Source organism: Nilaparvata lugens, chromosome 12 (genome assembly GCF_014356525.2).
Source record: "Nilaparvata lugens isolate BPH chromosome 12, ASM1435652v1, whole genome shotgun sequence".
NCBI lineage: Eukaryota > Metazoa > Arthropoda > Insecta > Hemiptera > Delphacidae > Nilaparvata > Nilaparvata lugens.
In genome coordinates, this window is record NC_052515.1 from 2,198,403 (window position 1) to 2,342,581 (window position 144,179).

Consider the following 144,179-nt stretch of genomic DNA (forward strand, 5'->3'; position numbering starts at 1 on the left):
CCCCCCAGGAGCACAACTTCACACCCTTTAGAGGCGCACTAAGAACGGATTTGGAGAAATTTCTAAAAATACGCCCAAAATCTGCGTTTTTACAGCGTTTTTCAGCGTTTTCTCAGCTTTATCGAGAACAAATGAACAGAAAATGTTCAAATTTAGTACAGAAGCTCAGCTAGGGTGCAATAATGTTGTTTTAGAAGGAATTTGAAATAACGTCACAGATACGCCCAAAATTAGCGTTTTCCAGCGTTTTTTAGTGTTTTCTCAGCTTTATCGAGAACAAATGAGCAGAAAATGTTCAAATTTAGTACAGAAGCTCAGCTAGGGTGTAATAATGTTGTGTTAGAAGGAATTTTCAATAACGTCAAAGATACGCCCAAAATTAGCGTTTTTTCCGCTTTCTCAGATTTATCGAGAACAAATGAACAGAAATTGTTCAAGTTTAGTACAGAAGCTAAGCAAAGGTGTAATAATGTTGTATTAGAAGGAATTTGTAATAACGCCAAAGACACGCCCAAATTCTGCGTTTTTCCAGCTTATTTTTGCGCTTTCTCAGCTTTATCGAGAACAAATGAACAAAACATGTTCAAATTCACTACATACAGAAGCTCAGCTGGGGTGTAATAATGTTGTGTTAGAAGGAATTTGAAATAGCGCCACAATTAGCGTTTATTGCGTTTTCTCAGTTCTTTCATCAAGTAATAGACAGAAAATGTTCACATTATGCAGGCGAACGAAGCGAGCCCGCTGATCCCATTTTTGGACGATCCAGTCGGGGGACCAGGGGGCGGAGCGCCCTGGCTAGACGGATATGGCGAGCGAAGCGAGCCTGACGGCTAGAAATCTACAAATTTATCAACTCACTGAAAAGGTTAATCAGATCGTATGATTGATCAATTACATCACAAACTCAATATGGTCGAATATTCTTGTCTTATTGCATGATTGGTCAATCCTAGAATAAATATATATGATCTAGGATATTCTAGAATATAATAAGTCTACATGATCTATAGTGAGGTCCACGTTATAATGGCAGTATTCGATTAACATTGGTGTTGCTATCCTTGTCTATTATTCCATAAAACAGATATTGCTATCCTATTTTAGCTCCGCAACTTTGCCAGATCGTTTTAAAACAATGTAGAAATATAATTAATCAACAAGATATATATATTTTTTTGATTTTATCAGAGATCGACAATGGTGTAATAACCGAAACCGGTCTTTCCCAAGTATCAATAATCTGTGGTTTTTTGACAATTTCTTAGTCTTTTTCATTCAATGTGTATGAATGAAGTTTTCAGCTGTGAATAACAAATAATAGTGAGTAGGTTTTTGATTTTGTATTAATTTTTTTTAAATAAGTGCAATATTTCTAAAGTTTTTAATTTATTGTGATACATTCTGTGATTCATTTAGAGTATAAAATCAACCTTCAAAATTCAAAATTTTAAATCATCATTCCTGGACCGAAAATCAAGTAACGAAGCAGTGTGTGATTACATAACCTTATCTTTTGGACATAGAGAAATAGTACAGGCTCAGCCTAGTTTTTCCTCCAATGTCATAATTGTTTTATGATTATAGTATTTTATACAATAAATGAATAAATAATAAATAAAATAAATATGAATAATTACCACAATATCAACTACACAAAAAGTTGAGTTGATTAAGATATTTCATATAAATCATGAAAATCACCGGAAGATATAATTTCTTGACGGATAAAATATACGGGATTATTTTAAACAAGAATGAACATCATACATACTGGTATCAGCTATCCTCTATAGGAGGCAGTGGCAAGGCAGAGAATCAGCAACATTGTTCTATCTCATTTTCCTACACTGCCATTATTACATGGACGTCACTATATAGACAGTATAATAAGCCTCTATGTTGCTGAATTCAACAGTGAACTTTATCAGCTATAGTTTTATGCGCACCTGTTCTAGTTTCATGAGTGGGCTCTCTCTCTCTGTCACACACACTCTCTCTCACTATCTCTCTCTCTCTTCTCTGAGTCCCTCTCATTATCACTATTTCTCTCTCTCTCAATATGTACAATACTATTTTCTTCAATATTTGTAATTATTAATACCAATGCATAACTGAAAATAATTATTTATTTCTAAGTTAATTTAATTTTATTATGTCAATTTTTGTAAATGTTACCATAGGCAAGATCCTAGTAACAATTGTCAATAAATATCTTTTCTTATCTTATCTTTCTCTCTCACTGTCTCTCCCTCATTCTCTTACTCTCTCTTTCATACATTTTCCATAATTTCATTATTTTTCCACATTTCATGTACTGCAACTCTGTCCTCAATAACATGCAAGTTGTCACGTTATTCTTTATATTTAAATAACGATTAGCCTCCTGCTTGGCATCAGTCGGTAAAGCATGAGATTTGATATAATTATATAATTAGGTCGTGGTTTTCTAATAGTATTCAGTCTTAAAAAATCTTGATAGGCCTAGGTATGGGCTTCTCCTATAACTCTTGTAATTCAATAAAAATAAATATATATAAATATGATACTTATACAATAGTGATGAGGAATAATAAATAAATTGCACACCATAAACGTTTCATACATATATTACACAAATAATGCAAAAAATAAATCGAGGCAAAAAATATATAAAGAGCGATAAAAAATATAATATAAAAATAGAACAATAATTGAAATCAATAAAATATCACAGGCTAAACTTTATATTTTAGATTTATGGCACGAATCATTACCATGTGCCTTTATCTAAAAATCATATGCATTCTTTTGCATGTAGCTGCGATATGCGCTTGCTAATACTTGTCGACTTGGACAATTCAATTAAAAATATGTGCTTTAAAATCAGCTTGATAAATTAGCCACTAATAATCCAAATATATATATATTAAAATCTCTAGTACTTAGTAGATTTCTTTGTATCGAATATATATTTTTATCTCAGGGTGCAAGATTCGGCACCTGACGGAATAGGTAGAGCCATTCATCTAGTGAATTAGAGCTATAATAAACTATCGCAAATTATATTGCAAAATTAAATGTCATATGCATATGTTTTAATAGCCTAGATTTTATACTTCTTTGATTTAATAGAAATTTCTGAAATATTGATCTATATTTTTCTTTCAATAAAATACCTTTAATACTAATTTTACTTGCGCAAGTATTACTCTTATTAATTTCTTAATTTATAATAAAAACCCTTTCGGCGAGCTAGCTTTGATCATCAGATTAATTCGAAGCACTAGGGCGCCCATCACTAATTCAATTTATCACTCACGTGTCGAAAATCTTCTTGTAAGCCGCCGATGTCGATCCAACTCCATGTGGTCCGGGAATATGGTAGCTGGAATCGTCTCCTCCAAGGGGTTATACATTTAATTAAAAATGAAAATGACTTCCGCTTCACAATAGCATCACGAAGTCTTTTAAGAAATTTAATAATTTAATTTAACTTTAACTTTTACAAAATCATTATCAAGGTACTACGCTCTACAATATTTGGGGTCCTCTCCTGGTGGCATTTGGTTGGCGAGTGCTGGTTCTCCTTTCTCAAGTTTTACAGATCCTATTTCCGACTTTCAAATTAGCATAAAATTTAAATATCTTAGTCCTCCGCCATTTAGGGTCAAATAGATCTTACAAAAAATATCAAAATATTGCTTAGATTATACGATTAATAATTTCTTTGCTTTCGAGCCATATCGATAACATAGACTGTACAACAATTCAACATAGATTCCGACATTTATAGAAATATATATAAATATTTTTGAATTGGCCTACAATTGCCGCCTATTAACTGCCGTTTTACTATTGGTGCATGCAAATTTTATTCGGTATTCATGCGCCTGGTACCTCTTATTTCCTGAATACATTAAATTATTTTTATTTGGTTTATTTGTTATGCTCTTTACATGCTAGCTAATATTCTATACATTATATTAATTTCATGCTACCTAATAATTAGCCACGTGATCAGATGTTTTTTCACATTGCACACCATCTGATTGCAATAAAGCTTTGCCAAGGGGTTTTGGTCAGATTCTACGTTTCTCGATTTGATCGATCTCTAGTCACCGATCCGTGAATACATGTACCTAACCTCAATCTCAAATATTTTATATAATAATCTATTTATGAGCAATAAAATTCCTTCAAATCCTTTTTAGGTTTTTGTACCATTTAGCCAGAACAAGCTGATGCTATCTAATCTTAGTTATTATCTATTGGCGATATTAGCCAGTTACTTTATTTTCAGACCTATTACTGTTTCGGTTAGGGATTTTTATCTACCCAAATTCGATACCTTACACGCGCCCCTGGGTTTGAATTCAAAATATTTGAGAATCACAATGTTTTTAATGAAAACCCACCCTTCAATACATCGATATACACTATACTTTATTTATAAATTATACTCTCATACTTCTATCACAGTTCGCAGACATATTTGCTGCATTTCCTTTAGACCTCTATCAAAATACAATAATAAATTCTCCTCCTCAACACACATAAAATATCATAAATATAATCTTCTAAACACACTCCTCCTGATAACACTTAAAACATAATATTTTTAAATTCGCCGCTTGCAGGGCCGCCAACCTAACTACACACATTTCATGATTCTCACAATCGATTCCTTTCAGACAATAATTTCGATTCACAAAACTTCTGGGCTTATATCTTATAGTATTTCTTAGGTCTTAATATAAATAATTTTCTATACATCAGGTACAATACTTTTCTTTTGCTAATGGCTCTTTGGTTTTTTGGTAGCTGTATTCACTTTAGTTTTTTTTTTTTTTCAGGTACAAACGTGGCATAACTAACGGTAATAAATATAAAACATATGAATAAATATACTAACATTAATAAATATAATAAATAACAATAATAAATAACAATAATAAATAACAATAATAAATAACAATTTTGGGGTAACCATACTTTTCATAATCATATGTTTGCAGGCATTACATATTTGATTCAGGTGGCCTTGCCCAGCTGGTCACTGGCTCTACAGAATTTGCTGTCGAATTTCATAATTAACCTAACTGCTGCATTTTTTCCTTTCAAAGGTAATTAACAAATTTTGAACATACTATCCCCGCTTGTGTCCTTTTTTAGTGGATGTAGCTAATTTAATTACACATTTAAAAATTATTCTTTTTCTTATTGCAGGCTTCTAACGGCTGGAAGGAATTAAAACACTGGATTGTTGCCATGCGGTTCTATGCCAAGATTAAATTTATTAAGGAAGGTCAGTAATTGGCTTGATAGTGGTGTTTTCTTTGATTGCTTATCGTATTTATTTGAAATTCGACGATATTGCATGTGGAAATGTTGTGATTTACTTGCATCTTCTTGCATTCTGTTTGTAGATGTTGTAGGCTGGTGAGGTTATCTGCTGTTGATTTGTGAGGCTGTCCTATTGATAACTTATCCTTCATAAATTTAAAGCCCTGGTATCTGGTGTATTCCTTTAAATAATTCCAAGCTTCATTTATGGTAATTCCTTTTAATCCATTCTTTTTCCAATCAATCTGTACTCTTAACTCATCCTTCCTTTCATTATCATTTAATATTCTTGATCTTGGTTCATTATAAATTAGTAGGCTCACAACAATAACTATTTTTATAATATTAACTTTCCATTCATCAATACTAGATTCTTTTAATAACCACAATATAATATTTTCCATCATCTCTACAACACAGTCTTTTATTAATATCACAGCCATTATAACAAATATTACACACCATAACAAAACATTTATCATCTCTTTAATAGCATAATCTCTCATCATATAATAACTATTTACTTCCATTTTATTTATATTATTTTTCAATTCCTCCAAATCTTATTAGCCACCGTCTGTTCTTTATTAGTCCATCTTCCATTTCCTTGTTGCCCATGCACGAATCCATAGTAGTCTTATCGGTAGCTCCGTTTCTGTCATATTTCTTTGGCCTATTATTCCGGTCACATCGTTGATCATCTTCCTTAAAACGAATGTGCCGCGGATACACGCCGTCGGTCCGCTCCTGTCCTCCACGGTGTCGGTCCGGTGTCCTCTTCGGGCGTTTGAACCGTGCATGCGGCCGGTATGCGCGCGCGCGGTTCCTCCGTTTCTTTCGCTTCTTCCGCCTCCGGGCCTTGCGATGCATGTTCTCCCGAATGCCGTCCTCCTCGTCCTGATGTCGGCTGGGTGTCCTCGGGCGCTTCCGTTTCCGGGCCTTGTGATGCTTGTACCTTCTTTTGTCCGGTAGTCCGTCCTCCCTGGTGTCATCATCTTGGTCCTCTATCCTGGGTTCCTTGGGGTGCCTTGGTGGGGTCGAATGATGCGCGGGTGCGGTGGCGGTCTCCTCCTGGCGACTGTTTGTGTTCTCCGGTGGTGATTGGTCTTCGGTGGGAAACAGGAAACTTAATAGAGGTTGATGTTTGCGGCTGGTTTTTGGTGGTAGTATATCTTGTATTGGCTTCGGTTCTTCTAATACTATTTTCGGTAAATCACTTCTGAATGTGGTGTATGACGTTGAAATATCCTGCTTTTCTTTGTTTGTTTCATTTGAGCTTGTGGGTGTTATATCGGGGGTATCATATAGTCCTGGTTTATTAGCTGTAGTTTTCTGTATATCTGGTGGCGGGTCGTTGGGTGCTGGGTTCTGGGTTTTTTGTTGATTCAATCCTATTGCATGTGCTAATGTATAATTTGTACTTACTTGTTGAGGTGGCGGTTTATAATTTCTGTTGTAATTGTTTTGTGTGTGATTATTATGCGAGTTTAATCGATCACGGCCATCATAGTGATTCTTACGATTGCTCTGCTGGGCATAGTGGTTGGTTGTGCGATTTTGAAATTTTTCATTATTCCAGTTACCATTTTGCCTGTGCTCATAGCGGCGTTCAAATTGAGGAGCAGATCGGTAGCGATCATATGATACCGGTTCATAATTTTGGCTGTTATACTGATTAAATTTTGAGTTATGTGGATTTGGTGCGTATCTCTGGTCTGAACGGTGGTTTGATATTGCCATCACAGACTGTATGCCATATAAATGATTTATCAGCTGCTTGCAATCAGTAATGGGTTGTGTGGCGAGTGCCATTCTAACTTGATACGGTAGCTTCTTTAAAATAATACTTGCTAATGCCGATTCATTAATGGGCTCGCTCAATTGAGAATTTTTAAACTGTAGGGCAGTGACGAAAGTGGTACATGCACCGTCTAAGTTAGGGTTGAAATCGCATGATATAATGTCCGCTAGCACGTCCAACTGTTTACTTCTGCTCCAATACTGTTCCAGGAAGACAGCGACAAACTCATCCAATGATGTAATTCATGGGCTCTACTCCGAAAGAACATCAGGGGTTTGCCAATCAATAAACTAGTCAAACGAAGACGCCAAAAATTCCAAGAGGTAGGTGCAAGAGTTTGTACTAATTTTATCTGATCAATGAATGGTTGAGGTTGCAAATGGCGATCAGTATTATCAAATTTTCCCAGTCCTTGTAATATACTATGTACGTTGAGGTTGTCTGTTTGAATCCCTTGAGGTCGTTGTTGAATATGATTTTCTAATGCTATTATTTTTTCCTGTGTTATCTGCCATTGACTATTATGTGTAATTTTATTTGCGTTTATTTCTTGATTTAATTGAGTCAGAGTGGATTTTTGAATTAGTAGAGTTCCGTTTAAAGCTTTACAGGTTTCTGTATTTTGATTTATGCTACCTTGCAGTTGGTTCATTTTTGTGGACATATTAATCTGTTTATTTTGTATTTCTTTAATACTGTTAATATTTTTGTCAACTGTAGTTGTTAAGGTTTGATTGACAACGGTAATTTGTTTGTGGATTTCTTGGTGGCAATCAGCCTTAATGTTATTTGTTATATCCTGAATGGGTGTAGTGATTTGTGTGGTTAGGTTATCTATCCTTTCATTGAGTTCACATGTAACCGTATCCAACCTTTCCGATAATCCTGCCGTAACTTTATCCTGACTTTCGTTTTGTAGAGTTATCATTGCTTTTAATTCTTCCCTATGATTCTCTACTTTAGTTTCAATATTATCCAACTGTTGTTCTACTGATTTTATAGCGCCTGCGGTCTCTTTCATACCCTGTTCCACTGTTTGTTTATTTTCCTCTTTTACTGTAGCAATCTCTTTCTTAATCTCCTGCATCATATTATCCATTGTTTTTTGTAACATAATATTGAAAGTACTGCTAGTTTGTTCCATTATTACCTTTTGAAGCGGATCTAACTCTGTGATTGAAAATATACTTTGTTTGCCCAGGTGTGACTCGGCCTCCGGCGATGCGGGTTCTGCAGGCTGCTCCTCGCCCCCTTCAAAGTTGATCTCTGCTATCCGTTGATTCAATGGTGTGTCAGCGGCGTCGATTCGAGTGGATGATAGAGGTTGCATACCTGGTGGATCGAAGACTATCGACCCGACGCTTCCTGGTTCCCTTTCTCGTGGCGTATTGGCATCTACCGTGGTGGGGTTTGATGTGCTTGGAGTCGACAAAGTGGGATCTGTGCAACCGCCGTACATATATGAAACTTCTGAGTTTGCGGGAGTGTGATTCATTATGTCAAATATGATAAATGCTAATTAAAAAGTGATAAATGATAAGCGAAAATGCTTAAAAAGAGACACAAACCGGGACTTACAGTGAAACAGTGATGTGTAAAGTGTTTGGATACTCATACGACAAGGTATTTATACTTAAGTTTTTTATAATGCTCTAGCGCCCCCAATGTTTTGTTTTAATTTATTCTTGGCTAGTTTACAGGCTGTGACTTATTTTCCAACTGGCTTAAACACATAATATATTTTTGACTAGAAAGTAATAGCAGTTTAGGCTTATAAAATATAATCTCTCTCTATGAACATGTATTTATTACAGTACTAATAATATAAAATTTTCTTTAAAACATATAATTTCTCTTTATTTAAAGCTATTGATTCCCCAAAAAGTAATACAAATTTCACTTCGCCAGATTTCCTCAAAACTCGTATAAGTTATCTATAATTTTCAATATGGTTATTGACTTAATTTCAAATAATTATTCAATGAGCTTGGCTCTCATCATCAGTCCCACGTTGGTACGGCATGTTTTTTATGTCACGTTATTCTTTATATTTAAATAACGATTAGCCTCCTGCTTGGCATCAGTCGGTAAAGCATGAGATTTGATATAATTATATAATTAGGTCGTGGTTTTCTAATAGTATTCAGTCTTAAAAATCTTGATAGGCCTAGGTATGGGCTTCTCCTATAACTCTTGTAATTCAATAAAAATAAATATATATAAATATGATACTTATACAATAGTGATGAGGAATAATAAATAAATTGCACACCATAAACGTTTCATACATATATTACACAAATAATGCAAAAAATAAATCGAGGCAAAAAATATATAAAGAGCGATAAAAAATATAATATAAAAATAGAACAATAATTGAAATCAATAAAATATCACAGGCTAAACTTTATATTCTAGATTTATGGCACGAATCATTACCATGTGCCTTTATCTAAAAATCATATGCATTCTTTTGCATGTAGCTGCGATATGCGCTTGCTAATACTTGTCGACTTGGACAATTCAATTAAAATATGTGCTTTAAAATCAGCTTGATAAATTAGCCACTAATAATCCAAATATATATATATTAAAATCTCTAGTACTTAGTAGATTTCTTTGTATCGAATATATATTTTTATCTCAGGTGCAAGATTCGGCACCTGACGGAATAGGTAGAGCCATTCATCTAGTGAATTAGAGCTATAATAAACTATCGCAAATTATATTGCAAAATTAAATGTCATATGCATATGTTTTAATAGCCTAGATTTTATACTTCTTTGATTTAATAGAAATTTCTGAAATATTGATCTATATTTTTCTTTCAATAAAATACCTTTAATACTAATTTTACTTGCGCAAGTATTACTCTTATTAATTTCTTAATTTATAATAAAAACCCTTTCGGCGAGCTAGCTTTGATCATCAGATTAATTCGAAGCACTAGGGCGCCCATCACTAATTCAAATTTATCACTCACGTGTCGAAAATCTTCTTGTAAGCCGCCGATGTCGATCCAACTCCATGTGGTCCGGGAATATGGTAGCTGGAATCGTCTCCTCCAAGGGGTTATACATTTAATTAAAAATGAAAATGACTTCCGCTTCACAATAGCATCACGAAGTCTTTTAAGAAATTTAATAATTTAATTTAACTTTAACTTTTACAAAATCATTATCAAGGTACTACGCTCTACAATATTTGGGGTCCTCTCCTGGTGGCATTTGGTTGGCGAGTGCTGGTTCTCCTTTCTCAAGTTTTACAGATCCTATTTCCGACTTTCAAATTAGCATAAAATTTAAATATCTTAGTCCTCCGCCATTTAGGGTCAAATAGATCTTACAAAAAATATCAAAATATTGCTTAGATTATACGATTAATAATTTCTTTGCTTTCGAGCCATATCGATAACATAGACTGTACAACAATTCAACATAGATTCCGAACATTTATAGAAATATATATAAATATTTTTGAATTGGCCTACAATTGCCGCCTATTAACTGCCGTTTTACTATTGGTGCATGCAAATTTTATTCGGTATTCATGCGCCTGGTACCTCTTATTTCCTGAATACATTAAATTATTTTTATTTGGTTTATTTGTTATGCTCTTTACATGCTAGCTAATATTCTATACATTAATATTAATTTCATGCTACCTAATAATTAGCCACGTGATCAGATGTTTTTTCACATTGCACACCATCTGATTGCAATAAAGCTTTGCCAAGGGGTTTTGGTCAGATTCTACGTTTCTCGATTTGATCGATCTCTAGGTCACCGATCCGTGAATACATGTACCTAACCTCAATCTTCAAATATTTTATATAATAACCTATTTATGAGCAATAAAATTCCTTCAAATCCTTTTTAGGTTTTTGTACCATTTAGCCAGAACAAGCTGATGCTATCTAATCTTAGTTATTATCTATTTGGCGATATTAGCCAGTTACTTTATTTTCAGACCTATTACTGTTTCGGTTAGGGATTTTTATCTACCCAAATTCGATACCTTACAAAGTTACACTCAATGATAAAATGTAGCGCTGACAAAATTATTGTCTACGTTTTGTTTACTCTCTTGAACGCCATGCACATATCACCCCAGCCCACATTGCTAGTTCAACATTAAAGCATCTCGATCAAAGGCTTTTTCGAATAGTCAAGCTTGTTAGAGATATCTTGAAATACGGTAATCCGAACTATTTTGAAAATGATTTCAAATTTGTCTCTGAAGGTAGGAGAACAGATGCTTCACATACTAGAACCGGAGAAAGTACTTTAAGGATACCCAATCATCGAACTACTATTTTCACAAAATCCTTCCTTGTTAGAGCCTGTCGAGCATGGAATGCACTTCCCGTTATTATCAGGTCCATCGAGAGCCGAGCGAGCTTCATCCTGACTTTAAAAAAAACATCTTTTGGAACAAATGACTGAAACTGTCCGGCCCTAGAACGATCACATGACAACCATCCCCCACCCATCCCACAAATACAAACCTTTAAACCTGTTATAGAACGAATTATATATATATATATATATAATATATATATATATATATATAATATATATATATATATATAATATAAACTCATGTTATTCCAATTATCCACTGCATACTGCTGTATATTACTGAAAGTTGATTACCCTGATCTACTTTCAGCCTACTTCATTTTATTAATCAATTATTTGATCTCATCTACCTATATAATATTTTACTTTATCAATTTTCTGTTTTTTTTTCTCTTAAATATTCATATTGATTAAAACTTTCACAATATTCCCATTAATAAATAAATCCTTAGTTTAAATAATGAAATTAACGTTTTGGTAGAGAGTTAGTGGGGAGGATATTTTTAATATTCTTTCCGAAGAATGGACATTGATATGTCCAAAGCTCCGCCAATTTATGTAGATGCATAACAATATAATTATTATCTATAGTTATTATATTAAAAATTGCTTTTTCATATCATATACAGTTCAATAATTATTTTCTTAGTCTATATCATGTAAATTCATCTATAATTTTGCTGTATTGTAAGCTATTGTATATAAGTGTATAAGACAGTATATATTGTAATCTACATAAATAAAGTACTCAATCAATCAATCAATCAATCAATCTCTCTCTCTCTCTCTTTCTCTCATTCTTTCTCTCTCTCTCTCTCACTCACTGTCATTCTCTCTCTAACTCTCATTTGTTTACACTTTTTCTCGCAGATCTCGAACACCACAGAGCATCAGTAACCCTATTTGTAGCGGAGTTCCTCCACAAAACTCTGTTTGAACTTCGGCGCATTTTCAAAAAATCCTTTGCATTCACCGTCAGAAACTGAGAGAGCAAAATAAAAAATCGAAAAAAAGCTGAACAACACAAAGACGGCTAGAAAATAATTGAATTATATGTGTGAGATTTAGTCAGTATACCCCCGTAAATAACAATTTTACTCCCCGTTCAATTTATGCTGCCAGGTTTTAGTGAAAATCATTCTCTCTCACTCTATTGGACTGACTATCTAGCTCCCTTTTCTGCTCTGTAGACTTTACTGGTTTGTAAAAGGTTCAACGTTGTAATATTTCTTTTTTTTGTTTATTTTGCGTGCCTCTATGAACCACTATGCATTTTCGAGGATTGTGCACGAAAACCAGTGTTAAAAGGAGAAAATTATAATATTATACTGTATTTCACAACATAAACTATTATTATAACATCCATAATTCTTTATAATTGACCGAACGCAGTGAGGTCTATGTTTTAACTCGGATTATATTTAGTCTGTACTGTCTGTATGTATGTAACTCATTTACGGCCAAACGCGTTGATAGCATTCTATGCGATTTGGCAGGAATATTTCTTTCTCAAACTGCGCGTCGATGTATACACAAGATTTTTTTTAAATTTTGCATTTAAACGATAGTATGAAAGGGAAAGGAATTTCCTCCATACTCCGATATTAGAATTATCATCTACTCTGAAGATAGGATTAATCAGACCAAAGACCTTAAAGATGCATAGACTCACATGCAGCGCTAGTGTCGTACTTGGAATTGAAATCGGCCATTGAGGGGGGCAACCTATAAGATTATTACATACCAATGCCTTTGTAATCTATAGTATTACAAATATATAGATATAATATTATCTCGTGCTAAAATACCCCAATGGCGGCCTTCAATTTCAAATAAAGTTATCATTGGGAAGGCATAGGCATTGTGGGTCTATATCTCTTTAAGGTCTTTGAATCAGACTATAGAATTATTCCTAATCAAAACAGCTGACAAGTGGATTATTCATTGAATGCATTACACAGATGTCTGGAGAAGCTGGTGAACAGGTGACCACAGATACAGAAAACTGCGTGAGGTTTACTGTTCAAAGAACTACCAGTTAATATTGCTTTAGCTCAATAATAACTAAAAACTAATGGATAGAATTATTTTTCTTGGAAGAAGGAAGGGATAAGAGAGAAAAGAGAAATAATAATTCACTCATCTTCATCATGAGTCTCTCTCATTTTTTTCGTTTTCTTTTAGCATTGCGCTGAGACTTGAATTCGAACTCGTTGATAATATTCATATGCAACGTCATCGATCTAGTTTTAAATTTATTGGTAGTCATGCTTCAATCATCCAACACACTTGCATTGAGAAGCTGTTTGTCATTTAGGTTGCACTTGGTTTCAAGTTTTATAAAGTTTTCTAAGTTATTTCAAGTAATATGGAGTTTTTTCTAGTCTTCAAAGCTTACGTCATCATCTATCTCATATCGTTTCCATGTAGACAAGTGTAAGTTCCAAATATTTAATCAATATTTTATTACAAAGAAGCTTCAATAGATTAGGTTAGAATCCTTATTCATGTAAATTACAATATTCATTTATAATTTCTACAAGAGATGCATTGATTGATTGATTGATTGAGTACTTTATGTAGATTACAATATATACTGTCTTATACACTTATATACAGTAGCTTACAATACAGCAAAATTATAGATGAATTTACATGATATAGACTAAGAAAATAATTATTGAACTGTATATGATATGAAAAAGCAATTTGTAATATAATAACTATAGATAATAATTATATTGTTATGCATCTACATAAATTGGCGGAGCTTTGGACATATCAATGTCCATTCTTCGGGAAGAATATTAAAAATATCCTCCCCACTAACTCTCTACCAAATTGACTGGGAGAGAGAAACTAAAGATACTCCTTGTAGCATATTTCTCTCTGATTTTATATACTTAATAATATATTCTAGCTTACTAGATGAAAACGGCCTATAGTGAGGTACACGTTATAATGACAGTGGAGAAAGATGGGAGAAAACCGTTGCCGAACCTCTGTTTTGTCAATGCCTTCATTAGACGGTAGCTGATACAGGTTCATTGATGTAATATTGACTTTTCATTTAATGATTAAAATAATCAATCCTATTCTGTTAAGCAAGGAATTATATTCTTCAATAATTTCATAATGAATTTTCATATATTAAGATGAAGTATTTTGTTAATTTATTGATAATTCTACTAAGAGACGATCTGGCAACAGAGCTAAGCAAGAAAGAGATGGCGCTATTCGCTTTGTTGAATGATAGACAAGGATAGAAATACCATTGCTAATCAAACACTGCCATTAAAACGTGGACCTCACTATAAACAACATTCATTCTGTTTTCATTGAAAAAACTAAATTTTTCCACTTTCCAAACTGAATTTTTCTGAGAATGATAGAATGATATTTCTATTTTTCATGTAGGAATGGAGCAATCGATTACACTGAACATAAAGTGGTATCGAGGAGAGATGGCAACACTGTGACTATCTTTGTTGGTAAAGAAAGACATATTATTTTTAATTCAAGACAAGAGTTTCCTGCGGATTTAACTAAAGCAGTGTAAGCATATTGATTTTTCTTCCTACACATTTTTCCCCTTCACATCCTAGAGTCAGTCATTCTGCCAATGACGTCATTGCAATAGTGAGGTCCACGTTGTAATGGCAGAATTTAATTGACATTTATTTATTTAATTATTATTAAACGAAAATCACAATTAAATGCTATAAATCACCCCGAAGACTTCTGCAACTGCAAAAATATTGCCAACAGGGTAAACAGCTAGATGGAAATTCGATGAGCACTACTATACAAAAACTATTTGTTCCCGGGCTGACACCCTGTTAAGCTGTTTACCCTGTTTTAAATATTTTTGCAGTTGCAAAAGTCTTCGGGGTGATTTACAGCATCTGATTTTCGTTTAATAAGAATTATTATTATTATATGTAATACATCCCCAAAATTCTATATTGGGCAGACCGGCCGTAGCTTCAAAATAAGATACAATGAGCACATGAAAGCAGTAAATTCAAATTCAGAATCTACATATGCAGAACATTTAATAGCCACAGGACACAATCACAAAAACATACATACAGATATCTTCAAAAAAGCCAGAGACTCAACACACTAGAACAATACGAAATTTTCAAACACCTCCACTATGACAAATCCAACTTATTAAATGATCAACTTAACTTCAAATCAAATGTAATATCTTCCCACATTTTGGCCACACAGTCCAACCCATAAGAGCAAGCGCCCCTGGTGTCAGGCTGATGAAGCTCCTCTTCAGGAGTGAAATGCATTCCTCAATACTCCAATCAAAAGTAAGTGTTTTTTCAAATATTTACTAGTAACACAGTGTCAGAACTTCAACAAAGTTAATAATTATTCATTAATAGCATTTGAACAAATGCAACTACCAATCTATTTTCATTTGTAGACTTATTCATTTATTATTCATTATTTTACAAAGGCGACTTTCTAGAAGTATTTGGTAATGATGATGGGATGAATGATAATACAATGAAGGTAGAGTTATGAATGAATAAAAATTATAAGTTATGCTATCCACTTGGTGTTAATACCATTACTAATGGTAGAGTCACTCCAACATTTTCCAATAACACACTTCAAATTACAATTCAAAACACGCAAAATTTCAATCTGCAGCATAAATGAAAGAGTTACGAAGAATCGGTATCAATGGAGGGTGCAGTCCAAAGAATGTCAGCTGAGAGAATACCATTAAAACTCTATAATCTTCAGCCAGTAGGTAAAAGAGATGTTTGTTGACCACACAAGCGGTGACAATAATAAGGTGCGTACAGATATACGCGCCGCGAACATGAGCAATTCACTTTTAATCAGCTGACTATATCTGTATTTTTACAGAAACGGTAAGATACAGATATGAAAAGCTTGGCATCAGCTGATTAAAATTGAATTGCTCATGTTCGCGGCGCGTAAATCTGTACCTACCTTTGGGATTAATCTAATGTTTATTTGAATATATTGCTGGATATGTGAGTCAGAACAGGTCACAGCCTAATCCTTGTTTGTAAGAAGAAGAAGGAGAAGAAACACAAAATTAATTTTGGATAGTAAAATGAATTAGATAGAAAATTTGCACAATTTAACAAAAAATCATCAAATATTTCGATCTATAAAGAGGACCACGTCATAATGGAAGTGGAGAAAGATAGGGAAACAGTGTTGCCAATTCTCCTCCTTGCCACATTTAATCTGTATCGTAATTCAATGTTTAACAGGTGCTTTCAACTGGATGAGAAGGCAGCCAATTCCCTGCCAATAGATCCAATGCAATTTATACTTTTCAATGAGGATAACAGTGAAAATTCAATGGCTAGCTATTTTTCTCATCAGTCCACCAGAATATTCTCATGCCAGACAGAAGTGAGTCATATAATATATATTATATATAATCTACCCTATTATATTAAGCGAGCAATTTCTTTATGCCTGTATATTTTTATATTTCGATATCTGGTTGTTTATGTTCAACGGATCTTGAAAACGGCTTAACGATTTTCACGAAATTTGGAACATAGTAGGTTTATGATAAAAAAAATCGATTGCACTAGGTCTCATCCTTGGGAAAACTCGCTGAACGACATTAAAAGGATAATTTATCCTTGGCTGAAACAGCTGTGGATAGTAAAAAAGTTTTTTTTTCGAATGTGAGAATATTGATACTATATAATACCATGACTGCAAAGCAATATATTGAAACCAAAGACCTTAAAGATGCATAGCTCTTTGAAACTATAGACCTTATCCTATTATATTAAGCGAGCAATTTCTGTATTTATATATCTGGTTACTTATGTTTAACGGATCTCGAAAACGGCTCTAACGATTTTCACGAAATTTGGAACATAGTAGGTTTATGATATGAAAATTCGATTGTACTAGGTCTTATCCTTGAAAAAACTCGCTGAACGATATTAAAAGGATAATTCATCCTTGGCTGAAACAGCTGAGACTTTCGTCGTCTGTGGATAGAAAAAGTGAGCGAGTGATTCTGTGGAAAATCAAAATATCGCATCCCCGAAATTCATAAACTGACGTATAGCCAGCCTGTGAAATATAAACACGATCATTTTAGAGAATTGTGTTCTGTTTATCAATAAATAAAAATAGCGAGCGAAGCGCGGTGCCCCAATATTAATATAATGAAGAGAAGAATTAGCTTATAAATGTACGAGATAGGAAATACACGAATGACGCATCATCACGTCTCAACTACTCAACTGATTAACTTGAAATTTTGTTTAAAGATTCTTGATTTATCGAGGATGGTTATAGGCCTATTCTCAGCTCTTCAGTTTGTCACAATCGGTTTGAGTGCTCCATGTTGATCCAACCATCAATCCATCTATCTATAATATTAAAAAAAAATCTGGTGTGGTACACTCACACAACTTTCCTTGCTCATTGAACTGGGAGCCTCATTCTTAAACGACAATAATTTAGAGAAATAACATAATGACGATTGGCGGCAACATAATCATTTGAAACTACGATCAGACTACTGTATATGTGTGTATATAATTGTTTTTAGAGTACTTTTTCCTTTGTGTAAATTGTCAAGTCAATCGGTTGATTAGGAATGGAGTTATCGTGTTCACAGACATACACACATACACACACACACAAACATACACACACACACATACACACACACATACACACACACACAGACAACACCCAAAAATCATGTTTTTGGACTCAGGTGACCTTGAAACGTATAGAAAACTTGAAATTAGGTTACCTTAATTTTTACTTTCCTTGCCCTACTACCATAGGTAAGGAAAGTATTGCTTTCCAAAAAAAATTAATGTACTCCAATTTCAAGTTTTCTATACGTTTCAAGGTCCCCTGAGTCCAAAAACATGATTTTTGGGTATTGGTCTGTGTGTGTGTGTATGTGTGTATGTGTGTATGTGTGTGTGTGTGTGTATGTCTGTGAACACGATAACTCCATTCCTAATTAACCGATCGACTTGAAATTTTAAACTTGAGGTCCCTATACCATGAGGACCCGACAATAAGAAATTCAATAAAATTCAATTCAAGATGGCGGAAAAAATGGCGGATAATTACTAAAAAACCATGTTTTTCACGTTTTTCTCGAAAATGGCTCTAACGATTTTCTTCAAATTTATATCATGGATAGCTATTCATAAGCCCTATCAACTAGCATAAGTCTCATTTCTGCGAAAATTTCAGGAGCTCCGTAATATTCTTGAGAAAAATGGCGGAAAATGACTAAAAAACCATGTTTTTCACGGTTTTCTCGAAAACGGCTCCAACGATTTCCTTCAAATTTATACCATGGATAGCTATTTTTAAGCCCTATCAACTGGCATAAGTTTCATTTCTGGGAAAATTTCAGGAGCTCCGTAATATTCTTGAGAAAAATGGCGGATAATGACTAAAAATCCATGTTTTTCACCGTTTTCTCGAAAACTGCTCTAACGATTTCCTTCAAATTCATACCATGGATAGATATTCATAAGCACTATCAACTGGCATGAGTCTTTTTTCTGGGAAAATTCCATGAGCTCCGTAATATTCTTGAGAAAAATGGCGGATAATTACTAAAAAACCATGTTTTTCACGATTTTTTCAAAATAACTTGACCGATTCTTTTCAAATTCATACTCTGTATAGTTATTTATCAGCTCTATTAACTGCATGAGTCTCCTTTCTGGGAAACTAATGGGGGTCCACCCCATCCTTGAGAAATGGACTTTGTAACCTCCTTCTCGTGCATGAGGTAGGTAGGTAGAGCAGTTCATAAAAAAAACACATAGTCGAGATATTTCATCTGTAGAACAGCTGTTTTGACGACTTTAAAAAAATGACGACTAAAAAAATCATTGAATTCCACAATTTACACAAAGGAAAAAGTACTCTGAAAACAATTATATATACACATATACAAAAGTCTGGTCGTAGTTTCGAATATGAGCAAGGAAAGTTGTGTGAGTGTACCACACCAGATTTTTTTTGGAAAGCAATACTTTCCTTACCTATGGTAATAGGGCAAGCAAAGTAAAAAACATTATTTGACTTATACACGTTCGTAAATGAAAATTCACGGATGACGCATCATCACGTCTGAACTACTGAACTGATCAACTGATCACCTTGAAATCTTACGTGAAGAATCTTAATTTTCCAAGGATGATTATATATAGAGGCCAATTTTCTTTTCCATTTCTCTATCTCTCAATCTTCTAATTAATATTAAGAATGTTATCAGTGTATACATTTACAAAATAGAAAATACATGTCTTATTATAGAGGAAGCCATTGGCTAAAGCATGTATGGGATATGAAATGATTGACGTATATAACAACTAATGAACTGATTAACACGCAGTATTACGTAGAGATTCTGAATCTACCCGAATCTATAATTCAACACTAGCAGGTAACCAGGGATCCGCAACGCCTCAATTGAGAACTTGACAAACTGAAAAGTTGACCTAATGAAATCTTAAATAATTGAAAATATGCCTATAACCATCCTCGGTTGATTAAAAATCTATATGAAAAATTTAAAGTTAATCAGTTGAGTAGTTGAGACGTGATGATGCGTCATTCGTGAATTTCCTGTACCGTACATACGCAAGGCTGTTCTTTCCACTATCATATTATAGATTTTAGATTGTGTGAATTTAAAGTTTGTTTTTTATAGATTACTAGCCGTCAGGCTCGCTTCGCTCGCCATATCCGTCAAGCCAGGGGGCTCCGCGCCCTGGACCCCCGACTGGATCGTCCAAAAATGAGATCAGCGGGCTCGCTTCGCTCGCCTGAATTTTTCATTTGAGCATGCTTCATTCCATCAGAAAGTCAAAGTACTGAGAAAACGCAGAAAAGCTGTGAAAAACGTTGGGAAAACGCTGATTTTGGGCGTAACTTTGATGAAATATTAAATTCACCTCATCACAAAATTTTTAGACCCTAGCTACCAAATAAACCTCTGTACCAAATATGTACATTTTCTGTCTATTACATGATGAAAAAACGGAGAAAACGCAAGAAAACCGCTAATTTTGGGCGTTATCTATTATTGGCGTTATTTCAAATTCCTTCTAACACAACCACAGACAAGAAAGAAGAATTAAGGAAGAAGAAAGAAGAAGTGGAGTTCCTTCTACTTTATGACACTACATTATTACACCCCAGCTGAGCTTCTGTAGTAAATTTGAACATTTTCTGTTCATTTGTTCTCGATAAAGCTGAGAAAAGCTAGCGATAAACGCTAAAAAACGCTGGAAAAACGCAGATTTTGAACGTATCTTTGGAATTTTTTTCAAATCCGTTCTTAGTGCGCCTCTAAAGGGCCAGCTGAGCATACCTACCAAATTTGAACGTTTCTGGTCCGGTTGATTTTTACTTCTGTGAGTGAGTGAGTCAGTGAGTCAGTGAGTGAGTGCCATTTCGCTTTTATTGATCGAGCGAAGTGAGGTCTAAGATTCAAGTCGACGGCTTAGAATTTCTCTTAATGTTTAAATGTTAACATTTTTAAATTTTTGTATGTTTATAAGTTGCGCATTTACGGCGAAACGCGGTAATAGATTTTCATGAAATTTGACAGGTATGTTCCTTTTTTAATTGCGCGTCGACGTATATACAAGGTTTTTGGAAATTTTGCATTCCAAGGATAATATAAAAGGAAAAAGTAGCCTCCTCCATACGACAATATTAGAGTAAAAATCAGACTATAGAATTATTCATAATAAATCAGCTGACAAGTGATTACAAAGCTGTGTGGAGAAGCCAGTCTATTGCTGCATTTCCATAAGGTCTATAGTTTCAATCAGGTACTTGTGGATGAGAATACTGCGTGAGGTCTACTGTTCACAGAACTACTAGTATATATATAGATAGATATAGATTATCAATGTGATAACTTGTGTTACAGCAAATGATTGGCTGTTTCAGGGCTTGTTTGTGTTTCTTCATGTGGAAAGGACATACAAATACGATACCGCTGGAAATACTGCTGTGAAAAGTATAAAATATAATTCGGATGTATTGAAAGTTCAAAATGTGATTTCAAGACTGCCTTCTTGTCTTGCTTCCATTCCAAAAAGTGTAGAAGTGAGAGAAAAAACTTACAGAGAGCATGGAGACATCATAAAATCTTCAGAATGAGTAAGTTGATAGTTTTCCAATAAATACTCTTTCTCTATCTCTCAATCTTCTAATTAATATTAAGAATGTTATCAGTGTATACATTTACAAAATAGAAAATACATGTCTTATTATAGAGGAAGCCATTGGCTAAAGCATGTATGGGATATGAAATGATTGACGTATATAACAACTAATGAACTGATTAACACGCAGTATTACGTAGAGATTCTGAATCTACCCGAATCTATAATTCAACACTAGCAGGTAACCAGGGATCCGCAACGCCTCAATTGAGAACTTGACAAACTGAAAAGTTGACCTAATAAAATCTTAAATAATTGAAAATATGCCTATAACCATCCTCGGTTGATTAAAAATCTATATGAAAAATTTCAAGTTGATCAGTCCAGTAGTTCAGATGTTATGATGCGTCAAACATAATTTTCCTATCTTGGACGTGTATAAGCCAGTTCTTTCCTTAATAAAATCAATTCACTTTTATAGGCTCATTTATTCAAATTAATAAAAATAATAATATAACAACTTATAGTAAGTTAATCAGTTGAGTAGTTGAGACGTGATGATGCGTCATTCGTGAATTTCCTGTACCGTACATACGCAAGGCTGTTCTTTCCACTATCATATTATAGATTTTAGATTGTGTGAATTTAAAGTTCGTTTTTTATAGATTACTAGCCGTCAGGCTCGCTTCGCTCGCCATATCCGTCAAGCCAGGGGGCTCCGCGCCCTGGACCCCCGACTGGATCGTCCAAAAATGAGATCAGCGGGCTCGCTTCGCTCGCCTGAATTTTTCATTTGAGCATGCTCATTCCATCAGAAAGTCAAAGTACTGAGAAAACGCAGAAAAGCTGTGAAAAACGTTGGGAAAACGCTGATTTTGGGCGTAACTTTGATGAAATATTAAATTCACCTCATCACAAAATTTTTAGACCCTAGCTACCAAATAAACCTCTGTACCAAATATGTACATTTTCTGTCTATTACATGATGAAAAAACGGAGAAAACGCAAGAAAACCGCTAATTTTGGGCGTTATCTATTATTGGCGTTATTTCAAATTCCTTCTAACACAACCACAGACAAGAAAGAAGAATTAAGGAAGAAGAAAGAAGAAGTGGAGTTCCTTCTACTTTATGACACTACATTATTACACCCCAGCTGAGCTTCTGTAGTAAATTTGAACATTTTCTGTTCATTTGTTCTCGATAAAGCTGAGAAAAGCTAGCGATAAACGCTAAAAAACGCTGGAAAAACGCAGATTTTGAACGTATCTTTGGAAATTTTTTCAAATCCGTTCTTAGTGCGCCTCTAAAGGGCCAGCTGAGCATACCTACCAAATTTGAACGTTTCTGGTCCGGTTGATTTTTACTTCTGTGAGTGAGTGAGTCAGTGAGTCAGTGAGTGAGTGCCATTTCGCTTTTATTGATCGAGCGAAGTGAGGTCTAAGATTCAAGTCGACGGCTTAAATGTTTAAATGTTAACATTTTTAAATTTTTGTATGTTTATAAGTTGCGCATTTACGGCGAAACGCGGTAATAGATTTTCATGAAATTTGACAGGTATGTTCCTTTTTTAATTGCGCGTCGACGTATATACAAGGTTTTTGGAAATTTTGCATTCCAAGGATAATATAAAAGGAAAAAGTAGCCTCCTCCATACGACAATATTAGAGAAAAAATCAGATTATAGAATTATTCATAATAAATCAGCTGACAAGTGATTACAAAGCTGTGTGGAGAAGCCAGTCTATTGCTGCATTTCCATAAGGTCTATAGTTTCAATCAGGTACTTGTGGATGAGAATACTGCGTGAGGTCTACTGTTCACAGAACTACTAGTATATATATAGATAGATATAGATTATCAATGTGATAACTTGTGTTACAGCAAATGATTGGCTGTTTCAGGGCTTGTTTGTGTTTCTTCATGTGGAAAGGACATACAAATACGATACCGCTGGAAATACTGCTGTGAAAAGTATAAAATATAATTCGGATGTATTGAAAGTTCAAAATGTGATTTCAAGACTGCCTTCTTGTCTTGCTTCCATTCCAAAAAGTGTAGAAGTGAGAGAAAAAACTTACAGAGAGCATGGAACATCAATAAAATCTTCAGAATGAGTAAGTTGATAGTTTTCACAATAAATACTCTTTCTCTCTCTCCTCTAAACCTTTCTTTATAACCGTTATTCAGTATAAATTAGAGAATAATCCAGTAAATATTGTAACATACACAATGAAGAACTCTAATCTATGGCAGTGTTTGATTAGCAATGGTATTGCTATCCTTGTCTATCATTCAACAAAGCGGATAGCTCTAACTCTTTCTCGCTTTGCTCTGTTGCCAGATCGTCTTTTAACAATGTACAGTTGATAATCAATTCACAAAAAAAACCGTACCAAATTTGAACATTTTCTGTCTATTACTTGATGAAAGAACTGAGAACGCTAATTTTGGGTGTATCTTTGGCGTTATTTCAAATTCCTCCTAACACAACATTATTACACCCTAGCTCTGCTTCTGTACTTAATTTGAACAATTTCTGTTCATTTGTTCTCGATAAAGCTGAGAAAACGCTGGAAAAACGCTAATTTTGGGCGTATCTTTGACGTTATTGCAAATTTCTTCTAACACAACATTATTACACCCTAGTTGAGCTTCTATACTAAATTTGAACAATTTCTGTTCATTTGTTATCGATAAAGCTGAGAAAACGCTGGAAAAACGCTCAATTTGGGCGTATCTTTGGCGTTATTTCAAATTCCTCCTAACACAACATTATTACACCCTAGTTGAGCTTCTATACTAAATTTGAACAATTTCTGTTCATTTGTTCTCGATAAAGTTGCGCATTTACGGCGAAACGCGGTAATAGATTTTCATGAAATTTGACAGGTATGTTCCTTTTTTAATTGCGCGTCGACGTATATACAAGTTTTTGGAAATTTTGCATTCCAAGGATAATATAAAAGGAAAAAGTAGCCTCCTCCATACGACAATATTAGAGAAAAATCAGATTATAGAATTATTCATAATAAATCAGCTGACAAGTGATTACAAAGCTGTGTGGAGAAGCCAGTCTATTGCTGCATTTCCATAAGGTCTATAGTTTCAATCAGGTACTTGTGGATGAGAATACTGCGTGAGGTCTACTGTTCACAGAACTACTAGTATATATATAGATAGATATAGATTATCAATGTGATAACTTGTGTTACAGCAAATGATTGGCTGTTTCAGGGCTTGTTTGTGTTTCTTCATGTGGAAAGGACATACAAATACGATACCGCTGGAAATACTGCTGTGAAAAGTATAAAATATAATTCGGATGTATTGAAAGTTCAAAATGTGATTTCAAGACTGCCTTCTTGTCTTGCTTCCATTCCAAAAAGTGTAGAAGTGAGAGAAAAAACTTACAGAGAGCATGGAAACATCAATAAAATCTTCAGAATGAGTAAGTTGATAGTTTTCACAATAAATACTCTTTCTCTCTCTCCTCTAAACCTTTCTTTATAACCGTTATTCAGTATAAATTAGAGAATAATCCAGTAAATATTGTAACATACACAAATGAAGAACTCTAATCTATGGCAGTGTTTGATTAGCAATGGTATTGCTATCCTTGTCTATCATTCAACAAAGCGGATAGCGCTTTCTCGCTTTGCTCTGTTGCCAGATCGTCTTTTAACAATGTACAGTTGATAATCAATTCACAAAAAAAACCGTACCAAATTTGAACATTTTCTGTCTATTACTTGATGAAAGAACTGAGAACGCTAATTTTGGGCGTATCTTTGGCGTTATTTCAAATTCCTCCTAACACAACATTATTACACCCTAGTTGAGCTTCTATACTAAATTTGAACAATTTCTGTTCATTTGTTCTCGATAAAGCTGAGAAAACGCTGGAAAAACGCTAATTTTGGGCATATCTTTGACGTTATTGCAAATTTCTTCTAACACAACATTATTACACCCTAGTTGAGCTTCTATACTAAATTTGAACAATTTCTGTTCATTTGTTCTCGATAAAGCTGAGAAAACGCTGGGAAAACGTTCATTTTTGGCGTATCTTTGACGTTATTGCAAATTCCTTCTAACACAACATTATTACACCCTAGTTGAGCTTCTATACTATTTGAACAATTTCTGTTCATTTGTTCTCGATAAAGCTGAGAAAACGCTGGAAAAACGCTAATTTTGGGCGTATCTTTGGCGTTATTTCAAATTCCTCCTAACACAACATTATTACACCCTAGTTGAGCTTCTATACTAAATTTGAACAATTTCTGTTCATTTGTCTCGATAAAGCTGAGAAAACGCTGGAAAAACGCTAATTTTGGGCATATCTTTGACGTTATTGCAAATTTCTTCTAACACAACATTATTACACCCTAGTTGAGCTTCTATACTAAATTTGAACAATTTCTGTTCATTTGTTCTCGATAAAGCTGAGAAAACGCTGGGAAAACGTTCATTTTTGGCGTATCTTTGACGTTATTGCAAATTCCTTCTAACACAACATTATTACACCCTAGTTGAGCTTCTATACTATTTGAACAATTTCTGTTCATTTGTTCTCGATAAAGCTGAGAAAACGCTGGAAAAAACGCTAATTTTTGGCGTATCTTTGACGTTATTGCAAATTCCTTCTAAAACAACATTATAACACCCTAGTTGAGCTTCTATACTGAATTTGAACATTTTTTGTTATTTGTTCTCGACAAAGCTGAGAAAACGCTACAAAACGCAGATTTTTGGCGTATCTTTGACGTTATTGCAAATTCCTTCTAACACAACATTATTACACCCTAGTTGAGCTTCTATACTATTTGAACAATTTCTGTTCATTTGTTCTCGATAAAGCTGAGAAAACGCTGGAAAAAACGCTAATTTTTGGCGTATCTTTGACGTTATTGCAAATTCCTTCTAAAACAACATTATAACACCCTAGTTGAGCTTCTATACTGAATTTGAACATTTTTTGTTATTTGTTCTCGACAAAGCTGAGAAAACGCTACAAAACGCAGATTTTTGGCGTATCTTTAGAATTTTTTCCAAATCCGTTCTTAGTGCGTCTGTAAAGGGTTACTTAACATACCTACCAAATTTGAACGTTTTTGGTCTGCTAGATATTCAGTTCTGCGAGTGAGTGAGTGAGTCAGTCAGTCAGTCAGTCACTGAGTGAGTGCCATTTCGCTTTATTATATATATATATATATATATATATATATATATATATGTATATATATATATATATATATATATATATATATATAGATTTTTTTTATTTATTCTAATTACAAGTTGCAAGCTGAATTTGAGTCGGAACAGGCAATAGCCCAATAGGCCTACCTGTTTGAAAGGAGAAAAAGAAGACATTGTAAATACTGAAGAGATTAACGTTTCAATAATAAATTTTGTCCATAGTTTGAACTCTTTTGTTGCAGGGGAAAACGTCAGAATTGAACTTTATGATGCTAACAAAATGAAGCAACTCTGGCCATCTACATAAAGGAATTACGAGATAACTGCTAGCTGATTTTTTATACAATATTAATATATATACTTATACCACATATTTCATATATAATCATCTGGTACATGATTGTATGCTCTGTACACATCTGTTAAATCAAAAAGACAATAAATTAATTATACTCAATAAAATTTGCCGGTTTCTATTGATTTTGAGAGAACACAATTCTAAAGACGTCAAAGATGCATAGACTAACATGCAGCGCTAGTGTGGTACTTGGAATTGAAATCGGCCATTGAGGAGGCAACCTATAAGATCATTTCAAACCAATGCCTTTGTAATTTATAATATTAATAAAACAAAATAAAACTTGTAGCACCCTTTATTTATTAAAAAACTTAAAATAGTTTAAACTTTGAATAGTTATAGTTAATTATATATAGATATAATATCTCGTGTCTCGTGCTAAAATACCCCAATAGCGGCCTTCAATTACAAGTAAAAGCTATCATTGGGAAGGCATAGGCATTGTGGGTCTATATCTCTTTAAGGACTTTGATTCTAATGTTTTGTAGCATTCATTTACTTCCTCTGTAGTTCTTATTAATGAATATTTATTATTAAACGAAAATCCCAATTGAATGCTATAAATCACCCCAAAGACTTATACTACTGCAAATATTGACAACAGGGTAAACAGCTGGATGGAAATCCGATGAACGCTACCATACAAAAATCTGGTGTGGTGCACTCACACAACTTTCCTTGCCGTTATGAAAATTGATCACCTGACGCTAGTGTACTCGCGCATCTCAAGTCTTCTACTCAAAGATATGAGACAGCTGGTGATAGGTCAATAACGCTGGAAACACACAAGGTCTGCTATTTCTTCGTAGTGAATGATTTAATAGAACCAACAGTTTGCAATTTAATAATCACATTCTCTCGGATTTCAAGCTTATTTTCAATTTTAGGTGGAAATGTTACTGGACATTAATTGCAGAGATTTCATGCTCAATCTTTTCCACTTGAAATTTTTAGTTTATATTGTATATGAAGGCTGATAATTGAGAATCTAAAATCAAACTTTGCATAGATGGGGTGAAGCTTCTGAAATTTTTATAGATATAGGACTTGTTGCAGTTGATAGAGCTTATCAATGACTATTTTAGGTATGAATTTAATCAAAATCGTTTGAGCCATTTTCGAGAAAATCGCGAAAAACCCTGTTTTTGACAACATTTTCGCCATTTTAGCCGCCATCTTGGATTGCATTTGATCGAAATTTGATCGTGTCGGATCCTTATAGTGTAAGGACCTTACGTTCCAAATTTCAAGTCATTCCGTTAACTGGGAGATGAGATACAGACGCACATATACTCATACACACACACATACACACACACACACACACACACACACACACACACACACACACACACACACACACACACACACACACACACAACACACACACACATACAGACCAATACCCAAAAACCACTTTTTCGGACTCAGGGGACCTTGAAACGTATAGAAATTTAGAAATTGGGGTACCTTAATTTTTTTCGGAAAGCAATACTTTCCTTACCTATGGTAATTGGGCAAGGAAAGTAAAAATTATTTGTCAGCCCGGGCTGACAAATAGTTTCTGTATAGTGGTGCCCATCGAATTTCCATCTAGCTGTTTACTCTGTTGTCAATATTTGCAGTAGCAGAAGTCTTCGGGGTGATTTACAGCATTTAATTTGGATTCTCGTTTAATAATAATTATCCAGTTATCGTAGAGTACTGATCATTGATTAATCTAGGATTCCCTGAAATCACTGTTCAGTTACATTATTCAAATCATGATACATTTGTTTTTTGAATCAATTGGAATAACTTGATCCAATTCCATAGCCGAGAACAGTTTTCAATGTTTTGCCATAGAAACCCCGAAATCAAAATTCATACGAGTTTTTTCGATTATTTTAGAGTGAATCGAACAGAGAGGCCCGGTTGCACAAAAACCAGAAATTTTAATCATGATTAAATTCCACGAGTACCTATCATAAAAGAGTTCTCTCATTGGTTCCCAAAATTTAACAGACTTTTGTGCAACCGGGCTTCAGTATCTTAATATCGGGGCACCGAGCTTCGCTCGTTATTTTTATTCATTGATAAACAGAACTCAATTATCTAAAATGATCGTGTTCATATTTCACAGCTGGCTATAATATGTCATCTTATGAATTTCGGGGATGCGATATTTTGATTTTTCACATACTCACTAGCTCACTCACTTTTTTACTATCCACAGCTATTTCAGCCAGGTATGGATTATCCTTTTAATGTCGTTCAGCGAGTTTTCTCGAAGATGAGACCTCGTGCAATCGAATCTTTATATCATAAACCTACTATGTTCCAAATTTCGTGAAAATCGTTGGAGCCGTTTTCGAGATCCGTTAAACATAAATAACAAGATATAAAAATAACCAGATATATGAATAACCAGATATATATAAATACAGAAATTGCTCGCTTAATATGATAGGATTTTGAAAAATTGGAGGTGCGAACGATATGGTTTTCATGGCATTTGATCTCGGTTAAAATTAAACAGCCTTTTGTTCAACTGAGTGATGGTCTCTCATTTTAGAACAGGTTGAATACAGAAATTGAAAGTGCACTCAGACTTCTACGCCACGAACACGCAAGAATAGTATACAGCTAAGTTATATAGAATAGAATTTATAGAGATATAAATATAGAAGTGAAAAATGCTTATCGGGTGTACCCGGTTGATAATTTACCATATAATATAGAATAGTATATAGCTATATACTATTCTTGACGAACACGAGCATTTCCTCTCTCATCATCTGATGATATTATAAGCATGGGAAATACTGTCTTTAACCTTTTACTGTACTACCTTTTGCCGGTGTTTTTGCCTCACCTACTGTACTTATGCATGTGATCATAAATTGAATCTTCATTTTAAAACTATTGTTTGTAATGTAAAGGATATCATTTCGTTATTATATCCAATTAAATAAATGTATGTATCTTGATTTAAGTGCAGTAGCATATACTTATATTTATTTTTTGTAAAGCTTTTTCTATTTTGTTTTTGGCAAATAAATTCATTCATTCATTCATTCATTCATTCATTCATTCAATTGATTGATTGTCTTTATACTGTCTTTACTATTATTGATTTTTCTATACAAGGTAATAAAGACAGATAGGATCTGTTTCCGAGCTCGGATTTCAGCTAAGTTCTACACTTTAAGCAGCTGGAGTCAGGAAATTGGCTTTCCGAAACGGGGCCTAATCGCAGTCCACATTTAAATTAAATCTCAAAAAACTAGAAAATTGAACAAAAAATGAAATGAAGAGAAAATAATGTAAAGTTTCAGCTATTTTGAATGTTATAGAAATGTTTCATTTCGTCAAGGAAAAACGTTTCCAATTATGGAAATAAGAAAATAAAGATTATCATAAAAACTACGACTACGCCCCGTTTTGGAAAGCCAATTTTCTGACTCCAGCTGTTTAAAGACTAGAACTTAGCTAATTATAATAATAATCTCGGAAACCGGCCCTCATCTTAATTTGGATTTCATTATTACTCTATATTATTATAACTTCATTACTCTAAAACTAAAATTACATTACACCCATCATCCAACACTAAACCTGTCGATAAATCATACGGCTTCTTCTTCTTCTTCTTCTTCTTCCTGCACTCTATTCTTCTTCTTTTTTCTCTTATGCTTCTACTTCTTCTTCACTTTCATCTTCACCCTGATTCAAGGAACCTAGAATACAGTATTATAGGTATACTGCTTTGATTTATAAGTTTCCCATTTGAAATTATATATCGCTGAACCATTTTACTACAAACGCAATCTTGTGTCTCATATGTATGTCTCTTTAGAAAAGTTGAGTCACTTTATTTACTTAGTATTGATAGAATTTTAGGTGTATTCTTATTTCTATTCTTTATATAACAAATAGGTATATATTTTTCATGATGTACTTATTGTATCAATCAATCTATATATATATATATATATAAGCAAAATGGCACTCACTCACTGACTGACTGACTCACTCACTCGCAGAACTAAAAATCTACCGGACCAAAAACGTTCAAATTTGGTAGGTATGTTCAGTTGGCCCTTTACAGGCGCACTAAGAAATCTTTTGGCAATATTTTAACTCTAAGGGTGGTTTTTAAGGGTTTAGAGTTCGTCTTTTAGCATGTATATTCTTCTTATTCCAATCTCTTAATTATAATTGAAAAATGTCCATATCATATGTTAATATAGAACTATAATCTAGAAAGAGTACCTCTTCGAAACAGTTAGTAGCTGGTAACTAAATTAATAATTTTGTCAGGTTGGCGTTGAGTTGAGTTGACTTTGATAGGTTGGCACCAAGTTGAAGACTGAAATACATTTATCACGGAAAAATTGATTGGGCACTGCTTCTCCAATCAGAGCTATTCCTGGGAATATTATATTACTAGCCGTCAGGCTCGCTTCGCTCGTCATATCTGTTTAGCCAGACGTTTAGTCTGGACCCCCGACTAGATCGTCCTAACATATTATAATAAAAATGCTCAAATGAAAAATGCAGGCGAGCGAAGCGAGCCTTCTGATCTCATTCTTGGACGATCCAGTCGGCGGTCCAGGGGGCGGAGCCCCCTGGCTAGACGGTTATGGCGAGCGAAGCGAGCCTGACGGCTAGTAGAGAATAAAGTAGAGATTCTACTCTTTTTTCTAGAAGTTCATCTACATACTTTTATATTCCCTGCTCTGAATACGTTCTTTTTTAATTCGTTTCCATTATAATGTAGTGTTAGCATATGCAATGGGTCTCGCAAGACCTAGCAATACATTGACATTTGTGATGAAGAATCAATAAAGAATCTTGAAGGAAAACTCGGATTGAAACTGCAGAAATTGATAAAATTTTACTTCTCCGTTATACATCAACTCGAGATGTCGTTTTCATTATTGCGCCTGAAGTCAAATTCAAATTAGTTGATAATATATACAATAAAACAAGGTCATCAATTTAATTTAGAACTGATGGGACGTCATCCATCATTGGATTGCCAACTCACAAGAATACGTGTCATATGTTTCTGAGTTGACGTGTGGGTGGCATTGTGGTAGATATTCAAACCGACTAGATAAATCTTCATATCTATACATCTGTGGTTGGAAAATATCTAGATTCCCATCTAATTGAGAAGTTTTTGTTATAAAAAGAGAGTTACCGCTTTCATCTTTCGTCAATATGAAGTTTTTCCTGGTCTTCAAAGCTCTCATCTGGATTTACCTCATATCATTTTCATCTGCTGAAGAAGAAAAAGAGTAAGTTCCAAATTTCAATTGATTTATTCATGAATATATATAAGCGAAATCGCACTCACTCACTCACTTACTCATTCACTCACTCGCATAACTAAAAATCTACCGGACCAAAAACGATCAAATTTGGTAGGTATGTTCAGTTGGCCCTTTAGAGGCGCACTAAGAAATCTTTTGGAAATATTCTAACTCTAAGGGTTGTTTTTAAGGGCTTAAAGTTCGTCTTTTAGCATGTATATTCTTCTTCTCCCAATCTCTTAATTATAGATTGGCATTAAGTTGAGTTGACTTTGTTAGGTTGGCACCAAGTTGAAGATTTAAATGCATTTATCGCGGAAAAATTGATTGGGCACTGCTACTTCAATCCTGGGAATATTATATAACTAGCCGTCAGGCTCGCTTCGCTCGCCATATCCGTTTAGCCAGACGTTTATTCTGGACCCCCGACTGGATTGTCCTAACATATGATAAAAATGCTCAAATGAAAAATGCAGGCGAGCGAAGCGAGCCTGCTGATCTCATTCTTGGACGATCCAGTCGTGGGTCCAGGGGGCGGAGCCCTCTGGCTAGACGGTTATGGCGATCGAAGCGAGCCTGACGGCTAGTTCATGAATATAATTATCACAAATCATACAAATATGATCGGGGACGAACAAAAAGTTTTTTTTGATAATGAATAATTTGTCCAAAAAATAGGTTATGCTTGAAAGTAATTTTCATTGCTATATTACAATAAAGCTTGAATAATACAAATTTTTCTGATATTTGTAATAACCCACCCACATCCCAAATTTACTGTGTTCATATATTTGGACGGTAAATTATTGTAATACTATAGTGAGGTCCACGTTATAATGGCAGTGTTTGATTAGCAATGGTATTGCTATCCTTGTCTATCATTCAACAAAGCGGATAGCGCTATCTCTTTCTCGCTTTGCTCTGTTGCCAGATCGTCTTTTAACAACGTAGAATTAATAATTAATTAACAAAATAATCCATCTCAATTATGAATATTCATTATGAAATTATTGAAAATATAATTTCTTGCTTGATAAAATATAATTGATTATTTTAATCGAGAATGGAATGTTAATATTATACATCAATAATCTGTATTTGCTACCGTCTAGAGTAGGCATTGACCAGACAGAGGCTCGGCAACGTTCTCCATTGCCATTATAACGTGGACCTCACTATAGCAGATACCCCGGTTCAGAAGTGATGATGTGTCGTACGTGAATTTCCTATCCCGTACGTGTATAAGCCAATTCTTTCCTTTATTATATTATAGACTAGCAGGTAACCCGTGCTCCGCAAGGGCAAAATTAAGAACTTGCCAAACTGAAAAAATCTGGTTTGGCGCACTCACACAACTTTCCTTGCCGTTATGAAAATTGGTCACCTGACGCTAGTGTTCCCGCGCATCTCAAGTCTACTATTCAAAGATTTGAGCCAGCTGGTGACAGGGCAATAACGCTGGAGACACACATGAGGTCTGCTATCTCTTCATAGTGAATCATTTAATAGAATCAACAATAATTTGCAATTGAATAATCACATTTTTTCGAATTTGAAGCTAATTTTTAATTTTAGGTGAAAATGTTACTGAACATTAATTGTAGAGATTTTCATGCTCAATCTATTCCACTTGATTTTTTTTGTTTCAATTGTATCTGAAGCCTGATAATTGGTAATCTATCTGCATTGATGGGGCGGAGCTCCTGACATTTTTACAGATATGGGACTTGTGGCAGTTGATAGAGCTTATCGATGACTATTTTAGGTATGAATTTGATCAAAATCGTTGGAGCCGTTTCCGAGAAAATCACGAAAACCCCTGTTTTTGACAACATTTTCGCCATTTTAGCCGCCATCTTGAATTGCATTTGATCGAAATCGTTCGTGTCGGATCCTTATAGTGTAAGGACCTTAAGTTCCAAATTTTAAGTCATTCCGTTAATTGGGAGATGAGATATCGTGTACACAGACGCACATACACTCATACACACACACACACACACACACCACTACCCACACACACACACATAGACCAATACCCAAAAACCACTTTTTCGGACTCAGGGGACCTTCAATCGTATAGAAATTTAGAAATTGGGGTACCTTTATTTTTTTCGGAAAGCAATACTTTCCTTACCTATGGTAATAGGGCAAGGAAAGTAAAATCGATGAATTGGGAATTTATAAGGGAAATCCAATTGAATACTGGAGTCTTCAAGTATTTAAAATAGACCTTCACCATCCTCGGTAAATTAGGAATCAATAAGCAAAATGTCAAGCTGATCAGTCCAGTAGTTCAGACGTGATGATTCGTGAATTCCCTATCCCGTACATGTATAAGCTAATTCTTTCCTTCATTATTTCATAGAAGACTTTCATTGCTACATAAAGCTGCGTACACCTATACGCTCTTCCAACCCGCACCGAGCACGCTCCTCCCTCGTACCGCCCTCGTTCCTCCATCGAACCACAGTCGCGCCGCCCACGCACCCATCACGAACGTTACGGAAGATGTTAGATCTTCTCGCGTTCCCCGGTCGAACCATTGTTGCTCCCCGGTCGATCATCAATCGCTCTGCTGGAGTGACGTTCGGTTGCGGAGCAGAGCGAAAGTCTGTACGCACCTTTATGTTCATGGGTGTGTGTATGATAGACATGCATGAACACACATGATTGTGTATCATGCATATCCTAGTGGAGAGCCTCAGTTTTCATGTCTTCCTGTTATCAACTTTTATTCAGAATTCGCTCGTTAGGTCAAATCCTAGCTCAACAATGGCTGAAATAGAATAATCACTGATCAAATTATAATTAATATTAGTTATTATAAATGTTATGTAACAATTTTTATAGGATATCTATTGAGGAAACGGTGCAAACAGACACTGTAACTGGAAGAAATAAAGTTTTTGAAGGTTCTACGGAAGGCATGGTTGTAACTGCGTTCCTGATAAAACCAGATTTTCACATGTTCAATCAAGAAGTTGATAATCCTGAATTCAAAGAGAAAGCAGCGTAAGTTCTTCCATGTATACAATCCAAGTCTCTAAAAAGACTAATGAGTAGTTTTTCATAATACCGGGTGATTACAAATGAAATAGACAGTTTGAATAGCTTGTAGAGAATTTATTATTTAAAAGTTTAGATCATTACTTACATGATTACATAGAAGAATTCTTGAAGTTTTTATTGAAAATTTACAGATGTTCAATGTGTGCACCATTTGCAACACGACAGATATCAACACGGTAGTCAAATTCTGACCACACACGACTAAGCATCTCACGGTTAACTGTAGCAAGAGCATTTGTGATTCGTTGTTTAAGATCATCGATATCAACAGGAAGCGGTGGTACGAAAACTCTGTCTTTTACATGGCCCCACAAGAAAAAGTCGCAGGGCGTTAGGTCCGGACTACGAGGGGGCCACGGCTGAAACTGAAACACAACGTTTTCCTCACTTGCACGGCCGATCCATCGTCTAGGAAGATGTTCATCCAGATACCCTCTGACGTCTGAGTACCAGTGAGGCGGAGCTCCATCTTGTACAAAAATGAAGTTACAACTATCTTCATGGAGTTGAGGCATTAACCATTCGGTTAACATGTCCAGATAAATTCTTCCGGTTACTGATGGTTCTTGGAAGAAGAAAGGCCCGTAAACCTTTTCACAAGATAAAGCGCAAAACACGTTAAACTAAACTGGCTGTTGTAATACGGAGTAGCCAACAATAGCCAGCAACAGTTCTACCAACATAAACTTTAAGAAATTCCCTACAAACCTATATCACTTACTATGTTGAAATACACCAGTTTGATTTTGTACAGGCTATTGAAGTTGTCTGTTTCATTTCTAATCACCCGGTATAATAGAGAGTTGAATAAATAAGATACGGTATGTAGTTCTCACAAGGACTACCTCTTTCATCAGCCAACTTGAAATTGACAAATATTTAAAATAGAAATATAACAAAATTATTATTGTCTTTTTTCTTTAGGGCTACTTTTAATATTAATGAAAATATAAATTACTTTGTCTCAACATGTTTCGAACATTACTGCCAATTTCAAGACTTGAAAATGTTCATTTTCAAACCTTAGAAATTGAATTAATGTCCGATACATGTAGTGACAAAATAATTGACCGAACGAAGTGAGGTCTAAGATTCAAGTCGACGGTTTGGCGTTTCTCTTAATGTTTAAATGTTTATATGTTGCGCATTTACGGCGAAACGCGGTAAAAGATTTTCATGAAATTTGACAGGTATGTTCCTTTTTTAATTGCGCGTCGACGTATGTACAAGGTTTTTGGAAATTTTGCATTTCAAGGATAATATAAAAGGAAGAAGGAGCCTCCTTCGTACGCCAATATTAGAGTAAAAATCAGACTATAGAATTATTCATCATAAATCAGCTGACAAGTGATTACACAGATGTGTGGAAAAGCCAGTCTATTGCTGTATTCCGATAAGGTATATAGTTTCAATCAGGTACTTGTGGATGAGAATACTGCGTGAGGTCTACTGTTCACAGAACTACTAGTTTGGAAGGGTTCTAAGATTTATATCTTTATTTATCTAAATTATTATGTAATATCGGGTCACCGAGCTTCGCTTGCTATTTTTATTTATTGATAAACAGAACACAATTCTCTGAAATGATCGTGTTTATATTTTACAGCTGCTGGCTGTACGTCAGCTTATGAATTTCGTGGATGTGATATTTTGATTTTCCACAGAATCACTCGCTCACTTTTTACTATCCACAGACGACGGAAGTCTCAGCTGTTTCAGCCAAGGATGAATCATCCTTTTAATGTCGTTCAGCGAGTTTTCCCAAGGATGAGACCTAGTACAATCGAATTTTAATATCATATACCTTCTATGTTCCAAATTTCGTGACCATCGTTAGAGCCGTTTTCGAGATCCGTTGAACATAAATAATCAGATATAAAAATATAAAGAGATATACAGAAATTGCTCGCTTAATATAATAGTATTACAGATGGAGCAGCATAGGATAATTTATTATTTTACTCTCTCCTTCTTCCTGCAATGATGTTCACTATTTATCTATTTATTTATTATTATTTATCTATCTCTATTTATTTTCTCAATATTGGATGGTTGAAGAGCTAAAGGTAAATTCTCCTACTATAGTGAGGCCCTGGTTAAAATGACAGTAGAGAAAGATAGGAGAGCATCGTTGTCAATTCTCTGCCTTGTCACTTCCTTTCATAAAAAATAACTGAATCCAGTAAATCTTATGTAATATTATCTGATCATCATTTTTGTTTGAAATAATCAATTATGTTTTATTCATCAGAGAAATATATTTTTCCAATGATTTAATATCAAATTTTAATAATAATTTAGATTCAATATCTTGTTAATTGATTATATGCCAACGTTGTGTAGCTGGGGAAGGATAGCGCTATCCGCCTTGTGGAATGATAGACAAGGATGGTAACACCATTGTTAATTAATTACTGCCATTATAACGTGGACCTCACTGTAGAACAAGAACAATCACAACATGATACAGTATCAACACAATATAATACAGTATCACCACACATGATACAGTATCAAACCAATATGATACAGTATCATCTCAACTTGATACACAACACCATGATTTGATACATACGCTATCTGCATTGTCAAATTATAGATAAGAATAGCAACACCGATGCTAATCAAATTCTGCCATTATAACGTGGACCTCACTATAGTCATTTTAAGATGGAATTCTATGTTTTGCAGGTGCTTTCAACTGGAGGAAGAGGTTGCTAATTCCCTAAAACTGAAACCTGTTAAATTCATGAGTTACACAACAACCTCGGAAGGAATCTCAAAGGCTGGAGATTTTTCTCTTTTGTATACTAAGATATTCTCATGCCTGACAAATGTAAGTTACGAGGATCTCTTTTTTTATCTAAGGATCTCACCTTATCTAATCTTATCTAATTTGATCTAATCCGATTTAATTTGATGTAGTCTAATATAATCTCATCAATCTAATCTAAACTCATCTCATCTAACCTATAATCTAATCTCAACTAGTCTAATCATAATCTTATCTGATCTTATTAAATGTAATCTAATCTAATTTAATCACATACTATAAGACACAGACAAGCGGTAGAGGGATAATTTCCATCAAACGCCCTGAGACCTGTGCGGCCAGATCGTCAATAAACATTATAACTTTTCATTTATTTATTTATCGACCGAGCGAAGTGAGGTCTAAGATTCAAATGGACTGTTTTTAATTTCTATTTATGTATTCATTTATCCATGTATGCTTTTATTTGTATATTAATTTAGTTTGATGTTCTGCATTCACGGCGAAAGACGGCAATAGATTTTCATAAATTTGACAGGTATCTTTCTGTTCCTGAGGTTCCACTGTGAAGCGTGGGTTGTACTGAAAGCTGCAATCAGAGAGGACTCAGTAATTATGACTATTAATGAATATTACTTATTTTATCTGTGCTGCAATTCTCCCAATTAATTGAGATACCGTTGCTGGTAAGCTGTTGCGATATCAATCCATAATGAAAACACTGGGATTTTGTGAAACATATCACTCATAATCGAGGCGGTAGGTGCAATAAGGGCCTATAGGCCTATAAGCCCTTATTGGGGAGAACTCGGAAATGGATTCTCCATCATTTCTTCTATAGAAATGTGAAGATTTCATTCAAATATCTTTTTTCTTGAGGTTGCTATAACTATTATAGCAAATCCATGGTTATTGTTATTGTTATTTCATCGTATAAAACCGCATATGATGAGCAAAGCTCAAACGGTGTACGACATGTCAAATATATCAAGTATATTGTTTCCCTCCATTGAGGGAAAGTTTTTCATTTTAAAAAATCGTCTGGATAACTTCTGATCTCTAGGATTTCAATGAGAAGATCTCATAACATTCTCTTAATGCATACGGGCAGCATTCAGTCAGTATATCTTTGAGAGCTGTATAAAATCTACCATGACTGTCAACACTCTTAAGTTCTTCCGTCAAACAGTTGAAAATTCTGAGCCCAGCATAATGTGGTCCCCCCCTTCAAGAGCGAAAGTCTATGAGTGGGGTACTGGAGGGTAAACATTTTATGTCTTGTGGGGTATCTGTGTGAAATGTTATCCTCCATGAATTTCTGCTTATTACTGTAAACAAAAGATGCAATATCCAAAAAATAAAGGGCTGGAATTGTTAATAATTTGAGTTTTTTGAAAATTGGCCTACATGAAACCCTAGATTCGGCTCCCTCAATAACCCTGATTGCTTTCTTTTGCTTACGGAACATATTCTGAAGGTTTGTCTGGTTGCTGCCCCAGAATAAGATACTGTATCTGATGTGAGACATGAAATAGCCATGATAGACAGTTAGTGCTGTTTTTCTATTTGCCACTCTGACTATTGTTTTCAAGGCAAAAATAGCACTGGACAATTTCACATCCAATGCTTTTACGTGGATATCCCACTTAACATTTCCCTGCAGGTCAACACCAAGAAATCCAATCATCTCAGCCTTCCAGACTTCCAGAGCCCCCAGTAGAAAATTTGAGATGATGGGTTTTCTTCAAATTTAATTTTAGAAGATTACAGCTGAACCAATGACTAAGAGCCTGTACTGATTTCCGCTGTACTTCATCATCATCTTCACCCTTCACAATCACATTGGTATCATCTGCATAGAGAATGAGGTCAGAGCTAATATTATGAGGGAGGTCATTAATAAAAATATTGAAAAGTACAGGACCCAAGATCGACCCCTGAGGAACCCCACATAGATTTCTTTTCCACTCAGATGTTTCTACCCCGCCACATCCGTTTGTAAGTCTGACTGCCTGAAAGGGTTAAGCCCTTATTGTATAGAATGTCATAGAGAGTATTCTCCCCAATAAGGGCTTTCAACATACTTCCATATTATTTCAAATTGAAAATGAAATAAAATTTGTTTTTAATTATTTACCATAGAGAACATATTTTCAAAAGAATTGAACCATTCATATTTCAACAATGTTAACCGAATGTTACAAGATATATGAGTAAAAACTTTGGATCTTCATATCTCAGAATGATAGTTTTGAGTTACAGCCCTTATTGCACCTACCGCCTCAATCTATTGCCGTGTTTTGCCGTGAATGCAGAACATCAAAATAAATATACACATAAAAACATAAATTCATATAGTAGTATATTACATCACAAGGACGGGAAGGGGTCTTTAGCAGGTGAGAATGATGTTTCTAGTCGAGGCGTTAGCCGAGACTAGAATTTCATTCGAGCACTGCAAAAGACATTCATTCACGTCTAAGTAATGTACACTATGTTTTGTCATAATAATTTCAAGAAGAATAATAATTGAGAAATAGAAAACATTACCTGCTAGTGCTGAAGCTACTACATGCATTCTACTAGTAGTTCTGTGAACAGTAGACCTCATGCAGTTTTTTCATCCACAAGTATCTGATGTCACCTGTTCTAGTTGATTCAGTTGAATCACAATTCACAGTTGAATCATAATTTACTCTTAAAAACTGTTATTTGTTTCCTCAAAGATAAAAAACATTATTCAGTCAAATCTCATACTTATTCTATCAACAAAGAAAATCCCAGTTAAAACATAGACCTCACTACGTTCGGTCAATAAACATAACTAGTTTGCAAATCCCAAATCAGGAATTTTGTGGAAGTTAACAAAACTTCCACCTGGAGCGCTGAAGGTTGTTTTTTTGTAGCAGTCTTGCTGTTCCTATTTTGGAACTAAGAAACATACTCGACTGTGAAGAAACATATGGTTTCATTACAGTAGAGTATGCTGTAATGAGAATCATATATTTCTCTTTGTTCTGCAAACAGCTGTTTACCGGATTGACTTCATGCATGAAAACCAGCTGAGATTGAATGACTATGACAAAAAATAACACCAGTTTTCAGTGTGAAAACTTCAAATTTTACATAATTGATTGAGTTGACGGAAATAATGATTGTCTATTTCAGAGTTTGTACGCATTTCTCCATGTGGAGAGAGCGTTCGAAGTATTGAGTCCAGTCAAAGAGATTCATTATGATCCCAATGTACTGAGCATTGCGAGAAAGAATAAATGGAGTTTTACTCGCAAATTGTTTTGCGTCACAAGTGAGAAAAAACTTTATGTGACAGAAAAATCTTTCAGGGGACAAACGGACATCAATAAAGTCATAAGATTGGGTAAGTTTGGCAGTTTCTCAATAATTATTACAGTAGAAATCACAGTTAATATCTTAATATCGGGGGACCGAGCTTTGCTCTGGAGTGTAAAAGCATAGAAAATTTGTAACGGAAGATTGAATTTATAGTTTATGTTTATTTATTCATTTTTACAGTTATATGAGGAGGCACAACAGGTTTATGCCCAAAACTGTCCCTTTTCAAATTTAATATCGGGACACCGAGCTTCGCTCTTTTTTTCATTTATTGATAAACAGAACACAAAATTATTCTCTAAAATGATCGTGTTATATTTCACAGCTGGCTATTATGTCATCTTATGAATTTCGGGGATGCGATAATCTGATTTTTCACATACTCACTCGCTCACTCACTTTTTTACTATCCACAGCTGTTTCAGCCAAGGTTGAATCATAATTTACTCTTAAAAACTGTTATTTGTTTCCTCAAAGATAAAAAACATTATTCAGTCAAATCTCATACTTATTCTATCAACAAAGAAAATCCCAGTTAGAACATAGATCTCACTACGTTTGGTCAATAAACATAACCTGGTTTGCAAATCCCAAATCAGGAATTTTGTGGAAGTTAACAAAACTTCCACCTGGAGCACTGAAGGTTGTTTTTTTTTGTAGCAGTCTTGCTGTTCCTATTTCGGAACTAAGAAACATACTCGACTGTGAAGAAAACATATGGTTTCATTACAGTAGAGTATGCTGCAATGAGAATCATATGTTTCTTTGTTCTGCAAACAGCTGTTTACCGGCTTGATTTCATGCATGAAAATCAGCTGAGATTGAATGACTATGACAAAAAATAACACCAGTTTTCAGTGTGAAAACTTCAAATTTTTCATAATTAATTGAGTTGACGGAAATAATGATTGTCTATTTCAGAGTTTGTACGCATTTCTCCATGTGGAGAGAGCGTTCGAAGTATTGAGTCCAGTCAAAGAGATTCATTATGATCCCAATGTACTGAGCATTGCGAGAAAGAATAAATGGAGTTTTACTCGCAAATTGTTTTGCGTCACAAGTGAGAAAAAAACTTATTTGACAGAAAAATCTTTCAGGGGACAAACGGACATCAATAAAGTCATCAGATTGCGTAAGTTTGGGAGTTTCTCCCAATAATAATAATTATTACAGTAGAAATCGCAGTTAATATCTTAATATCGGGGGACCGAGCTTAACTCTGGAGTGTAAAAGCATAGAAAATTTGTAACGAAAGATTGAATTTATAGTTTATATTTATTTATTCATTAGTCATACAATCATTTTCACAGTTATATGAGGAGGCACAACAGGTTTATGCCCAAAACTGTCCCTTTTCAAATTTAATATCGGGACACCGAGCTTCGCTCTTTTTTTTCATTTATTGATAAACAGAACACAAAATTATTCTCTAAAATGATCGTGTTTATATTTCACAGCTGGCTATTATGTCATCTTATGAATTTCGGGGATGCGATAATCTGATTTTTCACATACTCACTCGCTCACTCACTTTTTTACTATCCACAGCTGTTTCAGCCAAGGATGAATCATCCTTTTAATGTCGTTCAGCGATTTTTTCCAAAGATGAGAACTAGTGCAATCAAATTTTTATATCATAAACTATGTTCCAAATTTCGTTCGTTAGAGCCGTTTTTGAGATCCGTTGAACATAAATAACCAGATATAAATATAAATAACCAGGTATAAAAATACAGAAATTGCTCGCTCAATATGATAGGATAGTGAGGTCCACGTTATAATGACAGTATTAGAGTTGCAATCCTTGTTTATCACTCAACAAAACGAATTCAACAAGCGAATGTATCATATCATGGTGTTTTGTATCAAGTTGAAATGATACTGTAACATATTGGTTTGATACTGTATCATGTGTTGTTATACTGTATCATGTTGTAGTTGATATTGTTCTTGTTCTATAGTGAGGTCTACGCACTGAATGCAGAGATAGAAAAGGATAGCGCTATCTGCTTTGTCGAATGATAGACGAGGATATCAACACCGATGTTAACAATGAATATCATTATAACGTGAACATCACTATAGAACTTACTATGCTCATTTTGTAATCTTATGACTGACTCTATAGAGAAGAATAGAATATTGTAAAAAACCTTTCCTAAAAAGTTATTCATGGAGTGAATCTAATTAAAAGAGATCCATGAAGTTTCAAGAGCAAACTACAAGTGGAGAATACGTTATAATGGCAGTATTTTAATAAACATTGGTACCTACTGGTATCCTTGTCTATCATTTCACAAAGCAGGTAACGCTATCCTATTCTATCTCCGTAACGTAGCCGTTTCGTTTCTCAACAACGTGAACATAATAATAAAAATAATTCAATCTCAGTTATAGAAATTTATTACTCAATCATTGAAAAATATTTTTTCTGAACAGATAAATTATAATAATTGATTATTCTAAACAAAAATTTGCAGACAATATACATCAAAAATAGTATAAGCTATTCCCTATAGAAGAGAATGACTAGGCAGAGAATGGGCTAAGCTGTTCTCTTACTTAATTCATTTATCACTTAATAGAATATAACTGATTATTTCAAACGAGAATGACCGTTAATTGACCGAACGAAGTGAGGTCTAAGATTCAAGACGACGGTTTGGCATTTCTCTTAATGTTAAAATGTTTAAATGTTTAAATGTTTAAATGTTTAAATGTTTAAATGTTTAAATGTTTAAATGTTTAAATGTTTAAATGTTTAAATGTTTAAATGTTAAATGTTTAAATGTTTAAATGTTTAAATGTTTAAATGTTTAAATGTTTAAATGTTTAAATGTTTAAATGTTTAAATGTTTAAATGTTTAAATGTTTAAATGTTAAATGTTTAAATGTTTAAATGTTTAAATGTTTAAATGTTTAAATGTTTAAATGTTTAAATGTTTAAATGTTTAAATGTTTATATGTTTATATATTGCGCATTTACGGCGAAACGCGGTAATAGATTTTCATGACATTTGACTGGTATGTTCCTTTTTTAATTGCGCGTCGACGTATATACAAGGTTTTTGGAAATTTTGTATTTCAAGGATAATATAAAAGGAAAAAGGAGCCTCCTTCATACGCCAATATTAGAGTAAAAATCAGAGAATTATTCATCATAAATCAGCTGACAAGTGATTACACAGATGTGTGAAGAAGCCAGTCTATTACTGTATTTGTATAAGGTCTATAGCTTCAATCAAAGACCTTGAAAAGGTATGCATCTTATAGCTGGGTTTACACCAAAGTTATTAACAAATGATAATAACTTAATCCTTATAGATTCTATTAGATTGAACGCAAGTTGAAAAATCTGGTGTGGCGCACTCACACAACTTTCCTTGCCGTTATGAAAATTGATCACCTGACGCTAGTGTTCCCGCGCTTCTCAAGTCTACTATTCGAAGATTTGAGCCAGCTGGTGACAGGGCAATAACGCTGGAGACGCACGAGATCTGCTATCTCTTTATAGTGAATAATTTAATAGAATCAACATTTGCCAACAGTTTGCAATTGGATAATCACATTTTCTCGAATTTCGAGCTTATTTTTAATTTTAGGTGAAAATGTTACTGAACATTAATTATAGAGATCCATGCTCAACCTTTTCCACTCAAATTTTTTTGTTCAAATTGTATCTGAAGCCTGATAATTGAGAATCTAAAATCAAACTTTGCATAGATGGGGCGGAGCTCCTGAAATTTTTACAGATATGGCACTCGTGGCAGTTGATAGAGCTTATCGATGACTATTTTAGGTATAACTTCAAAATCGTTGGAGCCGTTTTCGAGAAAATCGTGAAAAACCCTGTTTTTTACAACATTTTCGCCATTATAGCCCCATCTTGAATTGCATTTTATGGAAATTGTTCGTGTCGGATCCCTATATTGTAGGACCTTAAGTTCCAAATTTCAAGTTATTCCGTTAATTGGGAGATGAGATATCGTGTACACAGACGCACATACACTAATACACACACACACACACACACACACACAACACACACACACACCACACACACACACACACACACACACACATATACAGACCAATACCCAAAAACCACTTTTGGACTCAGGGGACCTTGAAACGTATAGAAATTTAGAAATTGGGGTATCTTAATTTTTTCGGAAAGCAATACTTTCCTTACCTATGGTAATAGGGCAAGGAAAGTAAAAATACACATGTTCATCATGTGTATGATAAGTTTATGTTCAATCTAATATAATCTATGAGGATTGAGTTATTAACATTTTGTTCATAAATTAGGTCCAATCGCAGCTTTAAGGTCTTTGGTTTCAATATTTTGTTTTGCAGTCATGGTATTATTATGCGTGTCCATCAGTATCAATATTCTCAAATTCGAAAAAACTAATTTAATAGGTGATTAAAAATAATATCAAATGAACTAAATAATGCTGATGAAATTATAATATTTTTGATTGAAAAAAATTAATTTTTCATTAGATGGAAAGATTATCACGGCACTGGATGAATATTATATAAATTCTGGAATAAAAGATATTCTATTAATTGTTTAAATTAACATAAATAGGCCTATTAATAAATTATGGAATACAAATTCAAACGTGAACTGATTTTGTTTACATTTAAAACAGTTGACATCAGGTACTTGTGGATGAGAATACTGCGTGAGGTCTACTGTTAACAGAACTACTAGTATTATATCAATAAACCTGTACCAGCTACCGTACCATCTATAGAAGGCATTGACAAGACAGAGGATCGGCAACGTTGATCTCCTATCTTTCTCCACTGTCATTATATCGTGGACCTCTCTCTAGCAATATCGCAGTCTTCACCCACAAAAGTCGTAATAGTTTTCCAGTTATTGACTTTCTCAAAGATATCGAAAAATCGATAGCCTACATCTTGAAAACTTAGGTCGATATAAAAAAATTCTACCAGAAAAATTTAGTTCGAAATTTCATGTTGAATCTACGGTCTACGGCTGTTACTACTTTCGTTGAAAACTCTGTACTAATGTGATTCCATCGTTCAACGTAGATTGTGCACATGATCCAAAATGGATCAGAATAGGAGAGATATTCTCACAAAAATAAGTGAATATCCCATGGTATAGGTCGTTTATGTTCCAAATTTCAAGCCGATGTTTTGTCCATTCTAGCCGATTACTGTCGACTACTGTCTATTATTACTGTTTTGTTGGGTGAGAGTGTAAGAACGGCACAGTATGAGAGACTACCAGCGTCACATAGCTTTACAAAAAACAACTACTAGGACCATCGGTTTGAGTTAAGAGTGGAATTGAAAGTGACCCGTAAAGTTTTTTAAATATTTTTAAAATAAGTGCGATATTTCTCATGTTTTTAATTTATTGTGATACATTCTGTGATTCATTTAAGCTGCGTTTACACCGTAGTTAATAACACAAGTTTCTAACATTTTTGTTATCAACTGATCTTAATTACAAAAGTCAATAACATCATGTTAAGTTGCGTTTACACCGGAGTTGATAACATGAGTTATCAATAAAAAGTTGTCAACTTGACTGAATCGACAAAAATTTCTCGTAACAAAAGTAAATAACTTGTGTTTTCAACAGAAAATTCCTTGTTATTAACAAGATTTATGTTATCCATGGAGAGTCGGTAAAGATCAAAGGAAATGTGTTATGTTATTAACAAAAGCCTCTCTTATCGCATTAACTTTTGTTAATAACAGGTTATTATCTTCCCCCCATCACCCACCATCCCTACCCTACAACTACAGCTGTTCCCTAATAACTACAGCTGCAGACGAAACACGTGACAAAGTTATCAACTTTTGTTGATAACAAAACTAGCAGCCAAAAGAAAATGTTATTAACTTATGTTGAAAACTTTTGTTTTAAACTCTGGTAAACGCATTATAATTTATTTACATTAGATCAGATGAGGATCATTATGTTAATGATTATACATGTTTCAATTTAAAGTATTTTAAAGACTATTTTTTGCTTTTTATTCTAGCTGTTATAATCATATGAATACTCTCGTTAAATGAAATCATATAGAAGTCAATGAAATTGATAACAAGGTCTTGTTAATAACAAGGAATTTTCTGTTAGAAACATGAGTTATTAACTTTTGTTAAGAGACATTTTTGACGATTCAGTCAAGTTAATAACTTTTTGTTAATAACTCGGGTTATTAACTCCGGTGTAAATGCAGCTTTAGAGTATAACATCAACCTTCAAAATTCAAAATTTTCAAATCATTATTCCTGGACCGAAAATCATGTGACGAAGTAGTGTGTGATTGCATAACCTTAACTTTTGGACAATATCAACATTTTATTGAAATTTTTGGAGAGAAATAGTACAGGCTCAGCCTAGTTTTTCCTCCAATTTCATAATCGTATTATGATTATAGTGCTTTATACAATAAATGGATAAATGAATGATAAAGTGAGAATATTATTTCCATAAGTTTTAATAGGACTTTTCATACCCGCTCGGTCGGGTTGAGTGGGAAGAGTCTCATTAAAACTCATGGAGATTATATTTTCACTGTCACGATCACTGATACTGTGAGAATCTAGCTCAATATATTGTATAATACCATGGCGAAAAGATAGAACAAGAATATATCCCATGATATAGGGTGTTTATGTTTCACATTTCACTGTTAACTCAAGCCGATAGTCCTAGTAGTTGTTTGTGGTGAAGCTATGTGACGCTGGTAGTCTCTCATACTGTGCCGTTCTTACACTCCCAACAAAACAGTAATAATAGACAGTAGTTGACAGTGTTCAGATTGAGTGAAGAAAGAGCTTGTAATTTGGAGCATGAACTACCCGTACTATGGGATATCTTCTTTAGCTATCTTTTCTCTATGATAATATACAGGGTGTTTCAGAAGTAGTGTCGAATATTTTAGGGTATTGTTCCTGGATGATAGGAGACTACAAATGTCGTATTTGAAGTGTCCAGAACTCAGCGGTTATCCTTATAGCTGCCATTTAGTTTTTTCAATTAGGATTCTTTATCTCAAGAACAAAATGTTGTATTGATCTGAAATTTGACATGAATATTCATGCTATGAAGAAGACTCAACTTTAAAAAATTAAATGGAAAATTTTCAAAATGGCGGCCATTTTAAATTTCTGATTGCAAATTTCACGAGTACCGTTCACTTTACAAAAAATTTACAATATATAAAAAAGTTAGAAAATTTTATCAGATCCTAAGCATACTTTATTTTATTAGGATTGGTCGGAGAATAACAGAGAAATTAATTCTTTTCGTACTGCATGCATGACCATGAACAGACAAGATCATCTGAAAAACATTGTAAAATCAGCGGAATGGGCCATATGGAGCCATACCAAGTTTCAAAGCTTCATCTTAAGTACAATAGATATTGAATATTCAATATTGATGTTTAAATGGTGAAAAGTGGTCATGTATGCAGTACGAAAATAATCAATTTTTCTGTTATTCTTCGACCAGTCCCTTTCACAGGAGATCACAGGGTAAAATAAACTAAATAAACTAAAAATTTCGTTCTTGATATAAAAAAGTGGAAAAACAAAATGGCAGCTTGAATAAAAACACACATATGTTGTAAAATTCTACAGTTTTATACGGTACACGACCACGGTTTCGTGACCACACCGGTCATATTTTCAAGTTGACTTCAGATTGATTTCTACATGGATGCAGGTTTGATGCCTAGTGAGATCGGACTCCCCAAACTTGAAACTGTTGACTTAAAAATGTGTAGAATTTGACAACATATGTGTGTTTTTTTCTATTATGGAACGGTTCTACAATATTGACAATGACTCAGTCGAAAATGGCAGCTATAAGGATAACCGCTGAGTTTTGGACACTTCAAATAAGTCATTTGTCATCATCCAGGAACAATACCCTGAAATGTTCGACACTACTTTCGAAACACTCTGTATAAATCACTTGAATGAACCTATACCTCCAATGTGAAACGCTATTTATAATATTTTTCTTCATATTATAATATTATTCAAATTAAAATATTATTATTGAATTAATGTTATTCAAATTATTGTATTACAGAGGATGGAGTTAAAGTAACATTCTATGATAAAGAATACATGGAAAAGAATAATTTCTGGCCTCAACCCAGCAATTAAACGCATCATTTTGAATCGATTGATAGTACTATTCCAACTAAATGGACTTCAAGAAGATTCAATGCACGAAAAAATAATTATTATTATCGTAAACATATTAGAAAATAGAAATTATCAAATGTGTTATGTTAATGAAAGTTGAATAATTTTTTTAACTAGTTTTTCAACTAGTTTCAAAAATCTAGAATGATAGTTTCAATTAGAGGAATTAGAAGTAGTTTAGATATTGTTTTAAATAACAGATTTAATCTGTCTATAATATAATACAGGGAAGAATTAGCTTATACACGTACGGGATAGTAAATTCACAAATGACGCATAATCACGTCTCAACTACTCAACTGATTAACATGTTATTTTGCATATTAATTCTTAAATTACTGAGGATGGTTATAGGTTTTTTTTTTTAATTTTTAAAGATTTCAGTAGGACAAATAGTCAGTCTTATTAAACCCTTGCGAAGCACGGGTTACCTGCTAGTATTCAATAAAAATACATAAATTTTTAGTCCGAAAATACCATGTTGACCATATACATGGTGTTATAGCTACTACAATATCTGAAAGAAAAATGGGACCATAATCTAAAATGGGACCATAATCATCCTCGGTAAATTTAAGGCCGGTTTCCGAGCTTGGGATTTGGCTAAGTTCTACACTTTAAACAGCTGAAGTCAGAAAATAATAATTGGCTTTCCGAAACGGGGCGTAGTCGTAGTCAGTGGCCCATATGAATAAAACCAGAGCAAATGCTCATGAGCAAGAGCATGGAGCATAAGGTTTTGCTCATGAGCAAAAGGTAGAAGCAAAAGCATTTGCTCATTTTTATATGAATAAGCTTTACCTTATACTCTTACCTTATGCTCCTGAACTCTGGAGCAAATGCTCACGTATTTTAAAGATTTTTCATCAGCTGATTCGCTTGTGTAGCCTTAGTTTGTTTTTATAGCTCACGGAAGCGCTAAATATGCAAGTAGGGGGCACCGCTTGTGTTTGCGTCGTCTGCTCTGTTTTCTATTTATGAATAGAGTTTTAGGTTAGTTGAGTTTGGAATTTTGAAATAATAGCGTGAAAAAATGTCATCTCTATAATAATTTTCAGCATATTCTTATAATATCAATAGCCAGCCTTCTTATAATCGTCTACACTCTCATCTTCTTAAATGTCTTTTGTATTTATTCTATTGTAGGGACAATGGTGATATTATATCATGGTTGAAGATAGAAAGAGTCTTATAGTTCTCAACTATTGGTTGTGATTGTATCTGGTATAGTTTCCTCATCCTCATACGAATTAGTTGAGCCATTCTACTATGAGCAAAAGGTGATAAGCTGCTCTAGACTAGACTCACCTTTTTTGAAGCATTTGCTTCAAAAGTTGAGCAAATGCTCTAGTTTATTCATACAGTTTTGAGTATAAGCTTTTACTCTTGAGCAAATGCTCAAACTATTTTCTTGATGAGCATGAGCAAAAAGTTTTGCTCACGTTTATTCATAGAAAATGAAGCAAATGCTCCATATTTTAGAAGTATAAGCAAATGCTCAACTTTATTCATATGGCCCATTGTCATAGTCACGTTTGAATTAAACTAGTCATTAAGTTTCTCGAAAAACTAGAAAATCTAAGTCTAAAAAACTGAATTAAAACTAAGTCTGAGTCTAAAAACCAAGTCTAAAAACTAAGTATCAAAACTGAAAAACTCAGTCTTCGAAAAACTAGAAAATTGAGCACAAAAAAAGAAAATAGTGTAAAGTTCCAGCTGTTTTGAATTATTTAGGAATGTTTAATTTCGTCAAGGATAAACGTTTCCAATATCATAGAAATGAGAAAATAAGAACTGCGACTACGCCCCGTTTTGGAAAGCCAATTTTCTGGCTCCAGCTGTTTAAAGTCTAGAACTTAGCTAAATCCCGAGCTCGGAAACCGGCCCTGAGAATCTATTTATGCAGGATTCCATGTTAATCAGTTGAGTAGTTGAGACGTGATGATGCGTCATTCGTGAATTTCCTATTCCGTACGTGTATAAGCCGATTCTTTCCTCTATTATAATTATCAGAGATTATCTGAATTTGAAGTTTGTTCTCTGTTTTTCTGAAGTTTTATCATCAACCTATGTAGATTTTAAATTCTTTGTTTTATTTTAAGATTAATGGTTTTGTGTGAGAATCAATAACGGCATAACCTATGTAATATCTTGGGGAATAGGCCTATAATGTTTTTCTGGATACTGTATTGTTTGTTATATCCAATAAATGAATAAAAAGAAAATAATGTCAGTATTTGATTAACATGGTGTTAACATGAACATTGGTGTTACTATCCCGAGCAGTAAGTAATTTATAATTCATGTAGTTCAAATGTGTATTAAGAAGTAATCAAATGATATTGAATATGCCTATCATTTCATTAATTTTAATAACTCAAGGCTGATTTACACGGTGCCAGTGGCTGGCATGCCAGTGACCTGGAAGTTCACTGGCAAGTGGCGACTGGCATGCCAGCTTAAAAGCGATACCAGGGAATCAGTTTGAAATTTGGAACATAAACGACCCTTGCCATGGGATATCTACTTATGCTATCTTTTCTCTATGATTATAGCATATTAAAGATAGCATAAGAAGATATCCCATGGTATATTTATTTATTTATTTATTTACAATGCAAATGACACTGATGTAATAACATTGGCAGATAAAATAATAAGGTAGTCCTTGTGCTATTTTTCTTCCAAATTTATAGGTGACAAAGTCCAAGATAAGGTTAGAATTTCACGTGTACAATTTTTATAAAATTTTAGTCCAAAATAAACATTAAAACTACAAATATTGAATTTAGATGGCTTGAATTATTGAATTAATTAGAAATATTCAATTCAATTCACTTGTAACGAATGTTATTATTCAAGAAACACAAACTTGTGAACGCTAAAACATAGACCAAATTTCAATGTTAACTCAAGCCGATAGTCCTAGTAGTTGTTTTTCGTGAAGCTATGTGACGCTGGTAGTCTCTCATACTGTGCCGTTCCTACACTTTCACCCGAACAAAACAGTAATAATTGACAGTAGATGACAGTAATCAGATTGAGTTAACTGATAACCATAAATAGAAAGAAAAATAAAAATCTCATTTAAAAGTAATTTTTGACTTGAAAATGGCATGAATGTTGAAACATGTTGTGATGAAATAATTGAAAAAGGGTACTGAGATTTTTATTTTTCTTTCTTTTTTAATTACATGTAGCCCTATACAGAGAAGAGACAATAACTGATAACCAGCTTGAAATTTTGAGATTTGGAAATTTTCAAAAACATTTGGAAATTTGAAAATTTTTAACCCATACTATGGGATATCTTCTCATGCTATATTTTTTCTCTGTGGCAACAGACAACTGTAGTTTTCGATTATGTAGATTAAGGCCCGGTTGCACAACAGCCGGTTAAATTTTAACCGTGATTAATTTCACGAGAAGGCGTTTTTGGAAAGTCGGCTTCCCCGATTGGTTCTCGTGGAATTAATAACGGTTGAAATTTAACCGGCTGTTGTGCAACTCGTCTTTTCAAAAACGCCTTTTCTGATTGGTTATCGTGGAATTAATCACGGTTAAATTTAACCGGCTGTTGTGCAACCGGTCTTTTCAAGAACGCCTTCTCTGATTGGTTCTCGTGGAATTAATCACGGTTAAATTTAACCGGCTGTTGTGCAACCGGCACTGAGTAGATTAATGGTATCTTTCCCATTCCCTATATTCTTCTCATAAACACTCAACCGGATATGAGAAGGTGGAAGGAAAGGATTAACTAGGAGTTGGAAGATGTGAAAAGGATGGAAGATGAGAATAGGATGGATGATGGAAAAGGATGGAGGATGGAAAAGGATGGAAGATGGAGAAGGATTGAAGATGAAAAAGGATGCAAGATGGAAAAGGATGGAAGATGAGAAAAGGATGGAAGATGAAAAAGATGTAAGATGAGAGAAGGATGAAGATGAAAAAGGATTGAAGGTGAAAAAGGATGCAAGATGGAAAAGGATGGAAGATGAGAAAAGGATGGAAGATGAAAAAGTATGGGAGATGAGAATAGGATGGGAGATGAAAGAGGACGAAAGATGGAAAAGGATGGGAGATGAAAATGGATGTGAGAAGAAAAAGGATGGAAGATGGAAAAGGATGGAAGATGAAAAAGGATGGAAGATGAAAAAGTATGGAAAATGAAAAAAGATGGAAGATGAGAATAGGGTAGAATGGAGGTATTTAAAGGGGGGAGGAGATGTGAGAAGGGGAATTTAGGGGGATGAAACCCCTCTAGGGGAATCTAGGAGGATGAAACCCCCAAGAGGTGACCAGGTAACGGGGGTGGCTTTCATCCACCCCCAAAACGCGATGGTGGGAGATTTTCCTATAAGGTGCGCGTTCCTCCACATTTTCGATCACACGCTCTTCTCACTCCGGAGCCTGCGAAAGGGTGCAAAGAGGAATTCAAGGCGAACGGGAGCAAAGAGGAATATTCTTGGCAAAAGAGGGTGTAAAAGGAACCATGAAGTCCTCAGCGTTTGCCGCTATATCCTCCTGTGTATTATTCTTCATGGTTATTGTAGTTTCGCCAAAACTGGTTTCAACAGCTCCGTCAGGTAATTTATTCATTCATTTATTAATTTATACATTATTTGATTCAATCTATTTATTTATTCATCCAACATAAAACGGTACAACACCAGTTTTACAAGAAATAATTATAACAGAACAAGCCGTGAGGCTCGCTTCGCTCGCCATATCCGTCTGGACAGGGGGCTCCGCCCCTGGACCCCCGACTGGCTTGCTTCACTCGCCTGCATTTTTCATTTGACCATGCTTCATTCCATCATTTTCTGTTCATTTGTTCTCGATAAAGCTGAGAAAGCGCTGGAAAAGCGCAGATTTTGGGCGTATCTTTGGTGTTATTTCAAATTCCGTCTAACACAACATTATTTCACCCTAGCTTATAAGCTTCTGTACTGAATTTGAACAATTTCTGTTGAATTGTTCTCGATGAATCTGAGAAAAAGCAAACGAACGCTGGAAAACGCGGATTTTGGGCGTATCTTTGGCGTTATTTCAAATTCCTTCTAACACAACATTATTTCACCCTAGCTGAGCTTCTGTACTAAATTTGAACAATTTCAGTTCATTTCTTCTCGATAAAGCTGAGAAAACGCTGGAAAAACGCAGATTTCTAGCGTATCTTTGACGTTATTGCAAATTCCTTCTAACACAACATTATTTACACCCTAGCTGAGCTTCTGTACTAAATTTGAACATTTCCGTTCATTTCTTCTCGATAAAGCTGAGAAAACGCTGGAATAACGCAGATTTTGAGCGTATCTTTGGAATTTTTTCCAAATCCGTTCTTAGTGCGCCTCTAAAGGGCCAACTGAACATACCTAACAAATTTGAGCGTTTTTGGTCCGGTAGATTTTTAGTTGTGCGAGTGAGTGAGTGCCATTTCGCTTTTATATATCGATAGAAACAGATACAAGCGAAGAAAGTAATCATCGAAACATTTTCTGAAAAACTAGAATTTTCCACCCTATTAACGTGTGATTATCTGCAAAATATATGCAGCACTTCATGAAGATGTCATTCAATTATTTATTGATTTTTCAATATCTATTCATTCATTCAACTTCGAACGGTACAACACTAATTTTACAAGAAATATAACAGTATAGAAACATATAGTCTACAAGCCAAATAGCTATTTTCTAAATATTTTCTGAAAAACTATATCATTCTATCCGATAGTAAGGTACTCGTTATAATGGCAGTGTTTAATAAGCAATGGTATTGCTATCCTTGTCTATTATTTGACAAGGGGATATCGCTATCTCTTTGCTTTGCTTTTTGCTTTGATTAACATAGGTGTTGCTCTGATTAACATTGATGTATTTGATTAACATAGGTGTTGCTTTCCTTGTCTATCATTCAACAAAGCGGATAGCGCTATCTCTTTCTTGCTTTGCTCTGCTGTCAGATCGTCTTCTTACAATGTAGAATTAATAATTAATTGACATATTTCATCTTAATTATGAAGCTTCGTTATGAAATTCTTGAAAAATATAATTTTTTGCTCAATAAAATTCAATTGATTATTTTAAACGAGAATGAACAGTTAATATTACATCAATAAACCTGTATCAGCGACAGTCTATAGAAGGCGTTTATAGGATCGGCAACATTGTTCTCCTATCTTTCTCCACTGCCATTATAGCGTGGAGCTCACTATAAAAACATTGAATTATCTGACTAATAAGCCATAATCTATTAAGACTTTTTCCTGATTGATTATTTATTTATTTATTTACATTGTGTACAAACACTTAACATGAGGAAAGGCACAACAGGCTCATGCCCAAAACTGTCCCATTTCCAATTTATACTATACTGTCCAAATCAAAATGTTGGTTATGTCACTTTCACTTTTCAAAATACAATTTACACTCTTCAATACGCAGATAAACGAGCAAATTTTGAATCAAATAAATACCATTAGAATCTGAAATTAAAAAATCTAGAACAATAACTAAATAATTATTCAAAAAGTCTAAATTTTGAATGAAACTAGAAATTTTTGAGCTAAAAACTTCTCACTTTATAGAAAACTACAGCTGACTGTGTATTATATGGAGTGTAATTATGGAGTGTAATATTGTAGCTTTGAAAATGTGTAGTAAAAAATGCCTTACTCTTTGAAGTTTTTTTTTAGAGTTTTTTCTAGAGTATTATAGAGATTTTCTAGTGTATTATAGAGTTTTTTCTAGAGTATTATAGAGTGAGATATTGGAGCTCTGAAAATGTTTACCGGTAAAAAAACAATATAGCGTTCGAAATTTCTACTTTAGACACGTAGAACGACCTGAAAAAGATACAGTAATTCTTAAAGATTTACTTCTCAAATGCCTGTTGCACAGAAGCCAGTTAAATTGTATTTGTGATTAATAATTACACTCAAACTAATCAGAGAAGCTTTTCGAGAATGCCTTCTCTGATTGGTTCTCGTGATATTCATTTATTCACACACACACACACATAAGATACATCAATATGAAATAAAAATTAATTACATCAATAATAAAACATTACAGTATAAAATAAATAACATAAATATGAGAACACAATACAATGATATGAATCGCGATTAAAATTTAACCGGCTTCTATGCAACCGTGGCTTAGAAACTATACCTTTGACTAGTTCATGAAAAGAGCTAATATGACTATAGGATTGAGTCAACAGTGAATTTTTCAACATAATATAGCCCTATACCATGGATATCTTCTTATGCTATCTTCTTCCTTTGATATCAATGAATAACACAGTTATCAGATGGGCACGTTAAACAGATGGTACCGGCTGATATATATCAATCGTGAGGCCCCTTAACAGCTTGATTTATATTTAATTCTTGGCGAGGTTGGACTTCCGTCAGGCACTTCTACTAATAAAAACCATACGAATATCTTTCTATTGTATAAAAAAGTTGAGATAATAACCTTACCGTACTTTGGACAATTATATTCCATTGAACTGAATTTTAGGTGAGTGAGAAGAAGATTTGAGCTAACGTCTTTTTTTAATGAAATTTAATAGATTGATCATCATACAGAATATATTGTCCAATATCTTCATGATTTTCTTGAAACAATGAGGATTGGAATGTCAACTTCAATCACAAATTACTAGTTTGAACAAAATATTCGGATATACTCTGAAGCAAAGACCCGGTTGACAAAAGCCGGTTAAATTTTAACCGTGATTAACTTTACGAGAACCAATTAGAGAAAGCGTTTTTGAAAAGACAGCTTCTCTGATCGGTTCTCGTGGAATTAATCACGGTTAAAATTTAACCGGCTTTTGTGCAACCGGCACTAAGTGTCTTAATTCGAACCAAGCTATTATGAGGTGTTTTGTTATGGAATAACTTATTATTGATAAAACAAAATAAAACTTGTAGCACCCTTTATTTATTAAAAAACTTAAAATAGTTGAACAACTAGTTTCGTTTCTAAAACCATCTTCAGGTTCTAAAATAATCTAAAAGCAGCCCATTTCAATAAGTGTCCTATTATTGATTCATTAGTATAGTATTCAACTCCGAATCCTTGAAAAAATCCCTCTTTCGAAAATTGGAGTGGAAAATGTCCTGAGGGAAAATTGTGAATAACTTTACGAGAACCAATCAGAGAAATCGTTTTTGAAAAGACGGCTTCTCTGATCGGTTCTCGTGGAATTAATCACGGTTAAAATTTAACCAGCTTTTGTGCAACCGGCACTATGTCTCCTAACTCGAACCAAGCTATTTTGAGGTGTTTTGTTATGGAAAATTTGATTATTGATTTACTAGTATAGTGTTCAACTCCGAATCCTTGAAAAATTCTCTGTTTCGAAAATTGGAGAGGAAGATGTCCTGAGGGAAAATTCTTGTAAACCTCGAATGTCAAGGACAAGAAAGTGTGATTAATAAATAGCATTCCTATCTCAATTATCAGAAAATTCATTATAAATCTCCATGATACAATAATATAGTCATCCTCTCAAACTGTTCTTCAAATCTCAATGGACTTCTTATCTTTTCTACTCCAAATTTCCACAGACATTGCTTCATTAACAATAATCCAGTTTGTATAGTCAATCGTTCTATGTGCCTCGACAACATTCCATAAACTCGGCAACGCTGTTATACTATCTTCCTGCACTGCCATTATAACGTGGACCTCACTATAATCATCTTCTCAAGCCGAACTTCAAATTTTAATAAGCTCTCTCTTTCCTAATTTGCACAGACATTGCGATAATTCAGTTTGGACAGTGAATCGTTTTGTGTACCTCAAGTTTTGCATTATTCTTGCTTCTTGCTAGATAATCTAAGGTATCTGTGAAGGTCTTTACCTCTAATCCATAACTTTTATCATTACTCTTCTTGTTCCAAATGATTGGAACAATCATATTCTTGTTCCAAATGATTGGAACAATCATATTCTTGTTCCAAATGATTGGACCAACCATATTCTTGTTCCAAATGATTGGAACAATCATATTCTTGTTCCAAATGATTGGAACAATCATATTCTTGTTCCAAATGATTGGAACAATTATATTCTAGTTCTAAATGATTGGACCAATCATATTCTTGTTCCCAATGATTGAAACAATCATATTCTTGTTCCAAATGATTGGAACAATCATAATCTTGTTCCAAATGATTGGAACAATCATATTATTGTTCCAAATGATTGTGGAGGAATCTGTACCTCTTATTCAGAACTTTTCCCATTGGAATACTGTAGTGAGGTGCACGCGATAATGATAGCAATGGTATTGCTATCCTTGTCTATCATTCAACAAAGCGGATAGCACTATCTCTTTCTCGCTTTGCGCTGTTGCCAGATCGTCTTTTAACAATGTAGAAGTGATAATTAATTAACAAAATATATAATCCTTATCATGGAAATTCATTATGAAATTATTGAAAGAAAATTCATTTCTTGCTGAAGAAAATTTATTGATTATTTTAAACGAGAATGAACAGTTAATATTACATCAATAAACCTGTATCAGCTACCGTCTATAGACAAGAATTATTAGAATTGAAACCATTTTGGGCGTAATTTAGCCTGTGGTACTTCTCTATTAGTTGTATAATTTTGAATGATTGAATAAAGAAACAAGACAAGTGGATCGGCGACGTTGTTCTCCTATCTTTCTTCACTGCCATTATAACGTGGACTGTGGTATTCAGCACACATTTCAAATCAGATGATGAAACATGGTAGTTTTTGTAGTTTTTCAACGTTCGCCCTCCAAACATTGACCTAATTAATATATTGTGATATAGCTTCACATACTGTTTTTTCAACAGTCACGACCATTAAATTCGGTTTAACATTGAAATATGAGGATGTGAACCATGTATCAACAATATTCAGATGAGTTGAAACTTTTAAAAGAGGCAGAACCTAGATGTATGACTCCCACAGGGCGTTGATTGGGGAATCAGTGCTTCATTCGGAAACTTCAAATCAAATTTGACTGAGCAACAGAGAGGCTCAGTTAACAGTTAACAAGTTAACAGTTAATAGTTAACAAGTTAACAGTTAACAAGTTAACAGTTAACAAGTTAACAGTTAACAAGTTAACAAGTTAACAAGTTAACAGTTAACAAGTTAACAGTTAACAAGTTAACAGGTAAGAGTTAACAAGTTAACAGTTAACTTGTTAGTCTTGCACTCATACATCAATACAGTCCTCAACATAAAAAACAGGTTGATTTGTGGAGGTTTGATACGGGAAACCATTTGAAAGGATTATTTGTTCCTAACTCAATTTGAAAACAGAACTAGCTGGTTTCGGTTTCTATCAATTTCACTGAAATGAAATATACATTACTCGTTAAGTTGTACACCTGAAAATTTCGGAAGCATAACACATGTTACAATTAACAAAAGCACCACAAATTTTCCAAAATAGAAACCACATAAGATACAAACTACAAAAAGGCAAATTAGTTCAATATTTTCAATGCATTCTGGAGTCGAATAAGGAGCTCTCCTCAGTAAAATCGAGTTAATTTTCAAGGAAAATCTCAAATATATTCTAGATTTGAGAAGAGTTGGTTGAATATTTATTTTGAACACTTAAATTACGATATAGCAGTCCGATTGCTGTCAATCAGATTCAACCAATCGAATCAAATCACACTGCTATGTCGTAATTTAAGTGTTCAAAAGTTATCCCGTCTTTCGGAGGAGACGATAAGCCGTCGGTCCCGACTACCTAAAAAGTAGTCGTCATCATCATCCCTCTCACTCATCACCCACGCACAAGCATTAGAGCGTAGGTGGGCATCACCCTCAGTATTATTATTATTATCATTATCATTAACAAGCAGTTTGTAATGGGAAGGAACATTGAAGAGTATATATTTCTATCTCACTTTGAAACGGTCCTTTTCGAAGAGGGCCACTTCATGTTTCGAGTAACCCAGGATCGAGCTAAGTTCCTAGAGTGAGATCCACGTTATAATGACAGTAAATGATTAACATTGGTGTTGCTATCCTTGTCTATCAATCGTCAAATCAGATAGCGAATGTATAAAAAAATCATAGTGTTCTGTATCAAGTTGAGATGATACTGTATCATGGGTGGTGATACTGTATGATATTGTGTTGATACTGTATCATGTTGTGTTGATACTGTATCATGTTGTGCTTGTTCTTGTTCTATAGTGAGGTCACGTTATAATGACAGTATTTGATCAACATTGGTGTTGCTATCCTTGTCTATCATCCGACAAAGCAGATAACAACGTTGTGGAGGTAGAAAACATGTATTTCTGTCTTTATCAATTCATCTCAAATTAATTAATTTATTATTCTTATTGTATTTTTTCATTTAAAGAAAATAGGTATTGTATACACTATTTTAGATAGTTCTTAGTTTTATTTAGTTATATATTTTTCTCTCTTTCGTTTTCGTTTTCAATAAATATTGTTTTTTTCTGTCTCTCTGATGCTCCTCCATGCGGACGTGACTTAGTCACTTGCATGGTAGAATATTTCTGTATATTATGTGAAATTTCTGCAAGTGCAATTTTGTAATTATTTTGTTTTTTTATACGGAAATAAAGAAAGAAAGAGAGAAAAGGATAGCACTATCTGCTTTGTCGGATAATATCAGCAACAATGTCAATCAAATACTGCAATTATAATGTGAACCTCTCTATAGAGGTAATATAACAAACTCACTCAAATTCTTCAATGAATAACTCTCTCCACAGAGAGTTTCAAAGATATTACAATAAGATCCAAAAATCGTTCAGTTTTCTCATTTGATTGTGGAAAGACTCAATCTACAGATAGAGATGAAAGCAAATGATTGTCGATTTTTAACGTTGAAAAGTGACAGAGAATCGTTATTGTTTGTATCTCATGGTTCAGGTGCCACGACTCGAAATCTCTCTCTAGGGAACGCTTTGGCAGAATGATTTCTCGTTTTTTATGCCAGCTCTGTTTCACAGCAGAGAATGGATATTTGCTGTTTGGGGCGCATTATTTGCTCCAGCTAAATTCAAACCAGAGAAAGTCTAGTCTGCTATGATCATGACGTTGCTTGTCTATGCTATTAGTGCAAGCTGAAAACGTACTTGTATAAGCCGATTCTTTCCTTTATTATGATTAATATCGGGGACCGAGCTTCGCTCTGAAGTACAAAAGCATAACAATTGTATTACGAAAGAAGAAATTATAATAACACTAGCCGTCAGGCTCGCTTCGCTCGCCATATCCGTCTAGCCAGGGGGCTCCGCCCCCTGGACCCCCGACTGGATCGTCCAAGAATGAGATCAGCAGGCTCGCTTCGCTCGCCTGCATTTTTCATTTGAGCATTTTTATCATATGTTAGGACGATCCAGTCGGGGATCCAGACTAAACGTCTGGCTGAACGGATATGGCGAGCGAAGCAAGCCTGACGGCTAGTAATATAATATTCCCAGGAATAGCTCTGATTGAAGTAGCAGTGCCCAATCAATTTTCCCGCGATAAATGAATTTCAATCTTCAACTTGGTGCCAACCTAACAAAGTCAACTCAACTTAATGCCAACCTGACAAAATTATTAATTTAGTTGCCAGTTAACAACTGTTTCAAAGAGGTACTCTATCTAGATTATAGTTCTATAGTAACATATGATATGGAAATTACAATTATAATTGAGAGATCGGGAGAAGAAGAATATACATGCTAAGAGACAAACTTTAAACCCTTGAAAACAACCCTTAGAGTTAAAATATTGCCAAAAGATTTCTTAGTGCGCCTCTAAAGGGCCAACTGAACATACCTACCAAATTTGAACGTTTTTGGTCCGGTAGATTTTTAGTTCTGCGAGTGAGTGAGTGAGTGAGTGAGTGAGTGAGCCAGTCAGTCAGTCAGTCAGTGAGTGAGTGCCATTTTGCTTTTATATATATAGATTCATACAGAAATGTTCTATCTAATCACAGTAAATTGAGATTAATTTCCAGTGGAATGTAAAAATTTCCCTCACAAAGGTCCAGTTGCACAAAAGCCGGTTGAATTTCAATCCTGATAAACTGCACGTAACCAAATCAGAGAAGACCATTTCGAAAAGATCCATCTACTGGAATCAATCAGGATTTAAAATAACCCAGCTTTTTTGCAACCGGCACTAAGTACCTGATTGAATGATTACAAAAGTTCAACAGCTGAGTCATAATTTTGGCACAGTCCAAAGTAGATATCCCATGGTGTAGGGCGTTTATGTCGCAACTTTTACTGTTATCCCAAGCCGATTACTGTCGATTATTGTTGATTTTTACTGTTTTGACCGGGTAAAAGTGTATGAACGGCACAATATGAGAGACTACCAGCGTCATAAAGCTTCATGGGAAAGAACTACGTGGGCTATAGGCTTGAAATAACAGTAAAAGTTGCGACATAAACGCCCTATACCATGGGATATCTACTTATGCTATTGTTTCTCTATGGTCCCACCCATGAACTCGCTCACTCACTTCCATCACCAACAGACGAAGAAATAATTATTATCAGCTGTTTTTCAAAGGATGAATAATGATTATCCTTTTAATGTCCTTCAGCGAGTTTTCCCAGGGATGAGACCTAGTGCAATCGAATCTTTATATTATAAACCTACTATGTTCTGAGTTTCGTGAGAATCGTTAGAGCCGTTCTCGAGATCCGGTGAAATATAAACATATAAACATCTTAACATCTAAACATCTAAACATCTAAACATATAAACAGAAGTTGCTCGTTTAATAGTATAGGATAGAAGATCACAGGTCTACAAGTGAGTTGATGTGATATCACATTTATATTTTTGCCAAAGATCAGATGGAAATGATTGGGAAGATCAAGGATTTATAACGTTCAAATTAGTCATTACGTTTGTAGGCGACATCAAAAATGAGCAGACATCATCATTTAATGTATATTATAATGAGGGAAAGAAAACCAATAAATTTGTGCTACATAATCGTTTGCTATTTCATCAGAGAACACAAACGTTGAATACATAAACAAGTTCAAAGTAGTTGTTGGAATGATTAAATTACAGCATCATTCCGAATCGAAAGTAGAATAAACAATATTGTTTTTGTTGCCTCTGTATTTTCAGTGTTCATCGATTACGTGTTCAAAAGGCTTTATAATTATAAACAGTAGTTGTGTCTGTTGTTACATAGGCTACAGTTTATACACAACAATGTCAGAAACTTTCAGATCAATGTATCGTCAGGGAATGCTTGAGAAATATTTGAATTTGAACTTATCAATAAACTACCTTGTTCCAATAAGAATAAATATCGGGGCACCGAACTTCGCTCGTTATTTTTATTCATTGATAAACAGAACACAATTCTCTAAAATGATTGTGTTTATATTTCACAGCTGACGACTATACGTCATCTTATGAACTTCGGGGATGCGTATTTTGATATTTCGCAGAATCACTCGCTCACTTATTACTATCCACAGACGACGAAAGTCTCAGCTGTTTCAGCCAAGGATAGATAAAGTTCAAATAAAGCCAAGTTCAATAAATCCTTTTAATGTCGTTCAGCGAGTTTTCCCAAGGATGATACCTAGTGCAAACGAATTTCCATATCATAAAGTTACTATGCTCCAAATTTCGTGAAAATCGTTAGAGCCGTTTTCGAGATCCGTTGAACATAAATAGCCAGATGAAAATATGAATGAATAACCAGATATAAAAATAGATAAATTGCTCACTTGATATAATATTGTGAAGCAATTGCTTTGTTTGGAAATGGAGCATTTGCGATGGTATGGGAGATTAGAGTCCTTTATCCTTGTGGCTACAATCTATTCTAGCTTATACACTATTCTATGAATAGAATCTTACAAAGAATGAGAAATTATTATCAATCAGAATGAAGAGTAGATGCAATTTGAATATCGATGATATATAATATTGAGATGAAACTATGAGTACATCGGCTGTGTTTCAACAAATAATTGTCGACTCTCTCTGAAAAGGATAGAAAATGATATCAAGACAAGACAAATAAGAGGAGAGCAGTAAGTAAGAATGGAGAGAGAGAAAGAGAACATATTTATGAGTGAGAGCTGGGGAAAGAGAGAGAATGGAATGTAATTATATATAGGCCCAATTGAATTCCATATTACTTAAAATAACATTCTCTGTATGGGAGAGAGATTGTAATCTTGGAGCAAGATGTCACCAACACTTCTAAATTAAGCTACCAATAGGAAACGAGAGTCAGTATGACGAAACTCTGATAGTATAGACTCCGCCTACTCTCTCTTCTGATTGGTCGATGGTCTTTGAAGTAGGCCTACGTAATACCAAACTCTGCCAATAGGTGGCAGCATGTGCTTAGTGAGAAGTTCGAATTGATCGTTGACGATTCTCTTGCTTTTTTTATAGAGAGTTTCCAAGAGCTTTGGGGAATAGAGCAAAACTCACGCTTCACATTCAAGTGCATCTGTCATCTGTCAAGTGCATCAAGTGTTATAGGCCTTTCTTCAAGATTTCAGTACGTCAATATTTGCGGAGCATGGGTCACCTGCTATAGTGAGGTCCACGTTATAATGGCAGTGTTTGATTAGCAATGGTATCGCTATCCTTGTCTATCATTCAACTAAGCGGATAGTGCTATCTCTTTCTCGCTTTGCTCTGTTGCCAGCACAAAGAAGATAGAGATTCCTTCTACTTTGTGGTTGCCAGTTCATCTTTTAACAATGTAGGCCTAGAGCTTATAATTGATTGAAAAAATATTCATCTTAATTATGAAGATTCATTATGAAGTTATTGAAAAAATATAATTTCTTGCCTAATACAATATAATTGATTATTTTAAACGAGAATGATCAGTTTCTACATCAATAAACAAGTATCAGCTACAGTCAATAGAAGGCATTGACAAGACAGAGGATAGGCAACGTTATTCTCCTATCTCTCTCCACTGCCATTATAACGTGGACTTCACTATAGGAACAACAGAGATAAAAACTTGAAGCAAATAAATTCATTCCCAGTCTTTAAGTGAAGTTTTTATTCCAATTAAATGTTCCACAAATAAATTGATCAATCGTCAATCTCGGAACTCGTTACTGCACAATCTAATCACAGGGACAACCAATAAAAGGGAAAGCGAGATAGAAAATCAGGGAGGAGGAAGGGACTGAGAGATTGGAAATTTTAAATTTGCAATTTCAAATTTTTGCTGATAGCTGTGTCGTCGGGAGAAGGCGACGCTTATTGGTCGCCTGGGGGCTTTCTGATCATTTCTCAGCCGAAGCTCCATCAAAAATTGTGGAGCAAAGCTAACCAAACATGACAAATGAGCCGAGATTGGAATATCGCAAAATTGGGATGCCTTGCTATTTGTTGTATCAGCCAAGCTTCTTGCTCTTGAAACTTCATGAATTCATGAATCTCCACATTTATTGAATTTTTCCCACTAACAGTCGTTGGATCAATAAGCCAAGCTTGCTCTTAAAAATTCATGAATCTTCACATTTATTTAATTTTGTCTAATAAAAGTCGTCAGATCATAGCCCTGAAATAGATCAGTTTCACACTATCAATAGAGATATTGTGGAATTACTAGTAGTTCTGTGAACAGTAGACCTCGCGCAATAATAATCCACAGCTGCTCTACTACTTTCCATCAGAGTAAATTCTGTCCTGTCCTGTCGTGTCGGCGAAATATCGGTGTATGAACGACTAATGGCTGTTTGGGTTGTTTCATCGACAATGCTAATTGACCGAGCGAAGTGAGGTCTAAGATTCAAGTTGACAGTTTGGCATTTCTTTAAATGTTTAAATGTTGCGCATTTACGGCGAAACGCGGTAATAGATTTTCATGAAATTTGACAGGTATGTTCCTTTCTAAATTGCGCGTCGACGTATGTACAAGGTTTTTGGAAATTTTGCATTTCAAGGATAATATAAAAGGAAAAAGGAGCCTACTTCATACGCCAATATTAGAGTAAAAATCCGACTATAGAATTATTCATCATAAATCAGCTGTTTAGTGGACTATAATACTACCCCTTCAAAAACATTGAACATCTTGAAAATGTATCTTTCCATCAACGTTGTAGACAGTTGCAGCCAGACCTGATAACAGCGCTCACACTCACATTCCGGGACGACACGTCACGGTACAATAGGACAGAAAGCTCTATGTTTACTTAGGATTTTTTCTAGACATTTCTTATTGACAAATTATTTATTAATTTTTGAGAAAACATAACAACTGGTCAATGTAACTTACTGAGCGCGAGGTCTACTGGTCACAGAACTACTAGTAATTTGTTGTTAACAACAGACTAAGCTACTATCATTAAAAGCTTACCGAGTTGAAAGCAGAGAAAAGTCGAAAGAAAATACTATGCTACTTCAAGTTATCAATTGAATGCCTCACTGCATGCAATTAATAGTCCACACAACAGCTGTGTTTTCAATAAGTTATATTGAGATATTGAATCACATGCGTCGTTGCATGCAATTCATAATCCACTCGACAGCTGATTTATGATGAATAATTCTATAATCTGATTTTTACTCTAATATTGGCGTATGAAGGAGGCTCCTTTTCCTTTTATATTATCCTTGAAATGCACATTTTCCAAAAACCTTGTACGTCGACGCGAAATTGGAAAAGGAACATACCTGTCAAATTTCATGAAAATCTATTGCTGCGTTTCGCCGTAAATTCGGAACATAAATATAAACATAAATAAAGAGAAATGCAAAACCGTCGACTTGAATCTTAGACCTCACTTCGCTTGGTCAATTAAGGTCAAATAAGAGCTACCACTCCAATTATTATCTATTAATCTATCTGTCAATCAATTATCTATTCTACATTGTTAAAAGACGATCTGGCAACAGAGCAAAGCGAGAAAGAGATTGCGCTATCCGCATTGTTGAATGATAGACAAGGATAGCAATACCATTGCTAATCAAACAGTGCCATTATAACGTGGACCTCACTAAAGTCAGTATTCCTCATAGACAGCACCAAAAAAGACCACTGAAAATGATGCTTTAGTGCATTGAAACTTAAGTTTAAATTATGTGGAGCGGACAATATCGCTTTTATTTCACCTTTGTTAATTTGTTACTGTAAACAAACATTCATATCTCCCATGCCTAAATGAGGTGATATTGGAATATAGCAGAATGGCACTACCTTGTTATAGTGAGGTCCACGTTATAATGGCAGTGGAGAAATATGGGAGAACAGCGTTGCCGATTCTCTGCCTTGACACTGCCTTCCATAGAGGATAGCTGTTACCCGTCTATCTGATGTAATATTAACTGGTAATTCACGTTCAAAATAATCAATTTTATACTTCATTTTTATCAACGAAATATATCTACATATTTGAGATTAGATATTTTGTTTCTTGATTATGATTCTATATTTTTGGAAACCGATCTGGCAACGTTGCGGAGCTAGAGGAGGATAAAGCTATCTGCTTTGTCGAATGATAGACAAGGTTAGCAAGAACAATGTCAATCAAATACTGCCATTATAAAGTTGGCCTCATTATAGATGATGATATTCCAATTACTAATTCAATATCTGTAAGTTTAAGTGCGTCACCCATGATAAGGTTACGTTACTTGACAAATAATAATACAGAAATAGCGCTACAAAGTCAAGGTCTTCTACATTGAGCACGGAGAGGTGAATAGCTGCAGTGAAGTACTTGCTAAATATTTAGATTAAAACTTGAAGGTGTTGAGTTAACAGAAGCTGAAGTCTAATTATTGGGTGGCAGACTTGAAGTATGTTCCTATTTGAGACATCATCATTTTATCAGATACGTCTCTGATAAAGTGCGTACAGACTTATGCGCCATAACGAAGCGCATTTCACTTTTGATCAGGTGATAATATCGAGTGACCTGGCTGGCTCAGGTCTGGTGTCAGAGTTTTCAGGTCGCAACTGATCAATTTCAGGGCCTCTGACATGACCTAACAACTGCTTTTTAGGCAGCCAAGACTGACGGCTTAACGTGTCCATCCGAAACACTATTATATGTTCTGTGTTTTATTATTATTTAGCATCTGGTGATGCTATTCTTATTATACCAGGTTTGTAGAAAGATCTTTCCATAGACCTCTGTATTATATCTGTATTCTTACAAAACAGTAATAAGATATAATAAGCATAGCAACAGCTGGTGATTTTTTTCTTCTTTTTTTGTAATACTGTATCTATTATACATTTTTGACAATTCCTATACTCTGATTAGAGTCTCTGGGAAGCTTTAAAAACAAACAAACAAATGAAAAAGTGAGATGACCGTGTTCGTGGCGCTAAAGTCTATACGCATTTACTAAATCAGATCATAGACTTAGGCGCCCGTATGAAGATACTCGGTTTAGTGCCGTTTGCACAGTATCGGTTTAAAGTAAATTTCATTTCATAAATTTCAGTCCATCCTGATCTGGATTAAATCCATATCACGTCTTGTTTGTTATAATGTGTTTCATTTTGAGTTTAAGCCACCAGCTTATTGAATTCAGTTCAAGCTTTGATTGTGCAAACGGCCCTTAAACGGAGAAATGTCAGCTAATCGTTTGAACCTCGTAAGAAAAACATCATGATAAATGCAATCAGATCTACAAGTAAACGTGGTTTAGTGTTAACGAAGTGTTAGCATATGATCCTGAGTAAACTTTAGTTTACTTACAGTTTAGATCTGTAATTAGATACAAGATTTTAAACGGAGAAATGTCAGCTAATCGTTTGAACCTCGTCAGAAAAACATCATAATAAATGCAATCATATCTACAAGTAAACGTGGTTTAGTGTTAACGTAGTGTTAGCATAATGACCCTAAGTAAACTTTAGTTTATTCACAAATAAGATCTGTGATTAGATACAAGATTTTCCTGGAAACTAGTATGGTTTTCTAAGAAAACTCTCCATAACCCGTAACTTTATACTCTATAATCCCTAGAAATGAGGAAACTTCATTGAAAGATGAAGATTGTCGTATGATTCGGTTGGAGGGAGAAGTGTGGGCACACCTCGCAAAATATCTATCAATTTATAATAAATGAATAAATAAGTGAATAGAATATGGATGTAATGAGGAGTTTGAAGTCGAAACAGGCAAATCGCCTAATCCTTACAGGAGTAGGACGTTATCACAAGACACTACATTAGAAAATCAATAAGACACTAATTACGAGAAATGATTAATTTAGAAATGAACATGTAGTCAATCATATAAACTGAATAAACAAATGAACTAAACGATTTCCTTCACTAAAAGTGTTTTTATATCTTTTTCCTCTGCCATTATTGACCGAGCTAAGATTCAAGTCGACGGTTTGGCATTTCTTTTAATGTTTAAATGTTTAAATGGTTAAATATTTGAATGTTTGAATGTTGAAATGTTTGAATGTTGAAATGTTCAAATGTTTAAATGTTTAAATGTTTGAATGTTTGAATGTTTAAATGTTTGAATGTTTGAATGTTTGAATGTTTGAATGTTTGAATGTTTGAATGTTTGAATGTTTGAATATTTGAATGTTTGAATGTTTGAATGTTTGAATGTTTGAATGTTTGAATGTATAAATGTTTATATTTTGCGCATTTACGGCGAAACGCGGTAATAGATTTTCATGAAATTTGACAGGTATGTTCCTTTTTTAATTGCACGTCGACGTATATACAAGGTTTTTTTTTGGAAATTTTGCATTTCAAGGATAATATGAAAGGAAAAAGGAGCCTCCTTTAAACGCCAATATCAGAGTAGAAATCAGACTATAGAATTATTCATCATAAATCAGCTGACAAGTGATTACACAGATGTGTTGAGAAGCCAGTCTATTGCTGTATTTCCATAAGGTCTATAGTTTCAATCAGGTACTTGTGGATGAGAATACTGCGTGAGGTCTACTGTTCACAGAACTACTAGTAATATAGATCTCACTATTAGTTTGGACATGGCCAATCTATAGTAGTTACAATATAGATCTGCCATGGTTTGGATGACTAGCAACAACATATATATGTGATCACATGTCAAGAGCAACCACATATTGACAACCTTATCAATATTATAACATCTTAGTGTGATGGGGCTTTGAGAGAAAAACTAATTAGATGAAAACTTATCAACCCAAGTCCACTTACGACCTCATCAATACGAGTCTTCACCAGACATGAAAAATTAAGTCTCTAATGAAAGTCTACTTAAATTCACCTGAGCATCAGTTCAGATGAGAGATCAGCTTCAAGGCTTAGCCTGAGATCAATCAGCGCACTGTTTTCAAAGTCATTTACAAACAGACTGAAGTATTCGACTGTCAAAAAGAGTAACTTTAGTAAGGGTTAGAGTAAACATCAGTAAACAGTAATAAGGTTTTTTTTAGAAGGTATAGGGTTAAACTTCAGTAAAAGAGAAATAAGGTTTTTTGGAAGGTATAGGGTTTTTTGGAAAGCTTTAAGGTTTCTTTTAGTATCAAACAAATCGTATCCTCAGCATTCCTAATGTGGTACCATCTACTTGTAAAGACTAGCTAATCGTAGATAGAATATTAATGGTGTGGTCCACTTTAGCATGTAGAGTGAGGTCCACGTTATAATGGCAGTGGAGAAAGATGGGAGAACACCGTTGCCGACTCTCTGCCTTGACACTACCTTCTATAGAAGATAGCTGATACCGGTATATCTGATGTAATATTAACTGTACATCCTTGTTTGATTTAATCAATCATATTTTTTCGTCAAGAAATCATATTTTTGATGAGGGTATGATGAATTTCTTGATTTTGTTAATCTATATATATAAAAGCGAAATGGCACTCACTGACTGACTGACTCACTCACTCATTCACTCACTCGCAGAACTAAAAATCTACTGGACCAAAAACGTTCAAATTTGGTAGGTATGTTCAGTTGGCCCTTTAGAGGCGCACTAAGAACGGATTTGGAAAAATTTCCAAAGATACGCCCAAAATCTGCATTTTTCCAGCGTTTTTTAGCGCTTCCTCAGCTTTATCGAGAACAAATGAACAGAAAATGTTCAAATTTAGTACAGAAGCTCAGCTAGGGTGTAATAATTTTATGTTAGAAGGAATTTGCAATAACGTCAAAGATACGCTCAAAATTATCGTTTTTTCCAGGGTTTTTTTGCTTTTTCTCAGATTTATCGAGAACAAATGAACAGAAATTGTTCAAATTTGGTACGGGAGCTCAGCTAGGGTGTAATAATGTTGTGTTAGAAGGAATTTGCAATAACGTCAAAGATACGCCCAAAATTAGCGTTTTTGCGTTTTCTCAGTTCTTTCATCAAGTAATAGACAGAAAATTTCCAAATTTCAGACAGAGGTTTAGGTAGGGTCTAAAAATGTTGTGATGAGGTGATTTTAACATTTCATCAAATATACGCCCAAAATCAGCGTTTTTTCAGCTTTTCTGCGTTTTCTCAGTACTTTGACTTTTTGATGGAATGAAGCATGCTCAAATGAAAAATGCAGGCGAGCGAAGCAAGCCCGCTGTTCTCATTTCTGGACGATCCAGGAGGCGGAGCCTCTGACCGGATATGGCGAGCGAAGCGAGCCTGACGCCTAGTTAATCATATTTCTACATGGTTTGAAAACAATCTGGCAGCCTTGTGGAGCCAGAAGAGGATAGCGCTATCTGCTTTGTCGAATGATAGACAAGGATAGCAACACCAATGTGAATCAAATTTTGCCATTATAACGTGGACCTCACTATATATCTACTAGTAGCTGATAACTCCATATTTCCACATTCTTTCAAAAACAATCTGGCAACGTTGCGGAGCCAGAAAAGGATAGCGCTATCAGCTTTGTCGAATGATAGACAAGGATAGCAACCCAAATGTTAATCAGATACTGCCATTATAACGTGGACCTCACTATAAAATCTACTAGGATGTCTGACGGTTCCAAATGAATTCCGAAACCTTTCAACATCAGAAACCTCGCAGGTTTTTTCTGAAAGAGCATGTCATTGAAAAACGTGAGGCTACTGAGTAGAGTGGATACTCATCAGGTTAATTAGACCACTTTGTGGTTCCCGTATTAATGATTCACTGCTCACTTGTAAAAGAGAGAACGGGCTGTTGTGAATAATAGAAATCACACTGTGGATATATTTCGGGTTCTTGGTTTTTCTCTACCATTTTCATCATGGATTCTCTTATAAACTCTTTTCGCCACACTGCACAGAAAGCAGCTGTTTTCCAGTCCCTACGTAGATCTGAAAGACATTGCTTGCAGACGATTCTCGTCTGACGTCAGAACAGGTTTCTTTCCGGCCTAGTCCGGAAAGAGTACCCTTTCCAGCCGCTAACATGGAACTAAGAAAGGTGATCAAAAAACGTTTCATTATTTGTGTTCATTATTCAATAATTGAAATATTTATAATAATATCATCTTATTGTCATTTGAAAGAAAAAAAAAGTATAAACTCAACCTCCCACATAATTTAACATAATCTTTTAGGTTATTTAGACAAATCAGAATGAAACATAAAAATACTTGGACAATTTCCTGATATTCAGATTACCTAAGATTTGCTAGAGCTATGACCTTCCACTTCAAGTGCTTAGTAAACAATTATTATTATTTTATATTTATTGTTTATTTTTGTGTGTGGCGAAAAATAGCGTTCGCACCACGGGCAAAAATGTTTTTCCGGCTCTAAATCTTTTCTAGTCCTCGGCCTACGGCCTCGGACTTGAAAACCGATTTCGAGCCGGTAAAATCTCATTTTCTGCTCTAGGTGCGAAATATACTATTCCGGGTTCTTGGTTTTTCTCTGCTATTTTCATCATGGATTCTTTTCAACCTTTTCTCTTTCAGCTCTTCTAGCTCAACATGACACTTTACTTTTAGAGACCCATCCTTTCTTTCTCTATAATCTTCTCTTAGATTAGAATCTCTAACCTCATCGAATCTTTCTCTCTCAGATTGTACGTGAAGAATTACCGGCAAGGATATTTTGCTGAGTATCCTTCCAAAGTTTAAACTTTGATATGTTTAAAGCGCACTGAACACTTCAATATTATTTACCCCGTTTTCGGGGTGATTTACAGCATTTAATTGGGATTTTCGTTCAATTGATACAGAACTTCACTATAGTACCATAGAGAAACAATAGCGTAAGTAGATTACTGTCGATTATTGACGATTTCTACTGTTCTGTTGGGGTGAGAGTGTATGAACGGCACAATATGAGAGACTACCAGTGTCACACAGCTTCAAGGGAAAGAGCTACGTGGACTATCGGCTTGAGATAACAGTAAAAGTTATGACATAAACTCCCTATACCATGCGATATCTTCTTACGCTATTGTTTCTCTATGATAATACTCACTATCTAAATTCACACGGTCTAATAAAAAGACCACTGATGAAGATGCCTCACTGCATTGAAACTTAAGTTTTGGCTCAAAAAATTTATATTCATTTATACAATAAGTACATTATTGAAATGATAGGAAGAAGAAAAATAAGGTAACCTTGTGCTATTCCTCTCCCCAAATTTAGATAACACATAGTCCGAAATAGGTCAAGTCTTGTAGTTCTTCAATTCACAAAATTTTCAGTCCTCAAGTATTTTCACAAAGTAGATTTTTGAATTTAGATGCTTCAAAACTAAACATAGAAGAAATATTTCACATTATTATAACTGAAAATTTTGTGGAACTGACAATATCGCTTTCATCTTAACACAGTAATATTCTAAATTGCATTTTCATCTTCTTTTTCATATCATGTAATAGTTTAATTATTATTATTTTTGTTTATAATATTATATCTAAAACGTTCTTCTGTTGGTAGGTATTATAAATAAGTTTATAAGCAAATATATAATGTAATCTACATAATAAAGTACTCAATCAATCAGTTCACCTTTAATGTTCTCCCCTTCTCTATCAAGATTTTTACTGTTATTCTCTATCCTCCTTACTGAGAATCATTCTGTCCTGTTCTATTTCTCTCTCTCAGGATCATCCTTCCTTGTTCTAACTCTTTCTCTCACTACCATGCTGTCCTGTTCTATCTTTCTCTCTCAGGATCATCCATCCTTGTTCTAACCTTTTCTCTCACTGACCTTTTGTTCTAACCTTTTCTCTCTATCCTTCTTACTGAGAATCATTCTGTCCTTCTCTATCCTTTCTTGTTCTAACCTTTTCTCTCACACCATGCTGTCCTGTTCTATCTTTCTCTCTCTGGATCATCCATCCTTGTTCTATCCTTCTCTATCAAGATCAACCTGTCCTGTTCTATCCTTTACTCTTAAAATCATCCTGTTCTCTTCTATACTCCTCTCAAAAGATAATCCTATTCTGGTCCATTCTTCTCTCTCAGGATCATTCTGTCCTGTTCTTCCTTTTTCTCTCACACCATGCTGTCCTGTTCTATCTTTCTCTCTCTGGATCATCCATCCTTGTTCTATCCTTCTCTAACAAGATCAACCAGTCCTGTTCTATCCTTTACTCTCAAAATCATCCTGTTCTCTTCCATACTCCTCTCAAAAGATAATCCTATTCTGGTCCATTCTTCTCTCTCAGGATCATTATATCCTTTTCTTACCGTTTCTCTCACAACCATCCTGTCCTTCTCTCTCAGTATCATCCTGTCTTGATCACTCCTTCTCTGTCAGACTTATTCTATCCTGATCAATTCTTCTCTCTCTAATTGAAAGAGAAAGCAGCTTTCCCTTCTCCCACATTCTAGCCGCCTCGTTCCTTTCCAAAGTCAGCGAAAATATGAAACGCTCTAAAATAACAAATGTGAAAGTTGTCGGCTGTTGTAATGGAGCGTTCAGGGTCTATTCAATCAAAGCAGAAGCTTTTTGTTCTCCAAAATTAACTGGACTCAGAGAAGTTCAAATGTAATGTAGCTTTGCCTCGCCATTTGATATTATAGCTGCAAAGTATAATATAATGTAATATTCCATCCTGTACTCTCTGATTGTAACCATAGTCAGAAATAATGTGAGAGTTCAAACTTATTATGTGAGGAAGGAGAGATGAACCTTACCAACTGCAATTATAAAGTTATTACTTCTTTTTAATATATATATATAAATCCTTGTATAAACAAACGAAACTATAGAGAGGTCCACGTTACAATGGGAATGAAGAAAGATAGGAGAAAAACGTTGCCGATCAACGTTGTCTTGTCAATGCGTTCTATAGACGGTAGCTGATACAGGTCTATTAATGTAATATTAACTGTTCATTCTCGTTTAAAATAATTAATAATCATATCTTATTATGCAAGAAATTGTATTTTTCAATATTTCGTAATGGATTTTCCCAATTAAAATGAAATAGTTTGTTGATTAATGATTAATTCTACATTGTTGAAAGACGACCTGGCAACAGAGCGAAGCGAGTAAGAGATAGCACTATCCGCTTTGTTGAATGATAGACAAGGATAGCAATACCATTGCTAATCAAACACTGCCATTATAACTTGAACCTCACTATAGCTTCTATTCAATTATTGACTCATGTTTCAGTAGTTTTGTCAACTGATGATATCTCTGTCCTTGTTTAGAATCAGATAGCGGTACCAGCAAGACGAAGAGGGAAGCCGGGGGACCATCGGGATTATTTCCGTTTCCGAGGATAGGACGTTCCGGACCAGACACCTGGTTCTTCGATACTTCCGGTGAGAAATCTTAGTGAATTATTACAGTAATTATTCAAATCCGTTTGTAGATCCGAGTTCCTCGAGCATAAGAAGGCAGAGTTGATGATGATTTTATCAAACCCGAAAAAATGAGAGAAATAATGAACTGACCAGTTTTCCATTTTCATTCATATTTGAGGGGTTATATCTCCTAAACGGGAGAGAATTTTTCCTAATTCGTCTGCAGATTTGAGTTCCTTGCATCAAGGTGTATAAGAAGGCAGAGTTGATGATAGTTTTATTTCTCCCGAAAAAATTGCGTTTTTCAATAATATATTCAAGTAGTCATATCTCCTAAACGGGTGAGAATTTTCCTAGTCCGTCTGCAGATTTCAATTCCTAGCATCAATGTGTATAAGAAGGCAGAGTTGATAATGATTTTATCACTCCCGAAAAAATGAGAGAAACAGATAATGTACTGACTAATTTGTATTTTTCATCATAATTCAAGTGGTCATATATCCTGAACGGGAAAGAATTTTTTAATCCGTCTGCAAATTCAAGTTCATCACATCAAGGAGCATAAGAAGGCAAATTGATAATAGTTTCATCACTCCCGAAAAAATGAGAGAAATAATGAACTGATTAATGCGCGTTTTCCAATACAGTAGTATATTTAAGTGCTCATATCTCCTGAACAGGAGAGAATGTTTCTAATCCGTCTGCAAATTCAAGTTCCTCACATCAAGGAGCATAAGAAGGCAAATTGATAATAGTTTTATCACTCCCCAAAAATTAGAGAAAAATAATGCACTGACCAATTTGCGTTTTTCAATAATATTCAAGTAATCATATCTCTTGAACGAGTGAGAACTTTTCTAATCCGTTTGCAGATTTGAGCTCCTTGCATCAAGGAGCATAAGGAGGCAAAGTTGATAATGATTTCATCACTCCCGAAAAAATTAGAGAAATAATGAACTGATCAATTTGCGTTTTTCAATATATTTAAGAGGTCATATCTCCTGAACTTGACTTAATTTCCCTAATTCGTCTGAAGATTCGAGTTCCTCGCATGAAGGAGCATAAGTAGGCAAAGTTGATAATGATTTTATTACTCCCAAAAAATTAGAGAAATAATGAACTGATCAATTTGCGTTTTTCAATATATTTAAGAGGTCATATCTCCTGAACTTGACATAATTTCCCTAATCCGTCTGCAGATTTGAGTTCCTCGCATGAAGGAGCATAAGAAGACAAAGTTGATACTGTTTCTATTTCTCCCGAAAAAATGACAAAAATAATGTACTGAAGATCAACTAACATACACGCTTCCAATGTGGTCATACCCTAAAATATAAAATATTTTTGTATTGCATAAACAATGTGGTTCTGTTTCACCAGTTTTAGCTACTTTACAACTGCTATACAAAGTAAAGAATCCAAACTTTACAGTTACATTCTGTCTATAATCAAAGAACAATCAATAAAGAAAATGTGATTAGATCTTTTTGTTCTTGGAAACTTACAGACATCGAAAATAACAACGCAAAAAATGAACGCTACAACGCCAAACGGGAGGGTCTGTTCCCTTTTCCAAGAATCGGACGTTCCCCTGCTAATGGTAATTGTGTTTCAGACGTGTGTTTCGTGTTTCTAAAAATGTGTGTTTTATTTGTGTTTTCAGTTATATGTGTGTTTCCATTTTCAAGGTGTGCTTGTGTTTCTAATGTCTTCGTGTTTCTAAAAATGTGTGTTTGTATTTGTGTTCTCAATTATATGTGTGTTTCTATTTCCAATGTGTGCTTGTGTTTCTAATGTCTTCGTGTTTCCAATATGTGTTTGATTTATAATATGTTTGTGATCTTTCTTCCTTATCTGAAATGTCACCTAAAGTAAGCTTAAAGCTGCGTACACATATACGCTCTTCCAACCCGCACCGAGCACGCTCCTCCCTCGTACCGGCCTCATACCGCCCTCGTTCCTCCATCGAACTACAGTCGCGCCGCCCACGCACCCATCATGAACGTTACGGAAGATGTTTTAGATCTTCTCGCGTTCCCCGGTCGAACCACTCTTGCTCGCCGGTCGATCATCAATCGCTCTGCTGGAGTGACGTTCGGTTGCGGAGCAGAGCGACAGTCTGTACGCACCTCAAGAGTCCACGTACCACACTTTGAGAAAATTGCCTCTGCATTGTAATTTGTAATATCTGTTCATTTCTTCTCCCACTATATAATTGAATAGGATAGAATGATTTTTTATTTGTTGACGTTTATATGAGACAGAAGGGATAGCATTTGAAAAACTACAGCAGGTAGAAGCAACAACTTTGAAGCTATTCATGAAGATTTTTGTGTTTGTGTTTCTAATGTGATCGTGTATGAAAATGATGTTTTTTGTGTGAATGTTTTGAATTTTTTTCAACTTTCTTCAATTGAATGGAGATCTTCAGTTTTCTACTCGTAACTGTTATAAATACTGATACTATCACTCATGTTTTCTAATGTGTGTGTTCGTGTTTCTGTGTTTCATGTGAGTGATGAGTGTTTTGAATTCTCGTCAACATTTTTTTAATTTAATTTTTCTTCTCGATACAATCATGGATACTGATCCTGTCATGAGAACTGTTTGGATATTATTCATCACTGTGACTGTTTTTCAGTTTTCCAAGCACTATTTTAGTATTATTAAGAGTAGATCTCTAGTACTATTAAAACCACGAACTTCACACTAATAACTATCAATCAACTTTATAATCCGGTTTGAAAACCATTCAGACAAAGTAGAAAAATACGTTAAGTCTGCGGCCGCAAGGTCACTTCTTCGTGCAGCTTCAACAGAGAGTAAAAAACTGATATGAAATATTTCTTCCTTCTACTTTACCGTACTTCATGCGTATTGTATTATTTCTTTCTCTGTGATATTCTTTGTGTATTCTTTCTCTGTGATAGAAGGTGAATGTTACAATCCATACTCTCTGATAGGCTGACTGAACAGAGAGAGTACAATCAGAGATAAAATATTACTTTCTTCTACTCCACTCTATGTTACCGTGAATCATAGAACTTCCTTAGTATTCTTTACTCGATTATAGGATGTAATTGCTACATTCCATACTCTCTGAGTTTGAACGCACAACAAAATAACAATGACTTACCCCCTCAACATCACCCCCTGAGCCATGGAATAAACAATATTGTTGTATAAGATTTCTCTTCTGTGAACGCACTTAAATAGCATATTGCAATACATACATATATAATAGAGGAAAGAATTGACTTATAGTTGAAAGGGATAGGAAATTCACGAATGACACATTATCACGTCTCAACTGATCAACTTGAAATCTTGCATATAGATTCTTAATTTACCGAGGATGGTAATAGGCCTATTTGCAATCCTTCAAGATTTCATTACGTCAAGTTCTCATTCTCAGTTTTTGATCAGACCCTTGCGAAGCACGAGTTACCTGCTGGTAATATAATAAAGGAAAGAGTTGGCTTATAAACGTACGGATAGGAAGTTCACGAATGACGCATCATCACGTCTCAACTACTCAACTGATTTTCTTGAAATCTTGCATAGATTCTTGATTTACCGAGGATGGTTATAGGCCTATTTTAAATTCTTTTCAGTTTGTGAAGCTAGTGATAGATGCATTAATTTAGATATCATAATGTTCAGATAACTCACAGAACCACGCTTATTATATTTGCACATGATTGAATATCTTTCATATTTTATAAAATCACTTCACTTATATGGGCTGGTTTTGTTCAAAATATTAAAAAAATATAAAAACTTGGAATTTTCAACTTGAAAATGACCTATGGTCAAACTAATCTTTAAAATATTTTAATGTTCTTAATAAAGGTTACTACAAGTTTTTATATTGTTTTCATTAACTCTCATATTTTCCATGCTTTATTTTCTCCGCAGATAACGCCCAAAACTACGCCAAACGCCAGGGTCTAGTGCCGTTCCCGCGTATCGGTCGCTCGGGGGGCCGCAGCGTCCCGCAAGGTGTTCCGGGAGCGGGAGGTCCCGCAGACAATAACGGACTCTGGTTCGGACCGCGATTGGGACGTCTTCAGAAGCGGGACGCCATGGATTCGCCTTGGGCTCTTGTCACGCTCAGAGGTCAGAGGTCACCATATTAATTCTCTCTTTTTCTCATCTTCCTCTCTTATTTTTCCCTTTTTAACTCATCTTCACCTTTCATTTCATAGTTTTATACCCTTCACTAGCATCCTATTACATGGAAAAGTATGGATTCGCCTTGGGCACTTGTTACACTCACAGGTCAGAGGTCACAGTATTATTCTCTCTTTTTCCTCATCTTCCTCACTTATTTTTCCCTTTCCAACTCCTCTTCACCTCTCATTACTTTTTTTTATTCCCTCCACCAAGAACCTATTACATGAAAAGGCCTAATACATTCGCCTTTGCAGTTGTTACACTCAGAGGTCAGCTTCAACTTTCAAAATTAATATTACCACTATCATAATCTTCTATATAATAAGAGAAAGTAGGGCTGTGTTTGTTCGTGTGTGCGTTTGTTCGTTTGTTCGCATCAAAACATGTCAACTTGTGGATTGCATACCGGAAAAACGGGAATGATTTAGTTCTCCTAATTTTGAACATAGATTCTAAAAATATCAATCTCGTGCACCTGGAAGCCCAAATCTCATTTTTCCTTCTAGATTTTTCAGAATTAATGTTCAAACTTCATTAATAGTACATACGATTTCATAAAAAATCACCAAATCATATGGTCGGAATTAAAAATTTTTATTATATTAAAGAACTGGATTATACACGTATACAGGTGTAAAGTAGTATAGGAAAATTATGTTTGACGCATTCAATTATGTTTTAATTGAAAGGTGGTCATATGATACATGACTCCTATACAGGATTTTCAGAGAAAAGATATGGTGAAAACCGCACATCGATATCTCAAACCCTCCAAAATTTATTCTCATTCATTTCCTTTGTTATAGTATAGAAGATAATAGATAAATGGATGATATATCCATCTATCTTTTATCTTCTATACTATAATAGTGGAAAGGACTGGCTTAAACACGTATACACACGTGTAGAGGATAGGGGAATTATGTTTGACGCATCATCACGTCTGAACTACTGGACTGATTTACTTGAAATGCTGCTTATAAATTCTTATTCAACCGAGGATTGTTATAGGCCTATTTCAATTCTTCTGGATTTCATTACGCCAAGTTTTAAAATAGACCCTTGCAAAGCACGGGTACCTGCTAGTATATAAATAAAAATCGACCCTCAAATTTTGACATTTAATAACTTTTCTATTTGTGCACTGAATTTGATGATTTTTTTTAGTTGTGTTCATTATGTTCAGGACCAGGTTTATGACCTATCAAATTTATAATCCGACCTTCAGGACTCTTTCCTACGGTCCTTCAAAGCTTACATGTAATCCTCATGAGAGAAGATTTGTGAGCTGGCCACACACAGAAATAAAAATCAGCTGCTATAATCATTGCGTCATCCAACAGCCGCCGGTGAATAGTAGACAAGAGTGTGTGCTGCTCCATAACTGTCCATGTATTTTATTCTAAACGCCCCGACTAAAAACAAAATGACTGTTCTGTGTGTAACCATCCAGCAGTGCGGCCTTAGGTGAGACTTAAATTCTCTAAAACATTGCTTTGTTTCGAATAATTTTGCTGTCTTCGGTGTTCAGAATTAATTTGATTTTTAGTGAATTATTTATTCTGCAGTTGACAAATTATTTATATAAATAAAATGCCGTATCGCGCCTCCTCAGGTGTGCATCCAGCTAAAGTTTGTCATGAGATGCGTTAAACTATTTGGCGGTACGAAGTTCGCCGGGCCAGCTAGTAATATAATAATTTTTTTCAAATTCAAATTCAAATTTATTTTGTCAATCAAAACAATTACAATTTCAAAGAAAATAGTATATAGTAATATAGAAACAGTAAGTAATTTAATGAAGAAACGATAGCATGAAAAGATATTCCATGGTATAGGGCGTTTATTTTCAAATTTATCAATGTTAACTGAAGCCGATAGTCCTAGTACGATAGGCCCTTATGCTTGGATAACTTCTTCTCTATGATTTTCATAAGACTGAAGCTGATTTTTTTTCTGTGAAGAAAGTTTCCTGATAGCTTTCAGTGATTAATGGAGAGTTGAGAAGATATTGATTTCACAAGAGCTACCTCAGCAGAAAACCAGCTCGATTAGCATTCATTAATGCACGGTAAAGAATTAGCATTATAATAGAGGTTATGGATCAGCTGATGAGTCGTTTATCAATCTCCCTGATTAATTGTTGAGATCCTAGCTTGTCACCTCACTCACTTCTTCCTATAGTGAGGTCCACGTTATAATGGCAGTGGAGGAAGATAGGAGATCAGCGTTGCTGATTCTCTGCCTTGACACTGCCTTGTATAGAGGATAGCTGATACCAGAGAAAACTTATATACGACTTGAACTTGAGATTGTTCCATTCTATGCTGATGCCGGTTTATCTGATGTGATACTAACTGTTCAGTAATATTTAAAAATCTGGTATGGCGCACTCACACAACTTTCCTTGCCGTTATGAAAATTGATCACCTGACGCTAGTGTTCCCGCACATCTCAAGTCTACTATTCAAAGATTTGAGCCAGCTGGTGACAGGGCAATAACGCTGGAGACACACATGAGGTCTGCTATCTCTTCATAGTGAGTGTTCTATATATAAATAGAATCAACAATAATTTGCAATTGAATAATCACATTTTCTCGAATTTATAGCTTATTCTCAATTTTAGGTGAAAATGTTACTGAACATTAATTGTAGAGATTTTCATGCTCAATCTACTCCACTTGATTTTTTTCGTTTCAATTGTATCTGAAGCCTGATAATTGGGAATGTATCTGCATTGATGGGGCGGAGCTCCTGAAATTTTTACAGATATGAGACTTGTGGCAGTTGATAGAGCTTATCGATGACTATTTTAGGTATGAATTTGATCAAAATCGTTGGAGCCGTTTCCGAGAAAATCACGAAAAACCCTGTTTTTGACAACATTTTCGCCATTTTAGCCGCCATCTTGAATTGCATTTGATCGAAATTGTTCGTGTCGGATCCATATAGTGAAAGGACCTCGAGTTCCAAATTTCAAGTCATTCCGTTAATTGGGAGATGAGATATCGTGTACACAGACGCACATACACTCATACACACACACATACATACCAATACCCAAAAACCAGTTTTTTGGACTCAGGGGACCTTGAAACGTATAGAAATTTACAAATTGAGGTAGCTTAAATTTTTTTCGGAAAGCAATACTTTCCTTACCTATGGTAATAGGGCAAGGAAAGTAATAAAATTATCAATTATGTTTTCTGTCTTGCCTTATATTATAGTCGATTCAAAATATCATATCAAAGTATTGTTATGATCATAGATAAATGTTAAAAATATTCATGGTTAGAGAACCGAACCTTTCCTTGTTTCATGAGGTTCTCTGAACTTCATCTTCATTTTTGTAGTAAGTGGGCTATATCATGGAGAAACGATAGCATATAAGTAGATATCCAGCTCAGGAGTGTAAGCATAATTTGCATGATTCATCACTCAATTAACATGTTTTAGATTATTAGGCCAGCAACTAACGTAACGTTTCACCAAACATTTTCGACTGATGGGTGAACTGTGTTATATGTAACATGTAACCTGCAAGATCACACAAACTACAAGCATAGATAAACGATAGCATAAGTAGATATCCCATGGTATAGGGCGTTTATGTCGCAACTTTTACTCTATCCCAAGCCGATGATTCACTTAGTTCTTTCCTATGCAGCTGTGTGACGCTGATAGTCTCTCAAATTGTGCCGTTCATACACTATCACCCCAACAAACCAGTAAAAATTGACAATAATCGACAGTAATCGGTATGAGATAACAGTAAAAGTTTCGACCTAAATTCCCTATACCATGGGATATCTTTTATACGCTATTGTTTCTCTATGGCTATATGCTCTGGGCTGTATTTACTTGTGCAATATCCCAACTCTATCATATTACAAATTGAGTATAAACGTTTAGATCCTCATTAATGTTGTCTCAATTTGATGGGCTGCTATGGTGACTTACTTACTAGTGGAATATCCCAACTCTAACATTTATATAAGTATATAAATATACTCATTTATATAAGTACAAGATTCATAAATGATTTGCCTTTTGATCTGGAAGCAAAAATTAATTACAAAATACTAAAAAATTGGATAAGAGAAACCTATTTCTTTTCAATTGAAAGTATTATCTAATTTAACACTTTTATCAGAGATATTGTGGAACTTCTCCATATTAAGATAAGAAAAAAAAAAGATGTTGTCGAATTCCACTATAAATAGTTATAGTTATAGTTATAGTTATAGTGGAATTTGACAACATCTTTTTTTTCCTTTCTTTATCTTATTTTTTAAAAACATATTTTTAAGCGTGGATTATTTTTTTTCTCTATTATTGTATAAAACTAGGAAACAACCAATGTAACTAGCTGATTGCAACTCTCACCAGCGGGCAAGGCTTGATTCCTTTTGCTGGTGATGCCGGATTACCATTGAGAATCTAATTATGATTTTGGTATTATTTATGCTTAATTTTTATTTTAATTATTTTATACTTTTGATTATAAAATTAAGTATTTTCTTTTTTTATGTTTTTGAATATGTATTTATTTTATGGCAAATAAATTTATTAACATAAATTTAAAATTGAATATGAGCCTTCGGAACCTCTCTTTTATTTAACTGATTTGAAGTTCATAGGAATTAACAATTTCTCATCATTTTCAGAGCTTCTTAGCATATTCAACATTGAATAATCCTGACTCAGTGTTAGGTGAGATGTAGTGAGTGATATACATAATGAAAGTGTATATCCATAATGAAAGCACAAAACTGAAGATGATGTTGAAACATGTTGTTTGTTTTTATCTCTAAATACAACTCATGATATTGAACTACCTCTTTGTGGTTTCATCATTGGATAATCCTATGAATTTTATCCAAAATTGTTAAAACTATTTAACGTTTCAAACAGTGATTTTTGGTTCTTTCGCAGAATTCCCCAGCATATCAAGCCGTCGACAGCCTGAGGCATTCACTCCGCGTCTCGGACGGGAATCGAACGAGGATTTCTGGGACTATGAGGACCGTGATCACCAGAAGGACCACGCCTAGGTCCTTAGACCACACCCATTCAGCTTAGATCAAGCTGGATCTGGCTTGGATCACGCTTAGATCGAGTTATATCGAGCTTGATTCAGCTTAGATCAAGCTAGATCAAGTCTGAATTGAGATTCAATCAAACTAGATCGAGCTAGATCAAGTCTGGATTGAGATTCAATCAAACTAGATCGAGCTAGATCAAGTCTGGATTGAGATACAATCAAACTAGATCGAGCTAGATCAATGTTAGATCAAGCTAGGTCAAGCTAGATCGAGCATAGATCAAGCTGTATTAGTTCCCATGTAAATCTCCGTCATCCTATACAGTACAATAGCTGAAGCGGTAAAACAAAAATGAATCTGTAATCTATGTAACACCGTTGTAATTGTACGTTATTTAAAAGCTGTTTACCTCTCTGAGCTATCTCAATAAATAAAAACTGTTTCTAGAAGAATACAGCATGTTTCTCAAACACTTGTAATGTTTTATTCCATTATCCTTTACAATACAATAATCTATACAAGACGAATCAGTCTCTAGATAGATAGATCAATTAGCATCCACTGTCAATCTGAACAGGGGGAAATTTATCAGTCTGAAAATAGACAAATCTACGTACCAATAGATTTGAACTCAATATTCAGAGATAATATACGAAAATCATGGACAACTTGATAATAAATAAATACATGTACAGAATAATTGAAATTTTTCTTTAAAAATTCAACACAGTTGTTATTGTACGTAATTTGAAAGCTGTTCACCTCTCTGAGCTATCTCAATAAATAAAAATCTGGTGCGGCGCACTCACACAACTTTCCTTGCCGTTATGAGAATTGAACACCTGACGCTAGTGTTCTCGCGCATCTCAAGTCTACTATTCAAAGATATGTAAGACAGCTGGTGATAGGTCAATAACGCTGGAGACACACGAGGTCTGCTATCTCTTCGTAGTGAATGATTTAATAGAACCAGCAGTTGCCAACAGTTTGCAATTTAATAATTACATTTTCTCGAATTTCAAGCTTATTTTCAATTTTAGGTGGAAATGTTACTGGACATTAATTGCAGAGATTTTCATGCTCAATCTTTTCCACTTATTTTTTTTTTTTTAAATTGTATATGAAGGCTGATAATTGAGAATCTAAAATCAAACTTTGCATAGATGGTGCAGTGCTCCTGAAATTTTTACAGATATGGGACTTGTAGCAGTTGATAGAGCTTATTGATGTCTATTTTAGGTATGAATTTGATCAATATCGTTGGAGCCGTTTCCGAGAAAATCACGAAAGACCCTGTTTTTGACAACATTCTCGCCATTTTAGCCGCCATTTTGAATTGCATTTGATCGAAATTGTTCGTGTCGGATCATTATAGTGAAAGGACTTTAAGTTCCAAATTTCAAGTCATTCCGTTAAATTGGGAGATGAGATATCGTGTACACAGACGCACATACACTCATACACACACACACATACACACACACACACATACATACCAATACCCAAAAACCAGTTTTTTGGACTCAGGGGACCTTGAAACGTATAGAAATTTAGAAATTGGGGTACCTTAATTTTTTCCGGAAAGCAATACCTTCCTTACCTATGGTAATAGGGCAAGGAAAGTAAAAAATTCAACACAGTTGTTATTGTACGTAATTTGAAAGCTGTTTACCTCTCTGAGCTATCTCAATAAATAAAAACTGTTTCTAGAAGAATACAGCATGTTTCTCAATCACTTGTCATGTTTTATTCCATTATCCTTTACAACACAAGAGTTTATACAAGACAAATCAGTTTTTGTGTAGTTGAGAAGTTGATATTGTGGTAATTATTCATATTGAATGGAAAAGACTGAGAAATTGTCAAAAAACACAGATTTATTGATAGTTAGAAAGACCGGTTTCGGTTATTATACCATTGTCAATCTCTGATAAACTCTTAACAGAGATTGACAATGGTGTAATAACCGAAACCGGTCTTTCTAACTATCAATAAATCTGTGGTTTTTTGACAATTTCTTAGTCTCTTTCATTCAAGACAAATCAGTCACTAGTTGTATAGATAGATCAATTAGCATCGACTGGCCACCTGAACAGGGGAAAATTTATTTGTCTGAAAATAGAAAAATCTACGTACCAATATGCAGGGAGAAATATACGAAAATAATGCACAACATGATAATGAATTCATGTACAGAATAATTGGAATTTTTCTTTCAAAATTTACACTCTCTTATAAGTGTCTCAGGGTGTTCTAACCACTTATTAAATTCAGGTATTGATAATTTTCTCAACAAGATTTGCATATCGAGTTCCGTATGGAATTCGATCCTACAACAATATTTGTTTATTGAATAATTTTTGCGACAAAAGTCACACTTATATCATGAATCGTTCTGAACTTAGGCGGGATGCACACCGGAGAAACGCGTTTCGTGAAAAAAGTTTCAGGAAACGTGAAACGAAAGTTGCTCGCAATAGACTGATAAGAATGTTTCTTTTGTATGCATGCGCGAGTGAAACGGATTGCATGAAACAAGTTTTATGAAAGAGGGCTTCACGAAATGCGTTTCTCCGGTGTGCATCCCGCCTAAGCTCAGAACGATTAATGATGCTCAATCGTGTGACTTTTGTCGAAAAAATTATTCAATAGACAAATATTGTTGTAGGAATAATTGGAATAATTTCTCGTTCTATAAGGCGGGATCCTTATAGAACGAGAAACTTCAAGCAAAAGGATTATTCATTAGAGGATATTATGATATACAACTATAATATATATTATGAGAGGAGCCAGCACAAGAAAACACACCAAAGTTATCAAACTTTAAAAAACACAACAATATTTATTTTGTACAGCATGAACACTTCAATTGAATTTGAACTTAGCACAAACGAAGCTATAAACTAAATAATACACGTTCAATGAATATGTTCTGAGTCCTATATGAACTGAACTATAAAATATTGAACAAAACTAAATATTGTGAGTCGGAACTAAGTTTTTATATGAAACTAGCCGTCAGGCTCGCTTCGCTCGCCATATCCGTCTAGCCAGGGGGCTCCGCCCCCTGGACCCCCGGCTGGATCGTCCAAGAATGAGATCAGCAGGCTCGCTTCGCTCGCCTGCATTTTTATCATATGTTAGGACAATCCAGTCGGGGGTCCAGACTAAACGGATATGGCGAGCGAAGCGAGCCTGACGGCTAGTATGTATATGAATATAATATAATATTCCCAGGATTGAAGTAGCAGTGCCCAATCAATATTTTTCCGCGATAAATGCATTTAAATCTTCAACTTGGTGCCAACCTAACAAAGACAACTCAACTTAATGCCAACCTGACAAAATTATTAATTTAGTTGCCAGTTAACAACTGTTTCAAAGAGGTACTCTATCTAGATTATAGTTCTATAGTAACATATGATATGGAAATTTCAATTATAATTGAGAGATTGGGAGAAGAAGAATATACATGCTAATAGACGAACTTTAAACTCTTAAAAACAACCCTTAGAGTTAAAATATTGCCAAAAGATTTCTTAGTGCGCCTCTAAAGGGCCAACTGAACATACCTACCAAATTTGAACGTTTTTGGTCCGGTAGATTTTTAGTTATGCGAGTGAGTGAGTGAGTGAGTGAGTCAGTCAGTCAGTCAGTGAGTGAGTGCCATTTCGCTTTTATATATATAGATGAAATGTTTTATTGGCAGTATATAGTTCTTATATATACGATTCTTAAGTCGGAATAGACACATATGCCCAATCCTTGAAGGCAAGACGAAGAGCAATTTGTCATCGTCTTAATACTCACGCACTAGTCTAGAGTTCACGTGGGCATCAACCTCAGAGAGAAAATTATAATTTTATTCTTGTGCTTAGGACTACTTGTTATACTCACTTATAACGAATGAGTTCGATTCTAATTTGGACTCTTTTGAGTTGAGCACTAGATTTGATGATGATGAATGAATCAGTACAGTATTACAGATTAAGAACATAATAGAATAACCTAAATAGAATAAATGCAAACCTAACCTTAGTGTTCAACCTAATAGAATAAATTCATAAGGAAGTCAAAAAGCGAACTTGAGTCTCACTTTATTATGTCTTTCTCAATAGAAGACAAGGATAGCAAACCAATGTAAATCAGATGCTGAATTTATAACTTGATTCTTACACTGTATGTTGTGGCCAATTTAAAAGACAAGGACAGCAAAGCAATGCTGATCAAATGCTGACTTTATAGAGTGAATTTCTCTCTGTACATTCTCTATGAATCTGGTAAGTTTTAAAGAGATTCTCTCACGTCAAACCCCTCGGAACACAGAGGTAGTAAGTGGGATTGATGATGTTACTTCATGTCGCATATGTGGCTAATTGTCATGTCAGTTTTGTTCGATCAAAAAATAGAACAGGGAATCGACAGAGCTCCATACATCCTCACAATTCTTCTAGCCTACCTACGTATTTCAAATACTATCATTATGAGAGAATTGAACATTTTTTAATACCATCTTAAAATGTATAAATTCAGGGCAACTTATTTCTATTTCAATACAATTTTCTATTTCTTGCTTTGAACCTATATGTGCATATCGATCAATAATATTCACCGGGATACTCTGTGAAGATATAATTCCAATTGATAGTATAGATCGATCGATTGATTCTCTAATATCGATATATTTTTTTAATAATAATAGTTTGCCTCTACATCTCCTCTTACAGAAAACCCGTTCCACACATGGCGCCAAGTGACTGGCAATTAGACTAAGGCATTTTCATGCAATAGAACGGCACATGGCTTTGGTATTATCGTAGAGAAACAATAGCGTAAGTAGATATCCCATGGTATAGGGCGTTTATGTCGCAACTTTTACTGTTATCTCAAGTCAATTACTGTCGATTATTGTCGATTTTTACTGTTTTGACCGGGTAAGAGTGTATGAACGACACAATATGAGAGACTACCAGCGTCATAAAGCTTCACAGGAGAGAACTACGTGGACTATCAGCTTGAGATAACAGTAAAAGTTGTGACATAAGCGCCCTATACCATGGGATATCTACTTATGCTATTGTTTCTCTATGGTATTATGCAATAATTGACATTCTGTGTTGCTGTGACGGTTATGTGGTAGCTATCTATATTGGAAGAAAACTACCAGATACAGTTATGAAAGAATGAAGTATATAGAGAGTAATTAATATAATAAAGTAATAAAATATATTTATTTTGAATGACAACAAGCAAAATTCAAAGTTATAAGTTGTTTTCCACTCATCTTTTATATTTGTTTGTGTATGTTACTTCGAAATATCACTGATATAGCTTCTATGAAAATAATAATGTTCATATTTATATCTGACTAGCCGTCAGGCTCGCTTCGCTCGCCATATCCGTCTAGTCTGGACCCCCGACTGGATCGTCCAAGAATGAGAACAGCAGGCTCGCTTCGCTCGCCTGCATTTTTCATTTGAGCATTTTTATCATATGTTAGGACAATCCAGTCGGGGGTCCAGACTAAACGTCTGGCTGAACGGATATGGCAAGCAAAGCGAGCCTGACGGCTAGTAATATAATATTCCCAGGATTGAAGAAGCAGTGCCCAATCAATTTTTCCGCGATAAATGCATTTAAATCTTCAACTTGGTGCCAACCTAACAAAGTCAACTCAACTTAATGCCAACCTGACAAAATTATTATTTTAGTTGCCAGTTAACAACTGTTTCGAAGAGGTACTCTATCTAGATTATAGTTCTATAGTAACATATGATATGGAAATTTCAATTATAATAAAGAGATTGGGAGAAGAAGAATATACATGCTAAAAGACAAACTTTAAACCCTTGAAAACAACCCTTAGAGTTAAAATATTGCCAAAAGATTTCTTAGTGCGCCTCTAAAGGGCCAACTGAACATACCCACCAAATTTGAACGTTTTTGGTCCGGTAGATTTTTAGTTCTGCGAGTGAGTGAGTGAGTGAGTGAGTGAGTGAGTCAGTCAGTCAGTCAGTCAGTCAGTAAGTGCCATTTCGATTTTATATATTTACATTGACGGAATTTTGAATGAGACCAATGTTGGTGCAACGGTTATAATAACGTTGAAGGAATTGTTCAGTTATCGAATCAAATCAAATTAATTTCCATTCAAAAACACAGTTAATCCATGAGGAGTTACTATATTCAATTCCTGTTAGATCCATGCTTTATAAAGTCAGCACCTGATTGACATTGGATTGTCATCCTTGTTTGTCATTAGACAAAACCGAAGCCTCTATCCTTTTCTAGTCATAGAAGGCTTCATTACTACTATGAATTTTGTTGAAGCGTTCAGTTTAAACAGAGATGATTAATATTATTCAAGAATCGAAACTACCAAACTAGAATCACATATTGTTTGAATAAATCAGTGATTTTGATAATGTCAATTCAATGGAGATGTCTACACCAACTTCACTACCTCATAACTACAAAGAAAGTCAACATTTTCAAGTCTGAGTTTTCTGAAATAGTTGGTCAAATTCCATATGATTTCTTCCAATCCACTCTAAACACTACTTCACACTGAATTGCTTTTCAGTAATAAAAAGTCATTGATGGAAATGATAAATGATATCTTCCTGTGCATTCCGATTGAAAATTTGAGTTCATTCTCAATGGAACATCTATTATATGAAATTCATCTACACTTATACATTTATTAACATTAGTCAATTGCAATTTACATCCACTATTATTTTATAATCTAGGTTTGATTTCAAGAGTCATATAAACTAGAGATTCTCTAATGAGATAAGGGAGAAAATATTTGAAGCTAGTTTTCAAGCTACAGTTGTAATAATTATGATGCTTCTAAAGGGCCCCATACACTAGGGATCTTGGATCGGCGAACTTGGTTCTTGCAAACCAAGTTCCCCAGTGTATGTGGGAAATTGGCGAACCGCGAACCAAATTCGTGACGAATTTGGTCTTTAATCTGGATTAAAAACTTTGTTCGGTTCGTCCGTCGTGGTGATATATTCTATATATATATTATATTCAATATATTTTCTTCCCACAGCAGCTGCAATCTTTGAAACGCTCATCTCTAGACCCCGGAAGACACTGAAGTGACGAACAGTTGTTCGCTCTCCCCACTACAGTGTGTGGGCAAATCCTACACGAACTTGGTTCCCCGAACCAAGTTCCCTAGTGTATGGGGCCCTTAATTGATTTGTTCTATTAATTGAATAAAATTATCAATTCTTAATGGAAAGACTTCACAACTATACTCCAAAAGTGGATTATCAATTCATTCATGAGAGATACGGACAAAAATTATGACAATTATAACAATCATTAATTTTAACACCATATCATGTCTCATGGTATTCTAATAATGATAAACGACTATTATATTCGGTAACGGAAATTATCAATTCTGAATGGAAAGACTTCACAACTATACTCCAAAAGTGGATTATCAATTCATTCATGAGAGATACGGACAAAAATTATGACAATTATAACAATCAATAATTTCAACACCATATCATGTCACATGGTATTCTAATAGTGATAAAAGACTATTATCTGCGGTATGAAAACATTTCTGAGTTGTCTGCAAAAGGCACATAGTTTTTAGATCATTGGAAAGTACACCTAAATACTGGGCCTACCTAATTGATACTGTACAGCAGAACAGTATTTTAATCTACTTCTACAGCTTTTAATTACAATAGTAGTATAATCATTATCCTTATTGAACATTACTTATGGTGAGTATCAGAGGTTTATGTGTTAGTAGACTACATTTATACTAAAATAAAAGTATTCAAATAAATAAAAAAATAAAACCATGTGGAACGAATGCCAGATACTAGGATACCAAAGGCTGTCATGAAATATAGACCCTACGGTAGAAGGGATATTGGCAGACCTCTGAAAAGATGGTAGAGTAAATAGTTATATCCTTTGAAACCGGAACAGGTGTGTACGCCTAATCCTTGAAAGAAGAAGAAGAAGATAAAAGTATTTGGATAAAACTTGAAATATTGGATCAAATTAACTACAATTAACAAATAATGGAATCATGAAATATTGTAGAATTCTGGTTTTCAATGGCACATATTCTCTGTTCTAAATAGCTTACCCAGAAGAATGTAACCAAACCCAAGAAGTGCGAGCTCTAACAGAGTCGAAAAGAATGGGGAAAAATCAAACCTCAAATCACAAGTTCTGAGTAGACTGTCTGTTTTTCAGATTGCCAAAATTTGGATTGGAAAGGAGCAGTTTTTTTAAATTATACAATCTTTTTTATAACTCGTGATTGATGATAGAAATACCTGTGGTACGTTTCTGTAAGTTGTGTAATTCTGAATTATTGAATAAATAAATAGAAGAATCTATCAGAAATTTACGAGTTCGAAGTTAATGGAACCCTGGGTTAGAGTATTGGAACCCTGGGTATTGTGGTAATAAAACAGGAGTCTGAAGTTAATGATTATTTGAGTATTGGAACCCTGGATATTGTGGTAAAAAAAAGGCTATTAGAAAAGACAACAAAATAATATTGTGAAACTATTTTTATCGGTTATCATAACCTTACTCTATAGTGAGGTCCACGTTATAATGGCAGTGTTTGATTAGCAATGGTATTGCTATCCTTGTCTATCATTCAACAAACTGGATAGCGATATCTCTTTCTTGCTTTGCTCTGTTGCCAGATCGTCTTTCAACAATGTAGAATTAATTAACTAACAAAATATTCCATCTTGATTGTAAAAATTCATTATGAAATTATTGAAAAATACAATTTTTTGCTTAATAAAATATAATATTGTTTATTCTGAACGGGAATGACCAGCTGTTGATATTACATCAATAAACCTGTATCAGCTACCGTCTATAGAAGGCATTGACAAGACAGAGGATCGGCACCGTTGTCTCCTTTCTTTCTCCACTAACGTGGACCTGACTATAAAAACTTTGAATTATGTGACAAATATGTCATACTCCATGAAGACTTCCATGATGGAGTTTAATATTGTAGCTTTGAAAAAGACAGAGGATCGGCAACGTTGTTCTCCTATCTTTCTCCACTGCCATTATAACGTGGACCTCACTATAAGCATTGGAACCCTGAGTTTGGTGAAAAAGAAACATTGGCATTAGAAAGTTAACATAATGTGGTATAATTGTTATCATCAACCAGTTTTCATTGGGAGAGTTCACAAGATAGTGTTATAGTACTTGCCCAGGGAGCTCTACCACCAACTCTACTGATGAAAACGAGGCTTTAATTAGGGATGGGAATCGAAAGACAAAACATCGATGTTTTTCATCCTAACATCGATAAGTGAAAAACATCGAACAGTAAACATCGATGTTAAAAACATCGATGTTTGATGTTGAACCATCGATGTTTTTAAACATCGATGTATCGATACCCATCCCTAGCTTTAATCTAATGCAGCTTTAATCTAAACTAATGCTAGAACTTGTAGGGTGGCGACCCTGGTAGCGGAGGAGCAAACTTGTCGAGTTCCTCCTGTATGGCAGCAATTAGGGGAATTACCGGGTCGGAAGGCGAGAGGTTGGCATCACTGAGAATGTGGGATGGCTCCAGGGAGGGCCGATGGAAAGGTCCGGCACTCAGAGGTCGGGGTGGAGGCCGCAGACTTGGCGTACCAGGCGCCACCAGACTGGGTACAAGGCTGTTGTCACTCCTGTTCCAGGCGCCCCTGGGTGATCCCCTGTTACCTCCTGCTGTAGAAGGTCGTTGGGAAATTGCAGAAGCGGATGTTTTCGGCCTGGTTAGTATGGTTTCGGTGCCCAGAAGTTCAGAGACTGGTCTGTTGATAAGAAAACAATCGAAATATAACGACATATCTTCAATTAATAGCTATCAGCCGATCAATAGCTGTCAGCTGAATAGTGTGTTGTGTTTTTTCTGGCTCTAAATTTTGTGAATTACGCAGAAATTGTGTTTTTTCTGGCTCTAAATTTTGTGAAATTACGCAGAAATTTTACAGTTAATGGTAATTTGCGTATAATATCATTCTTTTTTATTATGTTTTAAAACCGTCAAAATTCAAAATTCTCAGTTTTTATTGTTTTTGAGTGAAAATGGACTAAATTTTAGAAATAAATGTGAAATCATAACCCTTATTCGGAGTTTTAAAATGTTATCTAAATGTTTATCTTGATGTTTTTGGCCTGGTTAGTATGGTTTCGGTGCCCAGAAGTTCAGAGACTGGTCAGTTGGAGAGAAAACAATTGAAATATAAAATCATATTCAATTATTATTACTCACATCAACATATTTTTTCCTAGTTTTTCCTTCAATGTCATAATTATATTGTAGTATTTTGTACAAAAAATGAATAAATAAATATTTTCACAAAAAGTGTCAACAAATTAATAATTTAAAAATATTCCTTCTCTTGTATTCTTCTTCTTCTTCTTCTTCCTCTTCTTCTTCTTCTTCTTCTTCTTCTTCTTCTTCTCCTTCTTCTTCTTCTCCTTCTTCTTCTTCTTCTTCTTCTTCTTCTTTCTTCTTCTTCTTCTTCTTCTTCTTCTTTCTTCTTCTTCTTCTCTTCTTCTTTTCTTCTTCTTTCTTCTTCTTCTTCTTCTTCTTCTTCTTCTTCTTCTTCTTCTTCTTCTTCTTCTTCTTCTTCTTCTTCTTCTTCTTCTTCTTCTCTTCTTCTTCTACTGCTTCTTTTTCTTCTTCAACATTGATTTATAGAGAGTATGGAATAAAAATGATTATTCGTTTCTCAGCATAATTTTTAGTATCCATCATCATTATATTATTGGATAGGAAATTTAATTTTCTACAGAAATGGTTCCTTGTCAAAATTAGCTACAATCAGCCATTAAAAAGTTATAATGGAAAAACTACTTGAGAGACTTGATTTTTGAAAACGCTGGAATTATTCTGACAGCCCTAGTACAGAGACGTTTGGTCTTGAAGCAGGCGATTGCAGAAGGGGGCGCTCATGACATCTAGCGGCGGAGTTTGTAACTAGACTTCTACAACATTGGTACAGTGCTCTAGTTTTCTTGACATTGTGACTTCATTTCCAATTATTTTACACAAAATCTTTGCTCTAATTGTAGAGCATAAAATTATCTATAATTTGTGCCAGTAAACAGATACGATTCGTGGAATAATAAAGTCTAAAATTATCAAAAACAAACAGTCAACTCCACTTTTCAAAACAAATTACTCATTTAAAATCAAAGATTTCAACTATTGGTCGCATTTAATAGCAATAGAAGTCCGGCGGATTTGATAGAACGTTTTATTTGCTTTGAATTTGTTCAGTAATATTCTCTAAACTAACTTAATTCAAGATAACTAGTTAGGAAAACAGTTGTTGTTACAGAAACTGTTATGAAGTACTGCTTTTAAATGAGCGTTAGTTCTCATTAATTCCGCTAGAATGGGCGAGCGAGTCCTTCTGTAATTTCACATACCAAGACTCATTTTGGGAAAGTTGAATCTCCAGTATTGAGTATGAAAAATTGTACTTTCTGCAGTTTCTGGTTGATAACTTCTAAAAGGTGGATCGTAACAAATTTTTTCAAATGTAAAGTTTTGTAGGGAATCAAATTCCCTATCGAACCATCCTGAAACATTATCAGATGCCTGAAAATTAAATACGATATTATTGTTTTTATTTTACACTTCCATAACTGAGAAAGCCAACTTCTACAGATTTTGCTGTTTTATGCCTTGTCTCAAATGTTACGCAAAAATAAGTTATCACATGATATTTTCACCGTTTCATTGTCTACAAAATATATTCTCTGAGATTTTCCAATAAAATAGCTTTCAAAGCCACAATTTGATGAAATAGTGAGCAATGTCGAGTTTAGTTAGAATATTTCACGCTAGGGGGTGTTAGCGTTCCAGTTCCCTAATTTTGTCAAAGCTGACCAGCTCTGACTGAGTTGGGAAGTCAAATTTCCAGTTCAGGAAAATTAGTAGTACTTTCAATTTTTGGATATATCTTTTCAACAACGCGTTTAAGCTCTTTGTTTGATAGGACATTTTTTGTAGAGAATATAATTTTCTATTATATGATTATGATAAATTCTTTCATAACCTAGAAGTTTCAAAGAAATATGACACTTATAAAAAGCTCCGAATACATAGCCTACTTATAATGATTCCTATTGCATTGTTAATTCAAGTATTAATTCTTCTTCTTCTTTTTTTCCTTCTTCTTCTTCTTCTTCTTCTTCTTCTCCCTCTTCTCCTTCTTCTACTACTCCTTTTTCTTCTTCAACATTGATTTATAGAGAGTATGGAATAAAAATGATTATTCGTTTCTCAGCATAATTTTTTGTATCCATCATCATCTCTGTGATGCTTATCATTTGACTGTACATTACAAAAATTCTACAGAGTTCTGAAAATCGGTGTCAATTTTATGAATGTGGTTCCTGTCATAACACATTCTAGAAATTTTGATATTGGCAAATTAATGAGAATCTATCATGCAAAACTACATTCTCTAGGTATGTGTAGTTTTAATTTATTGTCAACTATAGTTTAAACGGCTTCATATATTATCGAATAATATAATTGGAATGAATCATACTGTAAAAGAGTAGGCCCGCCGCAAAGTAGACCCACGCTAATCGACGCACTCCAACCCACGCCGTGGAATGTTTTGTAAACCAACCATTGCTAGCTAGGCTTCTCCAGACATCTGTGTAATGATAATAATACATGCAACGAATAATCCACTTGTCAGCTGATTGTTTATGAATAATTCTATAGCAATGGTTTAAAAGTATCCCACGGCGTGGGTTGCTTTTCGTGGATTAGCGTGGGGGTACTTTGCGGCGGGCGATATTGTTTTTATCCAATTTCATGAAGCATCATAACTCATACAGTAGTAGTAGTCCTACATGATTGTCATCACCAGATACAGACTCAGTTTTAGTTTATATTGGTTATTGGTTATCTTCTTATTGATTATTAGTCATAGTTATTGCTGATCCTAAAGTGATAAATAATATAACAGCCTGTGCACAGCTCAGGAGTGCAAGCATAATTTGCATGATTCATCACTCAATTGACATGATTGTTTTAGATTACCAGGCCAGCAACTAACGTAACGTTTCACCAAACATTTTCGACTGATGTGTGAACTGTGTGATATGTAACAGATGACCTGCAAGATCACACAAACTACAAGCATAGAGAAACGATAGCATAAGTAGATATCCCATGGTATAGGGCGTTTATGTCGCAACTTTTACTGTTATCCCAAGCCGATAGTTCACTTAGTTCTTTCCCATGAAGCTGGGTAACGCTGGTAGTCTCTCAAATTGTGCCGTTAATACACTCTCACCCCAACAAAACAGTAAAAATTTACAATAATCAACAGTAATCGGCTTGAGAAAACAGTAAAAGTTGCGACACAAATTCCCTATACCATGGAATATCTACTTACGCTAATGTTTCTCTATGCTACAAGTCTCAAGTGACTGCCACTTAGAACCAAGCCACACGAAGCGTTTTTCCAGGCGTATTCATATGAGTAGGAGGTACAGGAAGTTCTATGATTGGCTGATTGGGTTAGCGTTGAGAAATCAACTGATAATCAGCCAATCGGAGAGCTCCTTCCCGGCCGAGTCGTATGCAAACGCCTGAAAAAACGGTTCGTGTGGCTTGACCCAAAGTGGCAGTCGCTTCCGACTTGGATGTGGTGTAGTTAGTGTGTTCCAACGGTCAGGTTTTCAACTGTGCAGTCGTATTGTACATACTGAATCATTTCAGACAGATAAGTAGACCACTTTAAGGGGCTATTCAAGCCGTTTTAGAGAGTGTTATTTAGATCATTTTAAGCGTTTTCTAGAGCCGTTTGAGGCGATTTTTAGAGCCGTTTTAGACGGTTTTCGAGGCCGTTTGAGACGGTTTTGTAAACGTGCCATCTACATAGTTTGGCAATACCTGACCAGCGCGGCAGACTTTGCTCTGTAGTCTTGGTTAGTCTGCGCATGTGCAGTGGGACTACTGCAGCTTTCCGCTTCCGGACTTCCGCTACGACTTCCGAACATGCTGAACGCGTCGTCTAGCAGCTCCTGGAAGCGACGTCGCATACGACCAACGTTCGGTTCGCTTAGGGAGATATCTTCTTCGGCGTCTTGGCATTCTGCAAAATCAAAAAGTCAATATTTTCATCAGTTTGTCGGCTTCCTGCTTCTAAAAAGTCGAAACTCATCATTATTTATGAATCAAGTAGCACAAAAATCAACCTGAACACGATTTTAGGAGAGCTAGGGAAAGCTGTGAGGATCATTGATAACTTATTGATATCATTGATAAGCTGTAGGATTCATGAAGAAGCTCTCTTGAATATTAAAACATTCTGACAGTACCAGCTTTCTAAAGGTGCGTACAGATATACGCGCCCCGAACATGATCAAATCACTTTTAATCAGCTGATGCCAAGCTTTTTATATCTGTATCTTACCGTTTCTGTAAAAATACAGATATAGTCAGCTGATTAGAAGTGAATTGCTCATGTTCGCGGCGCGTATATCTGTACGCACCTTTAGACTAGCTACACACACATCGATTTTTGTTCGTACGGTATTATGCCGTTCTTAAAGATTCTATTAGATGGAACAGATGATGTAGGTCAAGTTCCGTTTAATCTGACAGAATTCACAAGGACGGCAGAATATCGTACAAACGAAAATCAATATGTGTATGCGGGGCTTAATTCATTCTTGAAAATGGTTGTATTCATCTAACTGGATGAATTTTGAAATCATCATTAGGGAAATTAGGAGCACTTCAAAACCGTTGTCACAGAGACAGCGCTTTGGATAAGAGTGGATTTGAGGCGAGACCATAATACCAGTGGAAATTTAGATCTTGATTGACGTTAGACAATTATTCAGTTGGAGATCGACTGCAGCTGCACTCTACACCATAGAAAAGTGTATGATCAGTTGTCTTAATCAGTGGTTCGGCTTTGAATTCATATTATTCTCCTTGCCCTATCACCATAGGTAAGGAAAAAATTAAAGTACCCCAATTTCCAAATTTCCATACGTTTCAAGGTCCCCTGAGTCCAAAAAAGTAGTTTTTGGGTATTGGTCTGTATGTGTGTGTGTGTATGAGTGTATGTATGTCTGTGTACACGACATCTCATCTCTCAATCAACGGAATGAATTGAAATTTGGAACTCAAGGTCCTTCCCCTATAAGGATCCGACACGAACAATTCTGAACAAATGCGATTCAATATGGTGGCTAAAATGGCGGAAATGAGGTAAATAACAGGGTTTTTCACGTTTTTCTCGAAAACGGCTCCAACAATAATTTTGATCAAATTTATACCTGAAATAGTCATTGATAAGGTCTATCAACTGACAGAAGTCCCATATCTTTAAAAATTTCAGGAGCTCCGCTCCATTTATGCAAATTTTGAATTTAGATTCCCAATTATCAGGCTTCAGATACAATTTAAACAAAAAATTCAAAGGTGATCAATTTTCATAACAGCAAGGAAAGTTGTGTGAGTGCGCCACACCAGATTTTCTTGATTTAGTAATCATAGAGACTTCAATTAACTTGTAAGTCTACTAGTTTTGGGTGGGATTATGTGGAATGATATATAATATAGTATTTGTATATTATTCAAGACTGAATAAATAAAAGACTCTCCTTAATGAATAATTTCACATTTTCAATTACACTGCAAATCACCTTGTTTGTGCATACTATGAAAATGCAGGTACCAAACAAGTGGACCAAATATATTTATTTATTTTGAGATACATAAGAATAATATTTTCTCAAATGATATAGTGTGAGTGATGTTATTGTATCTTTCCATAATGAACTATTCTACATTATCATTCAAATTAAACTTATTCACCTTGTTTGTGCATCCTATGACAATGCAGGTCCCAAACAAGTGGACCAATCACCCCGGGATCTTCACCCTCGTTTTGACTGCGGTGCCTGGTGAGTGGCAGATCTGACGGTGGCTCGTGGTGTCTTGTCCTCGGGACACCATCCCTGTGGTGGCATGCCTCTCTGTGGTCACCATTGTGTGGTGACCTTGGCACACCATCGCATGCATCACCGTGGTGGTCACCTTGGTGCTGATTGGTTGATGCCTCAGGCTGCAGAACTTGTTCTAGTGGCTCGGCTATTGGTGGACCTCTGCAAAAACAAGGGATTTGTTCATTGAGGAACAAGGGAAAAGATTGTTTGAGGAACAAGGAACACAGGGAACTGGTGTATACTAGAAGTTCTGTGAACAGTAGATCTCGCGCAGTTATAAGCCACAACCTCCTCTAATATTGTCAATCAGAGTAAATTATGTCCTGTCCTGTTGTGTCGGCGAGATATTGGTGTGTAAACAACTAATGGCTGTTTGGGTTGTTGTACCGACAATGCTAATAATTTGTTGTAAACAACTATGCTACTATCATTAAAATCTTACCGAGTTGAAAGCAGAGAAAAGTCGGGAGAAAAATATTTTGAGTTATTAATTTCGAGTAATCAATTGCATGCCTCATTGAATGCAATTAATAGTCCACAGGACAGCTGACTTTTTACCAAGTTACATTGAAATATTACATTGAAAATATCATGCGTTATTGCATGCAATTAATAATACACTCGACAGCTGATTTATGATCAATAATTTTATAGTCAGGCCCCTGTTTCATAAAAACTCAGAAGTCCTGTAATACATGAACAGCTGCTTTTATCGGCTATATTAAGCATGTAATTGGAATGGTGATTCTCCTGTATTACGTGACTTATACGTTTTATGAAACGGGGCCCTGATTTCTACCGTAATATTGGCGTTCGAAGCAGACTCCTTTCCCCTTAATATTATCCTTAAACTACAAAATTTCAAAAAACCTTATATATACGTCGTCGCGAAATTCCAAAAGGAACATTCCTTTCAAATTTCATGAGAATTGATTGCTGCGTTTCGCCGTAAATGCGGAACATATAAACATAGATAAACATTTCATCATATAAAGAGAAATGCTAAACTGTCGACTTGAATCTTAGACCTCACTTCGCTTGTTCAATTATTATTCATTCTCAAATTCGTTCATCCATTGTTCATCTACTCATGAATTCTTTAATTCGTTCTTCAATTAATCTTATCATTCGTTCACAGTTCCATTCACTTATTCGTTAATCCATTTATTCATTATCATAGTTCCACTACATAGATGAAGAACGAATAAAATAATTGTATATGTACAATAATTGATATAAATAATTGTATATGTACAAGTGAATTCCGAAGGAAATTGATAAGTTGGGGCAGAGGTGATACAGGCCTACTATACTCTAATGCCTAGTCCACACCTCCACACTATTACCAAGTCGCTGGCCATGTGGCTTGTAAGCTTGGCCACTTTGTCTTGCCATCCACACTGCAATGTGACCATTTTTGGATGAAAGCTGGCCACTCGCCTTCGCTCGACAAAAATCGGAGCAGTGGTAAGCGAAGGCAAATTAATCCACACTCTTGCGCTCGTCGACATTTGTACGCATTGGATGATAGTGTGCAAGTACTACCTTTGACAAAATAGCCGTGTTGTAAATTGGTTTCTGGGTAGCTGAATTGGCATTGTTGTAACAATATAATCATTATTATTTTATTATCATTATGTTTTTGACAATATAAGATACTCTTTTATTTTAAACATATTGCTGAATCATATTTTTAAGAATAAATATGATTGATTGATTGATTGATTACCTTGGAAACTGTTTGACGGAAGGCATAGATAGGAATGAGTTGGGGCTAGCCTTGCGACTTCGCGGTCTCGGCCTAGGATGAGGGGTGGGGGCAGACCTCCTGACCAATGAGGCTGCAGAACTGGGACCCGATCGGAGGCTCAGTCTGTCCGGGGAGTCTCCGCCAATCACCTGCAAGTATTTCAGAAATAGCTACAGAAACTATCGAATTATATTGTCGTCATCACAACATCTGTGAAAAATACTCAATTATATTGTCATCATGAAACATAAGAATAAATTACATGGGGAGTCTAAATCAGTCATCTGCAAATAATTCAAGAAGAACTGTAGAAACTGTCCAATAATATTTTCACAATAGATCACTTGGAGAGTCTGATCCAATCACCTGCAGGTATTTTTAAAAATAGCTAGATTTATTTATTTATCCATATGGCTTTTATCAGCAGAGAGATCCTTGAAATAGCTAGAGATACTGTAGAATAATATTATCCATGCAATCACAATGAAATTACATGAATGAATTATAACAATCAATCACAAGGAGAGTCTCCACCAATCACCTGCAAGTATTTTGAAAAAAGCAGTTGAGTTACTAGAGATAATTAGAATTCAAACACTAACAACTGTATTCAAAATACATGACATTCGATTTACAGATAGCTGTAGAGTTACTCTTCTTCTTCATATGCCGTCTCCATGGCGGAGGTTGGCTATCATGATGGCAATTTTCACCCTGCTTACAGCTGACTTGAAAAGTTCATTTGAGGTGCACTTGAACCAAATCCCTTAAATTGCGCAACCAAGATTTCCCACTGACCTCCTACCTGTTATTTTGCCTTGCATAATGAGGTGCAATATTCAATACTTGTGTCCTCTCATTATGTGACCAGGGCACCTCAATTTGCACTCCTTGATTTCACTAATGAGTTGCAGTTTCTTACCAATTCTCCTGAGAACCTCTTCATTTGTAACATGATCGGTGTATGAGATTCTCAGCATTCTGCAATAAGTCCACAGATAGGTCTAGTAGAGTTACTAGAGATCTTATCAGAGCTTTCATAATCAACTTTACTTTATTTCACACCTGCCTGGTTCCAATCTCTTATACGTCATGTTCTCTTATGGGACATAGCAACTGAATCTTCTAAGAAATCATGAAATCACATTTTCTCTCTAGAGAAGCTAGCAATATCAGCAGGGAACAAAGGATGAGTACAAATCATAAATGTAATTTATGCACTGATAAACTATTGCACAGTACATGAGAATGTCAGCAAATGAGCAGAGGAGACAGGTTAATAACTTGAAAATATCACATGGTTGTGAAATAGAAGGCGTTAGTGAGTTCAAATACCTTGGGGTAATGCTAACTGGTGATAATAGAACAAGTAATGAAATATATGACAGGATCATGATGGGCAACCGTGCATATTATGCAAAACAAAAAATTTTCAAGAGCAGACTCATTTCGCGTAAAACAGAAGAAAAAAATGTACAGGACATTAATAAAGCCGGTTGTGACATACGGATCGGAGACATGGACAATTTTGAGCAAGGATGAGAGAGCACTGAGCTCATTTGAAAGAAAACTGTTCAGAAGGATTTGGGAACCAAAATGGGATGATGGAAATTGGAGAGCCAGGCATAATAGTGAGATTGATGAAGCCATTGGGCAAGAAAACATTGTACGTTCCATAAAGGCAAAACGTATAGAATGGCTGGGTCATGTGGCAAGGATGGGTGAAGGGAGAGTCCCATTGAAGATGATGGATGAGATGATGATGGGGACAAGGAAAAGAGGAAGACCAAGGAGGAGATGACTGAATGACGTCCTGGACGATCTTCGGGTGCTAAGAGTGGCAGACTGGCGACGAAGAGCCCAGGAGAGAGAAGTTTGGAGGCATTATGTAGAGGAGGCCAAAGTCAACCCAGGTCTGTAGAGCCACATAAAGTAAAGTAAGTAAACTATTGCACTAATCATTGAACCCTCAACTAGTAACTATATTCAAACCCGAAGGTTTTTTGGCGGGTGCCCAGTCACAAAAAAACGAGTTACAAAAGAATAAACTTAGACAGAATAAATATGACACTTCATAGATTTTGAGTATAAGATGAGAGGAAACAAATACATAAATTTCAAAAAGAAAATAAGAAATATACATCAGATTTTGATAGAGAATTAATAAAAGAAATTACATCTTTCACTGGCGAAGTGACGTTGAAATTAGCATTGAAATTACATTAACCTTGACTTTGAGATGACGTTGACTGACCTTGCCCTGTTCGTTGTCATCATGCTGATAAGCCATGTTCTCCTCTCCGGCTGAAGACGGTCCAGCCTGTTCAGATTTGCCCTTCCCTTTGCCTTTGCCCTTCACCTTTGTCCTTGAAATGAAAAGTTTTTCAAGTTTTAATATACTGTCTACTCAATTGGAATGAATGCTATTGTTTCAAAAACAATAAGCTTGAAAAGTGGATTATATAGATGTTTCAATCAAAAATAACTGGGATTGTTTTTGGTAGAAATTCATTCTGAGGATTTTTTGGTATACTTTCAGTTTATTGTGACTCATTACAGTACTGTTATTGACCGAGAGAGGACACTCAGGGACGGTTTCCGAGCTCGGGATTTGGCTAAGTCCTTGACTTTAAACAGCTGGAGTCAGAAAATTGGCTTCCCGAAACGGGGCGTAGTCGCAGTCATTGTCATAGTCACGTTTGAATTAATTTTCATAAAACTAGAACATTGAACAATAAAATAAAGAGAAAATAGTGTAAAGTTTCAGCTATTTTGAATTATTTAGAAATGTTTAATTTTGTCAAAGAAAAACGTTTCCAATTATAGAAATGAGAAAATTAAAACTCCGACTACTGTTATAAAAACTGCGACTACGCCCCGTTTTGGAAAGCCAATTTTCAGACTCCAGCTGTTTAAAGTCTAGGACTTAGCTAAATCCCGAGCTCGGAAACCGGCCCTGAATATCCCAAATAGGATCATGAAAATCATGAAACAACATCCGATAAAGAGAAAGTGAGGGCAAAGCCACATGAAGCGGTTTTTCAGACGGGTCAGGAAGCTCTCTGATTGGCTGATTATCGGTATTCCTGAATCCCAACACAGTCAGCCAATCGGAGAGCTTCCTGCCCTGCCGACTCGTCTAAAAACGCTTCATGTTGCTTTGCCCTTATTATCTCACATAATCAAATGGATTATAAAAGAGAGAATATAATAGGAAAAGACTTAGCTATACAATTTGTGAACTTGAAAATACAAAAAGCACAACAAAATACAAAGGTAGATGAATTAAGAAGGCAAGATGGAATATTGGAATGTAATATAACAAGAAGGTAACTTATAGCATAGAGAAAAGATACCGTAAACCACGGTATTTAGATGAAAACGGTAGGGGTCACGAAATGTGTGCGCAGTGGCCAGCCAGCTAGATTGCGTCATCGCCACCAACCGAGGTTTTCAACACCTATTGGCAATTTATGAAACTTATTCGTTAAAAACATTACGATTGGATATAAAATGGCATCAGCTACACCGGAAATTTAGCACAAACATGCGCGTGACACCTACCGTCTTCTTCTATATACCGTGCCGTAAACTACTTACAGAATCGCAAAAAGATATTTCCCCTAATAAGCTATCCCATTAAGCTATCCTAAAAGCTATCCCTATCCCCTATAAGCTTCCCTATAAAGGTGCGTACAGATATACGCGCCGCGAACATGAGCAATTCACTTTTAATCAGCTGATTATATCTGAATTTTTACAGAAACGGTAAGATACAGATATAAAAAGCTTGGCATCAGCTGATTAAAAGTGAATTGCTCATTTTTGCGGCGCGTAAATCTGTACGCACCTTGAGCTATCTTCATTTTTCAAGCTACCTTCAAGATAGCTCATACTTTCTTCTCTCTATGGTAGTAGGTAAAAAACTGAACTGGTTACTACCATAGCGAAAAGATAGTGTAGAGGATATCCCATGGTGTAGGTCGATCATGTTCTAAATTTCAATCCGATTCTTGTTGACTCAAGCCGTTTACTGTCAAATTCTGTCTATTACAACTGGTTTGGCTGGGTGAGAGTGTACGAACGGACAGTATTAGATTAGATTAGATTTCTTTATTTATGTATGTTACAATATTTACTGGTTTATACACTAACTTAGTGTATGAGAGACTAAAAATAGTACGAGAGACTTCTAGCGACACATAGCTTCACCCAAAAAAAGCTAACTACTAGGTTGAATGTAGAAATGTATCAATACTATCAATTTATCCGTTTCATTATTTATTCATATCATCATCATCCATGATGGACCAGGCTTGTAAAGGCCTGTTCCAATGTCCACCGCTTCCTCGGTCTTCCGATGTCTCTCTCTCAGTAGTAGCTGAGTTGTTGGAGAGTGAGGTCACGTTTGTTTGAGCTCTCATAATTTGTTTTTTTGTACGGTTCTTAATGGGTTAGAGGTCTGAGAATTTGTCAAGTCATTAGTGTAGGTGTCAGACCTGATTTTAGAAACATAATCATTCTACTACTCAAAATAAATGAAGTAATTTTATTTAAATTTTTGTTATTCCTTTATCTCTGTGATTTGAGTTTGCAATGTATTTCTATGACTTGATGTTCGCCATAGGTCTCTTCACACCTGGCAAAGGAAATTAAATAAATCAATCAAATCAATCTCCATCCAACTGCAATCTTGTAGTGGAAGACGCGTTGGTGGCATACGGCATAGGTCATTTGTCCACTTCAATCCGTATTGTTTTATAATTTCTGCTAGCGGTTGCACATTGCACTCACTTCGGATTGTTTATTATTTATCTATTTATTCAATATTATTCATGAATTTATTTACCTCCTCTGCTGCTGTTCCTGGCTGTAAACCCTCTGCCGGTTGGCGCTGCCGTCGATACGCCGCTGCTTGCGCTTGCGCGAGCGTGCACTAAGGCCGAGCACACTGAGCACCACCAGAATGAGAAGCAGTAGAAGGGCGCACACCCCCGCACTGATCAGCAGCCACTTGTCGTACAGTGTGTGTGCCACTTGGGTAGTGTCCCTGTGGAACGGCGAGGCTGGGCCTTGCAGGTAAGCTGCTTCAACACGCAAAATGTAACACAGATAAGTCAGTAGATAGATAGCACACTGCTGCATTAATTAGTAGCTATCTGTCGTACAGTGTGTGTGTCACTTGTCATACAGTTCATGTTCGACTTGCAGGTAAGCTGCAACATGCAAAATGAGATAAAACATTTAGTGCCGGTTGCACAACAGCCGGTTAATTTTTAACCGTGATTAATTTCACGAGAACCAATCAGAGAAGGCCTTCTTGATAAGACGGCTTCTCTGATTGGTTCTCGTGGAACTAATCACAGTTAAAATTTAACCGGCTGTTGTGCAACCGGCACTTAGATTAGTTTACTTTGGTTTATTTTAGTTGCTTCAACATTCATAGTGAAACAAAGATAAGTCGTCAGAAGCAAAAAAGAGTACACGTCAGTAGAAGTATAAACTTTCAGTTTCATAGCAGTTTCGTGTTTCTGATGGTGAAGAGTAATTCGGAATGAAGCTACAGTACATTAATTATCTCTCATGACACTAGTGAGTAGAATCATGGAGAAAATATAGCATAAGTAGATACCTCATGGTATAGGTCGTTCATGTTCCAAATTTCAAGCTGATTTTTGTTAACTCGAGCCGATTACAATCTATTATTTATTTATTTTCAACAATATGGGAGCATACGGGAAAACCCCAAAAATTGCTCCCCATTAAAAAAAAAATTACAATAATCATTTTACAAATAAATTGAAAATCGAGAGAAAGAAACAAGGAAAAAAACCATTTCATATTAGTGAAGAAAAAATGTTATGAGAAACTAAATATACTAAAAACTAAATAATATACTGAACTAGCCGTCAGGCTCGCTTCGCTCGCCATATCCGTCTAGCCCCCGTATCTGGACCCCCATATCTCGCCATATCTGGACCCCCGACTATATCGTCCAAGGATGACATCAGCAGGCTCGCTTCGCTCGCCTGCATTTTTCGTTTGAGCATTTTTATCATATGTTAGAACAATCCAGTCGGGGGTCCATACTAAACGTCCGGCTAAACGGATATGGCGAGCGAAGCGAGCCTGACGGCTAGTAATAATATATTCCCAGGATTGAAGTAGCAGTGTCCAATCAATTTTTCCGCGATAAATGCATTTAAATCTTCAACTTGGTGCCAACCTAAAAAATTCAACTCAACTTAATGCCAACCTGACAAAATTATTAATTTAGTTGCCAGTTAACAACTGTTTCGAAGAGGTACTCTATCTATATTATAGTTCTATAGTAACATATGATATGGACATTTCAATTATAATTAAGAGATTGGGAGAAGAAGAATATACATGCTAAAAGACGAACTTTAAACCCTTAAAAACAACCCTTACAGTTAAAATATTGCCAAAAGATTTCTTAGTGCGCCTCTAAAGGGCCAACTGAACATACCTACCAAATTTGAACGTTTTTGGTCCGGTAGATTTTTAGTTATGCGAGTGAGTGAGTGAGTGAGTCAGTGAGTGAGTCAGTCAGTCAGTGAGTGAGTGCCATTTCGCTTTTATATATATAGTTACTAGAGACTATACTATATACTGAAAACCATTTACAATATGAGAAAATAATATGAGAGGAATCAAGAAATTACAAATAGCATTCCAAGAATGATGTCAATCATATGCTGAGGATGAAATAAGAATAAGAATGAGATGAATGATAACAAATCTATGAATGGGAGGAAGTTATCTACTAAATATGGTACTCTATGTAAGTTGACGAGGTCTAGCGTGGGAACAATAGGTGTCAGGAATCTATATTCCAAGTTTTGTTGCAATCCATCCAGTAGTTTTACAGAAATCGTGATCAGTGAGTCAGTGAGATAAGAATTTTATAAGTATAGGGTGAAGCTGCTTACATGCCTTCTTGAACTGACTGGGATTCATATGAAAAAGGTCTAGGTGAAAAATATTGTAATTATAAAGATTCATCATGCGGTTGATTGGAGAATTGAAGTGACTATTGGAGTTGCATTGGGGAGGAAGAAATCTGAAGCCGGAACGACGTGAAACTGAAGACACATATATTTCAATTTCAATTTATTTTATTTATTCACACACACACACACACACACACACACACACACACACACACACACACACACACACACACACCACACACACACACACTCACACACACACACATAAGATACATCAATACGGAATAAAAATTAATTACATCAATAAAAAAGCATTACAGTATAAAATAAATAACATAAATATGAGAACACATTACAATATTAGAAGGCAAATTATACATGTTATGTGGTGGAGAAGGGTAGAGGATCAAAAGTTCTTCCAACTATGGCTATCCATGTCATAGGAAGGCTTTTGATCCTTGGAATTTTTGGAAAGGATTGGGAAAGGGATGTGATAGAGCACAAGTAGGAGAAGTGAGCGCACTAATCAGAAAAGTTCTCTGTTAACTTATTATAGTTCTCAAAGGTAGAAGAAGAAGTAATATATTCAGCAATGAGAGGAGGTAGGTTGATTGAACACGGTTGTTCAATATATTATATAGGAACAAAAGCAATTTACAGCTCCTTTCATCACTGTTTCACTATCACTGTTTTGTTGGGAGTGTAAGAACGGCACAGTAAATGAGAGACTACCAGCGTCACATAGCTTCACAAAAAAACAACTACTAGGACTTAGCGGACTTCAAAGATGGTTTTTGTTCTATGTATGCTATGTGGGATTGATTGTGCTATCTAGTCTGGTGTGTTTTGTAGATGGAGTTTCCTATACTATTAAACGAGAAACTTTTTGTGTAGTTGAGAATTTGATATTGTGGTAAATTATTCATATTGAATGAAAAAGACTAAGAAATTGTCAAAAAACCACTGATTTATTGATAATTAGAAAGACCGAACTACTCTGATAAACAGTTTATCAGAGATTGACAATGGTGTAATAACCGAAACCGGTCTTTCTATTTATCAATAAATCAGTGGTTTTTTGACAATTTCTTAGTCTTTTTCATTCAAAACGAGAAACTTATGTTTAGATGTTTATATGTTTGTATTTCACCGGATCTCGAAAACGGCTCTAACGATTCTCACCAAATTCAGAACATAGAAGGTTTATAATATAAAGATTCGATTGCACTAGGTCTCATCCCTGGGAAAGCTCGCTGAGGGACATTAAAAGGATAATTATTATTCATCCTTGGAAAAACATATGATAATAATTATTTCGTCGTCTGTTGGTGATGGAAGTGAGTGAGCGAGTTCATGTGTGTGGGACTGTGTAAAAATTATGACTCAGCTGTTGAACTTTTGTAATCATTAAATCAGGTACTTAGTGCCGGTTGCAAAAAAACCGGGCTATTTTCAATCCTGATTAATTCCAGTAGATCCATCTTTTTGAAATGGTCTTTTCTGATTTGGTTCATGTGAGGTTAATCAGGATTGAAATTTAACCGGCTTTCGTGCAAGTGGGCCTTTGTGAGGGAAATTTTTACATTCCTGTGGGAATTGATCTCAATTTACTGTGATTAGATAGAACATTTCTGTATGAATTTTATGATAATTAGTAATTACTTCTTTCGTAATAAACTGTTTATGCTTTTGTACTCCAGAGCGAAGCTCAGTCTCCGATATTTGATAATAATAGTAATATTTGATATTAGATTTCAACTTGGCGTATCATATACTGCAGAAGTACTGCTTCCTGGTTGTAGTTTAATATGACGAATGAGGAAATTGAGGTGCAAGATGATAATAAAGTATTTATTCTCTCCCTAAAGTATGAGCGAAAATGAAGAGTTGGAGAACCGAAGATGTTTCAATGATGTAGTTCAAGACGTAATGAAGAAAAAGGGAAATAAAACATAATAGTAGAAGATGAGATTGAAAATCAATCATCCAAATTCGTAGTGTAGTAAAGTAACCCAGTAGCTGCTGCCATCTGGTGACAGATTTCGGAGTTGGATGCGAATAGAATATAGTCGACCAATCAGGAGAGAGAGTAGGCGGAGTCTAGAAGTGAGAGAGTGGGAGTGAGAGCCACCAAATACAGAGACTGGCTTGCGAACGGTTCTCTCTGTCATTCAGTCACAATGTTTATGAATACAGGACAGTGGGAATGAAGTAGAAGAAGAACGAGAAGAAGAAGAAGAATAAGAAGAAGAAGAAGAAGAAGAAGAGAAGAAGAAGAGAAGAAGAAGAAGAAGAAGAAGAAGAAGAAGAAGAAGAAGAAGAAGAAAAGAAGAAGAAGAAGAAGAAGAAGAACGAGAAGAAGAAGAGGAAGAAGAAGAAGAAGAAGAAAATCCTATTCTCATCCTTTGATATCATAACCAACAATAATTATTGCTTATAATTATTGATATCGCTAACAATTATCTTAATAAGCTGAATAATTCGGAATGATATTCAGATATATGATAAACATAATGAGAGCCAAGCACCAGAGTACCATCTTCATAATTGCTATATAACGATTATTTGTTGCTGTATATAGGTATGTATCTATTGCACTGTGTACTTCTTAATCATTTTGTTGCTTCATTGGCAGGTATCAGTCCTCTGACATTCATTTGTTAGTTTCATCCATTCTTTGTAACATTTTTATTTTAATTATAGAATCTTTTCATTTCTATATTCCGATTTATGATAATTTTCTAGTATACATCTATTTTTTCCTTCTCTTGTATTTCTATAGTTTTTCTTTCTTTTAACATTATTGCAATTGTAAGTTACATTGCTCATTGTATAATAATCTTGTATTGTTGTATTTGTGAAGGAGACACATTAGGGGTAACCTGTTGTTAAATAAATGAATGAATAAATAATATCATGATCTATTCAAATGTATTCTCGCCATGTATTCTATTGCCCGGTTTCACAAAAACCGGTTGAATTTCAACCGTGATTAATTTCAAGAGAACCAATAAGAAAAGACTTTTTAGAAGAGACAGCTTCTCTGATTGGTTCTCGTGAAATTAATCACGGTTAAAATTTATCCGGCATAATGTTATCGAAAGAAATTATTGTTCAATAACCAATTACACATAAATGAGACACGATACATCCTACTTATTATTTGGAATCTGGTTCAATAAAATTCAAAACTTGAATAGTTCTTGTTCAAAGTTATAAGACTGAACTTAGACTACTTCCATAGAATACAAACTGATGATATTTCACTCACCGTGGTAAACAAAAAAATTAAATCCAATCCTCGAAAATTAGATGGATGTCTTAGATGGATTAGATAGATGTCTTGAACAAATAAACAGGGAAGGAGCCCGAGTATTACTAGTTTGAGAAATCTATCGCATACACGTTACAAACTCAAAACAATCTGAACAAATAGCAAGAAATTTTAGAATGAGGTACCGTATAGCGTGATCAAGGATTCTTAGTACACTGAGTTTATTACGAGGTATGAGCAGCAGTTATTGAAAAGACTTGGCTAGGTCCCCTCTCTTAACCGAATCTGTTTGATCAATACATTTTGGCTAAGGGCTTCTCTACTGTCTTGACAAAATATAAAGATATTTTAATAGCTGATCATAATATTCATGACTAGTAAGAAACTAGTGCTTCGCGGAGGTCTATTTTAAACTTTACAAACTGAATCACTACTCGTAATACACCTAATCTAATACATCCAAATGTTTTCAATACCTACATAAACCTATTCACTAGAATTACATCTTGCAAACACCAATTGTCCTTCTATTGCCATAGAATAATAAATTGTCTACCTGAAAAATTCATTCTAAATAGAATTACTAAGTGTTTAATTTATGAAATAAGAGAGTGGGTATGTAGGAAAGTTTACTTCGGACTTGAGATTTCAGAAGATAATTGACATTTTGTTCTAGTGCTTACATTGTTATAGTGTACATACATTTATATTCTAGTGTTTATATTGCATATTGTTTCTGGTACTAATTAAATTGTCTTAGACATCCATTCTAATTACTTTTAAGATTTTTGAACTCTTTTCCAGAGCTCAAGCATTAGCTTTTCTGGGAGAGCCCATTATTTCAATATTAAAATAAAAGAAAACATTCGTTGAATATGTTTTTTAAATTAGTTGAGATCATAATTAGTTTTAAATTAGTTGAGATCATAATTAGTTATAACATTATAAGAATGTTTTTGTTTCACTTGTTTGTAAAAAAAATGGCAATAAATTGATTTGATTTGAAAACTTGTCATAATGGAATCTTGAATAATTAAAAATAGGCCTATAACTTCGCCGAGTGGAAGCTTGGAGAGTTTGTAATAGGCCTAGAACTATTCTCAGTTGATTAAGAATCCATATGCGAAAATTCAAGTTAATCAGTCTAGTAGTTGAGACGTGATGATGCGTCAAACATAATTTTCCCATCCAGTACGTGAATAAGGCAGTTCTCTCCTTTATTGTAGTACTAGCCGTCAGGCTCGCTTCGCACGCCATATTAGTCTAGCTAGGGGGCTCCGCCCCCTGGACCCGGGACTGGATCTCCAGAAATGAGATCAGCGGGATCGCTTCGCTCGCCTGCATTTTTCATTTGAGCATGCTTCATTCCATCATAAAGTCAAAGTACTGAGAAAACAAGGAAAATCTGAAAAAAACGTTGGAAAAACGCTGATTTTGGGCGTATCTATGATGAAATATTAAAGTCACCCCATCACAAAATTTTTAGATCCTAGCTAAACTTCTGTACCAAATTTGAAAATTTTCTGTCTATTATTTGATGAAATAACTGAGAAAAAACAAAAAGACGCTAATTTTTGGGTGTATCTTTGTCGTTATTTCAAATATTCCTTCTAACACAACATTATTACGCCCTAGCTTAGCTTCTGTACTAAATTTGAACAATTTCTGTTCATATGTTCTCGATAAATTTGAGAAAAAGCAAAAAAAAAGGAAAAATGATAATTATGAGCGTATCTTTGACGTTAATGCAAATTCCTTCAAATACAACATTATTACACACTAGCTGATCTTCTGTACTAAATTTGAACAATTTCTGTTCATTTGTTCTCGATAAATCTGAGAAAAGGGAAAAAAAACGCAAACTTTGGGCGTATCTTTGACGTGATTGCAAATTCCTTCTAACACAACATTATTACACCCTAGCTAAGCTTCTGTACCAAATTTGAACATTTTCTGTTCATTTGTTCTCGATAAAGCTGAAAAACGCTAAAAAACGCAGATTTTGGGCGTTTCATTGGAATTGTTTTGCAAATCCGTTCTTAGTGAGCCTCTAAAGGGCCAACTGAACATATCTACCAAATTTGAACGTTTTTGGTCTGGTAGATTTTTAGTTCTGCGAGTGAGTCAGTCAGTGAGTGAGTGCCATTTCTCTTTTAGATAATATTTAGATAGATTTTGAAAGAGACTTCAAGTACCTTCACAGAAAAGTAGAGACTAGAGTACCAGAGTACTACCATAGGGGGATGGAAACTATAGTACTGTATCTTGTATGGTACTATTCATTAATTCTGAATAGTTTTGATTAATAATAGTTTATAGGTCTATTCACTATAATAAAGGAAAGAACTGGCTCATACACGTACGGGATAGGTGAATTATGTTTGACGCATTATCACGTCTAAACTACTGGACTGATTAACTTGAAATTATGTATATAGATTATTAATCAACTGAGGATGGTTCTAGCCCTATTTACAAACTCATCAAGAGTCCACTAGGTCAAGTTTTCAGTTTGTCAAAACACAGAAAATAGGTATGAAAAAGAAACAATACAGTAATACTTTTTGTGTAGTTGAGAAGTTGATATTGTGGTAATTATTCATATTGAATGAAAAAGACTAAGAAATGGTCAAAAAACCACTGATTTATTGATAATTAGAAAGACCGGTTTCGGTTATTACACCATTGTCAATCTAGGTTTTTTGACAATTTCTTAGTCTTTTTCATTCAATACAGTAATACAAACACCAATAGGAACATGATTGCAATTATATATCATCAGAGTTAGTCGATAATACCTGATTTCTGATATTGCAATCATTCACAATCGAAGACTGAGTTTCAACAACACATGACGTCGGAAAAAAGCGTTTTATTATTGAGGTCAACCCAATACATAACCTCCAAAATAACCACAACAAAGTCTGAGCTTTCCACGTGAGGTTTCCACAGATCCACACACAATTCAAGCCGAAATTAGATCACTAACACGCAACCACTCACAAAACTCGATGACATGTGACCAGTTATTATATTGAGGAACGGTTTCGACTAATCAGAGGTTAGTCAACTAACTAAAGTTATTTATATCTGACTACCCGAATCAATAACTGACCAGAGTTTGTTACTTGTATTTTGTTACTAGCAAAAGTTAGTTACTGGTTATTTTTTTTTTGTGTAGTTGAGAAGTTGATATTGTGGTAATTATTCATATTGAATGAAAAAAGACTAAGAAATTGTCAAAAAACCACTGATTTATTGATAATTAGAAAGACCGGTTTCGGTTTATTACACCATTGTCAAACTCTGATAAACTAGATATTTTCTAATAATATAGATATAAACTATTATAAATATTTTCTAGATATAAACTAATAATATATATAAATAGTTTATCAGAGATTGACAATGGTGTAATAACCGAAACCGGTCTTTCTAATTATCAATAAATCAGTGGTTTTTTTGACAATTTCTTAGTCTTTTTTCATTCAATTACTGGTTATTATTAAACGAAAATCCCAATTAAATTAGTTACTGGTATTCTGCTACTAGTATTATCTGTTACTAGACAAACAGGAATTCATTTTGTTACTAGGAAAACATACCTTAGTGAATGTATCCCCTATAACCAACTATCCGAATCAATAACTAACCAAAGTTTGTTACTGGTATTTGTTACTAGCGAAAGTCAGTTACTGGTATTCTGCTACTAGTATTATCTGTTACTAGCCAAACAGGAACTCATTTTGTTACTAGGAGAACAGTCTGAATGTCACCACTCCTATGACAACTATTAAATAATGGGAAAGACCCCTTTCCAGTGAAATCGTTCATTATAAATAACTTCCCCCTTTTTCATGAGCAATCGAATCGTGAGCTCCACGAAACAGTGGTCATGAATAATGAATACTGTTCCACTCCGAATTGTCAGTAATTCTCATTGAATATCGTCAATGCTTCCCATCCAACCAAAGCTGACAGATTGGAGATACAGTTCGGGTTTGGAATAGTTTGTCTCTCTTGTTTTCATTGTGAAACTATTTTTCTGTCTCGTTTTATTGAGGGTGTGTAGGAACCCTGTGGTCCTATCACCAGTTGAAACCCCATTTATTTTTATTGGTCAACTATTAACACTTATTTATTTTATATTTTTCTTAATTAACCCAATTTTATACAAATTTAATGAGTAGTTAAATCACCAGTTGAAACCCCATACATTTTTATTGGTCAACTATTAACACTTATTTATTTTATATTTTTCTTAATTAACCCAATTTTATACAAATTTAATGAGTAGTTAAATCAAATGTATATCTTGAAAATATACCTTAAAATTAGTTTTTTATTAACTTTACTAGAAAAAATGAAGATCACTAATGATTTCATTACATGAATCTCATTCTAGACACTCTATCTTCTTCTTCTCTTGAATAAGGATGAATAGTCTACAAGCAATATGGAGTTGAAAAGGTGAGAGCTATCTCCTTTGTCTTATGACAAACAAGGATAGCAAACCAATGTGAATCAGGTGCTCACCCTGATCGTAAATCTCACTATAGGCAATTTATATTCTTCTAATCAAATGAGGATAAGGCCGGTTGCAGACGAACCACAATCGCATGTGGGATGTGGGACCGACATATCACAGAACAATATGACTAACGCAGAGAGACTTTGACCACTACCTCCGTAAACAAAGCCGTAGTGCATTCGTGTGACGTCAGCACAGGTAGGGCTCCTACACTAATAAAAACACTCGCTGATATGGATCAGCTGAAATCAACGAATTTTATTTATTTATTTATTTATTTATTTATTCAATTTATTTATTTATTTAGCGTATGGCAGTATACACAACACATTTATGATCACAAAATTCGAAAAAAAAGGAAACAATAGAAAATTCATATATAAAACGAATGAAAATATCTTAGTCACTTTTGACCTGGAAATTAGAGGCATGCTTCCAGGGTATTTAAGTAGGCTATTGATGCCGGTTTAGCCACCAGGAAATCTTCATGTGCACCCGTGTATGCTGATCTGGGACACTCCTCCACTATGTGTCTCACAGTCTGGACTGCTCCACACTCACAGAAAGGGGAGTCAGCCTTCCCCCACTTATGCATCAGATAGGCACATCTACCATGATGAGTTCGTACCCTATTCAATGCCGACCATGTTTTACGAGGCAAATCGAAGCCTGGTGGCCTTTTGGCTACAAATGGGATGTCAATGTTCTGCTTTGCTGACCACGCTTGTTGCCAGGCCTCAGTTAAACGGAAACCTGAATCTAAGGCTGTAATTGCCGTCCTAGCCGGTGGCTTACGAGATTGCAGACGGCTCTGATTGGCATCTTGTATATCCTCATGTATTGGCAGGCTTCGATTTTCCTGTATCTTTTTTATTGTATATTTATTCAATCATTCAGAATTACACAACTTACAGAAAAGTAGCACAGGCTTATAAGCCCAAAACGGTTCCAATTCTAATTTATACAACAGTCCAAATGTAGCTAGGTTATGAGTGTCACTCATTCTCCTATTACACACTCAATTTACAAATCAAAACACACAAAAATTATTTCTAAATTTAAAATACTTCAAAATTGAATTGAATCAATCACAATTAATTAGAAAATTCTAAACTTTTAATTGGTGTAGGAGCCCTACCTGTGCCGACGTCACACGAATGCACTATGACTTTGTTTCCGGAGGTAGTGCTTTCACACTACATCCCAGAAAACGAGCATTAGTGCAAAAGTTTCCAGATGTTTGTATCATACTCGGGTGTTTCATCAAACGTTTTTATCATACAGCTGTTTTCAAAGTCACAGCGACTGCGACTGTGGTACAGAAGCTAGGGGAAGCGTAGTGCTCAAACCAGTGGTACCACAATCGCAAGGAAAATAGTCGCATACTACAGCGCCCAACGCCAAGTGGAAGTATCAATGCCACTTCCATGCCTGCCAATGCATTTCATATGCACTGCGTTTGTGGTACCACAGAAGGAAAATAATCGCTCCCACATCCCACATGCGATAGTCGTTCGTCTGCAATCGGCCTTAAAGTCTACAAATAATAAGAGGAAAAGGTGTTGAGTTGGAAAGTTGGAGAAGGATAGACTTAGGTACCTGCTTTGTCCAATGACAGACAATTTTGCAAACCAATGTTAATCAGATGCTGAGTTTATAATGATAATCTTACACTATGAGAAACGTGTGCTTTATTATCTACTATTTAAATAGTTAAGCTTCGAGAGACACAGGAAACCCTAGTTCAGCTGTGACCTCTTTGTCTGACATGAGTCTCATGTTAATAAATATTCAAAATAATACCAATCGATGAACTGAAATCTTGATGAACTGATACCCTCCCATTCTCAAGGTGACTTCAGAAAGAGGCAAATATCAATCAAGACACTTACGTTGAGCTTTGATTGATTGATTGATTGATTGATTGAGTACCTTATTTATGTAGATTACAATATATACTGTCTTATACACTTATATACAATAGCTTACAATACAGCAAAATTATAGATGAATTTACATGATATAGACTAAGAAAATAATTGTTGAACTGTATATGATATGAAAAAGCAATTTGTAATATAATAACTATAGATAATAATTATATTGTTATGCATCTACATAAATTGACGGAGGTTTGGACATATCAATGTCCATTCTTTGGAAAGAATATTAAAATATCCTCCCCACTAACTCTCTACCAAAATTTGAAGATTTGATACCAAGATACCAAGATTTGAGGGAGACAGGAAACCCTAGTTCGGCGGTGACCTCTTTGTCTCTTTGTCATGAGTCTTATTTAAAGAAATGGTTGAAATAGAGGGTCCATAAAGGGTCTTGATGAACTGATATCTAGACGAACTGACAGCCTCCCATTCTCAAAATGTCTCCAGAAAGAGACAGACCTTAAAATTAAGACACGCTCGGCTTTGAGAAGGCCAGGAAACCCGAGTTCAGCCGTGACCGATTTGTCTGACATGAGTTTCAGTTAACAAATGTTCAAAATAACTACTCTACGAATTGGGAACTGGATGAACTGACACCCTCTCATTCTCAATATGACTTTATAACCTGTTGAATATGATCTAGACACTTACGCTGAGCATTGAGAAGGACAGAAAATCCTACATCAGCTTTGACCTCTTTGTTTGATATCAGTTTCTTTGTCTTTATATGAGTTTCAGGTAAAAAAATGATCGAAATAGGTTCTGATAAACTGAGATCTAGACGAACTGACACCCTCTCATTCTCAAGATGAGTTTAGAAATAGTTGGATCTTAAAATTAAGACACTTACGCTCGGCTTTGAGAAGGATATGACACCCATGTTCTGCTGTAACCTTTTCGTCTGACATGAGTCTTATGTCAAGAAATGGATAAAATAATATATAGTGAGGTCCACGTTATAATGGCAGTGGAGAAGAATAGGAGATTAATGTTGCCGATCCTCTGTCTTGTCAATGCCTTCTATAGACGATAGCTGATACAGGTTTATTGATGTAATATTAACTATTCATTCCCAATTTAAATAATCAATTATATTTTATCAAGCAAAAAATTCATAATGAATTCTCATAATAAATTAAGATGAAATATTTTGTTAATAATTCATTAAATCTACATTGTTGAAAGACGATCTGGCAACAGAGCAAAGCTAGAAAGAGATAGCGCTATCCTCTTTGTTGAATGATAGAAAAGGATAGCAATACCATTGGCAATTGAACACTGCCATTATAACGTGAACCTCACTATAGTCACAAAATAGAAGGAATTCTTCCTGGAAACTCTTTCTTTCAGAAGGAACTCTTCCTTCTCTGTGCTATAGTAGAATTTCTTCATAAATGGTCATGGTAAACTGATATCTAGACGACCTGACACCCTCTCATTCTCAAGATTAGTTCAGAAATAGTTGGATCTCATTAAGACACTTACGTTCTGCTTTGAGAAGGACAGAAAACTCTAGTTCTACTGTGATCTCTTCGTCTGACATGTGTATCATGTCAATAAATAATTGAAATAAGTACCTGATGAACTGAGATCTAGACGAACTGACACCTTCTCATTCTCAAGATGAGTTCAGAAATAGTTGGATCTTAAAATTAAGACACTTACGCTCGGCTTTGAGAAGGACAGGAAACCCCAGTTCGGCGGTGACCTCCTTGTCTGACATGAGTCTCATATCCTGGGCTGCAGCTTCGGCCCTCACAGGTCGGCCGTTCACACTGACCGCATACACCAGCCGTAGAGTCGCGTCCTGCTGCGTCGCGGTCGCGTTCAGCACCGTCACGGTCAGCGGTCGCTCCTCGCGGCGACGCTTTATGGCCGCCGCCATTTTGTTTTGGTAGCTGGCGCCGTTGACGCCTAGGTGGTGCAGTTGTTGTCTAAAAATGAAAACAGAGGCGAAATCTTTATTTATTAGGAACAGAGAATTAAGGAAATTGAAATTCACTAGAATTAAAGAATTATCTACAGTATGAATGGAGCTGTGGAGAATCGGCATCAATAAAAGGAGAATGGTCAGCTGCGAGATTCCATCGATAGAATAGAAAATCTCCTTATTCAATCAATAAAATAATCCACTACAATCATGTCTCAAAACTCAACAAATTATATAATTATCTAAGCAGAAGAAAATGATTGTAATATGAGAAATGTAACACAAGACAAATGTTTTAACTTGACCCGAAAGGTTGTCTGCGAGGAGATAACTCCAATAAGGATCCTCAATAATTAATTACATCAGCCAGTAGGCAAAAGAGATGTTGGCAGACCGCCCAAGCGGTGACATTAACAGGAAAATTTGCAATATTGTAGGTTTATTTGGATAGTGGGCTAGATGTGAGTCGGAACAGGCTACAGCCTAATCCTTGTCTGTAAGGAGAAGACTAAATATTAAAAATATGTTGAGTACCAGTGATAATTATCCCCCAATAATACCTGTAATTGTAGTACGCGTCCCGTAGCTTTGTCCCCGTGACTTTGAAACTGCATATAAACAAGGTATAGTTCGCGGGGTGATATTCCTACTTTTGAAAAAACATACGCTCCAGAATATCTAGATCCCTAGATGTAGGAAGCTCCCTAAAGATCTTCGATGTTTTTGAACAGGTAGTATTGTAGTCTAGTTGCTCTCCGCTGATAGGCAAAGCTACAGGGCCCGGACTATACCAATGGCTCTGAGTCTTTGATTTTGAGGAAGACAATCACATTTCAAATGTATTTGAACGAAAGTTACTTGGAAAAGTTCAAGATCCTGTTTAAAAATAGAATAGAATGACGTTTCTATTTGTTGACGTGGCGAAGTTTGGACAATAATGTCCACTCTACCATTCAGAAGACTCAACCACTTGGAGTAGAAGAGTGGGGGAGAAGAACTAATGCTGAATTTGAACTAGAGAGGCCGTAGTATAGTATAAGAAGATATCCCATGGCTAGGTCGTTTATGTTCCAATTTTCAAGCCAATGTTTCCTTAACTCAAGCCGATTACTGTCGACTGTTTTAGTGGAATGAGAGTGTAAGAACGGCACAGTATGAGAGACTACCAGCATCACATAGCTTCACCAGAAATAACTACTTGGATTATCGGCTTGAGCTAACATTGAAATTCACGACATAAACGCCCTATATCATGGGATATCTTCTCATGCTATCTTTTCTCTATGATAGTACGCTCTACAAAGGCGAAGAGACTAAGATGGTTCGTATAGGCCTATGTCTATAGGATGAATGATAACAGAATGCTGAAAATAGTGCTCAAAAAGAAGCTTAACTTGAGAAGGAAAAGAGGCAGGCTGAGAAAACGATAGAAAGATGAAGTCAGGGATGATTTAATAAAGATGGGACTATATAGCAGACAGTAGATAGCTATCCTATAGAAGGCAGTGGCAAGGCAGAGAATCGGCCTTGGTGAGAACCGCTGTTCGATCTTTCTTCACTGCCGTTATAACGTGGACATCACTGTAGCAAGGAAGTAGTCAGTAGTGAGACAAGTTCTACTGTATAAATATTCCAGGAAAAAATGTGTATCTGTCAAATAATAAATCCTCATCTCACTCCCATTATCTTTGTTAACATTTCAAATGGATTCACAAAAATAGAATTACACGTGTAGGCTAATGTGTGGTTTCACACAGATGGAAAAAGACTTTTTTCTATTGACGAGTGTTTTCATGATGGTGAAAAACAGATGTTGACACCCAAAACAGTGTTAAATTAGCAACTGAAAAGAGTCGAATGAAACAGTGTGGACAGAGAAAGTAGAATACAACAATAGAATGAAGAGAAGAGCTCTTTGATGGCAAATAAATAATGAGGCTACTCCCATTCTAACTCAACACATGTTCCAAAATGATATACAGTGTAGAGGTAATCACTATTAGGCTTTGCTATTCACAATGATTTTCTGAAACCATTGTTCAGCTTCCACCAAAGTATAATTGACGCAGCGAAGTGAGGTCCAAGATTCAAATCGACGGTTTTGCATTTCTCTATATGTTCAAATGTTTATAATTACGGCGAAATGCAGCAATAGATTTTCATGAAGTTTGACAGGTACGGTATGCTCCTTTTCAAATTGCGCGTCGACGTATATACAAGGTTTTTGGAAATTTTGAATTTAGATGGCTTAAATTGATAAATTAATTGGAAATATTCCACTCACTTACCACTTTTAACGAATAATATTGAGTTATTTGAGAAAATTTGGAACTATTCAAGAAACACAAGCTCGTAAACACTAAAGCTCAATAATATTGCCCAACACTGAACACTACTTGAAGAAAAAGTATATTGAATACTTTCTATAGATAATATTATACAAATGATTAATATTTTGTACATAAAAAGGGAATATAATATTACCACGAAAGCCTGTTAAATTTCAATCGTGATTAATTTCATGAGAACCAATCAGAGAAACTGTCTTATCAAAAAACTAATTAAGATTGAAATTCAACCGGCTTTTGTGCAACTGGGCCTCAATTTAATGATAATAATAATAATATAAAATATTCCTTTCATGTTTAGTTTTTAAGAATCTAAATTTGAAAATCTACTTTGTGAAAATACTTGAGGACTGAATATTTTTGTGAATTGAAGAGCTACAAGCCTTAGCCTATTTCGGTCTATGTGGTATCTTAATTTCTCTCCCAAATTTAGATACCACATATCTTGGACTATGACTTTACCTATCTTGGACTATGTGTAACCTTATCTAAATTTGGGAGAAGAATAGCACAAGGTTACTTTATTTTTTCTCTCCCTATCATTTTGATGATGTACTTGTTGTATGAATTAATAAAAAAGAGAAAATGAAGAATAATTGAGACCTTATTACCTCTATAAACCTTGAAGAATTGTGTAACCTTATCTGAATTTGGGAGAGGAGTAGCACAAGGTTACCTTATTATTCCTCCCCCTATCATTTTAATAATGTACTTATTGTATAAATGAATGAATGAAGAATATTTCCCCTATGTTTATAGATTCCTGATGAATATTTTCAACTAGATTTGTAGTTATTTGTACCTTTGGAAAGCAGTCTTATATAACCTAGCCAGTCTAGGCTCGAAGTTATGAGGGGCAGTGGAGAGGTCCTCCTTGGAGACATTCGCTCTTAAAACAGTGACCAGCCAATAGCGCTGCTCAGGTGGGGGCGGTTGGGGTGGAGGCCAAGGTGGGACTGCGGAAGTGAACGGTTGTCCCACTGACAGTGTGGGGGTGGCGCTGATTCCGCAGCCCACACCGGCACAAGACGTGTGCACGGTCGGTGTCACCTGCAAATTCATCAATTTCAACTTTTATTTCGATATGAATTCATTGTTATGAATATAACACAAATTTTTGTGAACTTTTTTGAATTTAACAAACATTTTGTTATGAATGAATGTAACACAAACATTGCAATACTGAGGGCCGGCTTCCGAGCTTGGGATTCATCCAAGTTCTAGACTTTAAACAGCTGGAGTCAGAAAATTGGCTTTCCGAAACGGGGCGCAGTCGCAGTCCAAGTTCAAATTAAATTTTGAGAAACTAGAAAATTGAACACAAAATAAAATAAAAGAGAAAATAGTGTGAAGTTTCAGCTATTTTGAATTACGAGTATTTATGAATGTTTTATTTCGTCAAAGAAAAACTTTTCGGATTATATAAATGAGAAAATAATTATTATCATAGAAACTACGACCACACCCCGTTTCGGAAAGCCAAATTTTCTGACTCCAGCCTAGAACTTAGCTTAATAACGAGCTCGGAAACCAGCCCGCCGCAAAGTAGACCCACGCTAATCCACGAAAAGCAACCCACGCCGTGGGATGTTTTGTAAACCATTGTTAGGCCTCTCTAGACATCTGTGTAATGATAATAATACATGCAATGAATAACCCACTTGTCAGCTGATTGATTATGAATAATTCAATAGCAATGGTTTACAAAACATACCTATGGCGTGGGTTGCTCTTCGTGGATTAGCGTGGGTCTACTTTGCGGCAAAGTTAAGGCTCATATTCTCAGCTTGAACGGGGATAAATCAGCTGATCGTTCGAACAGTTTCAACGGAGATAAATCGGCTGTTCGTCCGACCAGTTTTAACGGAGATAAATCAGCTGATCGTCCGACCAGTTTTAACGGAGATAAATAGGCTGATCGTTCCAACAGTTTGAACAGAGATGTATTGGCTGATCGTTCAAACGGTTTAAACGAAGATAAATCATGTGATCATTTGTATATGCACCATTTCAGTTTAAACGGAGATCAATCAGCTCATCGTGAAACCTGGAATTTGACATATTAGAATGGATACAACCATATCAACGAATAACCGCGGTTTGAAGGGCGTTCACATTAGGCAGGTTCACTGGAACTCAAGTTTTGTATAAAAAAAATTTATTTCAGAATTACTTGAAGTCAAATTTATAAGATCAGAAACTTGAAACCACTATACCAATGTATAGACCCTTCTTTTGTAGATGTTGAACAAAAGTAGAAGTTCAACAAAAGATGAAAAGTCGAAGAGTTGAAGTGGTTATTTCAGAACTTGAAATTCGAATTTACAAGTTCACTGGAACTAAAATTTTGTGTAAAGAAAATTTATTTCAGAGCTTGAAGTCGAATTTACAAGATCAGAAACTTGAAACCACTATACCAATGTATAGACCCTTCTTTTGTAGATGTTGAACAAAGGTAGAAGTTCAACAAAAGATGAAAAGTCGAAGAGTTGAAGTGGTTATTTCAGAACTTGAAATTCGAATTTACAAGTTCACTGGAACTCAAGAAATAGATTTATTTCAGAACTTGAAGTCGAATTTACAAGATCTGAATCTTGAATCCGCTATACCAATGTAGATTGTAGACCCTTCTTTTGTAGATATTGAACAAAAGAAGAAGTTCAACAAAAGATGAAAAGTCGAAGAGTTGAAGTTGAAAAGTTGAAGCTTTGTAGATGTTGAACATATTTGACTTTTGGTCTCAACTCAAATCTTGAAAGTACAATTCAACCTACAAATATGAGAATGAAAAATAGATACAGTGGTTAGTCAATGTAGAAATATGAATACAACTGTATAGAGAAGTAGGATGCAAGAGATGTTGTCAGTCTCACAAATTCAAATTCAAATTCAAATCAAATTTTATTCACAATTTCAAAAAAAAAACAATTTAGGGTCCTGCCAAACCTGTAGGGTCCTGAATCACATGATTCATTTGAGTCAAACTGGAGTTTCAAGTACTCAAGGCATCATCATCAGTGGTTTTTTTTTCGGATGACACTTCAACAAAAAGTCCAAGTGAATTGTAACTTTTTAGTTTGGCTCAAATAGATTATGTTGAACTATAGTGAGGTCCACATTATAATGGCAGTGTTTGATTAGCAATGGTATTGCTACCCTTGTCTATCTTTCAACAAAGCGGATAGCGCTATTATCTCTTTCTCGCTTTGCTCTGTTGCCAGATCGTCTTTTAACAATATAGAATTGATAATTAATTGGCAAAATATTCCATCTCGATTATGAAAATTCATTATGAAATTATTGAAGAATATAATTCCTTGATTAATGAAATATAATTGATTATTTTAAACGAGAATGAACAGTTAATATTGCATCAATAAACCTGTATCAACTACCGTCAAGAAGTCATTGACAAGACAGTGAGGATCGACAACGTTTTTTCCTATCTTTCTCTACTGCTATTATAACGCGGATCCAACCATAGCATCATATTGCATCTTGCATCATACTTTTCTATTGAGTTGTTTTTATACATTCTACATCGCCTGTCAACTGTTTTTATCCCATTTTTATAAAATCATTGTAGGTTGGATTGTACCATACAGAAACAATAGTATAAGTATAGATATCCCATGGTATAGGGCGTTCATGTCGCAACTTTTACTGTTATCTCAAGCCGATAGTCCACGTAGCTCTTTCCCGTGAAGCTTTATAACGCTGGTAGTCTCTCTCTATAATTTTGCTGTATTGTAAGCTATTGTATATAAGTGTATAAGCCAGTATATATTGTAATCTACATAAATAAAGTACTCAATCAATCAATCAATCAATCATATTGTGCCGTTCATACACTCTTACCCAGTCAAAACAGTAGAAATCAACAATAATCGACAGTAATCGGCTTGAGATACGGTAACAGTAAAAGTTGCGACATAAACTCCCTATACAATGGGATATCTACTTACGCTATTGTTTCTCTATGATTGTACCTTCTGAATCCTAGAGTCATCAGTGGTCTTTTTTGGGTTGGAGAGTCTAACAGACAGTTTGAGTGCTTTGAAACTTCCTAGTTTGGTTCAAATGTAATGAATTATGTAGAACTAACAAACTCTCTTTTCATTTCACTTTGAGAATAATATTGATTGAATGATATAATTGACCTTGATGAGTATAGTGGGACTGCCGAGCATAATCGTGGTTGTGGTGGTTCGGAAGACAGTTGTAGTTCGCCATGCTGAAGATGTCTCGGGCTCTCCATCTCCGGAGCCTGTCCACAGGAAGTCCTCCAGCCGATAGTTGCGACGCGGCTCATCTTCTACGTACAAAACTGAAAACAAACATCACAAAATACGGATTAAAATTGGAATAATGTGGTTGTAGTAACGACATAGTTCATGTGATGATAACATTTCCTATATTTTCATTCTGATTTTAGAAGAAATTTGAAAAGTAACAGTATATAATAACAAGTTACGGATTTCAAAATGTGTTCATCAGTTAGTTCTCCAGTCAAGGAGTTGTTTTAATCACAATTAAATCTGAAAGACTCATCTGCAATCGGACGTTAAACTCAGAAATAAATTTATATATCCTATACTATTAAACGAGCAACTCCTGTTTATATGTTCAGATGTTTGGATGTTCAGATGTTTAGATGTTTAGATGTTTAGATGTTCAGATGTTTAGATGTTTATATGTTTATATGTTTGTATTTCACCGGATCTCGAAAACGGCTCTAACGATTCTCACGAAATTCAGAACAAAGTAGGTTTATAATATAAAGATTCGATTGCACTAGTTCTCATCCCTGAGAAAATTCGCTGAAGGACATTAAAAGGATAATTATTATTCATCCTTGGGAAACAGATGATAATAATTATTTCGTCGTCTTTTGGTGATGGAAGTGAGTGAGCGAACTTGAATTAAAAAAAAAAAAAAAAAACACTTTTGAAGTGAAAATGCACTTACTTTTGTAGTGAAGATCCTTTCGACCTGTTGTTGGTCATCATCAGACTGTGGGAATTTACTCAGATGACAAAGCTATGTGTGGTAAGGGATGAAGGTGGTGGAATAGGTTGTGGTAGGGGTTGGGTTGGTGGATACTTAGTGAGGCGGTAATTTTGACCTTCCCACACATAGCCTTGTCATCTGAGTAAATTCCCACAGTCTGATGATGACCAACAACAGGTCGAAACGATCGTCACTACAAAAGTAAGTGTATTTTCACTTCAAAAGTGTTTTTTTTTTTTATTCAAGTTTAATTTCAACAGTGAGAAAGTATGGATATACAACAGAGTGAGTGAGCGAGTTCATATGTGTGGGACAGTGTCAAAATTATGACTCAGCTGTTGAACTTTTGTAATCATTCAATCAGGTACTTAGTGCCGGTTGCAAAAAAGCCGGCTTACTTCCAATCCTGATTAATTCCAGTAGATCCATCTTTTTGAAATGGTCTTCTCTGATTTGGTTCACGTGAAGTTAATGAGGATTAGAATTTAACCGGCTTTTGTACAACTGAGCCTTCGTGAGGGAAATTTTTGCATTATTCTGGGAATTAATCTCAAAATACTGTGATTAGATAGGACATTTCTGTATGAATGTTATTATAATTCCTTCTTTCGTAATAGATTGTTTATGCTTTTGTACTCCAGAGCGAAGCTCGGTCCCCGATATTTCATATGGAGGTGTGCAAATATGACCCAGTACCTGGAGCCACCTACCGGCAGAATTGGGAACTACACCAGTAGGCTTCCCAATCCACCAATCAGAAGAGAGTATGGGGAGCTGGAAGGCGTGGCTTGCTACCATTGGTCCGTTATTCTTAAGTCATGATATTGGCATTCCCTCTCTATTCAACAGACTCTACTACCTATAGTCTCTCGCTCTCGTTCACTCTCTCAGAGAGAAAACATCTCTCATGAATACAGGAGTATAATCTAATCTCCCTCTCTCTACAATTAGAATATTCAATGGAAGTATAATTACGCTATAATCTTGGCATTCTCTCTCTTTTCAACAGATACTATTACCTATAGTCTCCCGCTCTCGTTCACTCTCTCAGAGAGAAAACATCTCTCATGAATACAGGAGTATAATCTAATCTTCCTCTCTCTACAATTAGAATATTCAATGGAAGTATAATTACGTTATAATCTTGGCATTACCTCTCTTTTCAACAGACACTACTACCTATAGTCTCCCGCTCTCGTTCACTCTCTCAGAGAGAAAACATATCTCATGAATAGGCGTACAGGAGTATAATCCAATCTCTCTGTCTCTGTCTCTACAATTGGAAGTATAATGAGAGGATATTCTTGATAATCTTCTTCTAAGGACACTGTTACCCTTACAGATCAACCTATGAAGTTTACTTATTTTCTATCTATTGGATAGAGCAAACAAATACAATATTCATAGAAGAAGAAATAGGGTATGGCCTGAAACTCCTTCTATTTGAATGGAAAATACTAAGAAATTGTCAAAAAACCACAGATTCATTGATACTTGGAAAGACCGGTTTTGGTTGTTACATCATTACCAATCTCTGATAAACTCCTTCTATTTCCTTGTATCAAGTAGTTCAAATAATAAGTAGGTTTTCAATTTTTTGTTTTTAATTACAGATTCACATATAATAACAAATTTCTGTTTATTATTATTATATAATTATAATAATTTTTTTCTCCCGGATTACATAATATTTTAATTCATGATAAATATCATGTAAAAAGAATGAATTTGAACTCAGGGAAGATCATTATACGTCTTTAGTCTTCAGTCGTATTCAATTTATGTAAGGGTAAGAAACATTATTGGACTTTCTCCGAGTGGTAGACTATGTAAGAGCCCTAGCAGTGAAACTTTCTTATGCGAAAAGGCAGGTACCGGATGATACGCACGCACCTTACTAAGGGAAAGAGTGAGGGAGTAAGAATGAAATAAAGTTAGAGTAAGAGAGAGAGAGTGACCGAGTAGGGAGAGAGAGAGTGAGTGAGACAAAGATAGAGAGATAGTGAGGGAGTAAGATTGGAATAAAATGAGAGTGATAGAGAGAAAGATTATGAAGGAAAGAGAAACAAGAAATGAGTAGAAAGATAGGGAGTACGATTGAACGTAAAACAAACCGAAAATCGTCAGAAATCTCCAGACTGTACAAAAATTATCACAAACGATAGAACTACAGAGTTGCCAATTCTCTGCTACTTCAGCCATCTATGAAAATTTATTATCGCTCATGTATTCTAAATAATGTATTATCCGCCTGTTCATTATATAAATGTACTTGTAGCCTACAGTAACAGTGAGATACAGATATAATATAAAAGCAGAAGCAGATGAAAAGTGAAATGCGCGTGTTTTTAGCGCGTAATTCATGGTATATTTGATCCAAGTTACTCTGGTATATCTGTCAATCAATTATTGATGATTCTTCTCAATACTGAATAACTCTACCTGAAATAAATAATTGATTTGTTAAGAAATAGTATATCTCGCACCTAGAGCAGAAAATGAGATTTTTCCGGCTCGAAATCGGTTTTCAAGTCCGAGGCCGTAGGCCGAGGATTAGAAAAGATTGAGAGCCGGAAAAAACATTTTTGCCCGTGGTGCGAACGATATTTTTCGCCACACTGCAGGTATTGCTCACAAAATAGATAAAGAATACTCGTTATCGTACCTATCTCTTGATTTTAGTGGTAGAAGATTTGCAGTCAGGATTTCAGATTCTTTCAAAATTTCACTTGGAATATCATGGGCGTCGTCATCTTCAAGCATTTTTTAAAATTCGGAATGCACTAATCAACAATAAATAATTGAATAAAAATGGTTGCGAAGCGAATGCTGAATTAGTTTGATTCGAAATTATTCGAACTGAAATAATGGCGACTTCAGATGAAGAAAGTGAACACTCGCCCGATCTAGCGGATGACTTATTAACTACGGACTCCCATGTTAGCGGCTGGAAAGAGTACGTTTTCCGGTCTAGGCCGGAAAGAAACCCTTTTCTGACGTCAGACAAGAGTCGTCTGCAAACAAGGTCTTTCAGATCTACGTAGGGACTGGAAAACAGCTGCTTTCTGTGCAGTGTGGCGGAAAAATATTTTCTTGTGATCCAATCATGAATTTTCATATTTGAGATACAATATTTTGGTAGTTCATCGTGTTTCTTCACAGTCAACAAATGATTTGACAAGAGTGCTCACGTAGAAGAGAATAGAGCTATCTGCATTGTCGGATGATAGACAAGGATAGCAACACCAATGTTAATCAGATGCTGACTCTATAATGTAAACCCCACTATATTATAGCAGGACATATAAAGGGACAAGTTGTAGGCTACCTACAGGTGACGTCATTCAACAAAACATAATTATTACTCTTTCACGCACTTCCGGTTTGGGATGAAGAAGAAGAGGGTGGAGCAGTAGGAGGAGGAGTGGGTTGACGAGTAAAAGGAGGGGTATGATTATGTTGATGATGATGATCATTAGGAGGAGGAGAATGAGGAGAAGGTGGAGGAGAAGGAGAAGGAGGTGGTGAAGTAGGAGAAGGAAGATGTGGTGGAGGAGGAAGAGGGGAATAGTTGGGAGGAGTAGAAATGCGTTTGTGTAGCGGAATATACCTCAAACTAACTGCCAAAAAAACTATTGATGTTGGGCTACCCACCAGAATTGCGTACCACAAAAATAACCAATTATCCTGGACCTTTCTATTCATACAATAGAATAAGTTTGTAGGCTTGTATGATAGCAACAAGCTAACAAAAAGCTGTGGGAATTGGAGTGATTCAAAAGTTGGGATGAAGAATTTTGAATTTTCCTGTTTTATCTTTGGGAATTTTTTATCGAGATATCCTATGATATTTCTACTTACTGTTATCATTAATGATGTTTTTAGTTTTAGATAATACCAAAGAGGATGATAATTATATAGGCTACATTCTGTTTCCTCTGCTGATACCATAGAGGGAGCATGAGTTCTAGAAGTTTCTCTACTTTTGTTTTATCTCTTTGCAATGTCAAACAGCAATAAAATTGATTCAACGCATACTTTAAAGGACATGTTCTTCAAAAACACAAACTCTATGTAAGAGGGAAATAAGTGAATAGTGAGCAAAGCCTAATCATTAACTATTCATCCAGTTCATCCAGTCATGGGAGTTCTGGGTAAAGCTAAGTCTGAGTCTTGGGATAGTAAAATAATAAAATAGTAAAATGGAATTGTATGAGGCTACGGTGCTGCCCGCTGTCCTATACGGCTCTGAAGTCTGGGCTCTAGGATATCTGGATTTGATAGAGAAGGCACAGTTACAGTTTTTTAAGAGACTTCTACTATTGAATAAGTACACACCTGGCTTTGCTCTAAGACTTGAAACTGGAAGGTTGAGGTTGTCACATATAATTTTTCGTCAAGCATTGAATTTTTATATCAACGTTTTGAAAATGCCATCTCATAGATATCCAAAAATGTGTATGAATAAACTGTTAGACTTAAGCACTAACGATAATAGAATAAATGAGAATAGAAACAACTGGATTAATCTAATGAAAGAACAAATGTCTCTTGCTAACTTAAGATACTTTATAATGTAGATTTCACTATATTGGAGAAAGAAAGTGACTATATTATTAGGAAACATGCAAGAGCTTTGTATATGGCAGATATAAGTAAAGCAATAGAGTCCAGATCTTTTCCTGGTTACATAGTTTTAAATCTAAATTTCATTTTAGGGGAGCAGCTAGGATGTATCATGTCATTTTCTAGAGTCAGATGCATAACACAATTGCGGATGGCAACGCAGATGAGTAAATATTTGTTTATGGATGGAAGTGGCACCTTTTTTGATAGTACTATCTTATGCCCTCTATGTAATTTTCAAGAGGAGGAGAGTCTGTTTCACTTTCTTATTAGATGTCCCATGTACAATGATATCCGCCGACGTTATCTGGCCAAATACTCTGTTAACATTGTTCAGGACGAAGATAAAGTTTTGATTCTCTTGTCGAATCTAAACAGAGATAAAATAAATGATATCTATTTTTATACCAATGCAGCTATTCGGATAAGACGAACAATATTAAGTTTAACTGGATGATATGGTGTAGCTTGTACTTGAATCCACATTATTGATTGATTGTTATTTTTCGAATTTAATATGTTTTATTGCAACCTCCAATATTAGCGTTGTTGTTTATTTCCATGTATTTTTGCAACTCATTTGTGTAACATTATGTTGGACAAATTAAATTATTTATTTATTTATTTAACTATTCATCCAGTTAGCGGTGTCGAATTGAGGTTCAGAAGATGAAATAAGATTTTGTTTTCCATACAGGCTACTCATCCACTCCATCGTAACCACTATCAGCTCAGAAAGCGAATGTGCAGTAACAGTATACAAATCAACTCAAAAAACGCTTCACTTCTATGGGCTTCTTTTGTACAAATTAATAGAAACAATATAAAAACTTTTAGTATCATTTATTATCATACGAAGCAGCCACTGTCTTAGGGGATGAAAGGCTGTAAGTTGAAAGCAAAAAAAAAATGAACTGAAAGGGAGAGACTGTCAAGAAAGTCTCACAAGACACGAAAGACAAGCAAGTATTCAAGAAGGGAGGGTTAAGATTGTGAGGGTTAGCTGGTAAGGAAAGGCGGTAAGAAATAAAGAGGGCAGAAGGGATTGAAGAAGATGGGAAGAAGAGTTTGGAAGAAGAATAGGGGAGTGGCATTGAAGAAAATGAGAGAGAGGATTGTGAGGAGATTGTATGATGTTTAGAGAATAGAATTACTGCCTTCATTTTTGACCTAGGAGGGCGCAGTTAGGGCGCAGTCGGCCCTCACTTACACTCAACCCTCAAAAGGAAAGAGAGGGAGAAGGAAGAGTGGGAGAAGGAAGAGTGGGAGTAGGAAGAGAGGGAGAAGGAAAAGAGGGAGAAGGAAGAGAGGGAGAAGGAAGTGAGGGAGTAGGAAGAGAGGGAGAAGGAATAGAGGTAGAAGGAAGAGAGGGAGAAGAAAGAGAGGGAGAAGGAAGAGAGTGTGAAGGAAGAGATGGAGAAGGAATAGAGGGAGAAGGAAGAGAGTGTGAAGGAAGAGAGGGAGAAGGAAGAGAGTGTGAAGGAAGAGATGGAGAAGGAATAGAGGGAGAAGGAAGAGAGGGAGAAGGAAGAGAGGGAGAAGGAAGAGAGTGAGAAGGGAGAGAGGGAGAAGGAATAGAGGAGAAGGAAGAGAGTGAGAAGGGAGAGAGGGAGAAGGAAGAGAGTGTGAAGGAAGAGATGGAGAAGGAATAGAGGGAGAAGGAAGAGAGGGAGAAGGAAGAGAGTGTGAAGGAAGAGATGGAGAAGGAATAGAGGGAGAAGGAAGAGAGGGAGAAGGAAGAGAGTGTGAAGGAAGAGATGGAGAAGGAATAGAGGGAGAAGGAAGAGAGGGAGAAGGAAGAGAGGGAGAAGGAAGAGAGGGAGAAGGAAGAGAGGGAGAAGGAATAGAGGGAGAAGGAAGAGAGGGAGAAGGAAGAGAGTGAGAAGGGAGAGAGGGAGAAGGAAGACAGGAAGAGAGATAAAGTTTGATGTGGTTAGTGACGGGATTGTATCTATATCTATGATGGGAAGAGTGGAAAGAGATGAAGATGGGAGGGTTTTTGTGGAGAGGGGTAAGGAACTGTTGAAGTGAGAAGTGAATATTGCATGATAAGGAGTGTGATAAAGAGAAGAAGAGGGGAAGAGGTATAAAGATGATGGGGTGAGTGGAAAGAGATGAAGATGAGAGAGTTTTCGGTGGAGAGGGTTAAGGAACTGCTGAAGAGAGAAGAGGATACTGATTGATAAGGAGAGTGATAAAGAGAAGAATAGGGGAAGAGGTATTAAGATGAGGGGTTGGGTGAAGTGACGGATAGGGTGAAGTGACGGAGAGGGTGAGAGAGTGATAAAGAGGTTATGAAAGGGGTTGGTGCATAGCATTTCCATCCACCCCAGAGATGGTACGAATTGGTACAGGTACTTTACGCCATGAGGTTTATTAGTAGTGGTTCCGTCACGCAACCAACATCTCTTCTATCGATGATAGGCCATGAACGTGTTTATGTTTATCTAGGGGGTATTCGCCATGTTGCATTTAGACGAGCTATTAGCTGACTACTGCTATGTGCTGAGTCAATGCTATAGTGGTACATTAAACAAAAAAAATCAGGGGTTTGGACTTGGAGGACCTTGAAACATATAGAAGACATTAAATGGGGATACCTTCATCTTCTCGGAAATCAATACTTTTCTGATACTATAATTGAAATATAAGAATTACAATCCATTCTTATTGAAATAGGTACTTTATTAAAGCTCTTTTCACTTTCCATGCCCTATTACCATAGGTAAGGAAAGTATTGCTTTCCGAAAAAAATTTAGGTACCCCAATTTCTAAATCTCTATACGTTTCAAGGTCCCCTGAGTCCAAAAAAGTGGTTTTTGGGTATTGGTCTGTATGTGTGTGTGTGTGTGTGTGTGTGTGTGTGTGTGTGTGTGGTGTGGTGTGTGTGTGTGTGTGTGTGTGTGGTGTGTGTGTGTGGTGTGTGGTGTGTGTGTGTGTGTGTGTGTGTGTGTGTGGTGTGTGTGTGTGTGTGTGTGTGGTGTGTGTGTGTGGTGTGTGTGTGGTGTGTGTGTGGTGTGGTGTGTGTGTGTGTGTGTTGTGTGTGTGTGTGTGTGTGGTGTGTGTGTGTGTTGTGTGTGTGTGTGTGTGTGTGTGTGTGTGTGGTGTGTGTGTGTGTGTGTGTGGTGTGTGTGTGTATGAGTGTGTGTGTGTGTGTGTGTGTGTGTGTGTGTGTGTGTGTGTGTGTATGAGTGTATGTGCGTCTGTGTACACGATATCTCATCACCCAATTAACGGAATGACTTGAAATTTGAAAATTAAGGTCCTTAAACTATAAGGATCCGACACGAACAATTTCGATCAAATGCAATTCAAGATGGAGGCTAAAATGGCGAAAATGTTGTCAAAAACCAGGTTTTTCGCGATTTTCTCAAAAACGGCTCCAACGATTTTGATTTAATTAATACCTAAAATAGTCATTGATAAGATCTATCGGCTGGCTCAATTGGAACCCTTATAATCAATGCAACCATGCATTGGGCCATATGAATAAAGTTGAGCATTTGCTTATACTTCTAAAATATGGAGCATTTGCCTCATTTTCTATGAATAAACGTGAGCAAAACCTTTTGCTCATGCTCATCAAAAAAACAGTTCAAGCATTTGCTCAAAAGTAAAAGCTTCTGCTCAAAATTGTATGAATAAGCTAAAGCATTTGCTCAACTTTTGAAGCAAACGCTTCAAAAAAGGTGAGTCTAGTTTAGAGCAGCTTATCACCTTTTGCTCATAGTAAAATTACTCAACTAATTCGTATGAGGAAGCGGGAACTATATCAGATACGATCACAACCAATAGTTGAGAGCTATAAAACTCTTTCTATATTCAACTATGATATATATCACCATTATCCCCAAAAAAGAATAAATACAAAAGATAGCTACCTGTTACAAAGATAGCCATCACAAAATAGGAAATAGGCATTTAAGAAGATGAAAGTGTAGAAGATTATAAGAAGGCTGGCTATTGATATTATAAGAATATGCTGAAGATTATTATAGAGATGATATTTTTTCACGCTATTATTTCAAAATTCTAAACTCAACTAACCTAAAACTCTATTCATAAATAGAAAACAGAGCAGACGACGCAAACACAAGCGGTGCACCCTACTTGCATATTTAGCGCTTCCGTGAGCTATAACAACAAAGGAAGGCTACAAATGCGAATCAGCTGATGAAAAATCTTTAAGATACGTGGGCATTTGCTCCAGAGTTCAGGAGCATAAGGTAAGAGTATAAGGTAAAGCTTATTCATATAAAAATGATCAAATGCTTTTGCTTCTACCTTTTGCTCATGAGTAAAACTTTATGCTCCATGCTCTCGCTCATGAGCATTTGCTCTGGTTTTATTCATATGTGCCATTGATTAAACGGGTTATGATAGAAATAACTAACTTTGGAGAAAGCGACCCCAAGTAAAGATCTCATTTCAAACTGGATTAAATTCATATCAAGTCTCTTTTGTTTTAATGTCATTCATTTAGGGTTTAAGCCAACAGCTGATTTAATCGAGTTAAAGCGTTTACTGTTCAAAAGGCCCAAGAGCCGCATGCGCCAAAGACCTTAAAGAGATTTAAACCCACGATGCCTATGCCTTCCCAATGACAGCTCTTACTTGAAATTGAAGGCCGCCATTGGGGTATTTTAGCACGAGATATTATATAAATAATATTTGTAATACTATAGATCACAAAGGCATTGGTGACATTGGTATGTAATAATCTTATGGGTTGCCCCCCTCAATGGCGGATTTCAATTCCAAGTACGACACTAGCGCTGCATGTGAGTCTATGCATCTTTAAGGTCTTTGGCATGCGCAGTTAAACTTAAACTGAATTTAATCAGCTGGTGGCTTAAACTCGAAATGAACTACATTTTGAACGAAAGAGACTTGATATGGATTTGATCCACTTTCAAATTGAATTTAGTTTAAACTTCCACTGTGCAAACGACACAGAGAGAGAGAGAGAGAGAGAGAGAGAGAGAGAAATCAAAAGATTGGAGAAGAAGAAAGAGAAGCAAGAAAGAGATTGATTAAGTATTTTAGAGAGTACTTTAGATTCAGAGGAAAGGAGAGAAAGGTGAGAGGAAAAGCTGAAGTGAGAGAGAGAGAGTGAGCGTGTGAGAGAGTTATCAGTCCATCAGAACGTTACACTCTACCAACCACCCTATACTAATGAGATCCACTTTTATCTGTCAGAACCCCTAATGAATAACATTAACGTGTCTCATTCAATCAACACTGCCAGATTTTAGTAAATCTCACTGTAGTCTATCAGGGAATGACTGTGTCAGTATCCCTCATAAATTACATCAACATTCCCCATTTATTCAACACTGCCAGTTCCAAATTAAACATGCTATAGTTGATCACAAAATGAGACAATAACCTCAGTATTCCCTATGAATAGCACAAACGTTACTCATTCAACCAACACTGACAGATTGTAGTTAAACTCACCACAGTTGATTCAGAATGCAATATCAATATACAGACCACAGACACGTGTGTAAAAGTAGGAACAAAATCGAAATGTTATTGTCCCATATTTGCTTCGATATCGTCCTATAAAAAAGCAGGTGTGAGGTTGTTGACCTGTGTCGGATATATGGGGCATCAGAGAACATTCATCATTGGAAAGGTGTCAGGAATGTAGGAGCTATTCCATAGCAATTGAATGGTTGAGACTTATTTCTCCTAGAGTTGTGATTTGAGCTGCGTATACACCAAAGTTATTAACAAAATGTTAATTACTTAATCCTTGATATCGGGGCACCGAGCACGTTATTTTTATTTATTGATAATCAGAACACAATTCTCTAAAATGATCGTCTTTATATTTTACAGCTGGCTATACATCAGCTTATGAATTTCGGGGATGCGATATTTTGATTTTCGCTCACTCTTTACTATCCACAGACGATGAAAGTCTCAGCTGTTTCAGCCAAGGATGAATTATCCTTTCAATGTCGTTCAGCGAGTTTTCCCAAGGATGAGACCTAGTGTAATCGAATTTTTATATCATAAACCTACTATGTTTAAAGTTTGGTGAAAATCGTTAGAGCTGTTGAACATAAATAACCAAATAACCAGAAATAAAAATATAAACAAATATACAGAAACTGTTGGCTTGATATAATAGATTAGATTCTATTAGATTGAACGGAACTTGACAAACACATATGTTCATCATGTGTATGATAAATTATGTTCAATCTAATAGAATCTATAAGGATACAGTTTGTTAATAACTTTGGTGTAAACTCAGCTTTGTTGTGTCTCCAGAATTCAAATCGAAACATGAAGAAAAGGGGTAGAACGTAGAATCGATAGATTACGCAATGTTAGTAATACTGGAATAATCAAGCACCGTTGAACAGTAGCAATTATTTTGAGAAGAGAAGAGATTCTGAATTGTTTCGAGAAATTGTAAGTAGGTGGAAAAACGATAACAACTTCCCTAGGAAACGAAGTTAGGGTGCTTTCGGCCCTTTCTTGCAGAACAGGATGGGAATACAGCTTGTATTCTGTTTCTCTTAGCTTGCATTCAACTCTAGAAGTAGGAATTGAACTCTTAAAAGCAAGTGGAACGTGAATACTTCTTTTCGAATAGTTCTAGAATCACCCCTCAAAAGTGAAATATTAGTCCTTTTTCTAGGATAATTCTAGTTTTAATTGAAAGAATAAGACTTTGATATTGTCAATACCACTTTTATTTATTCGAAAATTATAGTATTGACAATATCAAAGTCTTAGGCCCGGTTGCACAACAGCTGGTTAAATTTTAACTAGAATATTCTAGAGGCTTTAGAAATAACAAGAGTAATTAAGGAAAATCCCCAGTATAGTTTAAATGACCAGATTCATTTCAACCAGTACAACACTACGAATTTAGTTTTATCATAAACATGTGAGCATACATGAGTCAATAGTTTTTCCATTCACATATTTGATTTATTATCTTACACATTTGTTTTCTTAGCTCTTATTTTGTACTAAAAAGTAGGCTAAATTTTTATTATCATGGCGATTCTGTTGCTTAAGCCGCCATTTTGTCACACCGTTGAGGGGGAGGAGACTGTCTAGCTAGGCCAATGGCAGGCGTTCATGCCCTCGACCAATAGCAGTACTCGCCTACTAGTATAAATTCTGCTGCTCTTGTATTTAGTTTTAGTTTATCAGAGATTGACAATGGTGTAATAACCGAAACCGGTCTTTCTAATTATCAATAAATCAGTGGTTTTTTGACAATTTCTTAGTCTTTTTTATCCAATCAGAGAAGGCGTTTTTGAAAATACGGCTTCTCTGACTGGTTCTCGTGGAATTAATCACGGTTAAAATTTAACCGGCTGTTGTGCAACCGGCACTTATTCTTTCAATTATGGAGAAATACCACAACATCTCATACCATACAATCAAATTGATTCCAGTTTTATCAAAAATGTGACACCAAACCGTTGAACCAGAAATATTGGATCATTTAAGGAAACTATTGAAGTTAACAAAAAATAGAAACATATCAAATCAACGAGGCTGTGGAAGTTTGCAAACATCACTGAATATTTTCCAAGCACTACTCTTATGAGAAGCGAACCTATTCTTCAAAATAATTCCAGTTTCACCCCTCATGAAACAAACTACATCTCTTTTCTATATAGGGCTACTTGTAATATAAATATAAAGAAATAAAAATCTCAGTACCCTTTTTTTGAAATATTTTATCACTACATGTTTCGGACATTTATGCCATTTTCAAGTGATATGAAGTAAATAAATTTAATACCACTGGAAGATTCTTATTTTGATCTATGTTAGTGTATTCATATGTTTTTATGAACTAGGACTGAATTTTTAAACCCAAAATTTTCAGTCCTAGTTCATAAAAACATATGAATACACTAACATATGATCAAAATAAGAATCTTCCAGTAGTATTAAATTTATTTACTTCATATCACTTGAAAATGGCATGAATGTCCGAAACATGTAGTGATAAAAATATTTCAAAAAAAGGGTACTGAGATTTTTATTTTCTTTATATTTAAACAAACTACATCTTGAGAAATTCAAGTGCTTTATCTAAATAAAAACAAACATCAACCCCTTCTCCATTTATAATTCTAGTTCCACCAAGCATGAGTCACCAAACCCCAATCTCCCGCGTTTATAACTTTGTCAACAGTGCTACCAATTAACGGCGTTATTTTGCGGACGCAAAATCGTTAGAAAAGCGTCTACTAGTTGTGGAAAACTCTAATTCTTTGGTGATGGTTTCTTGATCCATTCCGAGCTGCCATGTATTAACACACTTCTTTCTATGTATTTCACCTGACATGCAGTCAAATATTAAAGTAAAAATCAAAATGTTTTACTTACTGGCTGTAGTACTTTCAACCGTCTCACGATCATTTTCATTACTATTGAATGTAACTAACTATTACTAGTTAGTAAAAAATATTGATTTTCTACTTCAATATTTGACTGCATGTTGTGTGAAATACATAGAAAAAGTGTCTAAATTTTTACTGTGTTTTTTGAAAAAATTTTTGATTTTTTACTTTAATATTTGACTGCATGTTGTGTGAAATACATAGAAAAAGTGTCTAAATTTTTACTGTGTTTTTTGAAAAAAATTTTGATTTTTTACTTTAATATTTGACTGCATGTTGTGTGAAATACATAGAAAAAGTGTCTAAATTTTTACTGTGTTTTTTGAAAAATGAGTAATCAAACCCCAATTTCCCACGTTTGACCAGTGCTATCAATCAACGTGTTATTTTCAAGCCGCAAAATCGATAGAAAATTGGTGTATTGATGGTGAAAAACAAGCATTTCAAAGTGTGTTTTTGAAACATGATTTACCAAATATCAATCTACCGCTTTTGACCAGTGCCATCAATGAACACATTATTCTCAGACCGCAAAATCGATAGAAAATCGGTCTATTGGTGGTGGAAAACTCACATATTCTACTGTATTTTGTGTGGAAAAACTCATATTTTCTACTGTTTGGTTTGAAAAAACTCACTTTTTTGTCAAACCGCTGCTACCAATTAACGCGTTTTTTTCAGGACGCAAAATCGATAGGAAAGAGGTCTATTGGTCATGAAAAACTCACATTTTTTACTATGTTTTGTGTGAAAAACTTACAGTTTATACTGTGTTTTGTGTGAAAAACTCACCTTTTTTGTCGAGTATGGCAAGCAGCGAATAGCAGTGCGTGAGAATGAGAGTCAGAACGGCGCAGAGAGGAAATGCAACACAATTCGACATGCTTCAAGGCTGAGACTAGTCTACTGCTTTTGTTGTCCTGCCTACAATCAAGTTCACATCGAAATTCAGTCGAACGGCGAGGGAGAAAAGGGAAATTTGATCGAAAAGCGAGGGGAAAAAGGGAAATCTAGCCGGATAGTGTGGAGAAAAAAGGGAAATTGGTGGAGCACTTTAGTCTACAGTTTCGGGAACACTCAAGATAAAAAAAGGGAAATTAAGTTGAAGAAGTGGGAAATTCAAAAAACAGTGAGGGGAAAAAGGGTAATTGAGTCAACCAGTGGGAAATTGAGTCCAACAGCGAGGGAAAAAAGGGGAATTAAGTCGACCAGTGTGGGAGTTTCTGTCATAGAGAAAAGATAGCGTAAAGTATCAGTTGGTTAGTTTTGTGAGTGATTCAGTTCAACAGCGGGGAAATTATTGGAGCACCACAGTCAAAGGTTTCGTTTCAAGAACACTCCCAGTTGAGAGAAAAAGGGAAATTCAGTTGAACTGCGAGGGAAATTGAGTCGAACTGTGAGGGGAATTGAGTTCAACAGCGGTGGAAAAAACGGGATAGGAGTGGAACAGTGTGGGAAATTCAATTCAATTCAAATATATTTATTCAAATAATATACATATAGTACATTGAA

General features: G+C 35.2%; 4 protein-coding genes across 8 annotated transcripts; 3 read left to right on the plus strand and 1 right to left on the minus strand.

Annotated features, from left to right (window-relative positions):
• The first annotated feature begins 13,769 nt into the window (after window positions 1–13,769).
• On the plus strand, window positions 13,770–21,678 carry LOC111053584. Its single transcript, XM_039439418.1, has 4 exons — window positions 13,770–13,923; window positions 14,905–15,042; window positions 16,758–16,902; window positions 21,466–21,678. Exons 1-4 carry the CDS (start codon window positions 13,856–13,858, stop codon window positions 21,676–21,678), a joined length of 564 nt encoding a protein of 187 aa, XP_039295352.1. The 5' UTR covers window positions 13,770–13,855.
• A 10,584-nt stretch (window positions 21,679–32,262) lies between these two features.
• Window positions 32,263–52,182, plus strand: LOC111053581. The gene is made up of 5 exons (XM_039438635.1): window positions 32,263–32,530; window positions 35,399–35,560; window positions 38,309–38,453; window positions 41,559–41,769; window positions 49,846–52,182. Exons 1-5 carry the CDS (start codon window positions 32,454–32,456, stop codon window positions 49,920–49,922), a joined length of 672 nt encoding a protein of 223 aa, XP_039294569.1. The 5' UTR covers window positions 32,263–32,453; the 3' UTR covers window positions 49,923–52,182.
• A 2,162-nt stretch (window positions 52,183–54,344) lies between these two features.
• Window positions 54,345–86,337, plus strand: LOC111053583 (cardio acceleratory peptide 2b). Of its 2 annotated transcripts, XM_022340495.2 has the most exons (5): window positions 54,345–54,550; window positions 76,547–76,660; window positions 78,150–78,242; window positions 80,561–80,761; window positions 85,756–86,337. In XM_022340495.2, the coding sequence occupies exons 1-5, from the start codon at window positions 54,457–54,459 to the stop codon at window positions 85,872–85,874; spliced, it is 621 nt and encodes a 206-aa protein (XP_022196187.1). In that variant the 5' UTR covers window positions 54,345–54,456; the 3' UTR covers window positions 85,875–86,337. The 2 variants fall into 2 exon arrangements, with proteins under 2 accessions (XP_022196187.1, XP_022196188.1); XM_022340496.2 differs by lacking the exon at window positions 78,150–78,242 and having other exon boundaries at window positions 54,346–54,550.
• Window positions 86,338–94,711: 8,374 nt separating this feature from the next.
• On the minus strand, window positions 94,712–143,567 carry LOC111053578. 4 transcript variants are annotated; one of them, XM_039438638.1, is made up of 11 exons: window positions 143,460–143,567; window positions 128,802–128,968; window positions 125,444–125,691; window positions 122,029–122,297; window positions 108,491–108,728; window positions 105,896–106,007; window positions 103,621–103,790; window positions 101,761–102,050; window positions 99,823–100,024; window positions 95,317–95,704; window positions 94,712–95,153 (listed from the first exon to the last, which is right to left on the minus strand). In XM_039438638.1, exons 1-10 carry the CDS (start codon window positions 143,548–143,550, stop codon window positions 95,344–95,346), a joined length of 2,148 nt encoding a protein of 715 aa, XP_039294572.1. In that variant the 5' UTR covers window positions 143,551–143,567; the 3' UTR covers window positions 94,712–95,153; window positions 95,317–95,343. The 4 variants fall into 4 exon arrangements, with proteins under 4 accessions (XP_039294572.1, XP_039294573.1, XP_039294570.1 ...); XM_039438639.1 differs by having other exon boundaries at window positions 94,712–95,704; window positions 108,491–108,725; XM_039438636.1 differs by having other exon boundaries at window positions 94,712–95,704.
• Between the last annotated feature and the right edge of the window lie 612 nt (window positions 143,568–144,179).

Bases quoted from the DNA above. Each gene is read 5' to 3' on its own strand.
- LOC111053584 (XM_039439418.1), top strand. From the start codon at position 13,856: ATGGAGTTTTTTCTAGTCTTCAAAGCTTACGTCATCATCTATCTCATA. The intron at 13,924-14,904 runs GTAAGTTCCAAA...TTTTTCATGTAG, and splicing joins TCGTTTCCATGTAGACAAGT to GAATGGAGCAATCGATTACA. The intron at 15,043-16,757 runs GTAAGCATATTG...AATGTTTAACAG, and splicing joins GCGGATTTAACTAAAGCAGT to GTGCTTTCAACTGGATGAGA.
- LOC111053581 (XM_039438635.1), top strand. From the start codon at position 32,454: ATGAAGTTTTTCCTGGTCTTCAAAGCTCTCATCTGGATTTACCTCATA. The intron at 38,454-41,558 runs GTAAGTTACGAG...TGTCTATTTCAG, and splicing joins TATTCTCATGCCTGACAAAT to AGTTTGTACGCATTTCTCCA. The intron at 41,770-49,845 runs GTAAGTTTGGCA...ATTGTATTACAG, and splicing joins CAATAAAGTCATAAGATTGG to AGGATGGAGTTAAAGTAACA.
- LOC111053583 (XM_022340495.2), top strand. From the start codon at position 54,457: ATGAAGTCCTCAGCGTTTGCCGCTATATCCTCCTGTGTATTATTCTTC. The intron at 54,551-76,546 runs GTAATTTATTCA...GTCCTTGTTTAG, and splicing joins GGTTTCAACAGCTCCGTCAG to AATCAGATAGCGGTACCAGC. The intron at 78,243-80,560 runs GTAATTGTGTTT...TTTTCTCCGCAG, and splicing joins CGGACGTTCCCCTGCTAATG to ATAACGCCCAAAACTACGCC.
- LOC111053578 (XM_039438638.1), bottom strand. From the start codon at position 143,550: ATGTCGAATTGTGTTGCATTTCCTCTCTGCGCCGTTCTGACTCTCATT. The intron at 103,791-105,895 runs GTCAGTCAACGT...AAATACTTGCAG, and splicing joins ATGACAACGAACAGGGCAAG to GTGATTGGCGGAGACTCCCC. The intron at 95,705-99,822 runs GTATTGCCAAAC...TCTTATCAACAG, and splicing joins AAGTCTGCCGCGCTGGTCAG to ACCAGTCTCTGAACTTCTGG.